This window comes from Polyodon spathula, chromosome 13 (genome assembly GCF_017654505.1).
Source record: "Polyodon spathula isolate WHYD16114869_AA chromosome 13, ASM1765450v1, whole genome shotgun sequence".
Classification (NCBI taxonomy): domain Eukaryota; kingdom Metazoa; phylum Chordata; class Actinopteri; order Acipenseriformes; family Polyodontidae; genus Polyodon; species Polyodon spathula.
In genome coordinates this window covers 16967631-17111535 of record NC_054546.1, presented here as the reverse complement: position 1 = coordinate 17111535, position 143905 = coordinate 16967631, and the positions used below count along the sequence as shown (strand labels likewise).

The 143905-nt window shown below is 36.8% G+C and overlaps 5 protein-coding genes across 7 annotated transcripts; 2 read left to right on the top strand and 3 right to left on the bottom strand.

Annotated features, from left to right (window-relative positions):
- Positions 1-803: 803 nt before the first annotated feature.
- zgc:110319 (uncharacterized protein LOC796111 homolog) lies at positions 804-9855 on the bottom strand. Its single transcript, XM_041269560.1, has 8 exons — positions 9748-9855; positions 9258-9358; positions 4167-4302; positions 3885-3951; positions 3275-3386; positions 2872-2944; positions 2030-2204; positions 804-1533 (listed from the first exon to the last, which is right to left on the bottom strand). The coding sequence occupies exons 1-8, from the start codon at positions 9816-9818 to the stop codon at positions 1462-1464; spliced, it is 807 nt and encodes a 268-aa protein (XP_041125494.1). The 5' UTR covers positions 9819-9855; the 3' UTR covers positions 804-1461.
- A 6745-nt stretch (positions 9856-16600) lies between these two features.
- LOC121326256 (transmembrane protein 150A-like) lies at positions 16601-32818 on the top strand. Its single transcript, XM_041269489.1, has 7 exons — positions 16601-16903; positions 24876-24923; positions 26104-26175; positions 27763-27830; positions 28494-28624; positions 29166-29343; positions 29842-32818. The coding sequence occupies exons 1-7, from the start codon at positions 16839-16841 to the stop codon at positions 30027-30029; spliced, it is 750 nt and encodes a 249-aa protein (XP_041125423.1). The 5' UTR covers positions 16601-16838; the 3' UTR covers positions 30030-32818.
- A 9630-nt stretch (positions 32819-42448) lies between these two features.
- eif4e1c (eukaryotic translation initiation factor 4E family member 1c) lies at positions 42449-53412 on the bottom strand. 2 transcript variants are annotated; one of them, XM_041269158.1, is made up of 7 exons: positions 53320-53412; positions 52123-52211; positions 47774-47869; positions 45775-45838; positions 44468-44581; positions 44161-44300; positions 42449-43603 (listed from the first exon to the last, which is right to left on the bottom strand). In XM_041269158.1, exons 1-7 carry the CDS (start codon positions 53335-53337, stop codon positions 43489-43491), a joined length of 636 nt encoding a protein of 211 aa, XP_041125092.1. In that variant the 5' UTR covers positions 53338-53412; the 3' UTR covers positions 42449-43488. The 2 variants fall into 2 exon arrangements, with proteins under 2 accessions (XP_041125092.1, XP_041125093.1); XM_041269159.1 differs by having other exon boundaries at positions 52123-52208; positions 53320-53387.
- Positions 53413-62531: 9119 nt separating this feature from the next.
- tet1 (tet methylcytosine dioxygenase 1) lies at positions 62532-113332 on the bottom strand. Of its 2 annotated transcripts, none has more exons than XM_041269373.1 (12): positions 113052-113332; positions 110480-112234; positions 88474-88524; positions 77977-80314; positions 74675-74765; positions 72413-72506; positions 69737-69945; positions 68403-68553; positions 67838-67927; positions 66437-66574; positions 65410-65749; positions 62532-64754 (listed from the first exon to the last, which is right to left on the bottom strand). In XM_041269373.1, the coding sequence occupies exons 2-12, from the start codon at positions 112055-112057 to the stop codon at positions 63667-63669; spliced, it is 6168 nt and encodes a 2055-aa protein (XP_041125307.1). In that variant the 5' UTR covers positions 112058-112234; positions 113052-113332; the 3' UTR covers positions 62532-63666. The 2 variants fall into 2 exon arrangements, with proteins under 2 accessions (XP_041125307.1, XP_041125308.1); XM_041269374.1 differs by having other exon boundaries at positions 62532-64751.
- Positions 113333-118904: 5572 nt separating this feature from the next.
- On the top strand, positions 118905-131354 carry slc25a16 (solute carrier family 25 member 16). Its single transcript, XM_041269448.1, has 10 exons — positions 118905-119222; positions 120071-120204; positions 120949-121041; positions 122045-122178; positions 123199-123262; positions 125018-125139; positions 126469-126535; positions 126625-126787; positions 127747-127815; positions 128591-131354. The coding sequence occupies exons 2-10, from the start codon at positions 120108-120110 to the stop codon at positions 128745-128747; spliced, it is 966 nt and encodes a 321-aa protein (XP_041125382.1). The 5' UTR covers positions 118905-119222; positions 120071-120107; the 3' UTR covers positions 128748-131354.
- The last annotated feature ends 12551 nt before the right edge of the window (positions 131355-143905 follow it).

The following is a 143905-nucleotide window of genomic DNA, read 5'->3' as shown; positions in this document are numbered from 1 at the left end:
AGTAAAGCTCAAACTGGTACATAGTTATAAACTGTGTTAATTATGGATGCAAAGCAAAATACTGACATGGACGAAAATTAAAACAAATATGCTGTAGCTCTGAATATAAAGGGTGCTATCAAACTAGGTCATCTAATAAGAAAATACACCAAATAAAGCTACTTGTGCGGCCACCAGGTGCTTCGCAATGGGTGTACTGGACATGGAGAGACACTGAAGAAATATTTCAGTTCCCTGTTAAGTATCTGTCCTTATTTTTAGAATCTGCACGATGCAAATTTGGAAAACAGGTAATGGAGTAGTGGCTCTAACAAAGTATTTAGCCAGTATAAAAAAGGAATGTTGGGATATCATAGGGGAAAAGCACCCATGAAAAACTACATACCAACATACTGAGTCAGTAATTTGAAAATGCACACAAATCAACAGGAGTTAAACTCAGCTTTGCACAATTTACTGATTCAATAGACAGGCAGTCCTTAGTTCAGCATAATATTTTGAGGTTAAGCAACAACAAGCAATTTGTATGATTTTAGATAATTGGTTGGCATGGTTACAATCCATTTCCTGCTAGCCAAAGCAAGTATGCTCATAACATACAAGTACAAATATGCATATGTGGCATACTTTCAGATATATGGCGAAGCATGCCCTTACCAAGTTTCATTGGAATGCAGGTTCAAGTGTGACAACACAAATGCAGAGTGCAGATATGAATGCTCCTTTTTTGTTTAGTTTTAATTATGGCATTTCATTTATAAGTACGCAAAAACTGCAATTGTTTGAATTATTTATTTTGCACATATATATATATATTGCACACATTGCTTATGTAAATCAATGTCACATACTTTGTAGAAGCAAAACATATCAACATATTTTAAAAATACACACAGTTAAATTGGCATACATTTAATTGGGTAAAACTTAACAAACTAAGAGTTTAATCTGATCAACCTACATCCTGCTGGGATAATGCTGAAAAGAAATCCAGCTGTGGCTTATCCGGGCTGGGTGTAGGTTGGTCAAATGAATCATTAGTTAAGTAGACAGACTATTACAGACAATATAAATGTTTGGTATGAATAAACATATCTTAACCATTTGTATGCATAATATGTTCAATTATATTTTGACCCCTCTAAATACAAAATACATCTCTGATATCAGGCCACATATTTCTTCAAAAGGCTCTGACTTGTTGAAATGCTGCTGTAAAACTTATATTTGTTTGAGTCAAGAAGGGCAAGTTGAGAACCATTACAAATGCTTTTTCAGTAGGGTGAAATACATTAAAACCGAGGTCCGGTGACAGAAAAATAGCAACAGATACTATTACAAACGCTATCGATATGTTACACCCGTTCTTTAATACAATAAAGGCCACACATTATAATCAGTATCTATATTTTCACCAAGTAAAAGGGAGATAGATGTACTGCTCCTGGATGAAATATATTTCTACTGGTCCTTTAGTTTTTTTTCAAGATCTAAATACACTTCCAAGTTAATTTCATCCACCTCATCTTGCACCTGTACAAAAAACAAACAAACAAAAAAAAAAAAAACATTTGTTTAGTGTACTCCTGATTCTCTGAGTTCCCTTAACACAGCATCTCCCCACAACAGCTCAGGATAATACAGTTGCCAATGTTACACTCCCAGTGGGATCCCCAGCCAAGATGGACAACTCAAAGTATTCTGTCTCTATACCGCAGAAACGTAAGTCACATTACCTTAATATGGCAAACATAGTAAGTCTGAGGTCAATGTTATGGTCACTAATACATTCAGCATACAATGTTTCCATAACCTTGCAAATATGACTTCTACCCGAAATGGTCTCAGAAATGAAGCTTCAGCAGCTGAATATTTGTTTTACAAAATGAAGTCTATTGTTTTTGAAAAAATATATACCACAGTTAACACAAAAGGTTTAAAACTAATACTTTCAGTGTAGATTTATAGCCTTAGTTCTGATAAAAAAGGGAGTTTAAACTACCAGAATTGATAAAAGGGACACTCTTACCTGCTCAACCTCATCTACTTCTGGAATATAGAACTGCAGCATATTCTGGATTCCGTTTTTCAGAGTAACCGTGGAACTTGGACACCCAGTGCAGGAACCAACCAGCTTCAGCTTTACAACCCCATCTTCAAACCCTTTAAAAATCACATCCCCACCATCTTCTTGGACTGTTGGCCTACCAGATAAGAGCAAGTAAACTGCATTAACATCTATATGAAAATGTAAGTTTATTTTGTTGGTTTCAGTAGTTTTGTGGTTTGCAATTTACAAGTTTTATGGTATCAGTGAATTAGCAGTTCATTTTGCTACAGCCAATTGGTTATATTATTTGTACTTATTAAGATTCTAATTGACAAGTGAATAAACAAAATACAGGTGTGTGTGTGTGTGTGTGTATATATATATATATATATATATATATATATATATATATATATATATATATATATATATATATATCTATCTGTGTGTGTGTGTGTGTGTGTGTGTGTATATATATATATATATATATATATATATATATATATATATATATATATATCTGTGTGTGTGTGTGTGTGTGTGTGTGTGTGTGTGTATATATATATATATATATATATATATATATATATATATATATATATATATATATATATATATATATATATATATATAGGGGTAAACTGATTTGTATCGTTGGGTATTCATGAAGAGTGAGATATAATTAAAATAAATACACAGTGCCTAAACTAGGTATTAAAGTGTTGCTTTTCTACATTCTATAATATTGTGCAAACATTTATAATGAAAACTTCAGTTTCAACTTATTTAGAAATACTGACTAGATAATGTATTGGTATTACCTAATTCTTGTGTCCAGTAGTTCCTTAATCATTGCAACTATTTCATCATCCTCTTCATCACCTCCAGAATGGTCTGAAATACAATAATATAGATATTGCACATTTCAAAACACTTCCAAGCACTGTAAATTCCATATACAACAATTTACTTAAACTATTACAGATAGTATCATAATCAGGGTTAAAAACTTATTGAGAAAATGGGGGTTCAGGTCTTGGGAGAGAAATAGAAACCCTGGTTTACAGAATCCCCAAAGAGATTACAGATGCAGTATTTGTTTGGAATGAAAATTGTTTTTGATAACATTACCAAATATATCTACACAGGACGATAATAAAAACATTATTTGTGTGTCTACACCTATGAGAATTGTGTACAGTTAACAAACAGAAGCATTCTTACGACTTTCAGTTTGTGGCTCCCCTGTAGTTATGGGATTTCCACTTGCAAAAAACTCAGTGATGACAGCAAATATCTTGGGTTTGATATCATTCCAGGCTACCTCATCATCTGTCTGAGTAAAAATCAAACATAAATACAATGCACTCAACAACACCATGTGTAGATCTACATAGATCCTGTTCTAATATCTGTGTGGGGCTGATGCCGGTTCAATCTGCAGTCTAAAAGTAATCTGTATCTATGTATGTATAATTCTTGTTTTATATTTTAAATCATTCCAATGCATCCTTGATAATATAAATTATATGTCAGTAACATACACCCTTGATAATTCAAAATTAGAGCCTTAATTACATTAAGTGTGACATGCTGTATGTAGGGCCACCTCCAGTATATCTCTGTCGCTGCAGATTTCATCCCTTTTGAGCGATAATTAATCAACAGTCTGGACAGAATTCCAGTTAAAAGTTATTTGATCTCATTATGCTGCAGATGGAATCCATCCTGAGTGATTTCAGGTCACTTGGTGCATAGCAAATGGAAATGCAGCATACAAATGCTGTATAGAACACACAAATGACCTGCAGAAGCCAAGGTTGCTCTACAGTACCTTTGTCACTGTGATGAAGTCTGGTCCATAGAACACACTTTTAACTCCTTCTACTTTAAAAAGATCCCTAGAAGAAAATAAAGTGCAATGAGCTGTTTTTCTTTACATTATATATTAATTTCGAAAGATCCACTACGGTGCTGCATCTTGTTTACAGGGTTAATAATTTCTGGCAATAACGCTATTCAACTAACACCTTATATTGTTACTGTAGTAGTAACACTACTATGACTACTACTAATAACAACAACAACAACAGCAACATATATTTTATATCCTCACCTGGCTAACGCAGAGCATTCTGCTGTACTTGCATTTGGAAAGTCAAGTGTTCCTTTCTCCAGAACCAGTCTACCAGGGAGAAACTTGACACTGCTTGGATTTGGTGTGTCTTGGGTCTGAATAAACATGTGTCGGACTGCAAGAAACCACAGTTAACTTTTTATGAGTTTCTCCAAAAGGCACAATTTCAAAATGAATTCTTGGACCCCTGAGAAGTGTAGGGAAAACTAAAATCCTTACTCCACTGTAAAACAACATTTTGTTTAACAGAAATAATCACTTATTTAGGTTGTTTCCTGCAGGTACTACAGTCTTACAATATATTGTTAATAATACAATAACATACCCTATGTACTCTGTTACAGCTGTTACAGTTTGTTGGATCAACCCAAACGATGTAATTCAACTTTTTTGTTCATTAAATCACTGGTTACAGGAGAACTGGTTTCATAAAATGATTGAGGCATTTTTACTTGGGCAAAGATAACTGAAAACATGATAATCTTTTTCAATCAAATTAGAGTTTTACAAAGAGTTTGCATTTTGCCATCAGATGCCTATACAGTAACTTAACATAACTAATTACTGTGGTTTGCCCAATCTCAGTGATAAATCAACTGTTCAGAGGAAAACCTCTCACATATTGCACGTATAGCTTAGTTCCAGATACAGAAACATGTATCAATGGAGGGGGATTACAGAAGTGTAAACCTTGTGTATCTACAAATGTAATATGTACATTTTAACATTTTGGGGCCGGGTTACAACCTTTTAGATGGTCATCAGTCCAACTGCAGTAGTAACTACATGTGCTGAAACCGAGGTGAAAACATGCAAGACACATTCTTACAGGTTTGTGATTTGACACATGCACAACCTTGGCTTTATCAATATGAAAGCTGATACATTTTCTGACTGAGTACCTATTATTGTCACACAACAAGCGACAGGTCAGTGACAACCGATACTGGCAAGCTATCTGGGAATGAAAAAGTCATCGATATGTTGACAGTCCCACTAGGGAAAAGTCAGGCCAATTAACTGTGCAGTACAGATCTTAACAGGAAGCAGTCAGGAATGTAAACATCCATGACAGGATTGAGGAGTGAAAAACAAATGCCAGGCAAATTCCAAAGTTGTATTTTGCAGACAAAATGTTTTCTATTACAGCCATTATGAATTCTTAAAAAAAAAAAAAAAAGTACAATAATAATAATAATAATAATAATATATATAATATATATATATATATATATATATATATATATATATATATATATATATATATATAAATATATAAAAGAAAATGATATTTTAGGTACTTAAAAAGGTAGAATAATTGATTACAAATCAATTATCAGGACGTTGGACTACAAGTCCATCGGCTGAATACAAAAAAACCAGGACTTTAAGAAGTTGATAAAAAAAAAACTGTGACAGAAATATGAGTTCTGGTGATAAATCTTCCTGCCGACCTGTGAGGGCGCTAAAGAAAGAGAGGAGAAGTATCTGGAAGGGCTGGCCTGACAGTTCGTTTCCGGGACAGGGAAGTAGGTCAGCCTGGAAAGAAGTGAGACTCTGTTGTAAGACCGCATTGAGTTGAAAGGTAAACGAGAGGCAGCTGCAACCGTTTACCTAGATATCATGCGGGATTACATATAGGGGCCAGGGTAACGCTGATCTTTTCCTTCGTTTGGGTAAAACGCTTGGAGAAAGAAGGAACGAGAGTGGAACTCGCAGTATTTTGATTTGTGTTGTGTTTGTTATTAACTGTCTGTGTTTGTTTCACTGTAGACAGTTAAAGCACTACCCCGGAGCTGTCGCAAAGGGTCAGCACTGTCCGGAGCACCCCTGCACACCACCGTATCCGTGTTTTCACCACCCACCCTCACGACAACACTCACCCAGGACTGGTGACTGTCTGTTTGTCTTTGTTCAGGACTGTGCCCTGTTTCTGTTATCCCCGAGCTTTACATATCGTTGTGTATTGCCGGGGATTGTTTTCTTTGTCGGTCACCAGACCTGGAAAAGCAATAAAGCACTTTTCACTGGATTATCGTTGTCTGCCTGTCACTCCTGCACAGCATCACCGCTACACCCGTTCCCCCTACCGACCACTTTGCCACACAAACACATAGTCTTTTAAACAAAATTCCAGAATGTTGATGATGTTAATGATCTCAGAATAGAATGTTCATTCCAAATGGCTCCAAAGTGCCTAGTTTGAAAATAAGTTCACATTCTTTTTGTTTCCTGACAGCATTAGTTCCATAACAATGAACTATCTCACAAATTGTGATGTCTTCTATACGTCCCCTCTGTTAAAATGTCTGGCGACAGGAAAGGTAGAGGTGTTAATTCGTATACTTCTCAGATGTTCCACGAAGCGATCAGCTAGGCGCTGTTTTGTTTCACCAATGTATAGGTTGTTACATTTGCTGCAGCCAATGCAATATACTATTCCTTTACTAATGCAAGTAAAAGTATCATGAATAGTAAATGAGGATTTTGCTCCCTTAACTATTTTGTTGCTGTGAATTTATTTACAAGTTGCACAGCATGACCTGTTGCATGGAAACGTACCCATAGTACTGTCCAGATTGGGTTTAATGTTACTGTGGACCAGATGCTCTCTTATACTTTTATCTCCTCTGTATGACATTACAGGAGGATTATTGAAAATGGGAGCTGTAGAAGGATCTTCTTGAAGAATGCTAAAATTTCTTTGTATGATGCATTGTACTTTTTTGGTCATAGGATGATAAATAAGAACAAGGGGAATACGATTGTTGATATTCTGTGTTTTGGTTTTGTACAAAGCATCCTTTCTGTTTACTGTTGATACACTTAACTGGGCTTCTCCAAGTATACTGTCTGGAAACCCACAGTTTTTGAAAAATGCACACGTCATTTGTTTTATTAAAAAAATTACTATCATCACTGCAAATGCGTCTCAGCCTTAGTAATTGAGAGTATGGAATGGAGTTGCGACAAGTTTGGGATGTGAGGAGTCGTATCTTAGATATGAATGAGAGTCTGTTTCTTTGTAGAAAATTGTAGTATTGATGGTACAAACAGGAACCATGATGGTAATGTCTAAGAAATAAATTTGTTTAGAAATGTTCCAAGTATACTTTAGAGCTGGATGAGACTGGTCAATAAAATGTATGAAATCCATTAAATCTTCAGTAGTGTTAACTGAGATGCCAAATATGTCTTCAATGTACTTAAGATATAAAATTGGTGTATACCCCTTGTACTGTTGAAAAACTTTATTTTCAATCCATCCCATAAAAAGACATAGGAGGGCCCCATTTTTGTTGTCCTACTGACACCTCTAACTTGTTTATAAAACTCTCCATTAAAGGAGAAACAATTCAAAGAAAGAACAAGTCGGGCTAGTTGCAAAAGAATATCAGTTGCAGGTTCTTTTACTGTCCGTTTATCAAGGAAGTATTTTATTTTTATGACACTGGAGCCATTTGGAATGAACATTCTGTTCAGAGATCATTAACATCATCAACATTCTGGAATTTTGTTTAAAAGAATACTTTTTTTTTTATCAGCTTCTTAAAGTACTGTTTTTTTTGTATTCAGCCGATGGACTTGTAGTCCAAAACGTCCTGATAATTGATTTGTAATCAATTATTCTACCTTTAAGTACCTAAAATATCCTTTTCTTTTTTCTTTTTCTTATTGATCATTTTGGTACACAGCAGTTCCTTTCTCAAACTTTACATACATACATACATACATACACATATATATACACACACACACACGCACAATGAAAACGCAACAGTCTAAGCTTTACATCAATAGATCACTGAGCACATACATAACGTTATTTACATTTTAAATAGTGAGCAGATGGGTTTGTTGATTGTTTGAGTAGTATTGTTCCTTGGGATAACAAAATACTGAGCTCAAGTCATGTGATTTCATAAAAATGCCAGGAGGTAAGTGTTTGGTTGAGTTAAAATTGCAAAAATGAGTTGATTAATCTATATAAACAGCCATTTAAAAAGACATGATTTTAACTAACGCAAGAACAGCGAAAGACATGACCATGCCCCACTTCAGTAATGAAGATCATTTGGTTGCTATCGGAATGACTGAAGGCGGCCTGTCTGTGAGAGAAGTTACCCGGAGAATGAGATGTTCTGTTTCAACAATCAGCAGACTAGTCCAGAGAAACACGCCCTGGAAGGCCTAGGGTCACCACACTGGCCCACCACGTCATGGTGAGTGTTATGCTGACTGTTGCGTTGTTCAAGCCAACTGTTGTGGCGGTGGAAGTGTGATGATGTGAGGAGGAATCTCCTTTAACACAAAAACGCTTTTGGTGCAGATTGAGGGCAACCTTACTGCTCAGCGATACATTGACAAAAACCTTGAGGCAACAGTTTAGCCAATCCAGAAGTGTCGATTTTCCAGCAGGACAATGCAAGACCAAACAGTGCTAAGGTTACAATTGAACGACTTCAAGAAAACAATGTCAAGGTCTTGCCGTGGCCAGCTTTTTCTCCTGATCTGTCCAACAGAACATGTGTGACTAAATCACCAGTGCCATCCACAGGAGACAACCGCGACCAGCCACCCTTCACCAGCTGGCTGCAGCTGCACAGGAAGAGTGGCGGAACATCCCACAGCAGTCTAGCCAGAAGCTGATCAGGGCTATACGTTAATGCTAAGGGAGGTCATACCCAATACTAATTTTGTAATTTTTTTTTATTTTATTTTATTTTTTTACTTTAACAGTGTGTCTCGTTCAATACTGAAAACTTATGATATTTTGATCTGTATTTTTGTTCACATTTTCTGTGATTTTGACTGTTTAAAAAATGTATCCATGTTTAAAATACTTGATTAAATCCATTAGACGTGAGTGTTGCGTTTCTTTTGTGCATCAGTGTATATATATATATATATATATATATATATATATATATATATATATATATATATATATATATATATATATGTAGCTTTCTCGGTTAACGCAGTCAGGCAATGCACACACGGGGAGGGCGGTCGCGAACCTGTAACACCTCTCCCTCTCTACACACACACTTAAAAATACCCTCATACCTGAAAGCTGATTTACTCTTGGTAGGTTTAACAGTGTCGGATGTGCAATGCTTCTTTTAGCACACAATGAAAAGCACTGCAGTTTCTCTTTGGATTGTAATCTGAAATTAAAACAAAGCATGTCATTCTATTTGTTCGTTTACGTTTTCATTTTTTAATATTTCTCACACGTTACATATTCTTTGTTATGAGTTTGAAAATGTCCTTTATAACTTGTAGTATTCGCTATTAAATCACTGCATCTTTAGCCCAATATAGAAGGTAGTATTCCAGAATGAACAGTAGAACATTTTTCTGCAATGGCACTTTATGTTAATTTATACATATCAGTGCTGCATCACGGCAAACTGAAGTATGTGAGGATTAGGTCATATTAAGGGACCGTTATATCCCTCTTCACAGCGACTAAAGCGTGATTTAATTTTTTAAATACACACTTTACACGTAAACCACGACAATAACATATAAAGTATCTTAATGTTAAACTAACCCGGTGTGCAATTCTGCCCGTAACCTTAAAGCAATCTGCCGCAACAACGCCCATCTTCTCGAGGCCGCCATCTTTGTTTTGAGTAGAAGGACCCAATGTTAATGTTAGTTTACTTATATCCTGACTGAAAACAAAACACGATTTATACTATTCGTAGTACATTTGCACAGTTATTAACCTTTATTTTATAAGATTTATTTGCTTGTACTTGAGGTTGTTGTTGTGACCGCCGAGTAGTTTTGTAAAGAATGTTTAAATAGGCACAGCGAAAGTCGTCTTTCTATGTGGTACGTGCTCTGTTGGCGGAGCCGTGCTTGGTGTGGCTGAAGCGGTAATTCAAGGAGTGGCGTATTTCAATATTAATATAGTGTAGTTTGTGGTTTCGGAAAATCAATCATTTAGACATTTGAATGTACTGTAGTAGTTGCTGGGCTAGGTAGCCTTTGATTTTCGTTACAACCAAGACCTCAGTTTATTACTGTCGGTGGTATGCCTGCCAAATAATATATGCTTGTGGATCCCTTGTGAGATAGACCAAATAATCTTTATTCAATTATGTCAATTACAGAAGAGCAGCGAAAAGTCAAATATATAAGGTCTAGCAAAATTCCCCTTTTCTTCCTACATGTAATACATTTAAGTACAATCTTAAAAATGATTAATATTTTAATGGTAAAAGAAATTTTTGTAAATTCTTATTCTATACTATTTTGTATACACTATGTGCGTGAAATACTTGATACTAAAGTTTTACATTGACATCTTGTGGCCACTGTCAGTATTACACGTCCCACCCAGTTAAAAAATATAAACCTGACAAAAAGTTTAGCCATCCTGACCAGGAAGAGTTTTAGCCTGTCAAAGTTATTCTAAGTCTGGCTTTTAAACAACTATTAAATACGAGGAAACACTCAACGTGTTGTATTTTGTGAGTTGCACAACTTAGTAAATTAGCTTATATATATATCTAGTCAGCTTATATATATATATATATATATATATATATATATATATATATATATATATATATATATATATATATATATATATATATACACACACACACACACACACACACACACACACACACACACACACACACATATATATATATATATATATATATATATATATATATATATATATATATATATATGCCTGCATGTAAGCAATCTGTTCACGTCGGCTGTCTATGCTGTCTTGCTAGTCAATGCCAAGTTGCATCACGTTGTAGAACTGAACGTCTTGATGGAGCGAGGTGCTAACGCTCGGCGTCACAATGGAAGTGCAAAATGTGTTGACTAATCCATTTAGTGCTACAGACTATGCAACGAAAACAGAAATGACACGAACCTGGAGGACAAAACCAAAATTGCAAGTAGAGATTACTTATAGAAAAGCAACAAAAAAGTTAAACAGGTATTTCAGTGAAGCTTGTCCAAGTGTGCATGGATCTCTGGGTGTGCGGAAAACAAACAAACAAGCTATTGAACCAAACACAATGCACAATCCATTTTTTGGCGTATTTTAAGAAATGCCAGTAGTCGCCCATAATGTTATCACACTTCATTATTTCTATAATCTTCTTTGACATTTCCTTTAAATACCTCAGCGTAATGCTTGTCCAGAACCACAAGGTTGTACTCTCAGGCCCCTTTGAGTATTTAAAAACAAAAGAGACACATTATTAGCCATAAAACAACCTTCACAATGTGTCATTATAACTTTAGTGCTGTCCTGGCAGTACCCATTTGGAGCAACTAATCCTCTTAAAGGTTTAGTAAGTAATGTTTTAAAATCCATTTCCCATACCTTTACAACCTAAGTGTTTAGTTTAACTTTCCCTAAAAAATCGCAAAAGATGAAATACTGTAGACTAGCAATCTCCTCCAGACCTTCAATCAGAGGTATAGTGTAAAAAAAAAAAAAAGTACTAGAGTTGTCCTAAAATCAATAACGGTACATTATCAACAGGTAACCTTTTTACTATTAATTTAATGAGATACCAATTTGTGAATAATAATAATAATAATAATAATAATAATAATAATAATAATAATAATAATAATAATAACTCGCAATTTAATCAGTTATGTGAATTACAATAATACATTTATCGTTATTTTGAACGTAACCTTTTACTGTAATTCTTATCGAGTGGATGTTTACACACAACACGTGAACATAAACTTTTTTTAAAGGTGGTAAATCATGTTTAAACAGTACACAATTTGTAAGTAAAATGTCCTCACAAGTTTCGAAATTAGATTTGTTTTTTGTTGTTGTTTAACTTTTGTAAAGCTGTGGAAATGCCCCAGAAATACATTTTTAAAAAGTTATTCTCTCCACAACTATTCTACCGTGACTCTGGATAAGATTAGATATGTAAGTACTTGATGGTAGTGTTTAAAAGCTGTAGTCTTCTATAATCGTGTTTAACGATATGATTTTGTCACGGAGGCCACAAAAATCGTGAATTTGAACAAAAGTCCATGAAATCTTGGAAATGAATGTAAAAAACACATTAGGTTAGGCACTGCCTTTATTTCCTTTATAAATGCAGTATGTCATGCTTTGAAAATACAAATATGTTGTAAAATGAAGGTCAGCGAATGAGATTTGTATTTTGTATTTGTATTTTGAGATTTGTATTTTACAGCTTCGACAATAAATGAACACAGAACGTATTGTACTATAAACTCTCGTTGTGATCTTCACACAAACACACGGCGCTTGTTAATGTTTTTTTTTTTTTTAAACAAAAAAGTGGGCATGCATCTTTTAAAAAAAATACTAAAATAAACTGTGTAGTTAAAATGAGTTTTGTTGTTGTTGTTTTGTAGTCTTTTTTCTGCTCTTTGTGATGCACCGCTTCTTGGACACGGTGCCAGTGTGATTTGACTTTTCACTTTTTCACTTTTTTATTTATTTAATTATTTTTTAAAAAGGGGGTAGTGCTTTGTAGGCTACTCAGAAGCAATCCGTTTAAACTTCTTGTTCTTATTATTGAAGAATACTTATATACTGTTTCATTTTGAACACGGTAATACATGCTGATTTTGTATTTACGCCGGAGGGCGCACAGAGAAATAGAACACAGTTTATTTCAGATCCCGTCTGTTTTGCTGCACGGCCGGTGTGAAAGCCTGCATCATACAGTAAAAAAAGAATTACATTGGTGTGAAAGGACCTTTAACTAAGTTGGGTACTCTAACATGAAAAGTTGATTAAATACGCTGTAAATCGGTGCGGTATCACCTAGGCGTTCCAACCCACCTTTTAATTTAAAGAAGACTAATTGTGAATTGTTTCACAGGATTTGTGGCTAATTTTACTAATTTAATGAGGTCGAAATGTTATTATATCACATTTTTATTTAGCAGTTTATTTATTATCTGTATGTCTTGCTTTGATTTGTGCTTGTTTATTTCCTATTTGAAAATACAGTCTTAACTTCTTTTTATTGTTATTTTGATACAATAAAACAATGAAACACTCTCCTTCTAATATAGTACATGTTGTTGTTATATTTTCGCGCTAGTGTAAACGAAGGTAAGTAAAAAACAACGGCAATGTAAAGGAAGATACGTAAGCTGGGCTTAGCTGAGTGGTGGACGGAGGGGGTGATGCTAGGATGCCAGAATCACTGTTGGGCCCTCTTGAGGAGTGGGCTAGTCGACGAAACACCAAGGATGGAAGATGCTCATTTGAAGACACCATAAAAGTACCCTACTCAGCTCAGTCCAGAAGGCTGTCATGCTTGTGCTATTTAGGCCGAACTGTGGTTGATCCCTGGAGCCAGCATTGCAGCCCTTGTGTCCGCTGATGCGTCAGGGAGGCAAAATAGGCTGATCCCTGGAGCCAACATTACACTTCAGCCATCAACACCAGGCAGAAGGATATCTACATAATCATATGGAAGGAAACACAGATGGATCACGTTAGTTTACAGTAAAGCTATGTCTTAGTTGGTGCTTACTCTCATGTAATGGAACTCACCCCTCCCTATATAAATGCCAAAACCATCCACAAACCTATACAACAAAACTATAAATTTCTCTTCCACATATGTCAGAGACTTCTATTAGTATTTTGTACTCAGTACAGGTGCTTGAATTGTGATTTACTTATTCTACAAAAGGGAATATAATTATGAATGAGCCATTGTGTCACAGATTCACAGAGGCTGTGAAACAATTCACAACGGGTCTTCTTTAAATTAAAGGTGGTTTGGAAAGCCTAGATGATGTGGTTGCTGATTTACAGCATATTTAACGAATCCTGTTTGCTATAGGTGCATATATGGAATATTGTATTGATTTTCACAAACTGTTTATAGATTCACAGTGGAAGCAAAGGTTGTGTATATACAGTTGTTCTCAAAAGTATTCACTCCCCTTGGACTTTTCCACATTTTACTGTGTTACAACATGGAATAAAAATGGATTTAATTAGGAGTTTTTGCCACTGATCAACACAAAAAAAGTCCATAATGTCAAAGTGAAAAATAAAATCTACAAATTGTTCTAAATTAATTATAAATACAAAACAAAATAATTGATTGCATAAATATTCACCCCCTTGAGTCAATATTTGGTAGAGGCACCTTTGGCAGCAATTACAGACATGAGTCTATTTGGATAAGTCTCTACCAGCTTTGTACATCTGGACACTGCAATTTTTGCCCATTCTTCTTTGCAAAGTTGCTCAAGCTCCATCAAGTTGGATGGCGTCCTTTGGTGAACAGAAATTTTCAACTCTTTCCACATATTCTCAATTGGATTGAGGTCCAGGCTTTGACTGGGCAGCTCCAGAACATTTACCTTTATGTTTGTAAATCACTCCAGTGTGGCTTTGGCTGTATGTTTGGGGTCATTGTCCTGCTGGAAGATGAATCTTCTTCCAAGTCCCATGTCTCCTACATACTTCAGCAGGTTTTCCTCAAGGATTTCTCTGTACTTTGCTGCATCAATTTTGCCCTCTATCTTCACAAGCTTTCCAGGCCCTGACACAGAGAAGCATCCCCATAGCATGATGCTGCCACCACCATGCTTTACGGTAGGGATGGTGTTCTCAGGATGATGTGCGTTGTTAGGCTTGCACCTAACATAATGCTTAGCATTAAGGCCAAAAAGCTCTATTTTGGTCTCATCAGACCATAGAATCTTCTTTCACTTGGTCTCAGAGTCTCCCACATGCCTTCTTCTTTGCCATTCTCCCATAAAGTCCAGTTGCCCAGTGTCTCCCAGCTCAGCCGTGGAAGACTGTAACTCCTTTAGAGTTACCATAGGCCTCTTGGTGGTCTCCCTGACTAGTGCCCTTCTCGCCCGGATAGTTTTTGAGGACGGCCTGTTCTAGACAGATTCACTGTTGTTCAATATTCAATGCCTTGGAAATGTTCTTATATCCTACCCCTGATGGTGCTTTTGAAGAACCTTATTCCGGATTTGCTTTGAATGTTCCTTCGTCTTCATGATGTAGTTTTTGTTAGGAAATGTACTAACCAACTGTGGGACCTCCCAGGGACAGGTATATTTAACAGGAAATCATGTGAAACACCTTAATTGCACACAGATGGACTCCATTCAACTTATTAATTGACTTCTAAAGACAATTGGTTGCACCAGAGCTTATTTAGCTGTGTCATAGCAAAGGAGTGAATACTTATTCAATCAATTATTATCTCTTTTATATTTGTAATTAATTTAGAACAATTTGTAGATTTTATTTTTCACTTTGACATTATGGACTTGTGTGTTGATCAGTGGCAAAAACTCCTAATTAAATCAATTTTTATTCCATGTTGTAACAAAATAAAATGTGGAAAAGTCCAAGGGGGGTGAATATTTTTGAGAGCCACTGTATTCACCACTGTTCAGCTCTACACTAAAGTTGGTTTGGAAAGCCTAGGTGATGCAGTTTCGGATATCAAATGAATATCGAACGTCAAACCAGCTTTACCACGATCATTATTTGGTGGACTTTCCATGACCTTTCTGTGAATTCTTGTTTTTTTTTCCACAACTCGCCCATGAAATGTACAAAAAAATCACAGTGCCAAAATTGTATCCTTAATCATGTTCAGTATTAAAAAATCCCTAGGTGTTACATTTTTCTGGTACACTTCTTACACTTCTATTGTACTGTATTATACATACTTCCTTATCCAGGTATCAATCTTGCAGAATTCCTGCTTAAAACTTCCATGTTATGTCTTGTCTTGCACGTCTGGCTTCATCCTACCACGATCCTTCTGTTTTTATTGGTATCCTCATCAGCAAAAAAGGTTCTGAATGTCATCTACAAGCTGTTCCAAATGGTATTTTTGGTATATTCTGATAGCATTTAACATGAGACACTGACATTTTAAACATGCTTTTAAATATAATAAAAATATGTTTTAAACATAAGAACATTTATGAACAACAGGAGGCCATTTGGCCCATCTATGCTAGCCAGTTCCTATAGCTGATTGATCTCAAAACTTCAAAGCTGGATCTTAAATGATACCGAGATAGTCCACTTCATACCCTCATCACTCTCTGTGTGAAGAAGTGTCTCCCACCCTCTGTCTCAAGTCAATCCCCACTTAATGACTAACTGTGTCCTCCGGTCCTGGTTTAACTTGAAGTATTGGGTTTGGGTTATTTTTGTCACCTATACTTTAAAACTTCAACCAAGTCCCCCTACTTCTTCTTTGTTCTAGGCTTCAGGCTAATGGAAACATGTTTAAATCCAGTTCTGGTTTTCCTGTGCTTATTAAGCTGTGTGGCTTTGAGGAGGGTGTGGCTAAACAGGTTTGTTCTGGTGGGTTTACATGTTGCAGCGTAGAGGTGCAGTGCACAGTGAAATGTCAGAGTAGTAGCTGTGAAATGCAGGGCTACCAGGACTTTCGGTTACTGCTCAGTAACGATGTAGAGGTGTGGTTTGAAAGTGGTATGAATCACTGTCGTTTGTTGACTTCTACGTGGAGGAAACATTCTTAAGATTTTTTATTCTAGCTCAAAACTTTCTTTTTGGACAAATTGCTTTCAAAAAATAAATAAGAAATTACTCAAGGCTTCTCTGGAAGTCCCTTGGATAATATAGAAATGAACTTTTGGTTTTTGCTTCCAGCAGTACTTTCCTTAATATCATTCTTCGGAACATGGACAGTGTAAGTTAGTCATTTTATTTATTTATCTTGTGCTTGCTTTACTATAAGATTACTTCTTGAAGAGTGTGTTAGGAGTGCATTCTGTGAGTTAAAAGTTTGTGAATAGTAAAATGAAGTTTAATAAGCAATATTAAAACCTAGCAAAAAGTTGTTACACTTGGGTCTGCAGAGGCTGCCCAGTGGGTACCAAGCAAATTCTGTAAACTCCTCTTGTAAAACAAATATCTGGTTAATGTAGTAAAACTAGTCTCTCGCAGTTGTGGTAAGAGTAAGACCTTGTGATGTACTTGACACATTTATTTTCCCTTATAAGAACAGCTTTTGCGATTAACCTTTTCCCCAGTTTCAGTCAGAGCATAAGAACATTTAAAAATGAACGGAGGCCATTCTGTGCTCGTCCAGTTCCTACTTAAACCATTTAAAAAGGAGTCCCCCAACGAAAAAGTTAACCCCTATTTTATCATACTTATTTTATCATGTCTGAATACTATGGTTTCACTGCTTGATTTGGAGTTCTTGAAGATTAGATTTTGGGAGTATATGATTTTTTGATTCATCATCCACAGAGGACATGAGAGAAAAGGAACAAAGTAATATCAAAAAAGGGTAACGCAGGGCATGACCCGGATAGAAACACACACAAGCTGCTTTATCACCTCCACCAAGAATAATCAATCAATCTTTATTTTATGTAGCGCCTTTTATAGTGGAACACCATCACAAAGCGCTTTACAAGATGCAGTAAATGCAGAGATAGACAAGCATAATATGTAGATACTTCTAAATTCACCATTATTGATTGTTTATTAGTTATGGATAAAGAATTACATAGAGACAGACAGTTGGACAGGCGTAGACAGCCTCTACGCACCCTGAGATTATTCAATAACAAGTTTTGTGACAATTGGACAAAGATTCACTAATATATAAAAATGTGGCATACATAGAGTATGCCCTTCTCCACTATAACATCCGATGGGACAATGCACCACCGACGTAGTTAATGAATGTGGCATTTGCTGCTCATATAACCAATTAAAACCACTTCCTACTAAATATCTTGGTTTCCCAAATTCCTTTTTGAGGCTGCAAAATGAGAATCAAAAGATAACATGGGCAAGCTTGATGAAGGCTCACAGCACAATGTGAGGAAGCCAGCTTTTCCATGCTACCTGATAAATAGACAGGACTTCAATCCTCCGGTCTGCCAATCCAGCTCTTTAATGTATACCCGCCTGATTGAATCTCCTATAAATATTTCTGACTCCAATATGCCATTCGTGTCCGTAAGCATAGCAAGACTTTTTTTAAACTTAGGAGTGCCCAGTTATTTTATCCCCCTGATTTACTCCCCAATTTTAAATGTCCAGTTGCATTCCCTCACTGCAGCAATTCACCACAACAGCTCAGGAGAATTGCAGGTCTGTGGGTACTCTCCAATCAGTAGGGTCCCACTGTAGCTCGATAAGGAGAAGTGGTCCTTGTCGGTTTTGCTTGCTTAACCTTTGACTTAGCACAGCCAGGATGCAACCCAACACTTCCCTGACTCACCCAGAACACTACGTGGCCATGGAATGTATTTTATTAGTGCAGGATCAAAAGAAAACTCCGGATCTAAAATTGTAACTGGGTTGAAAAAGTAAGCAGCAGGTTGTTTGAACCGAGGTGGCTGTGCTAGATCGTTCTTTGAAGTACTGATTTAACTTTTTTTGTCTGCGTTCAAGTTGGTTTTACGTTCTGTTTAGCAGCTTCTAGTAGCTTTCGGTTGTGATTCTGTAGCTAAGTTTGTGATCGATCATATTTTTGAAAAAAAATGCAAAACAATTTGCCTCCATCCTTTTCTTTGGGAAATTTCTTGACACGATCCTCAGCTGAAATATACTTTGCTTTTTTTATTTTTATTTGTCCTCCATTTTTATTATTTCCTCAACGCGGAAAACTAGATTTTAGCAACCTAAATAAAAATAACAATGCAACACTGACCTCGTATTTGCCTGAGGACATTTTTTTTATATATTAGTATGTTTTATTTGCCTAAGCGCAATGCACACAGGACGGTGAAGCGATAAAAAAATGATAATAACAGAAGCCTATCTACATAATTAAGATAGGTAGTTCGCGTCGCTTGGAGTGTGCAGTGGTTAATTTAAACCAATAGCTTGTTTTTATTTTGTATCGTCGTTCTAGTCTGGTGGGCTTTGACCCCCGAGAAGATACATTTTGCAGTGACCCCTCAATTTCTAGGATTTTTATCAACACCCAGTGCAACTAATTCCCATACCAGCTGATAGTTAACTGTAAATGCTATCTTGAAAATTGCAGTGAAGAGTGAATGTAGTTGCTTATCTTTTTACTTAGAATCAGCTATGTAAATTATGTGGCTACTTACTGTCCAATAACACTGCAGTTGTGTTTTTGCAAATTAGCATTTAAGTGAGGCAAGTTGAAAAGAGAGAAACTAACTAGGCCTAAAGATAGTCATTAGTGGAAAGTGGTATCATACCAGAGTGGGAGTGTAATGGATGGTGCACTTTATTTATGTAACTAGATTTCATTTCTTGTACAACACATAATGTGCTGCATATGAAAAAATCTGGCTTGTGATGCTGGATTGTGAATACTACTGTAAAGGGGTGACTAAGCAGTGTTTAAATTGTTATACAGAAATGGTCATTACAGGGTTAAAGCACTAACACAGGCAAGCTGTTTGACATAGTGGGTAAGGCGCTTGCTTGCTGTGGGTGGGGTTACTGGTTCACGCCCAGCTTCTAGTCACACATGCAAAGGTTTCAGATACAGTAAATAAATATACATAGTGTGGCTATTAAATATTGTTAGATAACAAAGTGGCAGCACCTTCCAGTAAAACTTTTTTATTACCCGCAATAGGTGTTTGCACTGTTTATTGTCCGATAGTCTGAGAAAAACAATATTAACCAAAAATGATGTACAACTCACGTATACAATTTACTTTTTGAAGGAGTTCAAAGAATGCTAAACAATGGAGGAAAAGTACAGTTATATATACATGTGCAGTGTAAAGTGGAACACTTTCAATTTATGGTTTCTTCCAAAAAATAAGCTTAATTCATTTTAAAATCTTTAAGAAAATATAATATATTATTTTAGAAAAAGCATCACTAACTAATCATCCACAGAACTAAATGGCGCATTTACTTTAAAACATGTGCCCTTTCTTTGTGCAGGTCACCTAAACCAGTTTTTTTTTTAGTTTAAAGCTCAAGTGTAACTTGCCAGTAAGAAGAATCTAGAACCTAAACAGGAAATAGACCTGCTGTTATAGACTCTGTCTTGTCAGCAACCAGATGGTGTGGGGAGATAATTTAAAAGTCCAGCGGAATGCTAGGTTGTGTAGTCAGAAGGGTAGAGTGCATATCAACGAAGGTTATGTTGAAGTTTGTTTAATGCACTGCTTGGAATACAACATTCAATTTGAGGTAAAAGGCTTTGAAAAGCAAAGTCTTCAGAGCCCAAAAAATAATCAAGTCATGTTTTCAAGTGTAACACAGCTGACCACAGTACACAGTTGTAGATGGAGTGGAGTCACATTTAGGACAGAGGGTAGGAGCCAGCTTACACTGAGGTGAGGATATGGAATGGGTTACAAAGTCAAGCTGTTGATGCAGGCTCATTGGTATCCTATAAATGCCAACTATAAAAAGTTCTGAGCTCAATCAGCAACAAGAAACCAGACAAGCATTGACGTGCCAAATGTGTTCGTCTTGTTCCTAACCGTTCTTATATCTGCATGTATTTTAAAGCTCCAAAAACCAATGGCCTCCTGTTACAGGTGGTGCTTTTCCACAAACTTTTTTGGTTTCCTATCCAGCGACACATAATAATTCAGACTTTTGAGACTGGATTTAAATGAAGCATTGAATCAAACACTTAATGCAATACAAAATTTTAGCATACACATTAGCAGAGAACATCACTTGAAAAAATGACCACAGAATGGATCTGGACCAGTTTTGCACAGTGTAAGTTATACAGTAACACAGCGGCACTGATATGGAGTCATGAAAAAGGTGTTTAGTGTTAATTAGTTCAGCACTACCATCCCACCGAGGGGCACATGCCATTGTAACTGCTCTTGAGGTACTGTATCCTGTTTGTACAGACCCCTTCATTGTTACTGTTATTGAATTAATGTGATAAGGGCAAATCCACATCCTGGATCTTAAATATGATTGGTATGTTGTTCTGCTGCATGTGTACTACTTAAATGCATAACTTTATTTATGTTGTTTGTATAACCTGCCCTTTGGGGCTCTCATTTTACAATAGACTTTTGTTATGTTGAGTATATATCCAAGTTTCAGCTTTTTAAATTATTAAAAAATCTTTCTTATTTATTTGAATGGATAGTGGAATTGTCCTTTTAAATCAATTTCCCCCTTGAGATGTAGGGGTAGAACACCAATAATATATATATATATATATATATATATATATATATATATATATATATATATATATATATATATATCATGAGTCTTTGTACATTAATAGAATCGACCATGAGATAAACAATAAATGATTGTAACACAGCTGTATCCATGTTTTCAATATAAATTTTTCCGTAAGAAATTTATTTCCTAAAAAAACTCAAGTGTTTATTGATCCACACGTTGATTTTTCAACGTACGAGAATGAAGTGATAGGTCGTACTATTAAACCATACTGTTTCGTTTGTTTTACTTCACTTATTTGTTTTTTTCAACGTGGAATTGTTCCAACATCGCATTTGACCAACACTATTATAGTAATAATTAAAACAAAAAAATAAAGCAAATGTTGAAATGTATTAGCTTATTTACAAAATGCCAATGCAGCAGTAACATGTATTGCTCTATACTGATGTTCATTTCTTGAACAAAGGGACTTTATGTAAACTATTTCTGCATCCGACAGACAGAAAGATCAGGAGAACGGGAGGCAAAGACTGCTTCCTCTCCAAACGCCAGGAGTCTGATTTAAAATGATTAAAAAAAAAAAAAAAAAAAAAAAAAAAAAAAACAAGCCGTTGAAAAGCGACCCCTTCCTAATTGGAAGAGTTCCACTAATCAATCACTAAATACACTTTATTAGATGCGGTTTGAAAACAATTGCAAACATTAGCAAGTCTTATCAGTTCTGAGAACCAGCTAGTTTGATACGGTACATGTAGTTATATGAATCATACTATAAAGATGCACGTGAATCCATGTTTAATTTAAAGTATGGATAGAGTTTACATTTAATTTATTAATTTATTTATTTATTTAAATGGCTAATGATTTAACCACACAAACTGGAAATGGGCTTTTGGTGGTTGTTTCCTGCGTTAATGTTTGCAGTTACCGTCACGGGCCATTGGGCTGTGTAAGCAATGCATTTTCTTATTTATCCTTTATTTTACTATTAACAAATACTAACAACAACAACAACAACAACAACAACAACAACAACAACGATAACAACGTGGTATAAATATTGCAATAAATAGTACTATTAATCTAATGGCTATTTGGCATTCATTTGCACATGATTGTACCGGTAAAATAAATAAATAAATAGATTTAAAAAATGCTACAGCTGAATTTGAAGCGCACGGACCGTAAATTGAAATTCGGCAATTGACTGCAGCTGTGTTTGTTAAGACATTCATTTTGCCACTTTGCATCTGTTGCACAGGACAACAAACTACAAACGAGCGGTACCATGAGAAACTCGCGAAATGATAAACCGAGATTGTGTAGCGTTCACTGTAGCATGGGATCCCGTCTTTCTAGGGACTAGAATACTATGCGCAGTGTCATATTAATACAAAGTAGAGGAAATCTACCATGATTTTATACAGTTGTAGTCAGAAGTTTACATAATTTTAAAATGTCCATGTAAAATTTTTGAAATTTCTCGAAAACAAGTAATTAAAGGAAAACTTTTGCTGCAAAATATTTTTGCTTTTGTGGATGAGGAGAAAAAGTTACAAGAAATAGATGTCTACAATTATTTATTACTGCAATTTATTAACAATTTATTTGAAAAAAAAATTTGCAAAAAATTTGCAAAAAAATAAAAAAAAAAAAAAAAAGCTAATTCAAAAGTATTCATACCATGACAAGGAAAATTAAATTAGTAGCTAGTTTTAAACTATTAGGATAGCATGATTCTTTAATGATTATTGACCATTCTTCAACCAAAATTAGTCCAGTTCATGAAATTCCAAGGACCTGTGCCAGCCTTCTTTAACTCCTGGCATGCCAAAGATTCTCAATCGTATTTAGATTGGACCTTTGACTCGGCCATTCCAGAACCTTGATTTTATTCTTCTTTAACCATTCTAAAGTAGATTTTGATGTGTGCTTTGGATCGTTCTCGTGTTGGAACATCCAGTTGTGAATTAAACCAAGTTTTGTAGTGGAGGGTTTCAGATGATTGGCCAATATCCTTTGGTATGCTATGGAATGCATTTTACCATGTATGTGAACTAAATTTCCTGTGCCATTAGAGGAAAAACAACCATAAAAGGATATTACCACTTCCATGCTTGACGTAGGTATGGTGTCCTTTTCTTTGTACGCCTCACCAGACTTTCTCCAAGCGTAACGACTATCAGCGTGACCAAGTAGCTCGATTTTTTGTTTCATCAATCCGCAAAACCTTTGACCAGAACTCATATCCATCACTTAAATGCTGTTTTGCAAGCTTTAAGCGATTGTCCTTGTTATGTTTTCCTAAGAGAGTCTTTTTCCATGGCCTGCTACCATTGAGACCTTCACCATGCAATACTTGACCTATGTTTGAAATGGAAACCCCAGTCCCACTTGCAGCCAATTCACTTTGAATATCTTTGGCAGTCAATCTTGGATTGTTATTAACCTTCCTCACAATTCTTCTACTTGTTCTTGGTGAAAGAGCCTTCCTTCTTCCAATCTGAGGGAGCGTTGTAATAGTACCATGAGTCTTGTACATCTTTATAATAGAAACAATAGTTGAAATTGGGATACTCAAATGCTTGGAAATCTTCTTGTATTCTTCTCCAGCTTTATGACAATAATTAATTTTCTACCTAAGATAGCTCCTTACTTTTTCCCATATTGACTTATTGGTAATGACAGCAATCATCCTATGCCTAACCCTTTTATACTCTCTAAGAATATTTATCTACAATCCATCATTTTCTAGACTTCTAGAATTAGGTTCTGCATTATTGTATTGAAATTTCTAGCACCTTGTAGAGAATACAATCATAGCATCAAAGGGTATGAATACTTTTGAATTATTAATATTATTATTATTATTTCAGTTTTGCAAAAAAAATGCTGACATAAATAATGGTAGACATCTATTTCTTGTAACTTTTTTCCCTCATCCATAAAAGCAAAACTTTTGCTACAAAAGAAATTTCTAGAAATTGTAAATTTCCATTGGGGTATTCAAACTTTTGACTACAACTATATATACACAGGACAGAACTTTTAGGAATCTAGTGTATTGCCCTGACAGAGAAAGTAAGAATTCCATCATTGTACCTGGAGCATTCAAAATAGTTTGTTGAAAAAACAACACATTATAGAATCCTTGAATGAATTAGATATCCAAAATGTCAAACAATTTGGTAGAAGAAACTAACACTGACAAAGAATTCTTCTCTAAACATGTTGTCTAAAATTAGATTTATGTTTCTATTTTGTATTGCTGTATATGATTCCATTACATTTCCATGATATTGATAACTATTGTGTTTTTGTTATCCCAGGTATGTTGAAATATGTGTCAACCCCATAGAATTTGATTAAACTTCACATGGACTTCTGTTACAATCTGTTATTAAACAGTGTCCATATAGATCATAATGGAGGAGAATATAGTTTAGTATTATGTATGTATAAGTTGCAAGCAAGTTGGTGATTAGTTGAACTGTATAAAGCAAAGTAAACATACTTATTTTTCTCTTGTTTTACAGGTATGGACTAGCTCTGACAAATCGCCATGTGTGCCCGCTTGACAACTGGTATGTACATCTTAAAATGGAGATAGACATAAACTGCAGTTTCATTTTTTAATTGTGGGTGACTTTTAAAGTAAAATGTAGTTTCCATGGTAAACCAAAACAAACAACAACAAAAACACAGTGGTCTACCTTTTCTAGTTCAAGACTACACCTAAAATGTTTCAGATATATACAAAAATATTACCCAAAAAAGCATAGCAGTTTTCATTGATATATAAGTGCATTAACACTACACTTTGATTTACTGGAGATTACAGACAGCCTTGGTATAGGTTGACCATTCCTTATCAAACCAGACTTTTGTCTCTAGTAACTTCTCAAGTTTTGGGGTTTTTGATCCATAAGTAATGACGCAATTGGAAAAACAAAAATCAACAATCACTTTGACGTCAAACAAGTACTGACCAAACAAAACCACAGGCAGAGCCCCACCTATGAAAAAGCACGTCACTGTAGTGCAGCTGTTGTCACAGAAGATTGCATTGTGTTGTGCGAGTGTAAGACATAGATAACAAACTCAGATAGAGTGAGGAATTGCAATGCCTTGGGGGAGTTGTTGTAAAAGGAGGAACAATGACAGATGTTAGAATTTTCTTTTTTGGTTATTTTAAGAGGAAGATTAAAAGTTATATTATTATTAGCCAAGAATGTATTTTGTTTCTGGAAACCCAGTGAGAAAATTCTCAGTATGCTTGCCTTGCTTTCCAGAAAAATTGTCACTTCCTAGGTCATTTTGACATCAGCAGTGTCTTGCTGGCTGCAAAGCATGGTAGTCAGTAGGGGACGCATGATACTGATGCATATAATGCATTTACAGTCGTGCTTATATAAAGAAGTAGATCTTATTTCTGAAAGCAGCCAGGACTTCTAGAGCTGGTGTGCAAAATGTATTAAAGCCCATTACTATGTGACATTAGTGTAACAGGAGGAACAACAAGACCTAAGAGAAAGCGAGATTGTAATAATCTGCAATTTCATGTTCTATAAATTTTGACCTCTAAATACAGTGGTGTCTGCACCCTGGTTCACTTTTTTTCCAGAATGTTCTTTATTTTCAATTACTGGGGTAAACTTTTATAAGCAAAAGCTCCCTAAGAGTGGGGGCTGCTTATTGGGGTTACCTGACAACTTCCTCTAATAGCAACCTTTTTCAATTATAAATCCTTTTTTGTCATTGTAGGCAATACACAAATTCCTGTTCTCTGAACAGCACAGAGAGATGCTGCATGATACAACATATTCCATTCATAAGGTATGAGCTGCTCTTGCCATTCTCAGACAAGACACTTTGGTTATGCTTGTTTATGTATGGATTTATTTTGAGCATTTTACAGTACCAAGCAATCCACTTGGATTTCCATCAACAACTCATCTTTAAGGGTAATGACAGCAATGGATCAAACTGCTATGGAATGGGACTTATTTCCACCTCTGGGTAACCAAAGATAGGTGGTTGATGTAGTCAACTTCCCAGTGCTCTAAAATGCTCTAACACTATGTGATTAACTAAAAATGCATTTCTTTAGTAACTTCAAAGCTGCTTATGGTAGTTTGAGAAAATGCAGAATAAGTTTATCCAGCTAATTACCCTTCAGTCAACGTCATTGATGCGTTGTTGAGAAAAAAACAAAGCACTCACAACAAAGTTACCAAGCTAAAAAAACTGATTTCCATTACATGAGAGTAGATGTTGAACTTCATGCTGATTTGAACTCGGCTCTCGCCAAGATAAGCATCAACTAAGACGTAGCTTTACAGTAAACTAATGCGATCCATCTGCATCTTCATCCATTTGCGTTGTTTTCCATTTGATGATGGAGAGATCCTTCTGTCTGGTGTTGATTGCTGATGTGTAATGCTGGCTCCAGGGATCAGCTCATTTTGCCTCCCCAGCGCAGCTAGACGTATTATTTTGGAGATGGAAGTAGTCTCAATTTGTAGTAAAATGGAGAAAATTGATGACCCAAGTCTGATGAAACTAGCCAAATACGTTCTAAGATTATTTATGTTTATCAGAAAGAGGGTCTATGGAGGCTGTCTGATTGTATGTGTAAACAACTGTCTGAGGCAAAAGGGCATGCAATGTTTTCTCTTTTTTTAAAAAAATATAAAATGACATAAAAATACAAATGTATCAAATGGCCCAAAAGCAGATATTGAGAGCCAGTGTTGTAGTCTTATGGGCACAATGATGCCCACTGGCACAGCTTTGAGGACCACTGATCTAGAGTGATAAAACGCCACAATTTTAGTTGCAGTTTTTCCCTTTTAGTAAAATAAAATGTGACTAACTGTTTGAAGTAAAAAAAAAAATTAAAAAAAAAATCTTCACATAAAAACTGTCAGTATGTGAAATTGAGTAAAGAGTGTGTTCTTGGAAGGTTGCTGAAATGCAGTACAGTGGCCAGTGAGACAAATGGTAGTTTGGATCTTAGATTTGAAATGGATTTGTGAAGCAAAATAATGGTATGGTATGGTACAAAGGTGAACAATTTCAAAACACACAGACAGTTTATTCAGAAGTTAGTGGCGGTCATGAGACTGTACAGTGGATAATAAAGTTTCGGTCAAGAAGATACCATTAATATGCAACAAAAAGAAGTGTGTATGAATGTGATCTATATTTTAATATTGGTTAATACTGGTGTGTAAACTACAGATACATTTTTGAGGAAATATTTGACAACTTTTCCAAAATTATGAAAAAACTGAGATAATTTGATTACAGTTGTTTAAGAATAACACTGGAAAGGGTAACAAGTCAAGGGTAATATTATTTTTACCAGTATATTTATTTAAACTGTTACATATTACTAGGTAACCGTGTCTCTTTTTACAGCACCTGTGGAATGAATGCTCCTGAAAATGCCTTGTTCAGCGCAACTTTAAACTGTGGGGCAATTTTATGTACGTACATTATATTGTTTTACAGTTTTGAAGTATTATATTCTAATGTACCAAGCTATTTAACTAATGTGGGCTTGGTGGTTTAGAGGCTTGGTGGTCCAGTGGTTAGAGAAAGGATCTTGTTACCAGGAGGTTCCCAGTTCAATCCCAGCTCAGCCACTGACTCACTGTGTGTGACCCTGAGGAAGTCACTTAACCTCCTTCGCATGAGATGTAAAACTGAGGTCCTATTGTATGTGACTCTGCAGCAGCAGTTGTGATGCATAGTTCACCCTGTAGTCTCTGTAGCTCGCTTTGGATAAAAGGATCTGCTGAACGACTAAATAATAATAACAAAAGAACAGTCATTGTCATAAGTCTCATTAGCAAGTCTGAAAAACCAGAATACAATAAAACCAGAAGTCATCAAAAAAGACTTTCCAGTCAACATGTTTGTCATTCAGTTTCTTTTAGTATTTATACATTTGAGTGTTTAATAGTTATGGGTGATGACAATAAGGGACACTGTTTAATGGCTTGGTTAAAACCTGCAGTAGCTAACATGAAAGCGGGTCTGCATGGCGATGTGGGTTAAGCTCTGGACTTTGATAACAGTCTGGATTGGCTTTAACCACATGGCCGTTCCAAAGCTGTTCTTGATGTGTGCCTGTCTTTCTGTTTCAGTCCTTGTGTTCTGCATCTTTCAACACGCTCACATAATCAAGAAGAACAATGACAACGTCACGCTCAGCAGAATTGGACTGGCAGTCGGATGTCTGTCTTCGTTTGGAGCCTTTATTACTGGAAACTGCAATGTAAGACAGGAGTGGAAATGTTTACATTGAAATGAAAGGCAGTTCAAGCATTTAAGAACATGTCTGGTAGGCAGGCTAATGCACTTTTATTCTTTTTAGCTCTGGAGGTCACTAAGAAAATTAATTTGTTGGCATTGAGCTCCATGAGGTAATTAAGGCACAGTCCAAAATCTTAAAAGAAGTTGACATAGTTAGCCCTAACCAATACTTTAAGCGCAGTCCAGAAACCAGGACCAGAGGACACAGTTGAAAATTGAGCGGAGATAGACTTAGGACAGAGGGTAGGAGATACTTCTTCACGCAGAGAGTGGTGAGGGTACGAAGTTGGCTACCTAGTCATGTTTTGAGGCAGAATCACTTGGATCCTTTAAGACCCAACTTGTCAAAGTTACTAGGAACCAGATGAGCTTAGATGGGGCTGAATGGCCTCCTCTTGTTCCTTGAACTTTTCTTCTGTTCTTCTCAGACAGTTGTACTGCAAGCACTGCACTGCACCCTCATATTTACTAATTCTATTTGTTATAATCTTTGTGTTTTACAGCCAGGGACCCTCATGGTACTTCATTATGTGGGTGCTGCATTGTGCTTTGTGAGTACCTGTCTTTATACTCTAATCATGAGTATTCTGACATACCGGTGCTTTGTAACAGGGCTGGAGTATATTCTTGCTCCGATAAGGACTATATCGACCACCATTCAAATTACAGCCACCATCTTCTGTATCCTTGGACAGATAAAGTTGGTTTTAATGCTTCTCAATGTATGTATGTATGTATGTATGTATGTATGTGTATGTATGTATTTATTTATTTATTTATTTATTTATTATCTATCTAGCATACAGTATATGATTACTAAAGTTATAATACATTTCAGAGCGTGTTTAGGTGTAGGTATATGAATCATTAAAAAGTATAAAACATCACTCCCCGAGTGGCTCACCAGGTAAAAGCACGGCCACGTGTTATGCAGGTGTGCGTCATACAGTCAGCGGAGCACAGGCTCACAATCTGGCTGTGCAAAGTCTTCGCTGGGGATCCAATTGCATTGGCTCTGGCTTACCCTGGTAAAACATATTCAGTGCCGAAAATGTATTATATGCATTAAAAATAAATTGTGTATGATAAAAAAGAAGAAAAAAAAGTGCATGATACTTTAAGCATAATAGACAAATGAAGATAAGTATTCTCAAATTGTCCTTAACCGCAATGTCCCAGATATTGTTTTTTTCCCACAGGAAACCTACAACTACCAGCATATTTCTGCCATTTTTGAATGGGTTTTGGCCACAAATGTTCAACTGTTTGAACTGAGCTTTGTGGTTGAATTTTATTATTTTTCTACTACAATGTTGTCTGTGCTAATGACTAAAGATGAGGAGGAAACATCATTGATAATGTCTTGATGTGGCAGGAGATTAGCTAGTTAATAAATTAATTATTATGTAGTGTAAGCAAATCTAAACTTGATTGTGGATGGTGTGGATGATAGAATTTCTTGTTTGGCAAATGCTGTTTCTATTGTCTTGTTTTCACTATTTAATATTTTACTTTTAATATTTTTCCGATACCAGAAGTTATTTAACTTTGCTTTGGGCATTTGCATGTTGCTTTTTAAATTTGATCAACATTAAAAAAATATAGAACATAAAACAAATAAAAGTATCAAAGAACCACCTCAAAATATGTACATAAGCACTGCCAGGACTATATGGGTAGCCATGGAACAAAAAAACATAAGGCAGTGGTAAATCAATAGTGTCCCAAGCATCTAATTCCTTCAATAAAACATTTATATTCCACAAATACAGTGGATGAAAATATTAACCACATTCACACAGACAACAAGATTAATAACAACAGCAAATGCAAGCCAAGGAATCATAAATAAGAATGGTCTTCTACCTTTTAACTACTCATGTGGAGCATGTTTTATGAAAACGCTCTGACCTGATTCAGTGGAAACGTTTTCAGCATAATATAATATTGACTTGAAGAAATTTAAAAATATCGTATTTAGGAAGACTAGATTGTGAATTTGTCTTTTTTTATATGCATTCTGCGGGTCAGAAATATTGTTGCATTTCAGCTACTTGGTAGTGGCCTGTGTTTTCAGGGTGTCACAGTTGGGGCTGGCTGCTAAAGACCCTAACCCTAAAATGTCACACCTAATTTCCCCTTTTAAAGGATTTTTGCTTGATAGGTCTGGGCCTAACTGCCAGTGGAAACACTAATTAGTAACAACAATGAATGCACACACTTTGGCAGGGCTCCACTGCACTGTGGATTTCAGGGTGTGCTTCACTGCTCCATACAGATTCTATGATACTGTTCTAGGCTGTTGAACTATTACAGTGGTCAAGAGCCAGAGTGGGGCAGATATCTGTTCAGTCATAGTACTCACTTTTAGTGCTTTTCTTTTCATTGGTATGTCTGATTCCGATTATATATAGTTCTTACTTCTTGGTAATCGCAAAGTTGTGTACTGAAAGAGTAAAACCCAGGGCTTTATTCAGACTGTTCTCTTGTGTATTGGCTGTGTGCCACAGCAGGTGTCACGAAGTTGTCATTTCTGCAGTGCAGGGCATGAAAGTCATATCCTTGACATCAGCAGAAATCGTGAAGAACAGTCAAGATTGCATTCAGACAACAGGCTACTTTTTTTGTACCATCTTCTTATAAATAGTTATGAATGTGTGTGAGTGACTAAAATGTTATTTAATGTATTATTAAAATATCATGAAATATTATATTTCTAGATTTCTAAAAAAAAAAATATATATATATATATACTGTGTTTGTGTGGATTTCCAAATGAATGAAGACCCCAGTGGTAAAATGAGATCAAATAAAATAATGTATTAATTCTCTGTGGTAACACAATAAACTGATGGCTGCCTGATTTGCATCAAATTGAATAGGGAGGGGAAAATATCTAAAATTAAAATAAATGTACATTCTCTAGTTATACACTTTAAACACTTATCTCAATGTCATAATAAACTAACAGTCTATCATATCTATTGTGCTTCCTGTTTCCTGTCAGCCGCTGCTATTCATGTACAGTAGACATAGCAATTTAAACAGGATCTGGCCTTGCAGGGTGTGACTCCTTTCTGTTGCTTAGCTGGGAGAATCCCAACCTGTGGTCTGAGAAAATTCCCCAAATTACACAACAAATACCCACTCACACCCACAGGCCATCAATCCACTAAAACAAACTCTCTGCCTTAACCAAACTAATTTCTATTAATCTAATACAAATATTATGAAATATTTCTCATGCTATAATTAACCAATCACTGCTAAAATGTAACCACATTCTAGAATTAGCAAGACATCAGTATTTACAATACTGCTGTGCTGCGTTTTAAATTTCTAGACTATATACCAGTGTGTTATTGGTACAGTGCTGGAAGGGATGGTTTACAGCCATTGTTTTAAATGTCTGCCTTCAGTAGCATACTGAAAACATGTATTATAGTATCGAAAAAAAAAGGAGTGAAATGTAAGTGGTCTTTACTGTTTTCAGAAACCTGTACTGTATATTTCTTTTCGTTCTGTGTCACTCGGTCTATGGTTGCTTGTCAATCCACTACTGTATATAAAATGATTGAATAGCCTTGTTTGAGAACATTTTATTTTTTTGTATTAGTTCAGTATTGTAATTAATAGCTTGCTTAAATACCAAAGCCAGGGATTAAGTACACAAACAGAGTTCAGCTGTCAGAAATTGAGGGTGGACATTTAAACTGGAAAGGTGCAGATGCCCTCTTCTTGGGTAAAACTATCAAGTTGACAAATGTTTTGGCTGAATTACATTTCAAATATATTTTAAGACATTAGTTTGTCTACTTACTCTTTACCTCAGAATTATAATTGAGTGTTTGAAGTAACATTAAGGATCGAGGTGTAAGTACAACCAAGCTCCAAAATAAAGGGCAGATGTCAATAAAATGTTTTTAAAATATAATGGTGGACTGCAACTGATCTGTAAGCTTAAAAGCTTGTTAGCTGAATCCTGACTTATTTGTGATATGGTTCCAGAGCTGGAACAGCATTAATGATAGTGAAATGGCAAGAGTGACTCCCAATGGCTTGGGAAACTTAAAGAGTAAGAAGCAGGGTTCTGAAAAATATAACTTTATATATCCCCACGTGTTGCTACAACCGTTTAAATAACGTACCTGTCATTTATATTTTTATTGTTAACATCCTGACAACTTTTTACACTTAGAACTTTAAAGTCTATTTCAAAGCAGGAAGAGTAATTAAAAAAAAGAAAAAAGAAAAAACCACACCATAACAAGAAGTGTTCTGGCTTTTCTTTTTCGTACTACATCATGGATCATTATTGCTGTGTATTATGTGGGCAATAATCCTTACACTAGCAGTGCAGTAGAGTGGCCATTTTGAAACAGATAGTTGTCAAGATGTCAACAATGAAAATAAAAATGATAGGTACGTTATTTGTAGCAACATGTTGGCACGTGTAACGCTACATTTTTTGGAACCATATTACTTATTCTTTAAGGCTGGTAGTGTTAAGTAGTCCAACATTAGTGCTAATAAGAGTCTGTGGAACCATTAAAATATAAATGGCCATTGAGATCATTTTTTTAGTCTGCTTGGTGCATGAACTGTAGTCTGCTGTGAGCTGAAAAGAACAAAGGGACCAGGCGAGGCAACTAGAATACTACTGTTTGTTTTTGTGATGTAAGAAAAATAAAATCTTGTGATCTCACCCTGCATACTGATCTTTGTATATTCTTTTCTGTGAATGAAGATTTCTATAAAAATCGCCTCTAGGTAGTCAAGCTGAGCCAGCAAGAAAGCCCATTTTCTAGTTATAAATGGAAACTTGTATCATGCAGTTACCTAGATAAAGATATAACTTGCTATGAAAACATGTTTTGCAAGACACTTTATTTGACTATTCCTCAAGTAAAAGCTGGATTTTAAACAGGAGTCACACATGTCAAGACTTGCAAAACTCTGACTGCAACAAACTACTGTGGTTCTGTTATGAAATGGAGGGAGAATAACAGATCGATATGTTTCTATCCAGTCAACAAGGAAAAACCATGAAATCAAATAAGGGCAATCCTTTATAAAGGCCTTTATCTACACATGCAAACCTATAACTGTTAAAGTTAAATGACTTTGCCTAGCTGGCTGGGTGTAGATTTAAAGGGATACATTTGCTAGCACTGTAAAATAACAGTTTATTACAAATAACATGGTTGGGTCCCATATGATTTGTTTAATTAATAAAAAGAATTTCAATGGGAGCACTAAATATGATTTTGAGGTGTTTTACAGAGCTAGGGTCACCATAAGTACTAATACTGGTGTTGATCCTGCTCATCCAATCTGAAGTAAATGAGGCTTGTTCTAATAAAATGCTGCCAGTTTGCGGAAGAGTTTCTGCCCAGTCCTGGTTTTCAGAACCACCTTGTTGCAATGAGTTATTGGGATTCTGGACTTGTGACCTGGGTTTTCGCAGATGACTCACAAATGGTTTCTAATGTACAGTAGAGTCCACTTGCAAAACAACCAGAAGGCAACTATGTTACATTTGCATGTCCTTATCGTAGGTAATGTGTGTTGCATGCATTCTTAGTGAGTACTCCCTAATAACATTTGCTGCAAGATATTTTAGAATGATTATGTACATAACAGGTTAATTCATTTACTCTATAGATTATGCTCATATAAAAACCCAATCACTGAGTGTTTGAATGAAGTTTTAATGTGTGAAATATGTGAAATTGTGCATATAAAAGTGATAGCAGATGCACCAGCATTTACAAATTCACAGCACTTTTCTCTGCCTCTTTGACCTAAGACCATTCTTTGCACTACTGTAGTTATTTCACAGTATAGAAATCACTGGCTTGTATATAGTAGTAGGTGCCAATGACTTTTTTTTTTGGAAATGTAAAAGGATTTCAACAGTAATAACAAGCTGTGTACTTTGCAAAACAGCTTAAGGGAGTGTCATCTCATCAGAGCTGTTAGTGGGATGATCTACTCCGGTGCTGTTAGATGCTTGTTCATCTCATCAGGATGGTGTAAGTGTCATTGTATTGCTCTGCATTTTCTTTTGTAAAATATTCCTTTACATTTTACATTAACTACCTCCCGGCGTGAATGGTAGTTACTGTGAACGCAGCCCAATTAGCTATTAATGTTGGAGATAACCATTGTTTTGCATGTGATGTTAAACGAAGGTCTCTAGAAACTATCAGTAATATCAGATCAGCACAGAGACAAAGATCCATTTCACTCTACTGCTGTGGGTCCCGTCAGGTGTGCCCAGGGGTTAGCATTGCGACCCAGCCAAATTGGATTGTCTTGCCTCTCTGGAAATCAAGAGTAACAATTCCAGACAAAGTGGCTGTTAATAAGTGTAGCTCTGTCAGTAAGGGTATATTTACACTTGGTTTGTTTGGAATGGTGATGGGGAGTAGTTCAGAATTTAGTATAGTTTGGTTCATTTGGAGATTAGTGTGAACAAAGTTTGCTTGGCAACTGACCACCTAAAGAGGTATTATGACAAGTGAACTAAGCTAACTTGATAAAATGCAATAGTACCCCAGCTATCATGTTTTGTAATGTTTGCTATAACATGTGTTTCTATTAAGACTACACATTTGACACCTATATAGCAAATGAAAGTTGACAACAAGTAAGATTTGGGGACTTACTATCCCTCACTGGTGATGAAATGACCTGCAAAAGGATATAGTGGATGTAGTCATATATCCGTCTGTCACACTTCACACATTTCTTCATATATCTGGAAAACCGCTTATCCAGTTGTCACGGAAATTGGTATCAACATAAATCAGCATAAATTATTGAGCATATATGGCTGGACAAATGGAGGTGACTGTCCGTCTGTATATCTGTCCATCTGTATGTCATTTTTGCATATGTTTGGAGAACTGCTTATCCCATTTTCATTAAACTTATTCTTCAAGGTGATACATCATTTGTGCAACATTATTGTTGTTTTTTTTTCTAACTGTTTACAGATTTTCCAGCTTTCAGAAAAAAACTGAATACAAAAGTCATTAATACATCTGTATATACATTTACAAAACCATCAGTGCATCAAATAATATAATTGACTGTTACTAAAAAATAATAATTGACTGTGTTATTAAAATATAATTTTGCAAGGCCAAATTTACTGAGCTTTTGTTCTAGTGCATTGTGTTTTTATATATATATATATATATATTTTATAAATCGAATTTTTAATATAAGAATTTATATTAACAATAATAATCGATAACAAATGAAAAACAATCTTATCTCAGGAGAAACCAAAAAAACCTAACAAAAACAAACAGAAAGAAGAAACAGGGAGAAAGAGTAGAAAGGAAAGATAAGAGAAGAAGGAAGAGAGGAGATGACAGGAGATTGTAAGATTATTGTATTGGAGTCAGTCTGAATTGGTCAACATACAGCAAATAAGGTTGTCATGCTTTGAATAATTTTCCCTGGATCCCCTCAGTGTTTTCTACTTTTTCCAATTTCAGGAAATATAGAAATCCCTAACTTGATATACATGTTTGCGGGTGGGGGTCCATATCTGGGTAGATTTTATCCAATCTGACTTTTGACATGTAGACAATGTACAATTTTAAATTGTATTAGCCCATGTCGGGCACAAATTGATGAGGATTGTATTCTACAGAGAATTGATTCCCACACTTCATCTGGAAACTCAAGGCCTATGTCCTGCTCCCATGTAGTTTTTATTGATGATAGAGATGGGCACTACAAAGACAGAATATCGCTGTAAATTCTTTATGATGTCTCTACAACCAGGATTGAAATTAAGCAAACGATCAATATGGGATTCAGGAGGGAGCTGGGAAAATGTGGCAGTCTTATTTTGTGCAAAGCCACAAATTTGAAGGTAATGAAAGAAATGAGTTTTGCGGCAGATCAGTTGTTTGAGAGAGTTATTCAAATGGAGCAAAGGTACCTTCAATATGTAGATGTTTGAGACAAGGAACTCCATTTCGATACCAGATGTTAAAGGCCTTATCTTCAAGAGAAGGAGGAAATAAGTGATTGGCTTTGGTTATTGCAGGCTTTAAAAGTGATGGCAGACCGAACTGCCTAGGAAATTGACTGCAGGTTTGAAGACAGTGAATAACTAGTGGGTTAGTGCTGTGCAACATTGTTATTTGCACTGTTTTAAATTTTGCTTAAATGGTGACATTTTTTAACAACCCTGGTAGCCAAATGATGCGTCAGTGTCTCTGTCACAGAGATTTCCTTTGCATATCATTCTCCACTTACCCACCGGCAATGCTGTACGAAGTATGAATTACTCTGTATACCATTCTGTAAATACTGTTGATATATGGTACGGTCATCAACTGTTCCATCATACTGTGTTGAACCTTGGTTTCCTCAAGCAGGGGCTTCTCACAGGTGAAGGTTGGACGTGAACCCGGGACCTCCTGCTTTGAAGCATAGCGCCGATAACACTGTACAAAAGAACCGTCTCCCTTGCAGGAGCAGATATCGGGCTTATGTCTTCTTGATTAGATTGAGTCACCTACCATCCATGAGCCCTATCCCTGTGCACACTACACTACTTCCAGTTTACAGCTATTGCAAGGATGTATGTTACTGACCTGCTTGTTCTGTTCGCTGCAGTGATTAATAGAACTCTGTTATGCCAAAATTGGCCAGTATGTTCTAAGTATGCTTTAGGTGTTGCTTAGTTCTTTATTACACGTCCTTTGAGCAGTGTTACGACTCTGTCAGGTATTTCCTATATATGCAGTAAAATCGGAATTTGACCTTCAAACATGTGTGAGCCTGAACCCTCTATTTACTTTGAGTGTTTTTAGTTTACTTTGTGCTCAGGGTTGTATTAATAGGAGAGGCTCATACTACTATTAGTTATCCTTTAATGGAAAACTAATGACTTTTTAGCCCGAACATTAGGGCCACGTTTTATACTATAAAGGGCCTCAAGAGCACAGCTGAACATCAGATATTGATCTTACGTAAATAATGTACATATTAAATAAAGGAAATATGTTCTCAATACTACAGATAAAACCACAAGACACGATTCCATTTCATCATGAGAAAATAACAGACTTTCATTCAAATCGAGATTTCTTTCGTAGTTAATGTTATAGAGCGGCACTCTAAAAGTAATGTTAATTAATCACAGTTGCCATGTTCTGCCATTTTAACGCTTATAACATAATTATTTTACAGTTGTTACATGTTGGATTTCAAGTCCAGCAACCAAGTTTGCAAGATGCTTTTTATAACCATTTCATTTTTTTTCAAAAAGCGCAATTCCAAATGGAAGGCGTATTGAAGTCTTCCAAGATGTGAATCATCAGGACACCAAGCATCATAAAAGGTATAAGACCACAAGAAGAGTTTATTAACACAGTTGCACACTTTTATTGTTGGCACAGCTCGGTAAAACAAGCAAAAACAAGCACTGTTTCAACCAACCAAAAGAAGCAAGGTAAACCTCCCTGTCTGCCCTTAATTAAGTGTACAGTTCTAGCAGAACTCACAACTGAAACAGGGCAGCCAGTCCCCAATTATATTCGTATCCAGTGTACAGTCTCACCAGCATGACTGAGTGTTTCAGCCTCCTGAATATTGTTAAAACAGACTGTCAATGACAAATGAACATGGACTCACTTCAGTAGGGCCTTGATACTTACAGGGGACTGCAGACTCTCTTACAACAATTAGGCAGGGAATTACACACACACAAACAGTGCAGTACATTTAACAATGTAAACAAATCAACTTGTCTAAGCCAGCAGATTTTCACTCCTGTTGCTGGCAATATACACAGTTGTAATACTTTGGCTGATCATGATATATTGGCTAATCTAGCCTGTTTACACATGTCTATTTCTGGCAACTTGAACTGCGGCGCTACATCTGAACTCAGTAATTTGAACTGATGAGTCATGAGTTCAGATTATTTACAGCACTTTTAAAGTATTAGTTCTAGTGTATATTTAATTAGTATATTTAGCACCCTACATTTTTCACTATGAGGGATCCATATTAACCACTTATTTTTAGAGGAGTTCTGGGATGACCATGGATAGTTAGGTGATGTAATCCAGGGTGATTCTTCAGTGCTGCAAAAGGCTCCAAAGAAAGCCAGCTGTGGGTTACCCACAGGTACAGGTTGAGCAAATCAAAAGGTACACTGACACAAATATTCTGGATAGAGAGGATAAGAGGGCAGATTCTGGTCACTTTTTGCTAGTGTAAACGCTACGGAGCACGTTCCGGAATCAATTCTCTTATCCTCTCAAATGTTGAGTTTATATTCTGGGCTGAGAGGATAAGAGGGCAGATTCCAGTCACTTTTTTTCAGTATAAACGCGCTGAGGATGTATTCTGGAAAGAATGCAGAAAATACCCAGCGGGCACTGCACGCTAACCAGCAACGTTATCACAGTGTTGCCTTTTCATTTAATCATTGGAATTGAAAGCAGGATCACAAGCAAATTTAAACTCCAACTCCAACTATTTTTTATAGTAAGTATTGATAATATGTTTGAGGTCCACTGCTTACACTGGAGATATTTGCAAATGATGGCGCTCGTTTATATTGTCACTACAGCAGGGGGTCAGCTGCTTTTTTGTTTTCTTTCCCCCTCAAAGTACGCATGCTCAGAGTCTGCTCCTGTAAGAAGTACCCCCCACCGTTCCAGTACAGACTGTCCCAGAATCTTGTCAGAAAGATTCCGGAACGATAGTGTAAACACACCTTTTGTTGGTAAAAAATAACTTTCACAAACCATGCATATTATTAGAATAGAAATGAATCTGGCTTCTTTTAATTCTTTTGGTCTTTACATTTTATTTTAATTACGTACTTATTTGCTGTACCATACCTCTTTAGTTGGAGAAAATTATGAAGTCCACTGGGGAAAAAAGTAATAATACAGTTGGGGGGAGTAAGTGACGCATTGCATGTAACTTGGTTGTTGGTTGTTGTAATTGGTTACATTATTCAGTATCTTATCCACTAGTATAAACTATAAAACAATAAATGGTCATCATAATTAACCTATTATGTGATATTAACATGCAATGCAATTTCAGCAAAGGGTGTGTTCATTCTTGTTTCTATAAATCAGTTAAGGAAATATATAACCGATATTGACCCAAACTCCTCCCATCAATGAAAAGTCAGTTTACAGTCTTGATACACCAGTACGGAAGTACAAATGTCAGCACCCAGTATGAGAGCAAAATATACTTCCGATCTGTTTTTAAAACACTCAGTGTGAAAGGGAATTGCCATTGAGTGGTACTCAATTGTAAACACGAGGGAAGGACAATCAATGGCTTTTCCGAGTACGAGTTTCTGCACACCCCTACTAGAAATCTGTATTAGAAGTTTTTACATGTTTTTGTATTCTTATTATACAAAGTTACTGTGCTCAAAAATACAACAGGATTTGTTCAGGTTTAATTACTCATCATGTTGGAAAACATGGATTGAGAATTGATTAGCAGTTTGCTACGCATGTGGACTGGCAGAGCTATACTGGTGTTTTTTTCTGAAAAGAGACTAATATTGCAGATAGCAGACTGTTTGGTTCAAATTGCATGTACTGCTTACAATTGATAGAGAGACCTTGTGTCTACACGTTTCTTGCCCAGCATTGACTGCAAGCTAAAAAGATAAAAACAATGCTGTGGACCAGAAGGGGCCAGGCTGTAAGACTTTGGAATGCAAAGCATAAAGGGGCTAAAAGGCTCTCAGGGACTAGCATTGGACCCAGAGGTTCTCAGAGAGATCGAAAGAGATAATGCCACTGGGATCAAAGGGGCAGATTTATGGACCTTTTTTCTCCAGGAGTGTGAAGAATGCACTGAGTTCAGAGGTTGTCACACAAGACTACACACACACACACACACACTAAATTAACAGAATAATGTGTACCTTGACCATTGGTTAAGTGTCAGAGAAAGGGGAGGTGGACCATCTATACAGAAGGGTATTTAATGTCATGCAAACATTATAATGTTGAGTATTGTTTGTCCTGTACCTGGGACCAGACTCCCTGCATATTTCAATAAACCTGGCGACTGATTGAAGAAAAGGACTCTGTGCATTTTCTTGAATCTACTTACTCACCATCTATTTTTTGTAAGTTACTTCACATCACATCTACTGTCTTGCTCTGGCATGTAAGCAATTTTGCAATAGTTGCACAACAAAGTTGTTTATGTGTAACCTTGCTGAAAAGTTTAATGTAAACCACAAAGATGCAAATCACAGGAGATGGTCCAGATATTTGACCTAATTTTAGACCTACTTTTTTCCAAATAAAAATAAAACTCATTATCAGCCTAATACAGCCCATTGACTCTTGTTCTAAGTTTTCTGAATAAAGGAAGGTTCACTGACCAAGTTTCAACTGCAGACTCGCTTTCCTTTACTGATAATGTTACAACTCCACTACACTGCTTAAGCTTACAGTAATAGTGATTCTATTTCAAATTTACTGAGCAACCTGTATGAACTAAATTACCTTTTGGTTACAATATATGGCCAGTTGTTACACATTTAGTTTATTTCCTTTGTTATTTTTGTTTGTCTAATAGTGTTAAAGAAAACAATATACAGATTTTAAAATTACCATTCCAATGGCACTGTCTTTATTTATGGCCTGCTGTATATTAATCTGGCTTGGTGGTGCAATGGGGATATGCACTAGTCTTCCACTTCTGGAAGCCTGCGTGGGAGTGCAGTGGTCTCAACTCTCCTCAGTCAAATGACAAAACACTGATAAAACAAGTACAATTGTCTAGCTTCTAAAACGTTTACAGTTTAAGAATAAACATGGAAATGTTTGTAACTGAAGCCAACTAGTGCTTATTAAAATTATTAAATATAATACCAACAGAAATATGTCTGCATTGGCAGCCATCTAAAAAAAAAAAAAAAAAAAAAAAAAAAAAAACTAAAGAAAAAAAAAAAAAAGCCTGTAATCCCTAGCACCTTGTATAAAACCCAATCACTTGAAAATGAATAGAACAGTTCTTCAAACAAATCACTACAATAATAATTATACTGTGTTGGCTATTACTGCTGTTCAATTTATTGAAACTGCTTGACTTGGGGAAATAATAAATAACAAGAACCCATTCTGATCAATGTGTAAATCTAAAATAGTTTCACAAGCATTTCCAAGTTATCTGTCTCATACAGCTTTCTTTATACTGCATTGCAAATTTCCTAATCTATAATTTGACTATATAAATTATTATACTGTGTGAACCCTGTTTTTTTTTTTTTTTTATTTTATTCTAGGAGAGGTGTCATCTTGAGCAGTTTGTGTGATCTGCAGTAGGGTTTGACGTCTGTACACAATGGAAGACCAAATTGATGCAGATGTGTTGATTCATAGCATTTAATCCACACAAGACTAGGTAACATCCTCATTAGCATGTTTTGTTTTTAAGCACCAGAATTGTAGTAAAAGTCTACCCCAAAGAATTTCAGTAAAATAAGATTAAAACTACAGCGATTTCATTAAATCCATTTTAAATCTGAATTTAGTTTGGCGCATGATTGAAAAATCCCAAAAAGTTTTGCTTTAGTCATCTTATCCATTGTTACATTTTTTGAATTTCAATTAAGGAGTGTAGCTATTTGTAATTCTGGACCTGGGTAAATTAACTACTGGTCTAGTCTTATTAAGAACTAGTTCATATTTTACAATAAAATTGGTTATTCACTGTATACAGAAAAATACATAAATTAACAGACCAATTGGAATGTATTTGCAAATAGATTACCTTTTACTTTAAGAATGTAATATACATCCTGCAAAAAACAGAATCAAAATCATGATACAATAAGAGCAATATAATTAATAGAATTTACTTTTGCAATAACCTACAAGTAGTGTGTAGCACAGTGACAGCATAAGAGAAGGCAATAGAGAAAGCATGGCTGTATCTTACACGTTATAAAACGTTTTGTTTTTTTTAATGCTCAAAAGTTCACGTTTGCAAAATCTTTCACAAATCAAAAAAACGGGGACTTGAAAGCTTTATAGTTCTCTAAGAAAATTCACAGCAAAGCCTAAACCAAAAATATTTTGTAAGAAAAAAAAAGTAAACGTTATATAGTACTACAAGCAAAACTACATTTCAAATGAAATAGTATTTTAGCTGAAAATTACTGAACCAAGTTTTAATCCAACAGAGAAAGACAGTGGCTGCTTTCTGAAATGTCAAATATTTTCTGGCAGGTTTAGCTCAGATTACTTTTCATATTAACATAAATTAAAATACATGTGACATTCAAATGATAATGAAGGATTATTTGTGAAGAGAATTTGTGTCTGAGTACAGAGGAATTACATTTACTTTTCTGGATATTTGCTAGACATCTGTATATTTAGCAGCAGTCTTATGCGTTCAATAAAGCGAGAGTGCTTATCGAGAAAGGTTGTTTTATTCAAAAATGTTAACTACAACCTCTGTAGTTTATCTATTTATTACTCATACACTTTACTAAAATCTGTGGCAGCACATTATATTTACTTCTTATTGTAATACCCATTAAAAGCTCTACAGAAAACTGAAATCTTTGTTACTATAACAGATCAATACATCTGCCCATTAGACTGTCGTCTGACTGTTTAGTATTGAAAAATACTGCTGTTCATTTTTATTGTGAAGGCAAAGGAATATTGTACATATACAAACATGTTAAAAAAAAAAGGACACTACTGTAGTTGACAATTCATAAATCACTGTTATTGTGCAGATGAATAATTTTATAAACCTACAACAAATAACCAACTTTCTTCAAACTGTAAATATGTTCTTTGTTGTGGAGCCACTTTTGCTAGATGTGTCATCATGTGACTGGTATCCAATAAGGGCTTTTGAAGGAATACTCAAACGTTCTTTGTATTGTTGCCTGAAAGAAAGGATAAAGAAAAAGCAAACTGAGTGAGGTACAAGCAATTGTGTATTGCAGTTACAGAATAATGCTAATCAAAGAAGCTGCAACAGAATCATGGTTTAAATTTGTCCAGCACGCAAACTGTACAGACATTAAGGAAGACAGTGTTTCATCAAGGCCTATTGGAAGGTCCCACAATTAATTTGCACTGTTTTTAATTTGAATGTGGTGTTGACTTCACACCAGCTGAGTTAATGAAGTTTGTATTTCAGGCCTGTAAGTAATGTTGCTATCTGGTGGTGTAAACAGGAATTATTTAAACTTCCAGTAAATACAAACTATTTGACATTCATTTTTCTAGGAGTTTGGGGATGTAAACTCAATTGGGCCTATTTTTCACTACCCTTTTTTACTTCATTAGATTATGTGACAGGGTGTTGCCAATATGAGGACACAGAAATTACTGTTAAATAAATTCAAAATGGTACTACGATTCAGATATTCTGTCACTGCAAGCTACTTGCCTCATTTGACTACTGTAGGTAGTTTGTTTAAACTTTAATATAACTTACCCTATAGTCATGATTGCTTCTTTATTTTCGCAGTTTCCTGTCCAGATGGCTAGTTTGTCACCTTTTGGTCTAACATTGACAACTGCGCCGCACACATCTTCACTGGCTTCACCGAAGGACTCTCCAATTAAACATAACAGCTAATAAAAAGAAAAGAAAAAACAACAAATTAAAATAAGTTGTTGAGAAATAACCATCAATGAGTGATTGTGACTTTACAACAAGTATTTTTCCCTCACCAGGGAAAGTTTAAATTGAATGGGTAAGTTATTTAAAACTATTATATTTTAAAAAGAAAAAAGCGTACCGTTTCCATCCAGTACCGATCCAAGTCATTATGCCTCTGCTGTTTGTTGAGTGTCATTAACCATCTTCCCCCAAGTTTATTTCTGTCATCCTCCCACATCGGTTTGATTCCATCCTTTAAAATAAATAAATAAATAAATAAATAAATAAAAGGTTATTGGAATGTTACTTCTAAGATAAAGGATTATAGCTGAGTGTAAATTTTGAAATAGTTTCACAGTTGTTGCTCCCAGACATTAAAACGTACCAATTGTCACACAGCTAATTTAGAGGTTCAAAAATGTAGCTGAAGATCACATGCATAAATACAAATATCTGCAGACTTAAATGAAGTGGCAGGTGAACACTTACATACTAAATACATAAGCAGTGTGTGTGTGTGTGCTACTATGGAGATAACATCCCAAACAGGGAGGTACTGGCACCTTGTGTCTCAACCACCCAAAGCATGGTTTTATCAACCCATAACACACAGTCACTAATCGAGTAATCTCTCTTGAGATCTCATCAAGAATATCCTGAAACACAAGTGCAGCTGAGAAATAAATATGGAAGCATTACAGATATTTTTTGGCTAAAAAAGGATTCTCGGTTGTTTAACATCAGGTGTGCTAGTGTCACTACTCTTCATGAAAAGTGGGAAAAATTTATTTTCACACACGCGGTTTACACGCACTGTTTCATTTTATTATTTTTTCCCCCCACAGTAAAACAGGTTTAAAAGGCACCGCATATCAACAGGACTCTCAGTACTGCAACTCCAGCCCCACCCCGTTTGCTGTATTTATCACATACCTCTTCATAAAACATTAGTTTTATCACCAAACTCCTCAATAATGAGATCCAGGTCATTATTTTATTACTATAACATCTCAAAAAGCTCTGCAAATATCTGTGATAGTCTTTGAGCGCTAGATGCGGAAGCAGCAATCTTGTCTGCTTATGTCTGTTATCTCTGTGGTGCAGGGGCTATGTGTATTGCTCAGATCCACCCCCTTTTTTTTGGCTTCTCTCACCTCCTATCTGTCTCACTCAGTCATTGAAAAAACTAGTAGAGGCCTATGCTTGACGTCTTTTTGACCAGAAAGGGAAAATTGTAATGTCGGACCTGGTCCGACATAGTACCGCAAAGGGTTTGTTACGTATGACAGAATGGGTTTAAAACTGACATTTAAGCAAAGAGAAGCTAATTATAGCAATGCTCAGTTCTGTGTTGCCTTACTGTTTTAGCCATTACACAAACTGAAATGCCTGAAGTAAATGTAAAACATTTCTAAATGTTTAAATTATAATTGTACTGTATCTTACCTTAAATAAACAGTAGTCACATCCAAATCCAAGTTTACTAGGTTGCTGTATATGATTATATAACCTGAGGGGAAAAAACAAACAAAACTCATTTCTATTTAACTGCACCAATTCAAATACTATGTTTACAAGCTTTCTATCAAGTTTTTGTCATGTAAAGCAACAGTTTGATCATTTTTTACTGCTTAACTCAATTTCTCTCCGTTTTGGTTATACTGAAGTTGGCAACATTTTTGGATGATGCAAGCAACTGTTTGTCATTTACTGTAATTGACACAAAGAGTGTGGAGATTAAACTAGATGTGACAAATAAATGACTATAATGAAACATTGCATTGATGGATCAATCCCACATTTAATGGTGTTGGATAGAGGAAGCAGAATTAAGTTGTCAGGATTAATTTATGAAGTGACATGCTGTAACTGTAATAAATTACAAAACTATAGGTGGATATAACACCAGATTCTCACGGGACTAAAGATCATCACAAACAGAACTTTTACATTCTTTTTATCCCAGAAGATTCTCTCAAGGGTCCTGATTTTTTTTTTGTTTAACCAAATAGGGGACGGCCGAAAACACAAAACATAATTGGCGACTCTTAAATGGATGCTTTGAACGATGCATTTGAAGATGTGTATGGAAATACAGATCACTCAAGGGACGAAACAGTTATTCTAGCTTTTTTGAAAACACGGTACAAGGAAATGAAAAGGCGCTCAGTTGATATGCTTCGTTCTTCCTCCATCTTGCAAACGTTATTTACATGGTTAATTTTTACAAATCACACGCAAAAGTGCTTACTCTGGCCACAATATCGCATTTCATTTTGAATTTACCTACTTTCCTTGATGAAAATTAATCCACATATGGGAGGTTACTAGCTGTCCTCTGCTTTTGACCAACTCTGGAGGACACCTGATTTTTAGTCCAGTGCGAATCATATTTAAGACAAAATGTAGGGGTACTGATTTTCCATTCTGGGGAATAGCAAATTCTGGTTCAAAAAATGCCCAATTCCATTTTTTATTTATTTATTTTTTAAAATAAATTTACTGATAATTAAACATTGCATTTGCACACAAATGTTAAAATTAGTAAATTAATAAATATCACATTATTTTTTTTTTTTTTAATTAAAGCCAAGACTTTCAATCACTGTTGTTGCTGTAATAGTAATGAAAAACATGTGAAGAAACTTACATGTCATAATGTTTATAAACATCACTTGGCTCATTACTGGCATTAAAATAAGCAGGAATACTTAATTACATTACAACAGTTCACAAAAAAATGTCCAGCACCGTTGTGAGACGATCCTATTATAGTCTTCCACAAAGTGTAGAGTGGAAAGAAAAACTAAATAATGAAATACACGATTAGTTTAGCTTACTTCTGGTATGCCCCGCCTTGAGAGCAGTGCCTTGGGTCTAAGTTCTTCAGCATAGAAGAACGCAGTACTTTGCCATTTTTTGTTGTGATCTTTTTTGCTTTCTTGCTCTCTACATGCTTACGACTGGCAATATGATCTATGGTACTGACTCGTACATGGTCAATCGGATGACAACAAAATTTGCACTATAGTATTCCACCATCATTATAGATAATCAGAAAATGTTTCAGCTCTGTCTTTTGCTGGAACATTGCTTTTTTTTTCTTCGTTGGTACAGTTGCCATGTTGCGTATCAACAGAGATACGTGAGTGAAGTCACACGATGAATTAACCTGGTTGGGTGTACTGCAAAAAAAATGATAAAATAAAGAAAAAAAAAGAAAAAAACTGGAGTTGTGAGGAGTAAACACAACACTGCAAAATTCCATTCCGAAAATGCCTAATTCCGCGATTCCGGAAAATCAGTAGCCCTAACAATGAATATTTCAGAAACAGAAGTTGTTCAGTGTGACTGAACAAAATACCTACCAGAAACACAACAAGTCCAAATGGTTTCAAATTTGAATCGTCTTGCCTATTTTGATTAAATCCCACAATATACTTACGCCCAGAAGTCTTCAACTGTATCAAATTTGGCAATAAGTCTCAGATTTTCCGTCCAACTTTTGCTCTTGTCATTTTTGAAATACCAAAGAGCCCATCTGTGAAATGAAGATGAACACATTGTTAGTAAAAACATGATTTGTTCATTAGTATTGTTTTTGTCAAATATACTATCTGGTTGTGTCAGACTTTTCAGTTTACTTCCAGATTCTTGTTGAAATTATATTGGGTAAAAGATTTACTGAATTAAAAACCATGGTCAAGCTTCAGGCATTAGGATTTACCAAACATCCCTTTTCGCCTAATTTCTAGAATGTCTAGTCTGTGTACTATTTGTGCTTAGCTACACTGAACCTGATGAAAATGCAACCATCTCTTTCACAAAGAAACCATTGTTTTAAAAGCTCTATTCTTCAAAACGTTTGTTAGACTGGACAAGTTCTCCAGGGATATGCAACCCCAGCAGGAAGTAGTAATATTCATTAGCCACAACTCGCTAGTTAATCCTCAGTTTTACTTTATCTTCTTCATGCTTTAATTATGTGATGAATGCCAGCAGACTTTCTAAAGATTCAGTCAAATTCAGGCACAAATAGTTTGAGTTAGGAGGCTTTGACACTGTGGCTGTGTAAAATAACTGTAACAAAACAATTACATTTTCTTGTGCAATACCAGCAATCTGACTTGACCAGAAGAATCTGTCAATACAGTTGTGTAAAAAGTATGAAGCCAATATAAAAGTAAAACTGTCCATGTGTCAACAATAGCTGAGGTACTCCACAAATCTGGCCTCTATGGAAAAGTGGCAAGAAGGAAGCCATTTCTGAAAAAAGCACATGTAAAATCACACTTAGAATTCGCAAAAATGCATGTGGGAGACGTGGTGGTCCGATCTCAAAAGATTCTGTGGTCCGATGAAACAGAAATTGAACTATTTGCCTAAATGCAAAGCCTTATGTCTGGCGCTAACCCAACACAGTACACCACCCAGGTAACACCATCCCTACTGTGAAGCATGGTGATGGCAGCATCATGCTATGGGGATGTCTTCATCAGCAGGGTCTGGGAAGCTTGTCAGGGTAGAGGGCAAAATGGATGGAGCTAAATACAGGCAAATCCTTGAAAAAAAACCTGCTTCAGTCTGCAAGAGACCCAAGACTGGGACAGAGATTCACCTTTCAGCAGGACAATGACCCTAAGCACACAGCCAAAGCAACACTGGAGTGGCTTAAAAACAAGAACGTGAATGTCCTAGAGTGGCCCAGTCAAAGTGTGGACTTGAATCCGATTGAGAATCTGTGGCAAAACTTAGATTGCTGTCCACCAACGATCTCCATCCAACTTGACAGAGCATGAACAAATTTGCCAAAAGGAATGGGCGAATATTGCACGATCCACATTTGCAAACCTGGTAGAGACTTACCCCAAATGACTCACCGCTGTAATTGCTGCCAAAGGTGGTTCTACCAAGTAATGACTCAGGGGGTGAATACTCATTTAACCAAGACATTTCAGTTTTTTTTTTTTTCCCCCATTAACTGTTTCATAATAAAAATTATCTTGCCTCTTCAAAGTATTGAGTAGGTTGTGTAAATCAATGGAAAAAATCCAATTTAAATGCATCAAGATTTCAGGTTGTAACACAAATAACTGTGAAAACGTCAAAGGGGAATGAATACTTCCTATAGGCACTGTATATAGTTGTAAACTGAAATGTGTTTTGCAATATTAGCAGTTGTAGTGGCAGCAGATTTGCTAATTCGTGCAAGCTTCCCTCACAGGGATGCTTAATTAGGCGAGAATGGGGTCAGCATTTTTATTTGTTCATTTCTCACTCCTTTTAAAATGAGATTACACAATTTGTCCCTGAATTTGAAGTGATTTGTTGAAAAGGCATACATGTACCTCACAAGTTTCAGCCTAATCTAGGGATACTTTAAAAAGGTTAGATTAACAGCACCTGTTGCAGATGACCACTGACGCAGTAAACACTGATGGGGAGGAGCAAAGAACAGTAGCCAAAATAAGCAAGAAATTGATATATCTAGCGACCAGAATGAAATTAAAAAGCAAAACAAGGGAGATGAAAAAGCTTTAAAGGTAACTGAGGAAAACTAACATACCTCACTGTCAAAAAGACATTTGAAGCTGTTTAAAAGCGGCAGGCTGTACTTTGAAGTTATACATAAGGAAAGCCCTTCAGCTGTGTAGAAAACGTATTTAAAGAAAAAGTGTACTGATCTGTGTTTACTATTCTTTCCACACAAATGAAAATGGGCTTTTGGATAAAACGTATATAGCCAGCTAAGCACACTCAATACCTTGACACTTATTAGTCTCTAGGAGCATGCCTGATAATCATGCTGCATTATCCCGATTATTTAAACGTGTGGGGCAAGTAACAACATGGAGTTGGCTGCTGCAACAAAGCTTTGTTACTGCTGTGGTGAACTGTAGCTGAGACAAATTGAGGAAAGTGTTTTTTGTTTCTGTGATTTGGGGATCTGGCAGGTTTCTTTTAGATTTTATCTAATGAGAAGGATCGGTGCTTGTCACTTGAGTTTGGTCCATTATATTTATTTGTATAATGTTTGTGTGTTATTTAACATTTATTGTACACATTTAATTTAGTTTGTATTATTACTCATGTAATAATTGCTGCACTGTATTGTCACCAGTTTAAAGCAAGGCATCCTGCACAATAATGCTACTATCATACTGAATAAATCAGGACTTTTGGGTTATGACTGTATTTAATAAATAAACTATTTTTACTTGACCTTGCCTCAATTACTATTATTTTCACCCTCATAACTTTGGGTTATATGTCATTAAATATATCATTTGAAAAACATTAATAAATTTTGAAAACAACATAGCCAAAAAAAAAAAAAAAAAAAAAAAAAAAGTACTACAGTTATACCCCGGTTTCAGCCCTACATATGTATATATGTGTGTCAGAGTGTTTTACCGGAGAAAACTGTTCAATAAAGTGAACAGTTTCATAGTGCGCCAGTAGTACGAGCGCCACAGTATGTCCTGAAACAAGATCTGCAATGATAATTGCTATTTGCGACTGCTGTCTGGCAGTCACAGGTTTCTGGTGAAAATCTGCGATGTCACAGCCCTGCGAAAGTTTTATGAAACCCAATTTTTTTATTTGCGAGGTGCTTGCAATTATGAATTGTTGCAAATTGCTTTTGTGAAACGGGGCCCCAGAAAGAGAGGTACTTATTGGAAGGTTGTATGGATTAAATTTGATATGTGAAGATCATTTTTGTCCAACTCATTTGATCGTGGTTATCGCTGATGGTTATTCTATTATTTTGCAAGTTTGCACAAGTTTCATGATGTTTTCATGAAAAACCCCACATTGAAAACAAGTATGCCACACTAAAAGGGAAGTGTTTGTTTTTTAAACTGTATTTTATGCGCTCCTGAAAAATACATAGAAAATTAAGTGCCCTAGATGTGTTACATTTATTACATACAGTTGTGTTAATGATTTAGTTGTATTATGTATGTCTTTCCACTCCCGCACTGTTGAATAAAATGTCAATACAGATTTAAAGCTTATTTTCATACACAATTATTGAATAATTTAAATAAAACCATAAGTAACTAATGAAATGGTTATCACTACGTACTTTCATTTTGCAACCTTGTTAAATCTGATATTTCGTTGGGAAATTCTATTGAAGACATTTTAGAGCATTTAATTAGATGAAATTAAATTGTCACCACATCGTGTTTACCAGTTACAGCAAGAAGGGTGAAATTCATTCTAATGACAATTCTAAAATATAATACTTTAAATAGTTGAGTGTTGAGAAAATGAAGTATTGCTATGTAAACATTTGAGATATATATGTCCTAATGTTTTAACTGTGGTGCCCCTTTAAAATTCTCAAATTTTGGGCTGTGATAGAACTCCTTGGTGTCTTTATAAGGCACTATTCCACAGACTCAACTTTATAACAGATAACATGCAGGACCTTTGCTACCACCTAGTAGAATGGGATAATGACATCTTGTGCTTTTGCTACACTGATTATTACTGAGAAAACCATATTTGTTTTAACATGTCTGGTACAATGCTGAACCTAGAGATACTGGAAGAGCTGGCTCTTCACTGAAAACGTTTTTATTCAGCAGAGACTCCTTGGTGTACCTCTGGGTCTTGGTGGAACTCTTGACACACATTAAGTGTGTGTTTCTTTTCCATTATTTCTTGAGCGCTACTCTGCTTTTAAGGTTTAATTAAAAGCGTTAACACCACATCTAATAAAAAATTTGATCAAATGTGGATGGTACAGCGGAAACCAAAAACAAGAACTGAAAGAACACTGACTTGTTTTGAAGAGGATGTTTCATGTATTCTTCTGGGTTAGCAACTACTGTAGGTTCTGCTGTGCTTTCTTCAGATTCAGTTCCACACTGCTACCAAAGAAACAAATATGGGTTAGTATGTTACATTTTTATTTGCTCTACATTGACAGTCTGCATCACAGTAATTTGGACCTGCAATGAAAACATCTAAAGTTGTTATTTTTTTAAAAACAGGCTGTCATATGAAAATTCTGTTTTTCAACCACATTATACTGCAATACAATACAACATCCTCGTGGAAAGATATCTGATTAGCGATGCTTTGTCAGAACCTTGAATTACTTAATTGAATTGCTAGCAAACAGTACTTAAGTTACTGTAATACAGTACAAAGACATATGATAATTCTCAATACAGTACTTGCATAATTGGTAATCAATACAGCTAGGACGAAAAGCACCTCTGTGGCAGACAATGCTTTCTAGGACATTATAGTGACACTACATCTACTCTAAATTTGTGCTGTGCCGTCTATTCACTTTACGTGTCCCATATGGAATGAAACGTCAGGGTTTCTTCTGATGTGGCATTAGCCTTTGTTTAATTAAAAATCGGTAAAACACAAATACAAAAATATGCGCCATACACTTTCTAGCATGTTACTGCAATAAAGGTGCTGGTACAAATAACTATCTGACCATATCGGATGCAGTTTTAAGTAGTGTAAAAAAAAAAAAAAAGAAACACGGAAATAATTTAGTCATTAGATGAACAGCCTGACTCAGCCAGTGAATGTTGTCCATTCATATTATTACCACACATGTTTTGCGTTGCAGCCAGTCGAAAAAAATAACGTTACCAAATGATATTCAGCTTAGATATACGAATAATACACATATTTATAGGCGTATTCTTCTAGAAAAAAAAAAAACAAAAACTCCAGTAGAGACGGTTTGGTATTATCTGCACCCCCAACAACTATCCGTGTCCTTCTCCCTCCGCCGCCGCCACCCTCGTTTTATTAGCATGCTGGGCATTGAACATGTTGCAAACCAGACAGCAGCACAAAAAACACTACACTCAAACTACAGGAGCGCCAAAAAGGCTTCTCGGCACCCACAATCAATCTACTCATCTACCCTTAACCCCCAAAATATTATTTCGCCCAGTATATTTCTGTTAAACCCATTAGAGGCCCAGCACTCTGTCTCCCACTTACCGGCTCCGACGTCGCCATCTTGACTGTAAAAACTCTCCTGTCCGTTCGGCGTTGCTGCGTCACTCCTTACTGTTAATACGGCAAACGACTGAGGTCAAATCAATAGCAGTCGTAGTAACAGCATATGGGCCTCAAGCAAAACACTTACTGCAGCGGGACTCGTGTGAATGATTTCATTTGTTGAATCATTCATATTAGCAAGTGGTTTAGGTTTAGGTAGTACTGAGTAATGCAGTATACCTCATGTATCGTGTGTCAGCAACTTTCTCATTGCAGATTCGACTATTTAAGGATCGCTTTTTTTTCTTTTCTCTTGAGAATTATTAACAATAACTCCTATTAATTCAGTTGTGAAAAACAGCTATTGTGTTTTGATGTTACAATTTAGACAACCTAAAACAATTTGAGCCCCAAAATAAGGCCAAAACACACACAAGCAATTTCCTAAATGTCAAAAGAAAAAGTAAAATACTAAATGCTTTTTTAATATATCGTCTCCATACCTTGCCTATGTGTATTCATTGTTATTAACTTTGGTTTATTTTTATTAATTTTGTTTAAAAAAAAAAAAAAAAAAAAAAAAAAACAATACACACCAGTAAACTACAATTTAACAAGAAAAGGAAATGTTGCTTAAATTGCCTATGCCTATGTGGTCCATGATTTTTGCACCAAATTTTATATATATATATTTATTTATTTTAGTGACTACAGGATACTCTTCATGAACTACATTTCCCAGAAGTCCACCATAGGAGGCGACAGAACTGCTGAGAAGGTACCAGTATTTATCAGTAATTTAATTAATAATGATGCAATGCAGGTAATTTAAATTTATAGGCTCCTTTCAAAATAATTATACAAGAATTCAGTTTTAAGCAAATTAATATTTTTATTTTAATTATTTCTGTATATAAATGTAGTACTACTACCACATGGGACTCTATGTTTTTTTTTTAGTGTGAAACTACAAGACTGACTATACAAGGAAGGAGCAGTGTGTGATTGGACAAAAATTAAAAAAATATATCATCATGGCCAATATTTATACAATGTGTAGTAAATGTGTAAGGGTGCCACATATACATACATACACCCCTTATGAACTCAATAAGTGTCCTCACAGAGTTTCATCACAATTGGTGAAGCAGTTCTTCTGATGTAATAAGAGGTTTGTCATATTACGTGCAGAGATACATTTGGGCGCCACCAGTACATCCACTTTGCCAGGGGTTTGCATTCACCATGTGGGATAAAAAATGAAGTGTCTCTCAAACTGGGGTCACGAAACAATCACATCACAAGCAAACCTGTATTATACTGTATGTAGTGGCTATACCGCCTGCTGCTGTAGAGACGACATTTCAATTTGAAACTCTTGTCAGATTAACAAAACTACATTATGGGCGAGCTTCTCAAAGCTATTTATTCTAAATCGTCATAAGCACAATTTCTTTTTTTTTTTTAAATTGAAAAAAAACACCAATTAAATATCTAAAATGAGTACAAAAAACTGTAATACTTCATCAAGCCCCTGAATTAAGAGACTTAGTTGTTTACATCTGGTTTGCTATCTTTATTGGGTGTGCACCTACATTCTGAAAAAAAAATTGTGTTAATGATCAACTGGAGTAAATTACTTAGAGTTTAGCCCTGTGTCTGTTTGCTTTATTATTCATAGACGTCTTATTTATTCAATAACAAATTTAATTATTTCTATTGTTTATTAGTACCAGACAAAACCTTCCTCAAAACCGGAATAATCCAGAGAACACAGATGGCAACCTGACCTCCCATCCAAGTGCTGACCAGATTCAACCATGTTTGCCTCACAGATGAGACCAGAATAAAAGGTGGTATAACCTTATAGATGTTATGCTAGATGTACGTATCCATGAAAAACACAAGCACAGCTGAAGTGCAAAATATAAATATATATTTATTTTAAAACCACCTACAAAGTTAGGCATTATTAGGAATGGTAACATTATTTAGGGTTTTTGTTTTTTAAGTTGTTTACAAAACAGAAATGTAACTAAAACACAGTATTTTATTTTCACCCAACTCTAAGAAAACTGGTTAACTGCTGACTATACAACAAACTCAGAAGAATACAACAGTTCACATGAAAATGGTTTACATTTCTTTCGTGATAAATATCAACATTTTACTGCTACATAACTTCAAACATTTTCAAAGCTGGTGTGCACCAAATCTCCTTGTTTCATAGCTGGTTTCAAGTTACAGTACACAAAGGTACAACTGAAAATTCTTGAAGTATAATTGCTACATACAGATTTGTCTGCAAAAACACATCTTACAAGGTTTTTTTTTTTTTTCGGAAGAAGAACAGTATCAGTTTTGTCTGTCCATTTAACTTAGTTGTTGATCAATATTTTTTTTTGTTTGTTTTGTTTAAGAGACCTCTGTAAATCACAAAATAATCAAACACAGTTATCCATATTACATTAAAAATACAAGAGAGTGTGATAATATAACTATTATGTAAGAAACTAGAAAACTCCCTGAAAGATGAGATCTTAATGAAAAATAATTAGGCTAACAAGCATCCCTGATTTTGGAATAGAGAGAAAGGCAGTCAATGTTGCTCCGCACTTATCATATGGAATCTATTTTATATATAAATTGACTTAAGTTTTATTAGCACTGTCCAAAACCATACCAAATTATCTTCAATGATTTCAGAATAGGATTTTGGTCAGTCCAAAAGCAGCTGTAGCTGTAATGAATATTTCATGTAACTACTCCATGTTCCCACATTAATAACCAATGATATTCAAATAGTGTCTCAGGGTGCTACCTATCATGATGGAGACAACACATGCATGAATGTCGACTCATGTATACATTTTTTCTAGTGAAATTCAAACTAGGTTCTTAATGAATGAACTGTAACTTGGATAGAATGGTTATCGTTACCATCAACACATACCCTGTGAGATAAAACCAAGATGGACACATGTCTCAGTGCCTAACTAGATGTTCTAGAATCTAGATTGTTTTAATGATTCCTTGTTAAAAATTCCAGCAATGGTCATTACTGGTTTTTAGATGCTTAGAACTGGGAATTGTGCAGTTTATCAGCTGAATTAATAAAAAAAAAAAAAAAAAAAATGAAATAACAATCAATTTAATACTGCTCACAATCTTCTTGAATTTTACATTGAAACATCAATTTATAATACATTCTTCCATAGTTTAGCTTGCTGTGCCCACCATTTTGTCAAAAAGCCTTGGTCATGTTTGTTTTTTTACAATTTCCAAATTTAGTTGTGGAGGCACAAGTCTCCTGCCAAAACCTGTTAGACTACCTGCTGGACACACGGAGAGGGTTTTTTTAACCAACAGGAAACTGGTAAATTTGTGTTCCAGTTGTTTGCTGGTGACCAGCTAAGCAAAAGCTGCTGGAATTTTTAACTGGGATATACCTTTGTGAAGTACAGTAAAACCTGTGTTTGTTCTGTAATGGTTTCCTCCAAAATTAATTCTCATGATATACCGCGCTCTATTCACACAGCTTTAATGCAAACTTTCTTTAAATACTGTCTTTTCAAACACAGACAAAGTGCGGGGTTAGGAGGAGTCTTTTTAAATGGAAAACCTGCAGGCCTACAGAATTGACAGGATTAAGGTGAGCTCAGGGAACTGTGAGAAGCATTTTAATGGCATCTGCCAGCACCGTGTCTAACTGCAGCCAGTCCCCTGGCCCCTTACATGTCACTGAGCACCTAACCCTAGCACCAAAATAGCAAAAGAAATCCTCCCAAGCTTTTTGACCCCCAAACCTTATTTAACTACCTCAAAAACAGTAGTTTAAATAAAGCATGCTTTGACAATTGTGAATTTGTAAGTTATAAAGAAAAGAAAGATGCACTCTGAAACTACCCAGTATTTAATGTAAACACTGTCTTTGTACCATTAACCTGTGGGAAGGGATTTAAATAATTGCATAATTTAATAATTTCATACTATTTGTATTGGTTAATACCCAGACAACAGCACATTCTAACCAAGTTACATTTTAGAGCAGATTTGACAAAATTATATTTTAAAAAGCAGTGGGCACACAAGATCAAATATTTTTAGAGAATATACTTACATTTTCAGTAACTGGGAATAAATAATCAATTATTCACAGATTTCTTTATTCCTGTTTATTATACAGAAGTATAGTGGCACTAAAACATAACAAGTGAAAACTAATAAAAAAAAAAAACTGCTTTCTGAACTTTTGCTTTATATTTACTCTTCTATAGGATCATTATAAAGTAAGTAAAGTAAGCCACGTGAAATGTGACTGTGGAACTGGTTTGAAGGAGGCCACTGTCAAGGTGTGTGTGTGTGTGTATGGTGTGTGTATGCTTCTTTTGAAAATGCTGCATTCTGGATTGTAAGGGACCTTTACAAAGGAATGTCCATGATCTCTGTCATTCAGAAGACACACTATCTCAGAATTACAGTCCTTCAGTCATTGTCAATAGTAACTTCCAACAATACAGCAACCGAGAACTGTGATGTTGGTAAGCTGATGAACTTGCAGAGGATAAATGAAATCTCTTAGAATTTGTAGTTGGATAAAATTTTAAAAAAGTTTACAAAGACTGGCTTGCCATACAGGATAACTTTGTTTTGTGAGATTTTAATTTACAGCCATAGTTTTAAAACCTCACATTGAATAGTTTTATATTACAGTGGCCCAATAAAAGCTATCAACATTTTTTTTTTATATTATAGTGGTAAAACTCACTCCAAGTTGCTTTGTAAAATGTATTCTAAGAATAAACTATAAAAAGCATCATGTTCTACCAGTGGAAAGCTCTCTGCACCACAGTTTCTCAGTTTTTGCCATTCGTGTGGAATTGCCCAATATTGTGTCTATGATGGAGCCCATCCTTATGACAAATTGAGTCTACATGAAGCAACTACCCAGCAATTTTGTATACAATAATATATCACAGTTACAATAATGCATTCTTGTTTGGATTCACTTAGTATATAATTTTCTGTTTCAGTCATCACATCCTGGTGACTTTTTAAATGAAGTTAAAGGAATCTCTGTGTCCTCACCACATGTCTTCACTCTTCAATTCAGCTGCTACACCATAGTGTAGCCATTAACCTGTCCCCCTGGATGTAAGAGACCAGTAAGAAATACCACATAGAACAAATGGAGCATTTGTTACATCCACTAGAAGTGTTGCAGAAGGTTAATGGGTACACTCTGCTCTGCCAGCTGAACTTAGAGAAAATACATGTTTGAGAGTCCTTTTAAGACACGTGGATGCTTTGATCTTTTTAAAAAGGCATCACAATGTGATGACTGAAATAGAAAGGTACGTACAAAATGTATACATTAGTTAAGATGGATCACCTATAACCATAAGAGTTACTCTTTATTGCAACCCTAATCCTAGAAATCAGCTACAGGGATCTGCACCTCCTGTGGCAATGGTCCTAGAATCGAGCCTCCCGTATTGCTGCAATGTTTCATTGTTCTGGGGTGAATGTATTTTTCACCACAGCAGTGGAATGACTTTATCATCATTCTCTTCATAAAACCAGACACATTACATTTAAAAGATGGTTGTCTATTTTACTTTTCAAATTCTCTTTTTCTGGGTCATCATCAGAGCCCAGCTATAGCTTAACAAGACTATTCACTTAATAATTATAGTTGTGTTTTACTGACTTACATTAATTATAAATTGTAAATGCACCTGCATGTCATGTTTTAAAATCTGCTTTTAAAGTTTAAAAACCCCAAAAAAACAAACAAACAAAAAAAACCACCAATTTCCCTTCAGATTTAGATAACTTGGATCTGAGGAAATTTTCTTTTTAAGTATAAACCAGAATTATTTGTTTTAGTCTGTTGTAAACTAATTGCATATAGATCGGTTATAGTTAAAATACAGTACAGTACATTTAGCAAGAGAAATCTCAAGCACTGTCTTGATCTGTTTTAAAAAAAAAAAACTTGATGGTGGCCTTTTAACTCTGTTAGCGCCACTCAGTTTACTACACTGAGTAAGTGATGCCTTTTTGGAAATGAATTTCTGCAACACTTATGTAGACAAATAGCACCCACAGCAAGGGAGATAAATAAGGCAACTAAAATCAACAGTTTTACAGCATGTCCCTACAGGGTTATTCACAATAACTCAGTTTAGCTGTCTGATAACCTAGCAGTACTATTGCCAGTTATATGGCTCTGATAATGTGGTTATAAAAACTGGCAAGGCGTAACACTTAACTGTCCATATGCATTTTAAGGGTAACTGACATTTTGTTTTAAAGCTACAGTGTCGCACAGTCCAATTTCACACTAAAATATGACTCTATGTCTGTTTACCACATTGGTTCTTAGTTTAGCTGTCTGTGCCCTTTGTTGTTTGTTTATAGTACGTTTCATTATTTCAATTCCCTAAATGTGGTTTTAGCTCTCTGGGGTATATGCTCCCCCCGACACTTTGTGGGCCAAATAGCTATGCTCCTGCTACTATCTGCAGCTGCATGTGTTTAAATGATATATTCCAGCTCTGTTTGAGCTTAGGAAACAACATATATACTCAAAAGGGAGTAAAGGCATTTTTGTATACTGGTTTACAGGAAACACCAAATTGAGCTGAGCTAATAAGAAAACAATATTGAATGCATCTCCCAGTATTTTAAATCTGGCCTCGTTTAAAACATATTAGGCAAAAAGTACAGTACTGTTAACATTTCTTTAAATGTAGCAAGTGCAGTCCTAATATAGAAAGTACAATTAAAACAAAGGACGGGTCAGGCAATCGTGGTTATATAGCACCGTAACTATTATTGTCAGCTGTTAAAAAAGCTTAAACCCGAGTTATTTAAAGAGCGTCTTTTCACAGTGTTTTCTAATGAAAACAGTTCTATACTGCTGAACAAGCAACATCAGCTCAATGGAGAACTAGGAACAGAGAGCACAAGCTGGAAATGAGGTGAAGACAGACACAGAACAGAGAATAGTGGTGGGTTACCAAGCCACAATATTGTTACTGAATCATTGGGACCCTCTTGTTCATAACCTTTCTTATTTTGTTTAAATAACTCGTGAGTTTAATATTTGCTAAAAGGCTCATTATCACTGACTTCTTACTGTTGCGTGGAAGTTTTTTTTTTTCTTTCCCTTTTAAATTCTAATTTGGGACATTTTAAAATATAACAAAATACATTTAAAAGGATGAAACTGCTGCTTTCTGGCACAAATCAATTCCTTTGCTGCAGGCCTGTCTTACTTCAATGATCTGAATCGTGGGATTGAGGCCAGACTACGAAAGTGAAACTGACTTTCTGGGAGAAACGATTTTAAACTTCTAAATACAAAATGTTGCATTAAAAAAAAAACAACAACTGTGTATCGCTAATTACAATTAAAAACAAGCAATTCACTAAAGTATTTACTGCACAAGGGCAAGAAGACCAGCGATAATGCCAATAAGAAACTGATTTAAGAAACTACATTTTACAGCCAGTGTCACAGCACACTGGACAGTCTGGGGTTTTACACTTTACATGTTATAACCCATGGTTTATTGTATTTACTATATAGCACCACGCTTAGGAATTTATAATAGTCAAAGTTTTCAATGCCAATTAATGCAATCAAACAAAGGCAGATAACACTATGTAACACAATTTTTGTTCCTGGGTAGTAAGTGTTATTTCCTAATTGCTTATGCCTCAAAAGTATAGAAAATGGCTATTATTCCCACAAACTTTGCTTTTGTGACCAGGACAGTGATATTTCGAAATATCACTATTTCCAATGGAAAAATGGGCAAATGTGTGTCTTTTTGTTCACATGAAGTAAAAAAAAAACAACATATGAATCCAAATTAACATGTATTTATACTAAAGTAATACAAAGATGACTACAAAAGATTTAGAAGTGAGTAGTTTTTCGAGATACTGTAAATACAGTATAATTAACATGTTAATTTGGATTCATATGCTGTTTTTTTCTGACTTTATGTGAACGAAAAGACACACATTTGCCCATTTTCCCATTGGAAATAGTGATATTTCGAAATATCACTGTCCTGGTCACAAAAGCAAAGTTTGTGGGGAATAATAGCCATTTTCTATACTTTTGAGGCATAAGCAATTAGGAAATAACACTTACTACCCAGGAACAAAAAAAAAAAAAAAATTTGTTACACAGTGTAATATAATATTTCACTGTAAAATGCCATTTTACAGTGAAATATTGAGTGAAGATGCCTCTATGCAATCATGTCATAGCAGTAAACATTACTGTATTTCCAATTCCAATACTGCACGTACTCTATATAAATGTATATAATCTCTCAAATCTGATATCAAGCCTTAAAGAACTTTTATGAAACAACAATTACCCAAAGACTGGCATAGCAGTGTGAAAAACATAAGCAATGTTCTCATTTTATGAGAATTGCTGTGCTTTTTAAAGAACCTGTTTATTAAATTGTATAGTACACATTGACAGTTATCAGCAGTTACTGAGAAAACCTTTTTTAAATTTTAAATACTGCCTGTTAAAATATTTGTTCCTAACATATTTTATCATCTCTAAACAGCCACTGGCATTTGACGTTTTAACATATGTGGGAAACCTTATGACATATGTGTATAATGCAATACTAACCGATTGCTGGCATGCTTTGCTGGGGACCTTTCTTATGTAATGTGCCCTAACGGAAGGCTTGTTGCTGCAGATACAGCCTAGTGCTCGAATTACATTTGAATTACCACACTGTTAACCTTGTACTTAAAAAGTACCAAACAACAACTATTATACCTGTGTGCAGTGCTTTAATGCCAACACTGTGTAAATCAGGTACAGTATCTTTAACACAGCAGGTTTTTTTGTTATTTTGTGTTTTTTAAGTGCTAGGCTCTGGAAGATTTGCTGAAGCTGCTGTTTCCAATGTTTCAGCAAAGTCTTATAATATAATTATAAATAATTAAAATACACATGGCTTTCTCACTCAGTTTCCCTAATTCATATGTTGAAATGTAACACCCAGGTGGCGTATGTTCAGGTAAGTGATTATAAACTGTACTGGAACAAATACTTTAGAGAACTGTTATTTAATAAATCAATTATTAAATTAATGTTTATCCAAAAATAATTTTTAATAACTTTAAACCTAAAAAAAAACTAATTTAAAATCTGTGTTAATAATAACTTGCCACTTTAACATATGATTGTAATGATCTTATCTTAAAAGACATACAATTACAACTTTTCTCTTTAAAAATATTTTTGCTAACCTGTCCATTGAGGTTATTTATCAGTTTGTCCGTCACTTAAATGAGGCACTGTACAATATCACTATGTTCAGTTGACAGTTTAGTTGATTTTTCTGCAGACTACAATCAGAAATCTGTAACAATCAAATATAATTATAAAAATGATCACTACTGTAATGAAAGTCACCATGAATATATACATTGCAGCGATTTTCAATTTTGAAATAAAATATTTCTAAAGACCAAGTACTCCGATCACTTTCTGTATCTAAACCAAGCTTATGCTGAGCTATTTCAAGTTATTAAAAAAAATAAAAAGTGCTTTTATTTCATATTTACAGGCTGCAAACAAGATGTATTTAACAATCAACCAAAACAAAATGTACCTTTCCTTCATTGCGTTTCAATTTTTAAAATAAGCCTGATACAATCAAATCAAATTTGAAAATCAAAGTACAAAGTATTATAAAATGCTACCGATATTTTTTAAAAGACCTATGTAAACAGCAGTTTTCAGCAACAACTGAAAGTTGCTGCTCCATTGGCATCATCAAATCAGTCATATGAAAAAGAGCACCAGAAGCTGTATTATTCAACATTAAAACATAAAATGAATGATATATAACTTCTGCACCATAAATGTCACCCTAAGATTTGCAAGTTCAATGTAAATTGATACAGAGTACAATTGCCGTAAACAGACCTTATCAAAGCACCAGAAATGAAACTCCTTGTGTTGGAAACACCTCGAAGAAAACCTTAAAGCCACCAGATGATCATAATAAATAGTTATTTTGCATTTGTACTTCCTTATTTCACCTGTATAGAAAAATTGTAAAACCGCATTGCCTTAAATTCTGCTTCAAGCACCATTCTTTAAAATAAGAAAAAAAAACTTACATACACGTACAAATAATCCTATTGTCACAGTTAAAAACCCACACAACGATAAAACCTCAACTGAGACAGCTGAGATGAAAACAATACAAAATAATGAGTCAAATCTGACAGCACCATAAAATATGATCAAAAGCATTGAGGTAAGGCAGCAAGAACACAATGGAAAGTTCAAACCCAGCGGTTGTAAGGGCCTGTAACTTGTGTCAGGGCATATGAAGATACAGTAATAACCCCATCCCTAGATATCGTTAACGCCCTGCGAGTAGGAATCTGAACCAATTGAGTATCTTCATGTATAACATCCTCCTTTTCGCTGACGCTCGGCTTTGATTTCTTGTTGCGAGGCTTGGCAATATTCTCAATGGTACCCAGCCTTTCAGCTTCCATCTCTCTCTCTTTCGCTCTTTCCGCCACCTTGGCTTCCCAAAGTGCCAGCCCATGTTTGGGCTCATTCAAGTTCTTATGCTGGTAAAAGACCAGGGAAACACGTGTAGGGTGGTTCCTGTTTGGTTTCTTGATTGGGGTGGTGGCGTGAAGCTCACGTCTGGCACATTCAATCAAGATGGAACCGTGGGACGGGGCAACGGCGACTCCACCAATGTCTCTGTCCAGGAAGTTGTGTTCACTGTCGGACCATACTTCTTCTGCTTGATCCTTGGTAGCCCCATGCCCTACCGGACAAGGGATTTCTCCGTTGTGCACTTTGCAGTTGTTGTTGGTCCCTTGTGTGTGCCCCGATGGTGCGATATGATAGTCCTTTCCTATCTGTGTTTTATGAAACCCGTTGGGTCTGTTTTTATGCGCCTCAGATGCTTTTGAGTGGAACAGCACTGGTGAGCTTTCATGATGATGCTGTGGGTTTGAAAACTTCTCCTCCTTCATGTTAACATTCTGCTGCTGCGATAGCTGTGAGTTTGGGATTTCAGCTGTGAGCCCATTCACTGCCGTCTCAAAGCCGCTGGTGTATTCATGGTAGGGGGAAGCGAAGGCTTGGTTACCAGGGAAGCCAATGTACCCGTACGGAATAGGAAAATTTGGATGAAAAGAAGGAAGTGCTTCCAGACTAGGGCTAGGCATTACAGAAGAGTAAGGGTACATGCTGCTGAAGTCATAAGGGGAGGAAGGGTTATAATTTCCTAATACCGGAATGCAGTTTCCAAGACTGGCATGTCTAGGCAATTTAAATGAACTGTAGTAGTCTTGAGGCTCCATTTTGTAAGATGCCGATTGTTTCAAAGGAGCTCCTTTACAACCTGCTAAAACAAAGAATAAAAGTGTTAATCTAAAGATTAGCCTCCTGTGGTTTCTATTTGAACTGTTCAAAATGTACTGAAGCTTGTTAAGGGTACGGAAATCTTGGGTTAAATATCTATATATACATATATATTAGGTGTCGCACCAAATAGTATACTAGTCGAATAGCAAAGTCAACCTGACAAACTGTCTGTCATCTGGCACGTCACATGATTGTGAAATTGTTGTGAAGTGTGCGGATGCAGGTGGACAGAGGTGCAGTTGCGGTTGCAATCCATTAACAAATAAATGACATTTTAGAACAATAATGCATAAAGGAGTTTTAGTGCACAAACAGCAAAGTGTTACAAAACAGTATGCTCATAAATGAGGCACCACGAGCCGCCCCCCTCCACTCATGGCTCCTCCATTACTGACTGTATTGTGTATATGATTATCATGGATTTCACTATGTCTGTGAAATGTACCCATTGTTGTGTAATATGTAGTTCCTCTAAACACCTTATAGCGCATATTTGATTAGGGGTGAAAATGATGGGTTAGATGTTTTTTTTTTTTTTTTTAATAGACCTAATTTCACCCCTAAAACATTTAAATATGTTCCTAGTTAAGCATTCCTTTTCACAAACTATTCATAAACAACCAATAAACTGCTACCTGTTAAGGTCTGAGAGCTGTCATGCCCATTGATGCCTCCATCTTTGTGCTTCACAGGAGTAGCTTGTTTCTTGTCCTGGTTGTTTTGTTTCTCAGCTGCTGCCCGTTTTGCCTCCATTTTCTTTTTCCGCGCTGACTTCACCGGCTCTGCCAGCAAACGCACCTCTCTGGGGAAAGCCGAGAGGGCCTGGATGGCACCCGTCCGCATTTTCGCCCGCTGCCCATCCTCGTTGCCGAACTCGTCCGTCTGAGAGATCTTGTAGAGAGGCAGGACATGGAGCTGCTCGTCTTCTGGTATGTTCCTGATAGCCCGGTTATCCTCCTTCGTTAAAGTGCAAACCTACGGAAGGTAATTGGTCTGCTGTCAAAACTTCAATCCAATCGCATTCATTAACAGGCTTGTGGGGCATCGATTTGAAGATCTATAACTATTGAACAGTCAATAGTGTTGAATTTAGAAATGCTAAAAGTGAAAATCCTTTTCAATGTCTTCAGAAGACATTTTACTTAAGTTTATTTTAGTATTACGACATACATTTTAAGAATATAAGAGCATTTACAAATGAGAGGAGATCTTTTGGTCCATAAATGCTTGTCCGGTTCCTAGTAGCTGATTGATCACAAAACTTAGTCAAGGAGCACATTGATTCAGCACTGACAATGTAGCTTGGTGACCTGTTATATTCACTCACTACACTGTATAAAAAAGTGTCTCCTACCCTCTGTCCTAAGTCTGTCTCCACTTAATTTCCAACTGTGTCTCCTGGTCCTTCTCTCTATATTGTGCTTACAGTAATGGCTGGGGTTAAGTCTGTCAACTCCTTTTACGACTTGTGAATTGTGTTAAAAAAAACAGCGACGCCCACATTTTTTACAAGTGATTTAAAAAAATATATATCCGAATATGCCTTTTGCTATTACAGAGTTATTTGCCAATAAACATTGTTTACTACAAGTGTGTTTACAATTACATAAATGTGAAATATTTGAAAAACATCAGGCATTTACATAGAACAGTGTTACATACTACAGTGCTTCCATTGTTCATGTTGTGTGTGTCTTTGTGTGCATGAGCACAGAAGTCGACGCATGCTGTGACACCAGAGAATGGCCGGCCTTCCTTTCTACCTAGACGACAGTCTGGGCCCAAATATTCTTGATCCACCTGGAAACAGACACACAAGAAAGGTGATGTACATGGTGGGATAGGAACCTGGGAGTCATGGAAGTTACTGCATCCAAGTTACAACAAATCTATCGGGACCCAGCGTTTTGGAATATCTACAGTATTACCACAACTGTCCCAGTTGCTTCAATTCAAATATTTTTTCCAGATGTCTCTATACAATATCAGAATATCTGTGGATATATTAGGTGAGATAGGCAGTCTCAAAGTGGAGATCTTGTTGTTCTTCTTAAAGAAGAGAAACATATACATGAAGACGGTCTTTATGAAACTTGGCATATTTTTTAGGTTAACCTTTAATTACATCATTACAGGGCTGATCCTTTTCTGTGTATAACTTGGCCCCTTTTGTAGATCACACCTTTATATGGCTGGCCCCTTTATGTAACCAGGTTGTTTTTGTACATGTGAATTACTTACAGACATTTGTATGACTATGCTAAGTAAAAAAAGGAGCTAATCTGGTAAAGGCACAACAGTGTGAGTGTAGGGGGTCTCACAGTTAGGATCTTGCTGCTTTGAATCTTGGTCTTAATGAGTTGGCTGGGGCCTGCAGGGTGCACTGCTCTGGCCTTTGTGTTGCTGTGGGTTGGGGTGGGAAAATGTCTGTGCTGAGTTCACATCATCATCATGCTTCTGGTATCCCTACTGGTCAGGCACAAGTCCAGGCAGAGATTCCCCAGACTGGGCCCTTACCTCCAGGGTTGAGTAGCTTGGTAACATCCATTGCTTTGGTTTGGTGAAAGACACGACTGGCTTGATAGCATCAACAAGGGTCAGGAGCAGTGAACTAACAGTCAAATTAGACCCTTAAAGATTAGTTAAAAAAAGGGGGTAATATTGAATAAGCAGGTAGATATCGATCCACTCTCTATAACACTGGAGATTTTTTTTTTTTTAAAAGACATTAATGCAAAAATATAAAAGCTTTTTTTCTATTTTTTACATTGCATGTTCAGGACAAAGTGCAAGTGCAGTTAAAAGTGCAAATATGTGTAAAAATAACTTATGTTTTTGCATTACTTACTTTTTGTTTGTTTGTTTTTTCTCCAGCGTTACAGAGAGTGGGTCTACTTCTACCTGCTTTCCATCTATTTTTTTAAGACTTACGCACCTGTACCATAAGTACATTCATGCATTCATGTAAGGCCCAGTAACCTTTGGAATATTTTTGGTCAGTTCGATAAAAAAAAAATTGAAATTAAAATAAGAAATTCAAGTTCAAGCAGTCGGCAGTCTTACCTGATTCTGAAATGCTTCTGGAGCAAGTTTTTTGTACACTGGAGCGATATCCGAAGCTAAATTCTGCAGGTTGTTTTCAAGCTTCCCTTCCTGAACAGAACAACAGTTCAGGTAACAATTGGAGACAGAAATGGCAAGCAATATGTCCAGCATTATTTCTTTCCATTTTATGAAAAATTTTGCCTAAGATAAAGTTCATACCAGTCCTCGAGATGAATATTTTCTTTGTATGACTTACTTGCTTATATTGAGGGGCCACAAATTACAAGGCTCAGATTTGGTGCAGTATATTCTATTATTAACTTATGTTCAAAACAACAGTAAGTGCACTAATTGTAAGCAGATTATTAAATATGGTATATATATGTATATATATATATATATATATATATATATATATATATAGATATATATATATATATATATGTATGCACACAACATATATAAATATGCACATGAGGTCGCCATGCATGCAAAAGTTAAAACTATGTTGAGCACAGTCATTCACCAATTAAACACTGCAGAAATGAAATGCTGTAATAAGTAAGTAAATGCAAGCTCTTACCTCCTCGGGGTAGTCTCCTAGAAGTCTGAACTTGCGAGGGTACTTGCTCCGGGCGAACTTGCAGCCGTTGAAGTACATACTCCACGAGCAGCCGAACGAGAACGAGGCCCCACACTTCTCCGGGTTCAGGCCTTGGCAGGCACAAGTGCGGCTGAAACAAAAAGGAGGAAGCAGGGATTTATTAAGCCCAGGGTTCCTGGTTTTCTGCTTATTTTGGCGGAGCCCCTTGAAACATCATTAAATAATGATAATTGTGCAATGGGTTGGCAGAGGCTGTGTTGCTTGCAAGAATGCTAGTTTTCTGTGTGTGTTTTTATAAGTATTTATATGCATACAAGGTTCAAATGAATGACTATCAATAAATAACACTAGGGTGTACCTTACATGCGATTTGAGGACAGCGTAAAAAAGACTGAAGGACTCAACATGGTCTCGTCCCACAATCCTTTTCACAATCCTCAAAATCACATGGGAAGTACATCTCAGTGCTCATTATTCCTTAAATAAATTCCAAATCCATACCTTAGTGCAATAACTCTGAAAATACACCTTACAATGGTTGTGGGTAACATGATGTTTTCATGAATCTCACCTGTCATGCAATTCCGTATACTATAGGTCTCAAATGTGCAGTTTCAAAAGAAACATGATATCGCAAACATGAATTTTCATTTTAAAACATGACATCTGGTACTACACTAGGTTAAAGAAAGTTCTCATTTAGCTTGCTTCCCTTACAGGAAACCTGTTACTCTTGCATTTCCTGAGTTATTTCTCTGCAGAAGTGTCTTTGGGGTTAAAGCATCTTACTGGCTCCAAAGCATGACTGGCATTAATGGAAGCAGGTTTGTTACCAACAGGGCCTGAAGGGGTGGAGACAAGATGTAATGTCCACGAAAGTGCAAGACTATCAAAAATCAAGGCCTGTAAACAGATATGTCTTTAATTTAGTGTAGTTCAAAATAAAAATACATGTTAGATTAAACATACAGGGCCATATTTTCAAAGCATTTTCTCTATTATTTAACCTATTTTTGATTCCATGTTAATGATACAAAACTGAGAGGAAAACAGCTTCTCAGCATGTATAAAAGGCCATGAATAGTAGTATTTAAGTTGTTTGGGTCTAGTTTTATAAAATCAGCATCTTTTTTCCCCCTCTCCAAAAACGTTAATTAAAGACTGGAGTAAAAGCTTTGAATATATAAGCCATATCTCTTTAATAACGTTCCACTTGTGATCTATACTGTGAATGGGTGTGCATGGCATGGTAAATGTATGGAATAATTTTGTCAGCTACTTTAAGGCTCCTTTATAAATCCACAGGTACCTACTCTTCATTCAGTGCACATCTCCTGCTTGTCGGCGAGCCATACTTCCGTAGGGTCTCAGTCAGGTCCTGGTACAGAGTATCAGCCACGAGTCGTGGAATCCCTTCCCATGCCAGAATGAGGATGACCACCACAGCGTTCTGGCAGTGATGACCCGCTCGCTGCCTCACCAAACACAGCAGCTTCTCCTCCTCGCTGCCACGTCTGATTACCTGGCACATACCAAGGCAAGTGTGCATTTCAGAAAGAGTTCAGTACTTCAGATGGTCCTCAAACAACTCAAAATTGGGATTCACACTTCCTGCAAAAACCAGTTTCTACACAATCACATATTGTGCTGTCACTATTACAAAGCAACACAATAAAGAGCTTTAATCCTGTGGTATATAATTAAAGATATGTATGCAGTCTGCATTTTCCCTCTTCTTTTATTAAGGGTGTGTTTATAAATTACATACATAAATTACAATACATTTATAAATATATATTACAGCTCCCTCTTATGCAATACCAAGCATCGCTTTCAAAGCCCAAAATAACTTTCTAATGTGAAATAAATACTAACTAAATAACTTACACATAATGAAGGCACATTTACACTTCTTTTTTTTAGCCAGCATTACCAGTATTTAAACAAAACAAAAAAATCTACAGCTAGCATTCATGTAAAATACACAGCTTTCTATCAGTGCTCATTCTACTGCTTGTGTAATGTAAAAAATAATGTAATCTAGCTGCCCCAGACTTTTCGCTCCGCATTGAATATTCCTAACTCGGTTGGAATGACTACATTAAAACAAAACTAAACAAATCCATTAAAAACATGTTTTTAGTACTTTTCATTTTCAACAGTATAAAATATGTGCTACAGTGTTGCCAGGGATATGGGAATATACCTATTATTTCCATATGTTTTTGGAGAGGTTAGCTGCATATAGTAACATAAGTTAATGTTAAACAATAAGAGGCTATATTTGTAGCTTGACTTGTGCACTGTACCGTAGTGTGAATGATCGATTTCAGCTCCATGTTATTATATGGGTTTACTCAGCCAGGTTTAATATCTCACAAGACTATATGCCAAAAGGAAATTCTATTAACACTACTTCTGGATACAATGTGTATAGTCTGTTCTCAACGCTGTCATATTTAACCAAAATGTTAGAAATCTTATCGACTTGTGTGCCGCCAGTCCCATTTCCAGCCTATCAGAAATGGTAACATCCTCTACACTCTCTGTTTTTTTTACGTACATCGAGCGAATTTGGCAACTCAATGAGTACAATAAGTTGCACTAGAGACTGGACAGATTAATTTGCTACACGAGGTAACTGTTGCACGGAGCAGCACTGGTATTTACGTTTACTGGATCCGAGGACGACCCAAGCCCCAGTGCATTATTTGTCAGGAGGTTTTGTCAAACAAAAACTCTTAAACCTGCAAAAGTGAGACGCCATTTATCTACAAAGCATTCAGAATGTGAAAAAAAGAAAATTACATTTTTAAACAAAAGAAACAGGAACTTTCAATGCGTAAAATGACAGCATTCCTTGATGAATTGGTAATGAAGATTCAAGCTCAGGAACCTCATTAAGTTAGGAACATTATATAAATACTTTACTTTGTACTTATAGATATTGATACAGGAATGGCGTTGTGGTGACGTCAGGCCAGATGCAGGAACCAAAACACACAGGCAATACTGCAGTTGCAAACCAAACGCGGCATGCACCGTTTGTTTAAATAACAAAAATAAATAAAATATTTAAACAGAAAACACTGTTCACAGAGCGAAAATAAAGATTTTCAATTAAACAAATCTCAAACACAAAAACACAACAAAACCGAGGTCAGGCTGGGCAATCACCTTCACTGATCCTATACGTTTTTTTTTTAAATTTCTCTCTCCTGTCTCACTCTTGTTCCACCTCTTGAACACCCACCCAGAGTGCCGAGAGCTGCAAGCTTTTATATTAGTGACCGAGGGATTAACTAGCTACCAATTATTTATTAATCCCTCGGTCACATTCTGCACAAGTTTTCTTAATAGTGGATGGGGCTTCCCATCCACACTACCAAACAGTACAAAACCAAAAAAAATCACACAGCGCTTCGCTGTCATGTATATATATATATATATATATATATATATATATATATATATATATATATATATATATATAACATACACAAATAAACAACAACACACCGTCATAAACACAATAAATAAATCATAACACACAAATACAAAATAACACAGGGGCAGAGGGGGAGACCCCGTTCTAAAAATAAACAATACATTTAAACAGCAGGGCTTTGCCCCGCCCACTTCTCATGTACAGGGCTTTCTACTGCCCTGCTACAGATATACACATAAAAATCTGTTTCAAAATATAGTTGTGAAAAAATGCATGGCAAGTGGTTTGAGTATTCACTGAGGAATGAAGCCGAAACCCATTCCATACATCATTTACAGGAGCTTGTAGAATCCAGGGGAATGTTTATAGCTGAACACCCCAGATTTAAGCAAACACATTTAAGGAGAAGAAAACCATGTGATAGAATTTCAAACCATTACTGTCACAGCATGCCAGCAGGTGGCAACAAGTGTACAGAGTTGAGGTCAATGTACGTCATATAAATTGTTTTCTTTAGTTTGAAACTGAAATTTTTCCTTACCCACTTTGCTATTGGACATCCCTGAGAACTTTTTCCTTCCTTCCCTGTGTAAATAACAACTTCAATGCGAACCGCCTTCCCTTTCTCACCATACCTGTAGAACATGAATAATTAAAAAAATATATTAAGCAATACAAAAGGCACAGCAATGAGTTGTTAAGATAAGCAAAAATAAAATAACCCAACAACAGTTAAAAACTCTGGGAATATTCAAAGCTGTTTGAATGAGTGCTGGTGAATGGGTGCCAGGATTTTGTTTTACGGGGGGGGTGGGTTGCTGGTGATGGATCAAGTTTTTGCACATGGTTGATATTGTTTAGCCACTGGCTATAACATGTGTTTTTTTTTTCTTCAAAACTTCAAATTTGAGACCATAGCTAATGGAAGTGCAAAACAGGTACGATTTATGAAATGATTTTGTTAGATGCAATTACTTTAAGCATTCTCAAGCGGTTTACTTCTCAGTTTTGTAACATTAAAATTGACTTCTCTCCTTTCAAACAAGAGAATGAAAAACTAGAATAAATGCAAATATGCCCCCCCCCCCCAGGTTCTTGGTATTTATGATTCTCGTCTTCAATATTAACAGCAAATCTGAATCTGCCTGTTCGAGGGGAGACAGAGAAGTAGTTCACTGAGGCAGGGCACACAGAGTTCTTCTTACACTTTGTCATATTGCCTGCAGCTACGGCTTGGCTGTGTACTGCAGTGACAATGGAATTACTTTCACACGAGCCCAGCACCTTCATGTTGTGGCGCCTGCTAGCGATGTACTGCAGGGACAATGGAATTACTGCAATATTGCAGCACAATACTGAAATGTATTCACAGCAGGTGTATCAAACTGCATTTTACTCTTAAAGCAGACAATGAAAATGTGTTTGAATAACTCAGGAGCTTTGTGAACTGGGCCCATATTCTTTACAATTCAAACTAAAACTCCTGGAAATAAATAAATAAATAAATAAATATTTGCTTGTAACTATATATATTTTTTAATAAAATGTTTAAATAACATAAATGCAATCTTATAATACAAACATACTCTCAAATATATAACTTTTAACATTCATACGTGTGTTAATCTAAACAAGCAACCCACACCTTCAGTGAGAATTATTACATAATAAGAATAGTATGATGGCAAATGTTATACAGCATTTTTTTTGAGTCACTGTAGTAAGCCAACAGTAATATATTTCATACATCTGTTTTTATAATTAATTAAAAAATGGGCTCCATTATTGTTCTTTATCTGTCTGGTAGAGCCTCTTCAGCTGTAACACAGTTAGCATTAGATGATTCCATTCGGTGAAAGTCTGACATTTCTCTCCTTTCCAGTATTTCAGGATTAACTTTTTTAGTATCAAAAGAACAATAGCTTGAGACAATATTAACATAGCTTCTATTAAATCGCATCACACAAGATGTTACACTCAAAATGCAGAAGCTAGGTGTCACTGTGTGCCTTACTTTGTAAATATGAGAAATTTGAATTTGTTGCTGTGGCAGGACTGAGGCTGAAAAGCCTGTTTGTTTGCTCTTCTTTTGTTTGGTTCTAGTCTCTGTGTACCAGCGTGAGGAATCATGACTGTGCAGATAGCCAGGGAGTGGGAACTAAATGCATTATGTGAGGACCACAGGGATTAATTTAGGGGAATTTTAATTCCACCAAAGTATATTTAGTTTGTGTGGGGAGATGGTTTCTGAAGCGGGAACTCCCTTTTAGTGGGAACAGCGCACGGCCCAAGCTTGGCCACCTTTTGTTTTATAGCTGTATTTTCTCACTGTGTTTTGTTTTGGATTTTTGTACTATGTACACGAGTGTGTGTTTCCTTCCGCACTAGGGATACCATTCCTGGTATCCGATTGGCAGACCCCAACCACTACAACTGCCTGTGTTTAATAAAACCTGGATGTCTGAGTTGCGTTTTGAAATAAAACCCTCTCTCTCTCGTCTATCAGCGGATACCCTCACAGTTAATGAACTCAGTAGTTTGTTTTTTTTGTATTTGGATTTTCAGGATTTATCAAAATACCATATAAATGTGAAACAAGTCCTTTTCTGACATAACTGACAGCAAATAAAGTTCCAGAGATTTGGAATTGGAAATGATATGTTTGATATCAAAATTGGAGAGGCTCTTGTTCTTGTTGTACACATTTTTGGACGGATATGCAAGTCTATACCTCTGTTTAAGAAATGTTTCCATTAGTACATCATTTTAACACAGGAAAACAATTAATTGAAAATGATCCTACCTGCTTTCCATAATTTCCCTTACAGCGGCAACACTTGGTCCTGCTCCAAGATGTGTATAGTAAGGGCCTTCATCTTTCTCTATAATTTGTTCTAGATAGATGAATTGGCAAGTTTATTTGGTTTTCCAGAAAAACAGCAGAATAATACTGGCAAAACATTTCTGTGTAAAAAAAAAACAGCATTATCTTATCTTAGTCAAAACTGTGACTGGTACAACAAACCTTAAAGATGAAAATCTACACCGATATTGCCATAAAGTTTTACCACTGTAAGAGCATAGGAAAGTGTAATAAAGCATAGTGAAAGCATGGTATTACCGTGTTACAGAACTCCTTGCAGTGTTTATAAGAAACACATTCATTTACCCTTGTTGTATCCTGTGTTGTCCATATTGCAGCATTTTTTTTTTTAACACATATTTTTAGATTGTTTTCATATTTTTTTCCCACGTATCCAATTCAACTAGGGAATTACTTTACTCAGGAACATTCACCAGGAGAAAGATCATATTTCTTGTAAACATCGCAGCATATCCAGTTCATGCTCCCCCCTGCAACAAAGCTGCTGCTCTGATTGAAATGAGTGTGATATGGATTTTTTCTGGCGAACGCAACTGTTGAGAAATGTATTGCTCAGTTGATTTATAAAACCATGATGAATGGCACAAATTTCAAGAGAGTCTGCAATATACTTAAAAATATAATGCTGGAGGGGGACTCCCAAGTGGCGCATCCAGTAAAGGCGCTCTGCATGACTGCAGGATGCGCCCTATAGCCTGGACGTTGCCAGTTCGAGTCTGGGCTATTCCACAGCCAGTCTAGGTCAGCCAGGGTGTCCTCAGCTCACCACGCACCAGCAACCCCTGTAGTCTGGCCGGGCGCCTGTGGGCCTGCCTGTTAGCTGCTCGGGAGCTGCATTGTCCTCCTACGCTGTAGCTCCTGGGCGGCTGCATGGTGAATCCGCAGTGTGTAAAGAAGCGGTCGGTTGACGGCACACGCTTCAGAGGACAGCACGTGTTCGTCTTCACCACTCCCGAGTCAGCGCAGGGGTGGTAGCAGTGAGCCGAGCCTAAATAATAACACCGTGTAACAATTTGTTTTTTTTTTTGGTTCCTGGGTAGTAAGTGTTATTTCCTAATTGCTTATGCCTCAAAAGTACAGAAAATGGCTATTACTCCCCACAAACTTTGCTTTTGTGACCAGGACAGTGATATTTTGAAATTTACCTATTTTCCAGAACATTCCAGACAGATTCAGTGCTCAGTAAACTTGCAGTAACCCGTCTCTTCCCCTGGCGCACTCGGTGCACCTCAAAGAGGATTACAACAGCATCAAGACCTTGCTGGACGCCTTGAAGTATGATGAGTACGGCTGGGAGGTCATAGGAGACTTCAAAATGGTGGCATTCCTGATGGGTCTCCAAGGCGGTTTTACCAAGTTTCCATGCTATCTTTGCCTTTGGGATAGCAGGGACACCAAGGCGCACTACCACAGGCGGGACTGGCCACAGCGGACCGAGTTCTCTGTGGGGAGGAACAACGTCAAGTGGGAGCCACTGGTGGACCCCCGGAAGGTGCTGATGCCACCACTGCACATCAAATTGGACCTTATGAAACAATTTGTCAGAGCTCTAGTTAAGGAGTCGGCAGCCTTCAAGTACCTTCAAGACTTCTTCCCTAAGCTGTCTGAGGCAAAGGTCAAAGCCGGTGTCTTCGTCGGACCACAGATAAAGAAGATCCTGGAGTGCAATGAATTCCCCAAGAAGCTCACTAGTAAGGAGAAAGCGGCTTGGAACAACTTTGTCGCAGTGGTTCGGGGCTTCCTGGGCAATCACAAGGCCGAAAACTATGTGGAGCTGGTTGAGACTCTGGTGAAGAACTACGGCACAATGGGCTGTAGGATGTCCCTCAAAGTCCATATCCCTGATGCTCATCTTGATAAATTCAAGGAGAACATGGAAGCGTACTCGGAGGAGCAAGGCGAGCGCTTCCACCAGGATATACTGGACTTTGAACGCCGATACTAAGGACAGTATAACGAGAACATGATGGAAGACTACATTTGGGGGCTGATTCGTGAAAGTGATTTACAGTATAATCATAAAACTACTCACTTCTAAATCTTTTGTAGTCATTTTTGTATTACTTTAGTATAAATACATGTTAATTTGGATTCATATGTTGTTTTTTTCTGACTTTTTCCCCCGTTTTCTCATTGGAAATAGGTAAATTTCAAAATATCACTGTCCTGGTCACAAAAGCAAAGTTTGTGGGGAATAATAGCCATTTTCTATACTTTTGAGGCATAAGCAATTAGGAAATAACACTTACTACCCAGGAACAAAAATTGTGTTACATAGTGTAATTGGCCATTTTCAAACTGGGAGAAAATAAAATTAATTGGCAACGACTAAATTTAAAAAAAAAAAAAATATATATATATATATATATATATATATATATATATATATATATATATATATATATATATATATATAATGCTGTAAAATGGACCGCATGGACACACCAAAGGTAACACTTTAAGGTAATCAATGACAGCTAGGACTCTATCTAGTCTGTGTAGTTAACAATATTTAAACTACTAACAGATTATTAGGAAGCATCAATGACATGACTGATTCAACCGCAGAATATTTTATAAAGGGCAGTAGGGCCATCAAGATCAGTTCCTCTAAACGCACAGTACGTCCCAGTGGAAGTATCTATATACAGGGTGATTCAGAATTCACGCAACACTTTCAGAGAATCTATATATGTTTGTTATTATCCTAGCATGAAGCTGTAAGCCTGAGCGTGGGGCCTGTTTAATTCAATGCAGCCAGAAGCTTTTAGCTTCAGTTAAGAAACCCCTCCTGTTTAAAGTAATTATAGCTTACAAAATAGTTCCATACGTGTTCCACTTCCAAAGCACATCCATGCACTCTATAGGTCTCATATGTGCAGTTCTGAAAGAAACATGCTGTACAAACATGTACTTTCATCTTTAAACATATCTGGTTGTACACTAGGTTAAATAAATCTTGCAATCCATGCTTTTTGTCTGTCTTGCATTTCTTGGGTCATTTCACATCTAGTGTGAAATTGTCCCATCCCCTTCAGGGCCTTCTTTCCTATTAGTAACATGTGTTGACTTAAAAACTGCAACCTATACAGTGAATGAAACTGCACAAGGGTACGATTTATGCATGTTCGCAACAACCACTTTAAGTGTCCAGACGGTGACTCGCTAAATCAAGAAAGCATGACAGTGTCAGAAAATCAAAATGGCAACTTATATCTTACCAACACAGTCACAGGTCGGAAATTCAAATCCTTTTTTGGAAGGGGTATCAATCAGATTTTTAGTTGGGGTGTCCAAAAACTTCATGGGCGATTCCATGAAGCTGTTCAAGGTGTTCTTAGTCTGCATCGACCCCCCGACTAAGTCAGGTTCAGCTCCATCGGTATCTAGATTCGAAGTTGACAGGATGGTAACAGCTCCAGAGGTCTCTACTTTTATACATCTCTCAGAGGTTGATGGAGTTTGGACCCATGCAGAATTGCCAGCATGTGTTTCCGACAGGCAGAGGTTCTGTCGATCTTGCAGTTCGGTTCTGTTTATAGTGTCCTCAGTGTTGGAAGGGTCATTCCTCCCTATAGCACCATCTGTTACTTGAAATACCTGAGAATTCGAGTCACATTCACCTTTCAGTTCTGTGTAAGCAGTCAACCTTTTACTTTTGACCTGTTTGTCTAATTTCGATTCAGAAGTGGGACTAGGAAGGATGTCTTTACAGTTAAGGTGTTGACCAATGACATGAGATCCTGATCCTAAGTAAAGACAATGATCATCCAAACACTCTGATTTGATACAATTTGAGGATGGAGAACTCTTGGGGTGATAAAGCATCTTTTTTTCTTGAGATACATCTGGCAGCTTGCTTTTAAGCTGGATCTGAGTCCGTGGAAGAAACAGGTGTGATTTCCGCGGCTGCACTGTTTGACGTCGCGGCAACACCTTCTGAACTTTGGTTCTGTGAGTCGCCGCTGGTAGCTTAGCGTTGGATCCTTGATGGAGGAAATGGCTAACTTGATTGAGTTGTGACTGTACCCAGATATGTTCAACTTGATCCTTTTCATCAGTCAGTTTCTGAGCTGCTAACTGGGCCTTCTTTGATATTCTCTGTTTGAATGGTGGCGTTCTTGTTTTCTTCACTGGAGGCTTTTTTGAATTTTGCAGAAGATGATTGTGCTTTACATCCTGAAGGGGTAAATCTTGGGGCAGATTGTTCTCCAGTCCATGCTGCTGCTGGGGCTGGCTATCTATACGTGAAGCGTTTAGAGCATCCTGCTGACTTGACTGGATTATGAATGCTAGTTGTGCTAGCTGTGCCGCTACATCTTCTTCATCTTTATTTCTGACCCTATTAAGTAACAAATCACTATCTAAATGAAGGGTTTCCTTGAATTGTACTTTTTGGGGCTGAGAATGTATGTCTTCACAATTGCTGTTGGCTTCACTGTAATGAAATACGTTTTCACTAGTTACATATGCTGGAGATGTATCAGCAGCCAAGCTGGCATTAAATAAATCCAGTAAAGAAAGTCTGTTAATTGATGCATTAGGTGTGGTATGTATGTTTTGTTTATTTAAACAGCTGCTGAAAGACTTACTTGAATCCTGATATGGGACTGGGCTGTTAAGGTAGCTCTGTTCTGAAGAAGGGTGTTTTTGCTTCTGTTCATTTTCTTGCTGGTGCTCTTTTTTGCTTAAAACGAAATCAGGGTTTGCAGGAGACTCTGTGTTCTGTTCTGTTTGCGACAAAGACTGCAGAGGAATTTCTCCTAACTGGGTAAGAGCGTCGATTGCTATTGCCTGTTCAAAGCTGATGTTTCTGTTCTCAACTAATGATAAGAGACCTGGCTGAGAAAGTACAAGAGAGTCACAGAAAGAGGAGGTGTCTACTTTCGGTAGACTTAAAGCACCATTTTCAGATTCACTATTGACTGAAAATCTCCAGTCCTCAAGCTTATTTTCACAAGTTTCAGTGTGCAAAACAGTGCAATTCGGGTTGCAAAGACCATCACAGCCACTAGTAATGGTCGTCTGTGCTGCGGGACTGCAGTCCTGCTCTTCAGAGCAAACAACCGCTGCCAAAGTGCTCAAGGCATTGTTATAATCCCTAAGGTTTGCAAATTGTGCCAGAGTGTTTACTCTGTTTTCGTTTCTATTCTTAATCCCATACTGAGGGTCTTCTACCTTGATTTTTTTAAAGGGCACAGTGGATTCCGTTAAAGCACCGCCTTTCCATTTAGTTCCGTTTCTGGAGGATTGTGCAAACAATTCTAGAGGCTCAGGTGAGAAGCAACAACTAATGGGCTTTTCTTCTCCGTTGTGCTCCAAGTTTTCATGCGTGTCCCCTGTTGCTTGGAAGCTCCCGTTAATACGGCTGAGGGTCTGATCCTCATCCACGCCACAGCGTTTATTTTCCAAAACATTTCCGCTTTCTTCCTCTTTTGATTCACTCACCATGGATGGGATAGGGTTAAGCTGTGAGCCGCATTCCTCTGCTGGGATGAAAAGGCCTTCTTCCATCTGGCCTGGTTTTGTGCCATTTACTGATCTTCCTTTTGGATCAACCTGGAAAGACAACAAAACAGTTAGGGGACAGCCCTGGTAAATACACAGAATGAAAGAGTCTGCATGCACATGATCTCATTCAAGCATCTGAAGGTCACTTATTACGAGAACTTAGATTTTTAGAACTACATAACTCTGGATTTCAGATTTTCCTATACTGTATAGTAATGTGTTGTTTTAAGACAACTGTGAACTAAAATAATTCTAAACAAATTATTACAAATCTGTGACACACTGATGTAAATATAATATTGGTGCTATCAATAACTAGAAAAGTTGATCACCATGACCCGTAAAAGTGTGACAGGTGAACAGACACCCCAGCTTATGGTTCTTTTAATAACTTGTGCAAACATATGCCCTTAGTAACTTTCATCACCATCAGATATCTGGTATTCTAGATATATGTACAAATGTAACTGTGACATAAGGAGAGCAGCTCATACAGATGCCCATAGGCACCTCCATATACCCTTTCACTATGAAATACTCAAGTGCTTTACTTGAAAGTATCCCTTACAAATTGAGACTGCCGCTGCAATGAAAAAATGGGTGAAAATGATTTTAGAAAAAATAAGTGTCAGTAACACACATCCTGCGCTGTAAATTCAAAATGATAGCTATCAGTATGAAGAATAAGTGGATGACCACCATATCAATATGTACAGAATACTATAGAACAGAAATTACCAAGTTTCATGACAATTTGAATAGCAATTATTTAGTACATTCAATAATATAAGTGACATACAGATGGAAGGATATACAGACAGACATAGCTTATCCTCCATAATCCGATCCTCTCAATAACCTATGATGATAATACTAAATTTCTTATGGTCCAGGACTGGATGGGCTAGATAATTAGGCTGCAGATCACTGCAGGGAGATGTTGGTTAAAGCACAGCGATGTTTATGATCACTGTGTTGACTGAGTGCAGCCCTTATTAAGCTCTACTCAGGGGAGTAAAGTCTAATAAAGATGGCCAATTAACCATGGGCTAAGTTCTTGTTCCTCTCAACAAGTTGTGCTGGCTATGTTCACCTGCAGTCTTCATATGCAACAGCTGCAAGAACGATCGCTATACCCCTTGCGCAGCTACACTGTACTGCACTGCTGCTGCTGGTATCACTTGCAGCCATCGTCTAAACTGCCCAGGTTTGGTGCAGGTAGTTTACATGTTTACAACTCGTTTAAATGTGGCAGCCTTAGAGGTGAAATCTAAATTGTGTGTATTTTCTCCCTGACAAAGTGGTGGTAGGCTATTTGGGTTACTGGATACTTTTATTGTGATTAGAATGTAGATCTTGGTTCCATGCAGCATGTCTTTGGTTTAGGAGCTATTTTGGAGAACTGCAAGATTGCTGCAGCTCACCTTCGACTGCACAGAACTGTACAGATCTACACATATCTGCGTGGATCTGCACTGCAAGAACTTGCTAGTCATTTCTTATCATATTCTTCCCTACAGTAATGAATTGGCACCTCAGCCCATTGAACTGTATGGAAAGGCAAAGGCTGGATGAAACTGCAAACTATAAGGTTCAAAGATGAACATCTTACCAGCAAGCTCTGTAATGGAGAGGTAGTGGTAGTGAAGTATGTGTCTTATGCTGACGTCAGTATTATTAACTGAAATGCTACAGTGGGTTCTATTCAATTGACATGAACCACCGTCAATTCAAATACTCAGTTATGTACTTGAGTTTTTCATATTTTTGATCAGAAATAAACTAAAAGAGGATAACATGCACTTTTGGATTTATGACTTTCTTAACCTTGGGCCTTTTATTAATTATTTAGATCCACTGTAGTTTACATCAACTGAATTTTGAAACTTCCATATCTGCAAGCACGGTACTGCCACCCAATTGAAGCGTTTGTAGGTTCTTGCTTTTTCAATAAATAAATTGGGCTCCTCTGGAGAAATAAAATCACAATCTCTAAATATTATTGGATATACCGGTAATTAATTGTGTGGACATCCATACAAAAGTTATGTATTAACTTTTTAACAATCGAGTGCATGAACATTAATATATAAACTTTTATTTTGAGCAAACAAAATAAATATTCCATCCAATATAATAAAAAGATTATAGCTAGGCTTGCTTCTATTCAATTTTTATTTATTTGCCAAATCGACAATTAATATCGACGTTTGCTTTATTTTTCAATTCAAGCAGAGAATAGATGCTTTTAAAAAAAAAGCCATTTATGCCATTGAGAAATGTTTCATTTGGCGAAGCCCCTTTATCATATTCAACAAAACCATGGTAATCAACATTCGAATTGAAATAACGTTTGGTCACAGCAGAGCTATACCTTGTAAAGATAAAGATCGTACACAAATTAAAAAATGGTCTCAAATAAAGTGTAGAAAATGCAGCATATAAAAATGTATTACACACTTTTATTGCATAAATTTATGAGTAAAAATAATATGCACAGAACAAAACATTAGATAGTTGAACAGAACTAACTTGCACTTATTCTTCAGCACAGCTGGAGTCACTGGAAGGTAAGGCAGACGGGTCCATTCTGTCCAGCCGTGGAGACGTCCCATTTTCAAATCAAACTAGTAACTATAACTAGCAAAAGCCTACCTACACCTTAACCCGCTAAATTCAAAAGTAGGCGCTTTGAATGACAGGCGCTTCAGCTGGCAATTGAAAGTGCACAATCGGTACAGGTCTTGATGACTGACAGTCATTTAATCGAATGAGAGCATTCTGGCACTGCTTCAGTCAATGACACCTGTCAGAACTGGATGAAATGACAGTGACAGTGAAACTATACTAACAGATTACTGAGATGACTGACAGTGACCCCTAGCCAATTCAGAGTGGAATGGAGACGGGACAGACAGTAAGTATAAAAACTAAACAAATTATAGATGATTTCTAAATTGTTATTTTGGTACGAAAAAAATAGCGTGTGGTTTTACCGACGTTTATCCTATATAAATTTATTTCAGTTGAACTCTCATTTTTTGGGAATTCAACGTTTAACTAGCTTGGTCCCATTTTTATTTCGTTGAATATCTTTTGGTTCTTTGCTTCAACAACATGACTAGGTTGCCTCTTCTATACACTCACCAGTCTCTGTGCTACACTTAAAGTATTGCTTCAGGGTAACTGTATCAACTTCTACATTCTCTTGATACAAAATTCAACAAAATATTCAATAAAAAAAAAAAATTGTACCTTGTATCATTTTCTTTTCTTTTTAATTAGCTCTATCCTACATACAGTAGATGATCATTTCTAAAACAACAGCAACTATGGACAGTGCTAATGAATTAACATGGAATTGCTGGTATTACTACCAGTTCAATATTGATATTAAAATGGCAGAACAGAAACATTTCAGTTTTTAAAATATAGTGTGCTGACTAACATCAGCCCTTTTATAAAACTTTAAAACTCTGTGGTCACTGATACCATTAAGCACTGCTAGGATGACTCAATGCAACACCCACACAGAACAATCCAAAAGCAAAGGTGAAAAACGCAAATGAAGGCCCTCACACCACAGCACAGATAAATAATATAATATAAATATAAATAAATGTAACTTGTTGCTGCTATTCAACACAAAATGCACAACCTAATTTAGCATTACAAAGACACATACATTGAACATATACTGTATTAGGTACAGCTATTGATGTACATGCCTAAACTTAATTTAATAGTCATGTCTGATTTGGATGACATTTTTAGGGCTGCTCATCCAACCCAAGTATCTTGTCTCGATGATTTTCAGGGTTGCCGGATCTATTAGATATATATATTAGATTATAGGAGCCAGCAGAGAAGAGTAGTGGGTGAAGACAACATCGCCACAATAGAGCTTGCTTAATGAGAAATGCTAGGCCTTAAACCATCTATTAAACCAGGTAAAACCTTACATTAGGTCCCTGACAGCAACGGGTGCATGTGGGTCTGTTGTGTGAAACTGAAGGCTCCTTGTGCTGTATGTAAATTGTGGAAGGATTTGGATTATTTTAGCCAAGGCAGCTCAAAATATTGTACACAATCCTTAATTAATATGTACATGGGCATGCAGCGCCTAGAGCAGTCAGTCATAACGAGAATAGGTTTTAAGCATTTCTTAGGGTGTTGCTTTCACACCATGAGGGAGCAGGAGAAGGAGTGAACCACTAGAGTAGCAGGAAGCCTGAGAAGAATTCAGGGAGCCAGTAGGCAGTCAGGTCAACAATATGCTGTGGTCCACAATTGGCTTCGTATATCAGAGGCAAGACCTTATAGGATCCAGTGGATCCAGTGCAATGTTGTGGCCAATGCGCTGGGTGCCGTTACAATCCGAGCCAAGAAGGACAACCTCTGCTGCATAAATGAGGGACTCCAATGAAAGATCACAGTCCAAATTGACACCCAGGTTTTTTAACTGTGCCAGCAGATTTTATGGTACAGACGTAAACAAAAAGAACAGGGGACATTTTTGAACTGGTACTACAGCCAACAAGCAGAAAATCAGTTTTGCTGACAGAGTTTCAGATAGATATTTGTCATCCAGTTCTTAACCACAGTGACGAATTCAGACAACAATGTGACTGTGAACCAGGGTGTCATTGGTGTAACAGTGGAACACTCAATGGGAGCAGAAATGCTGAAGGGTAAAGGGACAAAGATGAGACCAGAGGAACACCAGTGGTAACAGGAGGTGGATGACCTTTGACTGGAATAGGAGACCGATTAGAAGATACACAGGGCCTGGTTTACAGAGTTTAACGTCTGTCTTTTGTTGTGTCGTGTCTTAACTTTCATGTTTGCAGATGTGGTCATTTACAAAGGTGTTGTTTAGACATTAGCTATAACTTTACTTAATGTGCCTTAATGCATTTATTATGACTTTTTTTTTTTTTTAAGGTCTTCTTCTTAGCGTATGCTGTTCTTGCGCAGCCAAGCAACTGCTGAATCAACAGCTGTGTGTAGAGTCCACCCAGGAAACTTGTCAGCAGGCAGTCCTCCACAACGTGAAGCATTGTCTGTTTCTGCCCACATGAGCAGATTGGGCTGTCTACGAGGCCCCAGTCATAAAGACAAGCTGCACACCGACCGTGACCAGTACGACAGCGATTTAGTAAAGTCCAATCTTGGCATGGCAGGTCAAAGCCGGGCGTGCGGTCTGCTGGGTCGGCAATGAGGAATTGGTTGCGAGTGTCGCTCTGGAACCACTCCTCTTGCCACTGGGTTGTTGATGACCAATCAGGGTCAGGAAGTGACAGCCAGACTGGGCGTCTAGATTACAGACGCACCTTTGGTAGATGGAGGATAAAGTCATGCAATGGTAGTGCCGGGTTATCCTGGATCTTGCTGACGATTTTGACCACTGCTTCCTTCCGCCGAATGTGTGGAGGTGTGATGTTGCTCAGCACCGGTTGCCACTGGACCGGTGTTGAGTGAAAAGTGCCGGAGATGGTCCGCATTGCAGAGTTCAGCTGAGTGTCAATTTTCTTTGCATGCGAACTGCGAGACCAGACTGGGGCACAGTACTCAGCTGTTGGGTAGCAGAGAGCAAGGGCTGTGGACCGGAGGACCGGTGTTCGTGCTCCCCATGATATGCCGGCCAACATACTCAGCAAGTTGTTTCATGCGCGGACTTTGGCGGCTGTCTTTATCAGGTGGTCGTGGAATGTCAGTGAACGATCCAGGGTAACACCGAGGTAAATTGGGCTGTGATCGCACTTAAGGCATTTACCATCTAGGACTACATTCAGTTCCCGTGAAGCACTTGCATTGTGCAGGTGAAAAACTGCTGAGACAGTTTTTGTGATGCTTGGTTAGAGTCACCACTTTTTGCAGTAGTAGGATAAGATTGCAATATCGATGTTGAGACGCTCTTTGAGTTCTTCGAAAGCTTGGGCTTGAGTGGCACAGCAGATGTCGTCCGCATACATGAACTTGCTGGATCTTGTACGAGGAAGGTCCAAGACATACACATTGAAGAGAGTGGGTGCGAGAACAGATCCTTGTGGGAGACCGTTCTGTTGAATCCGCCACCTGCTCACTTCTTCACCCATGTGTATTTGTATCCTCCGGTCTCACAGCAGGAACTCCAAGACATCTGGAACCCAAGCTGGCAAGGATTTTGCCAGCTTTAACAAGAGGCCTGTGCGCCAGACGGTGTCGTACGCTGCAGTTAAATCCAGGAAACAGCGCCGGTTTTAAACTTCCGCTGGAAGCCGTTTTCGATGAAGGTAGCTAGAGCCAGGACTTGATCACATGTACTTCTTCCTGCTCTGAAACCTGCTTGTTCAATTGGGAGGATCCGCTCAATGTTTGGGGTGATGTGTTTAAGGATCACTCGCTTTTTTAAGGTAACATGGTTATATTCCCTGTTCATATCAGTCCTGCAAATCACTGAAAAGTTCCCTCGTAGAAGCGACTGCTAGTAATGTATTTATTATATATATATATATATATATATATATATATATATATATATATATATATATATATATATATATATATATATGAGGAAAGTAAACACCATTATTACATTTATCTATGCCATTTATTTTAGTGTCTTCTGGCAGGGTTTCTACAATATTAAATTACATTCCATGTTCACTGATGATCATTTTGTTTGTTTTAAGTGGACATACTTTTAACATTTTCTTTTTAATATAACGCAATCTGCCCCATTTTTAAATTTCAAAACTAGTCAAGTTATTCCCAAGATAGCTCAGCCATTCTGTATATTTCCAGTTATGCGGAAAGACCTCTTGTAGTAAATGTCCCTGCAAAGTACAATCTAATTGAAACAAGCAGTTCCTGTCTTTCAATATCTCACACAATCAGAGACCAGAATGCATGCAATAGCAGTACCACCATGTCATGGATTCTGCTCTACTCCATGAAATAATACAATACAAATGTATTTTTACATAGCGCCCTTTACTTGCACTGTATGAAGCTAAAAACAAAACAAGAGCGCTCATATGTACAATACACTCCAGCGCCAGCCAATTATATAAACACACATTTAAAAAAAAAAAAGTTTTCAATTTAGACTTAAAGAATCCAATGTTTCAACCTGAATAATGACAACCGGAATAGAGTTCCACTAACAATAGCCACAACTCCAAAAGTTTGGATTCTCAACAGTGAGAACCTTACAAATTTTCAGTATACCCAATTTGTGTTGGAATATATTGGTAAAAATGTAAGTGTGACAGATGTAACATGACCTGCATTTACAGTACTGTATGTAACAAATATACATGCAAAGTATCATAAAATTGCATCAAAGACTCTAATGCAAATGTATGCCCAGATACGTAACTATTATACAAGTGGGACATTCGTACAGAATACTCAAAACCATATTCTATTTTAGTAACAATGGTAATTCCATTTCTAAATTGGATTATATAAAGGATGTCAAACAAGGAAAATGACAGTATAGAAAAATCTAAAGGCATTATAACCTGATTCAGTTAGCATTACTGCCACAGACATTATCAGGGGCCGTGGTAGAAATATATTGTTAATGTACAGTGGAATGGAATGGAGATTTTAAATAAAGATTTAAAAGAGTTAAACAAAAACCTGTAATGTTTACAGCCACCAGGAACTGGAGCTGAAAACCAGAAACATTAACTTAACGTTATGTACAAACCTGCATTAGAGCTATACCCAAGTACACAACCTTTTTATAACAGCACAACAAGACATTAAAAAATGTGCCCCTTTAAGCACTACAATACAACATAAATGCATGTAACTGTATTATATTCTGAAACGTGCCCACAGTCTAAAATGAACAGCTTCTAAATTGTTTGGTACTATGTATCCTACTATATAGCAACCCTGAAAGTAACTTCCTTCCTGTCTTTGCTGCTATACTCAGAGGACATGTCTCTATGCTGTCAGTTTGGGGGGTACTTTTGCTGTTGGGGTTCTCTGTTAAAACCAAACTAGAGCATTTCTGAACAAGGTTAAAAAAATACATGTATCACCACCAACATAAAAAACCTAATTATGCAGGTAAAACAGCACCTTGTATTTTCATGCCTCCAGTTTACAAATTACAGTGAGGAATGCACAATGAAAGAAAATAAAAATCTTTTAAATGATCAATGAATATGACCGATGTGGGGGAAAAAAATAAATCAGGTGTTGGTTACCTTGGAAACTCTTTTTTTTCTTTGTGGTTTGGCTATATCCTTGCACACCCCCTGCAACGAGATTTTAGAACATATTACGGTTGTGTTAAAAAAAAAAAAAAAAAAAAAAAAAACAAAACAACAACAACATAAAAATCAAGCAAATAAATATATTTATGCCTTCTGTACTGGCAGTAAAATAAAATACCTTTTTCACTAAAAAGAAGCCCCTGAACACTCTATGCAGCAGAACCTATTAGGTAGCCATCTTGTTTCCTTCTGCTTCAAAAGAATAACTGGCTACAGTACCTCATTCTTCAGAGTGCCTCTGGTATCATTATCATAGCGCTCAAAAGCAGCCGCTGGTCGCTGGTCCTGCAGACGTGTTGGGCATGCCTTCTCGCAAAAGCAGCCACGTCCAAAACAGCCAATAGCAAGGGGAGTTTAGCGGCTAGTAAATGATCTTCCATGCCTAGACCCTCCTAAACAAAGGATCCCCTATGTGGGCTTTTACTCCACAACTGCAGCCTGGAGAGATTCATAATCTGTGGTATGGACTTCTCAGAAGTCTGGAACAGGACATGCAAACACAGCTCTCCCCTATTATGTTGTGTATCAACACTGTTTACACTTCCAAATCCAGCTGTTTGGCTTCATACTAGATCCTAAAGCCTCTGTCTACCTCTTTTATAGTCCTTTCAGAAATAGGTTTTAAACCCAGAACGGGAAACCCAATGCTTTATGGCCTACCGACAGCAGAAGAGTTGAATTTAAAGCCACATGCAAGGATTTTATAAAGATAAACATGTGGCACCAAAGGTCGTATAAGGACAGCAGTTAGCTACCCCCAGCTGTCAGCATGTCTGATTCCATAGCCATGCACATTTCGCACATTTCAAACACTTCTTGAGTCAGGCAGCCAGACAGCAATTCTATCACAGCTTGTAAAACTTGCAATAACCAACGCTTCTTCATTAACCCTTAAGACACTCTTTAACACTTTGTAGTAACTTTAATGTAGCTCTATTCTTGGCATACGGAATAATATAAAAATTATTGAAACTCCAGCATACAGTACCTGTCAGCAGCCTTTTTGGGGGTTAACAGATGGAAATATATCAGTATGCTCTCCCCTCCCCCTCTTTGTTCAGCCTTATGTTGAACACCCTTCAGAGTCTGCCGACTTGAGTACTGAAATCACAACTCCCGCCCACCCCCACACATACACATACCACACATGCACGCACACGCATATCACGCACACGCATCATGCATGCACACCTCCTCCCTTTTGGTTGCCAAACAAGTTATTACAGGTGCAACGGAGGATTAACTTCTTTGATAAAATTTAATTTAGGTATAGTTTAACAAAATTTGACTTTCTATATATATACTGAAAATGCTGCTTGATATGTACATCTGGTAAAGGCGCTCCGCGTGGAGTGCAAGATGTGCCTTATAACCTGGAGGCCGCTGGTTCAGGTCCAGGTTATTCCACTGCCGACCAGGGGGCGGGGCACAACTGGCCGAGCACCGCCCTAGTGGGGAGGGTCTAGGTCGGCCAGGGAGTCCTCGGCTCACTGCGCACCAGCGACCCCTGTAGACTGACCGGGCACCTGTGGGCCTGTCTGTAAGCTACCCGAAGCTACATGGTCCTCCGATGCTGTAGCTCCAAGGTGGTTGCATGGTGGGCCCGCAGAGTGAAAAGAAGCGGACGGCTGGTGGCACACGTTTCGGAGGACGCGTGTGTCCGTGTTCGTCCTTCCTGAGTCAGCGCAGGTGTGGCAGCGGTGAGCCGGGTTGAAATAAAAATAATTGGGGAGAAAATAAGAAAAATAATCTGTGATTCCAATTTTTTTGTTTTAAATGGCCATATTCATATTCATTCATATAAGAGAATTTATAATAGTACAGTTGAGTGTTTCTCTCCTTTATTTAAAGTAATTTCAAGGGGGTATCAGCTTTATTTTACTCCCGAGAAATTCTTTTTAAAGTACCATGGTACAAATCATACTTTTGTTTTCCAGCTAAATCAAAATGAGGGATCAAAATGCTACATCAATTCGGACAGTGTAGAACAACTGAATAGACATCTGCGAGTTACTGTTTCCTACATTCTTTCATGCCACCTGTGTTATTATCACAGTTCCCTTTAAACTATGCAACATGTACCGTATAAGGCATTCTCTTTACTAAGGTGTATAAAATACAATTTTACAAATTTTAAAGTTGAAATCTATACAACTTTTATGCACCCACTATATATATATATATATATATATATATATATATATATATAGATATATATATATATATATACACACACACACACACACACACACACACACACACACACACACACACAAATACACATACATACAAATAGCTTTCGAGTTAAGGTGGTAGAAAGCAGTAACTATATTTCTCTCTCTCTCGCACAGTTGTGAGAGTTGGTTAGTTACTGTAACGCATTACATGTGAGTTTATATAGTATAGTAGAACAGTTATTGAAAATGTCCCAAAAAAGAATATCAAATTTTTTGTAAATTATTCAGTTGTACCACTTGCTAAAATCATAAATGCCTCTAACTATGCATGCTGCTTTGTGGTGCAATACTAAATACACGTTACCCTATTCCTGTATAGTAGACTCATGAAATTCATCAACAAGGCACCAGAGCGCAAGTCAACCTTTGCAGCATTCTGACTGTCCTTGTCTACTGTAAATAAAATACTGTTCGACCTGTTTTACAAGTAGACAAGACTAAATTGCAGCATTTAAGTAGATCAGAGCATCACACTCTACTTTTCAATTTGTTAGCTCTAAACTTTTTTTAGTAAGCATGTTATAGTAAGTATGTTGTAACCATGTTTAACACAATACCAACCGAATGCAAGGCTTCCATCATATATAGGAGTTACAGTTTTGTTCAAGAGCTTTCTGCATCCCTACTATAAAAATTGTTCCAGTGCCACAGTTTAGAATTATAATTTTACTTTCATAAAACTAATGACAATTCAGATTAAATATTCTGAGACTCCAGCCCATTGTTTCTAACAGAAAAAAAAACAAAACAAGATGGCTGCCAGAGATATGAGTGATTCGTTGTGCTAAAGTGGTGGAGGTGAAAAAATAAGCAATCCATAAAAGCACCCTCTCACGAGGGCTGCAAAATTATGATTTGAAATCCATGAGTAATGGAGAGATACAAAGGGCAAACATTAAACATGTTCAAATAAAGCATGTTGTCAGCTAACTAATTCAATATTTTTGTCAAAACTTTCTCATATGAATGCAATTTAAAATTTTGGACAGTTGTGTAAGTTGGAGCTTCAGTGAATCATGCTTCTTTTCATTTTTCAAATATGATTCATAGGTATCTGTGAATATAATTAGTACACACAGTACAGCAGCCTTTGGTGTATTCAACTACAAGAATACAGTCAGCGCCAGGGACACTACATCACTTTGTGAGCCAAACAGCTCAGTCATGCAACCCACAGCAGCAGGAGGTTATACATTATATCTTGTTATAGCTCTGGAGGCAAATCAAAAATAAAAAGGGATATATATATATATATATATATATATATATATATATATATATATATATATATATATATATATATATATATATATAGGCACAGATCAGGGGATGGGTATAAAAAAATATCAAAGGCCTTAAATATCCTTTGGAGCACGGTCAAGACAATTATGAAGAAGTGGAAGGTGTATGGCACCATCGACCGAGCCTAGATCAGATTCGTCCCTCCAAACTGGATGACAGAGCAAGAATTAGACTGATCAGAGAGGCTACCAAGAGGCCAATGGCAACTTTGCAAGAGCTACAGGCTTTTATGGCCAAAACTGGTCCAAGTGTGCATGTGTCAACAATACCCCAGGCACTCCACAAATCTGGCCAGTATGGTATGGTGGCAAGAAGGAAGCCATTACTCAAGAAAGCCCACCTTGAATCCTGTTTGAAGTATGCAAAAAAATACTAAAACATAATATAAAATAGGAGATTCTGTAGCCATGTGGAAAAAAGTTTTGTGGTCTAACAAAACTAAAAAGGAACCTTATGGCCTAAATACAAAGCGTTATGTTTGGCGCAAACCCAACACAGCGCATCGCCCAAAGAACACCAACCCTACTGTGAAGCATTGTGGTGGCAGCATCATGTTATGGGGATGTTTCTCATCGGCAGGGACTGGGGCACTTGTCAGGACAGAAGGGAAAATGAATGGAGCAAAGTAGGGAGAAGCTATTGAGAAAAACCTGCTGCCCTCTGCAAGAAAGCTGAAACTGGGACGGAAGTTATCCTTTCAGCATGACGACCCAAAGCACACAGCCAAAGCTACACTGGAGTGCCTAAGCAACAAACAGTTAAATGTCCTTGAGTGGCCCAGTCAGAGGCCTGACCTAAATCCAATCAAAAATTTGTGGCATGACTTGAAGATTGCTGTCCATCAATGCTCTCCAAGGAACTTGACAGAGCTTGAACAGTTTTGTAAAGAAGAATGGTAAAATATTGCCAAATCTAGGTGTGCAAAGTTGGTAGAGACCTATCCCCACAGATTCACAGCTATAATTGCTGGCAAAGGTGCTTCTACCAAGTATTGACTCGGGGGGGGGGGGGGGGGGGACGACGACTTATCCTATTATGATCTTTCAGTTTTGTATTTTTAATATATAATTTTTTTCTCAATAAAAACTTTTTTATCCTTAACAGTGTGGAGTATGGTGTGTAGATAAGTGGAAAAAATCCTCATGTAAATGCATGAAACTCTGAGGCCCTGACACAACCAAATGTGTCTATATTGAGTGAAATACAAAACCACACCTACATGCATACAATGAAACAAAACTTACACCTGTGCACACTGCACACTCCACACTCCATTGATAATGACAGTATAGACTGTAGAGCTTATTTAATTTATAACTGGCTCTAGGCTATATTGTATGGCACAACTATTTGTCTTCTGTTCAATTTACCTTTATTTTATTTCTTTATTTTAAAATTCTGTCTCAGGAGGAGTTCACTGGGTATTAGATAACAGCATATCCCAATAACAAATAGAAAGCAACCTCACTGTACAATAAGAACAACGTGCACACCCATTACATTCAATGAACATCCCTGAGCAAAGTCACAAAATGAAAAACTCTACTCTGATATTTATTTAAGTGGATGCAGCTTGCAAAATAATTTAATAAATCTTGCCTGTCACACACTAGTATTCAAAATATCGGTTTCAAACGTGCAGCTTGGAATTAAATACATCTTATAGCCAACATCTGTACTACACTAGGTTAAAGAAAGTTATCAGTTTCCATGAATTGCTTTCCAGGCAGTCTTTTACTGCTTCACATCCTAGGCAAGTTCATTCCATCCAGTGTCTTCGGGGTCAAAGCATCTTACTGGCTGCAATGCATGCCAGTCATTGAGGAAACAGTTGGTTGGTTACTGACAGGAAAGAAAGCACTGAAGAGGTGAGGACAATTTCGTGTTGAAGACATTTTAAAGAAATCGTGCAGCTCTATGCAGTGTGTTCAATCATTTAGCGGAAGCAAATTAAACCTGCTGCCAGGTTCCTGATGCAGTGTTACAGGTAATGCATCAATAAGGAAAACGTTTGCTGCATTTATTTTTATTTTTAAAACATGCATATGCACACTATTCTAACAGAAAAGAACAGGGGACTATATATTACACAACAATGGGTACATTTCATGGAAACCGTGAAATCCGTGATAAAACAAATGCTTGTGTTTCTTTCAACACTGCACATTTGTGGCCTACAGGTATTTAGCTAACAGAAGTGCAAAACAGGTAAGATTTATGTAATTATTGTTAGCTACAATCACTTTAAGAAAAAGTTAGAAGTGTGAATGTTACAGTATGCAGTAGATGAGTGAAATAGGAAGCATAAATGCACAAATGGCACACCCGAAACTGCCATCTACACTATATCAATGCTTTATTAAAACCTATGGCGTACTGCAGTTCTGCTGTGAATGCATAGCATTTTACAGATAACATTTCATAGTTACAGTATATTAAAAAACAAATGACCTACAATACAGTACCCACTTCTAATGACCAATTCAGCAGAATCAAGCGTTTATATTCTTTCTTCATGACAACCTGCTTGACTGAACTGGCTTCTCCTTCCACCTTCCTTCACAGATTTATAATGTAATCACATGCACGCTGTCCAGTGATCATTAACCAAAATAGTCTAAACATTATTAACTCCCCTATGTCAAGCCAGCATGGAGACTGTTCCTACTGTAATATAAACAGAGGGTATGGGTGTGACTCTGTTGTTACAGGCACCCCTTGCCAAGCCAGCTGCACATAGATGTGCAATATCTGCAGAAGGTTGCCTTTCTTCAAGCAGAGTCTATAGCAAGGCAATACAACGACTCACAACAGATTATCAAATCCAGCAGAGGTGGAGTCTGTGTCTTCATGGTTTCTAATCTTGACTTAATACAGAGGGATCTGTTGAATTAATCTAACTGTGGCGGTCTGACAGATCCTATCATCGCTATATTCCCACAACTCTCAGGGTACAACCTCTTGAGTTAGTAGCTTCAGATATCATTCTAATTGCTTTTCTTTATTTTTCTATTACGACTGTATGGTGTTTGCTGTCACTTGGCGGCATATTAAATAATTTTTCATTATTGTGTAAGAGGGTTGTGTTGAATTCCAGAAGAGCTTTGATTAGTTGGGGATCTTGGGGCAGATTTACTTAGTATTTACTTCTTTTAAATGAAAAGGAAACTAAGGAACTCTTAAATTAAAAATAACCACACAATCTATGCAGTGGGCTAGATTCCAAAGAGAAAAAAGCAAACCCAAATTCTTGGTTCTGTTGCTCTAATACAGACTTATCATTTTGTTTTCTCAAAATCTGCCTATGAGAATCCTAAATGCTGGGACTAAACTGTATTCCTCATTCAACTAAAATCATGCGACACTGTGACCATTCAACTCTACATGTATATGGACAGAGAGTTGGTGAGGGCTGGCAGTGCTGAAAGTCATATTTGAATGGAATGAAGAAGGCTGCTAAATGTCAGCACGTTCTCAGACAAGCTCAAAGTCAGGTACTGGGCAGATTTACAGAACACAGAACTCCACATTTGAGCAACAGTACCCTGGAATGACCGCAAACACCATCAAATAGTAAGAAAAAAGTTTTAAAAAATCAAATTATAGTTAATGCTTAGTCTTAAAGCTTTTCTTGTTGGCTTTTAGCAGGAAATGCTATAATGTCTCATGACTTTACTAACTTGATATTGAACATCAGGTCTGCGTAGAGTATGGTGTAATGAATTGGCAGCTTAGTCCACTGAATTGAACAGAAAGGCAAGGGCTGGACATGAACTGCAAACCACACGGGTCAAACAACTTACTATGCCAGCTCTGTAGTGGAGAGGTAAGTACGGTTCTTACACTGATGTCAGTATTAATAACTCATCAGCCGCTAGGAGGAGATCCATTACAAAGGGCTGCCAAATAATTACCTTATCCTGGAGTTTTGTGTTAGTCAACAAGTCATATATTAATAATCCATCGGGGGGCTTCAGCGTTCAGGAAGGCACACAATATTTAACCGCATTCCTTTCCTACAGTTTTGCTTAATGAACAAGAATAACAAGAACACACATTTCCCATTCTGTGTTCTGCAACACTTCTACAGACTATGGCACGTGATTGCAGTACTGGCCTGGGAAATGTCTGTATTGCTGTCTGACACTTGCTCAATATTTTGCCTTTTGGACCCTATACTTGCAGTCTTGATAAAAGTGTGTTAAAAATTAGAAAAATACATCATTGTGGTTACCGTAGTGCTGCTGTGGTGTTCTACTTCTGACTGTTTTTAATTATTAAGCCTTTAGGAAATTTGCATGGTAGTTTTGACGTTTCCCCATGCTTTCACATAATTATGCTAGGCATTTGCCATACTTTACCATACCTCTCTGGTGTTTACAATGTCTACCTTTTGCTGTACCATGCTTTCATCATGCTTTTTTACAATTTGCTATGACTTTACTGTGGTAAACTTTTATAAGACCACTACCACTGCAATGCCATTGCAGATTATTTAGTAAGGGCAAGTATATAGAAAGCAAGAAAGCATAAGAACATAAGAAAGTTCACAAACAAGAGGAGGCCATTCAGCCCATCTTGCTCGTTTGATTGTTAGTAGCTTATTGATCCCAGAATCTCAGCTTCTTGAAGGATCCCAGGGTATCAGCCTCAACAACATTACTGGGGAGTTGGTTCCAGACTCCCACAATTCTCTGTGTAAAAAAGTGGCTCCTATTTTCTGTTCTGGATGCCCCTTAGTTAAGCACTGACCAATATTTTGTACCACTTGTTGCCATATTTGTAGTATGCAGTCAGAGAGACAGAAGGTTGTAGTTTACACAATCACAGGTGATACAGAGGTTATCAATACTTTGGATATTAGGTATATAAACACTCCATGTATGTTTACTAAGTATTCTAGTGCTATTACAATTATGGAAAATAAAGTATTTTACTTTTCATTTAGTTTGCTGTGTTTTAGAGAATGCTTTTTTAGATATATCAAATCTATAAAAGTGGTGAATCACCACGGGATGCAAGTGAGAAAATGCTGGCACTTCAACAGAAAGTGTAAAAGAAAGGTTATAGAAGGTTATAAAGCATGCAAGAGATGCAGCTTAGGTTGCAACAGAATACTTATGAGTCCACATTGTGAGTATTTTATAAACTTTTTTATAAAATAAAAAAAAAAGAAAGAAAAGCAGAATTCTTGAAGGACACCTGACTTTTATATTCGGTACAATGTACAGTGCAACTGATTGTTTACCTCTTGATCAGTATGCATATACATTGGTTTACCTTTTGTGGATATCAGTGTTGCTATGGCAATGCCTCCCAAATGTCTCCATGACACCAAACTCACATCCCAAGGGTTGTTATAGTGGTAAATATTACTGATAGTGTTGAGAGTGTAGACTAGTTCAATTGCTGTTTGTGAATATGGAAAAAGGCAGTTGTCTTTCTATCAGCGAACCAAGAGTTTTTAACTTGCCTCTTTACTGGCACAAACTGGACTGTACTGGATTCTTTGCATGTTAGAAATAAAGTCAAATTGTGCTGCAGGTCAGTCCCACACAAATCTAGTCCAGCTGCAGTCACCCCCAAATAACCTAGAACACAGGGAGTGGTTAGGTGACAGGATGCAGCAGTTTCCTGTCACCTAAACATTTCTGTACTGTAGGTTTTGTATTTGAAAATTCAGTGTTACTAATTTGTATTAAATTATTAATATTCCTATCCCCATGGTCAATAACAACATCCTCAGAAAGTTTCAGGATAATGTAAAACTGTTTATTTGAGCTAAAGAAAAGTCTTTAGAAAAAAAATATCTTAAGAAGTTGCTTTTCTACACTAAAATATAATTGTGTGGGACCAGTTAACCATTCTCTTCCATGGCACAGCTTCCTGTGCACTCCACAATCTAAGAACGCAGGCTACAGCTATGGCCAAATGGTTTGCAACACCTAGAATTTTAGGATTGAGACATAATTAAAAACAAACAAACAAACAAAAAAACTACAAGAACATAATCTGGAACTTCATGTAATCACAAACTTTAAAGTTTACAACTTTTCAGCTTCTGCCTTCTACAGATAACAGTGTAAGTGAAGTGGCTTGAAGCGTGGCTTGTAAGGTAACAAGACTCTAAAAAGAGTATGTAAAAATATACCTTTTTAAAATCATATGGAGAGCTACACAAAGAATGTTATTTTTTTCCCTGGGGAAATATATGAAGATATTGTAGTGCGTTTGTATCTGGTTTCCACGTCCTGTGTTGTGTTTTACAGTGAGAGAGCCTCCTTACATGCCAGTGAAGACCCCTCCTTGTATCTGCCTCACAGCTGCTGGGGATGGGTCCTAGAGGCCCTGGTTTCCCCAGGAAGAAGCTTGCTGAAGTTTAAGCAACACAAGCTGCTGAGTCAGGAGAAAGTAGCAGCAGGAGAATGTATACAGAAACTATACTCAATCCCTCCTTTCACTAAAAATATGATCTTCAGCTCACAGATTACACATGTTCAATTTTTTAAAATAAATCAGAGGCAGTTTTTTAAATTTTTTTATAGTGTTTTAATCTGCAGCGGTACAGGTTCAAAATTAGATAACCGATGAAAACCCAATGGTAGCGACACAGTCTGGAGCCTTGGGTAAAACCTTGGGTTTTACAGTTTAGAGGCAGAGACACTGCTAAATCTTATCAATGCTATCAGCTGAAGGTGTGTTAAAAACAAACACCTGTTGTCATCTAGATCACTAGGTCAGCTTTTCAAAAACATTTTTCGAGTGAGCAGTAAATACTTATGTTATGGATAGACACCAGCTTTCTCATTTGTGATTGATATACTGGGTATTTATAGCACTGCTGTTCAACAGACACCTGAAAGAAAAGAAAACACCACTGAATATCATTATACTGTATTACCTTGAGAAAGCACTGCTGAACCATGAACAGAATACTGTGCATTGCCTGACTAGTGTATAGGAAAGATTCAAAATACTTTCAAACTGTTTTAGCACACGGTGCAATATTGTGCTTTCATGCATGGGTAATGAGGCAGTCTGCTAACGGTTTTACTAGGTAATATACTGGTATTGTAACATTATACCAATGGTGTTTCTTTTGCATTATGTTTATTTTACACTGTGCGCAGTGTACTCTTATCTTTCAATAAATGTGTATGTTTCTACAATCGAATAATGAGTAAGTCTTGTACTGAATTGGACTTCTTATCTATCAGTGCAGACATGTCTGTTCTCACTCATTTAGAACTCAGGAACTTCTTAGTATCAATATTAGAGTCTCATTCCTAAAAGAATGGACATGTCAATGCATTTTTAATGGTACATTACCAAATCTCACTCATTTGGATGTCACCTTTGTTAGTGTGCATATCAACTGAGACTTACGGTGGAATAAAGTATGAATTTGAAAGAAACAATTAGCTGAGGTAAAAAATAGTTGACTAGGTCAACTAGTCACCACTTAAAACATTATTAAATGATCTATTTGATAATGTCTGGTGCTCCATTTGTAAAATTCCCCTTTTCGGTTTGTGCACTAGAATTAAAGTTTTTAAAACCAGTTATACATGTTCTAAAATGTCATTTATATGTTAACAGATTGCAACCACAACTGCACTTCCATGACCATCTGAAGTAATTTCACAATTACTTCAATCACGTGCCGTGTATTAGTGGACTACCAGTTTCTAAGATCCACTGTCACTTTTCTTTTCGACTAGTCGTCTATTCGGTGCTTCCCCTACATCCAAAAAGATGAAGACCAAAACGCATAGTAAAACCACATTTCATTTGAATTTATACAAACTATTTCTTGAAGGAATTCAGTTACTAGACAAATAAACATAGACACGTCAGTTAGAAATTCATATTCAATATATTAATTCAAATGGATTTCAACAATGTGGGAGTGTGGAACATTATTAGGCGGGTGGTTTATCTAGCAAGCCAGCTGGAGAGAACAGTTACCCTTTAACCATGTGAAGGAGAGTCCCTTGGGAGGGACAGCAAAGTTCAGCACTGCACCCCAGCTCTGTATAAACAAACAGCCTGCCTGCCACTACTGTTAGTAGCTCTCCCTGTTTACATTAGCCTTAATGGAACGGGATGTATGTAGATTTTACTTCAGCTTCAAGGAGAAAATGGGCTTGCACTGTTAAACAGCACTACGGAACATTTGATCTTTCAAAGTAACTGTATTTAAGATTGATTAAGGTTTTGCCATACTGTTTTTTTAAAGTGACAGATGTTTTTAAATAGTGAGTTGTTTTTTTCCCCATTTTGTAAAATGAACATTTGACCTTTTATTTAAATGTGTATTTAATCAGATCTCAAGTGCGACACAACCATAAATAGCTATATTTTCTCACTTCTATGTAGCTGCCCAAAAGCTTTAGCGTTTCAAGTAGCATAAGATTTACATCTACAACTAAAGTGATTCCAAGTACACAGTAACTCATTATCAAATTGTCTGGGTTTGTGCATGGGTAAGGGCTCTACTGGGGAGCTTTATGTAGTCTAGCAGACTCTTGATGGATTGATATATTTTGTATACGGGTTCGTGGTGGTGGGGAAATGAAACAGACCCAGTTAGAGATTTTGATATCCTAGGGTTTCTCTACTGTAAAACACCACCAAAACCCACCAGCTACAGTAGCTATTAATAGATCTATGAGCTTTATCATTTGCATGCTTATTGGTATGATTTGCTGTGCTAGTTTTTCTGAATTTATTACATTTGTACCATAACAATTCTGAGAATACTCACAAGGCATAGAGATGCAGCATTTTCATTCTCGTTTTAGCTTGTAAAAACAAACAATCACGCCCTGTGACAGCAGATCCCTGCACGTAAATAGGGGGTATGGCAAAGCCCAGCTAAAAATGTATTGTTTTGGTATGACTTAAAAAGTTTTATTTGGGGTTAAAAACACAGGTGAATGTATTGTACCATTAAATGTGGTCTGGCAGAGGCGACTGTTAGCAGCTCGTCTCTGCCAGACATCTCGTGAAAATGCGTGGTTGGCAGCTGGTGACTATTGATAAATTGGCTGTTGGCCACGCAGAGTAAAAACTCTTGCGTAGAATGATAAACAAGTGGGAATCGACCTAGCGAGAGCAATGGGATTGTTTTGGTGGATCTGTGACAATGCGTTTAACTGCAAAATTCTGCATATGCTTTGAAATATCTCCACTGAATGAACTTTTCAATGCAGGTCTGCAATATCTTCCCTTTTACCTAGACTCCTTGAACAGTGGCATCCTATTGTGCACACTTTTTGATGAACATTCTGACATTTCACGATTCAGACATTTTTAATGATTCTCCAACCTAATTTCTGCCTTCAAAGAAGAACTTACCTGCACTTCTGTGCGCTTGAACATTCTGCATCTATCCTACACAAAGTTGACAGTACACACAAAAAGAAAGTTAACGATTGGCTAGACTTTGCCAAGACCACTTGACCTTCCAGCTGAAGCCCCTGGGGCTTATACTCTTTAATTACTTGCCATATGTTTCACATACTTTTTGTAAAAAACAGCGATTCGTTTCCTCAAAGGTAGTTTTAGCTGGAGGGACGCAAGCTTCCATCTTCCTTCTCTGTGGGCAAAATAGTCACGTTCTACTTGTCAAAGCAGAAGGTATAATTGACAAGAACATCATAAAATGTATGAACAAAAAAAGGCTATGTGGCCCATCACTGCTTGTCTGGTTCCTAGTAGCTTTATTGATTGATCTACATGGTGAGTTGTACTTGCTGCTAAGATTTCTCAGTGACAGTCTGGAGGTGTGTATACCTTAACTATATTTGTACTGTATAACCAAATTAACCTGTTTTGAGATTGTTAAGAGAAGTATTTTATGAAATTCCTGAAAATGTACTTTTGACAATCATGGAGCAGCACTGACGTAGCTCTGTGTCGTTTCCCTGGTTAGCACACATATTTGTTCTTAAGTTGTGCGATAAGCATTTAACACAAGCAGCAGCAACAATTTGCAGCAGGATTATGGGATATCTGTATTTCTGTCCGAGTAAGATGATGATTGTTCAATTGATCCCTGGCATTTGACGCATTTTGACCCATTGAACTATGTTAATTGTACCCAATTGACACTGGCCAACCCTGAAATCTGACACATTTACTAAACCTAGAAAATTAAAGTCATGCCAAAAGTCATTGTAAACATAGAAATGCTCTGACATTGCCTAATTCAACATTCCTGACTCACATGCTGACAGTTTTGCATAGGAACACCCTGTCCCAAGGTGTTTTGATGTGCTGCATTTGGCCACCATAACCGGGACCAGTTTTCCACATTCTATGGCTGAGGGAAAAATTATATGTCTGATAAAGTTCCAAACTGAAAGACGAATTTAACAATTAATTGATCGTATCTAACATAATAATCCCAAAACTCTTACCTGTTGTGCACTTCCATTCGTTATACAGGTATCAAATGTCCAGTTTTTCTTATTTTAAAACATGACGATACCTGGTACTACACATGGTTAAAGAAACCTGTTTTATACCAATTCAGACAGTGTTGCACTTTGCTTGGTCATTTCACTTGGAAAGTGAAATACCCCCTCCTCCATCACCCTCAAATCGATGGCATCTTTTACGTCAATAAGCAATCAGCTATCACTCCTATTGACTGTCACACTTTCAACCAGTAGCATTCTATGACCCAGAAGACACTGCTGAGGTGAAATGACCCAGGAAGTGTAAGTATAACATATTTCCTGTGCAGAGGAAATTTAAACGTCTTTCAAATTATATTAACAGATATCATGTTTTAAAATGAAAATACACATTTACTATAATACATGCTTCTTTCAAAACTGCACAATTGAAACCTAATTAAATGGAAGCGCAAAATAAGTCTATGGATTAATTTGTTTGCTACAATTTAAATTCAAAATGTGTAGGAAACCAAAGCAGCATGTGGAAACCTCAAGGTGAGGTAATGCCACAGGGATCAGTTCTGGCAGTGTATGCGGTGGCCTAGGAATTAGCCAATTAAAGCAAACAGTATGTCACCACTTAGGGTAGGCAATAATAAGTCAGTGTTTCAAATACATGCACATAGGCCTAGCAGACGACACATGCTGTTTAATTTGTTTCACCCCCTGTCCTGTTTGTTCCCAAACTTTACTACAGCTTAGTTGATTATTTTATTAGCAACATCAGATTTCATATGTCTAGTACTTATTTTAATCAGATTTGAAATAATAATAATAATAATAATAATAATAATAATAATAATAATAATAATAATAATAATAAATAAAAAAAAATATACAAAGTCCAAGTTTAGATAAAAAAAAAAAAATTAAATCTCTTGTCAGGTCCTGGACCTCCGAGAGTCCGTCGGCAGTGAAACATCGATATAATTTTTGATTGATGAACTAAAAACTGTTTTTTTTTTTTTTGGGTTTTTTTCAGTATACTATAAAATGCATTAATTCACAAAACAACTTTTAGTGTTTGTTGACTCAACTAATCAAGTAAAGAGTGCAATCTTGTTACCACATATTATAAGTCATTAGATATAGATATATATATAGATATATAAAAAAAAAGAGTAAACGGCAGCTGTGCACAGATTCTTATAAATGTAATTTATCCACTCGGTGTTCTTTCGTAAGCACAAAACACATTTACCATCTTACTGCAGAAGTCTATACATTGACATTTCTCGTCACTGCACACATCTATATTTTTTACATATTCATTATTCAAATGTCATATGGTAGTTTGATTCACTTGTGGTTATTTGATCAGAGATTCATGTTTCTGGATGTAAACAGAGTTGGGTAGAACCAGCACAATAGAAATGAATTCATTCAAGTCTTAGAAACACCTATAGAAAAACAAGTGGGTTCTATTTAGATAGATACATCACAAGACAGACAGAAAGAAGCAGTACTCTCTATTATAAATATGGAAAGGTTTGATATATATTAGTAAAGCAACAGCCTGCCATGTTTCACAGAGTAAAAAAACAAAAAAAACAAAAAAAAAAAAAAACATCTTCTCTTGGATTATTTTTGTTTTATTCGTATGTGGTCCGTTACACTTCAGTGCATACAGTATATTTCTGCTGTACTCCACATTTTAAAATGCTTTAAAAAGATTAATTTTATTTAAATGATTTTTTTTTATTTATTTGTTTTGATGGATTGAAGTTTTGTTTGAATTAAAGTTTTTTTTTTGTATGGAACCTCCTTCTAAGAGGCAACAACCGTATCACCCCTTTAAGGCTACTGTCCTGAAGTTTGCCGGGCAAATTATTTTCAAGGCCTTTTACACTGTAATTAACTTAACGTTATTAGCCTATTACATAGGTTCAAGGAAATAGTTTATAGCAAAACTGCTACACAGTGAATCAAAGTACACAAACAATTTATAAATAAACACTACATATAATATAGCAAGACACAAAGTACTGAATAATGCTCCCTGTTGTTCCTCAATTGGTTAATTGGTTAATGGTGGATAGTGTTGATAATATACAGTATGAAGATCACATTCACTCGCATCAATATTTCACATCTTTTGTGCAGGTCAGATAGAGAAATAACAGGCTGAGTAATAATTTTGCTGGTAACTAGAATATGGCATTTTGGCTAGTGCTCAATAATCCACTGGTTAAAAAATAATCTTGTATTCTTGAAGGAAGTTCCACATCACTGGTAGACTGCCTTATCGAGTTCATGTCCACCAAGTACTAGATGTGTTCATCAGATTCGTGTAGGGAGAAAGACTGACTTGTCCACAGTGCATATTTTATTCTTCAATGTCATTTCTACTGGAATAAGTTGCTTGACATGACAGCTGCTTTTTTGACGATCTGTAGTGTTCGCTCTACATCTACAGACGCCTTGATTGAGAGTACAGGAAGAGGAGCCATCGCCTCATTTGTGGAATTCTCTCTGGACTCTTTCAGTAAACACATGTTGTATGCTTGTGAAGCTTGTGAAACATATTTGCTGGTTATTTCAGCAACATTGGGTAGTCCAACATTAGTGCTTGAAGACTTGATAAAGACTTATTTTAGTATTTCTAAACGTAACACCATAGAGCTGGGGTTCCCATAAAAAAAAAAGGGGGATTATATATATATATATATATATATTACTATATATGGGGCGTAATATATATATATATATATATATATATATAAGATCTTTTCTCAGAAATATATAGCATGTTTTCGCTCCTGTGGTAGTCTTTAACAGTTATGGATGACAACATTAACGCTGGGCAACTGTGAGACCAGACATTAAATCGACAAATTTGGCTTTAAGAGATACAGTACCTGATATGGCTGTGCACTTTGATTGACATATTAAGAACATAACAAGATTCACCAATAAAAGGATCATATTCACTGTTTATAGCTGAATCTTGTCAATCAATACAAGGACAGTTTGTGATACTTATAGACCAAACTCCAAATACTGTTCATGCCCAGCCTAGCTCCAAAGAACTCCATCTCCCAGCAGCCTCTGAATTCTCTTCAGGACAAGATGTTAGCACCTGCCTGCTTGCTACTTAATCCTACAGTCACCAGATGCAGAATAATCAAGTAGGGCAAGCCATTTCACCCTTTACTAATGCTTAATTAGCCACACCACTGCCTGTGGGCACTACTGTATTTTATTAAGCTTGGATGGGACTAATTAAGATCACATTTGCAATGCATTTGTAGTCTCAGTGACTCTGACATAGCTACTGTATTTTTACAGTTTCATTTGAATGCCTGATCTCTGTCATTTGGCTGTTGGAATACATAGAGGGCAGGTGCCAATGCACAGCCCTGTTCTTCCAATTTTGGAAAACAATTAACAAAGATAACTGCAAATATGTCATGCTGAAATAGCCAAAATAGCCTTTAAATCTGCCATAAGGATTCAAATTAAATCCCAGTCTGTGAATCGCTCGACTTGCTTCTCCCACAGAAAAACAAGGAAAAAGGGACGCAAAGATGTAAACATGTAAATATTTCCTAATAATAATGCAGTTTCTTTTTATTTATTTCAAAGGCCACTTCATGAACAAATATTGGACTACCTTGACTAGTAACATTAGGTAGTCCAAGATTAAGACTAAATAAGGTAAGTGACTGTAGATGGAAGTGTGTTCTTTTTATAACCATAAATCTTGGACACAACGCATTAAATAGCACACTGAGGTTTACTAAAAGACTACGTTTTCTTTGAAAGTTTAATAAAGTGGATTTGCTGTCTGTGAGGAAAGTGTCCTTTCACATTACATTTAGCAATCCCCCCTCGGTGAAGACTAGCTAAATGAGGGATTCATGTTCAAACAAGATGAATGACCTGGAGCACTCGCTGCATTTTGGACCAGAAAGCACTGCAGAGGAATGCTAAATGCTGCTTTGCTTAAAAATATGTATTGCCAACATTAAAACAGACACAATTAACCCTTAAGAGCCTTGTTAAACAGAGAACGTTTTTAGAAGCTGCACAGCTTATTTTTTAAAAGTTCTGAAACGACAAGTTATTTTGCCATTTGCACCTTAACATTAGGCTGAACAGAGTATACAGAGTCCACACAGATACTTCCTGAATCTTACTGATCATAATTCAAATGTCTCCCTATACCAAATCCCCTTGCTCTGCTGTGAAGGCATTGTGATTTTTCCAGAGGAACAGTGCAAAGTGGTCAACTAACTTCCCTTTTCTTTCTTTATTTACAATTGTGTTTTTTCTTTCCTGAGCCAGTGCAAAGAAATAACATGCAGCCCCCTGCTGCAACAGATATAGCAAGAACATCTGTGTTAAAGTCATCGAATCTCAAAGTGGTTTCAAGGGGGATACTGTTGTGTTCCCACAGCTGAAACAACCTTTAAAAGGAATGTAAACAAACTACAGAGCCAAACACAGGTTGATTTTCTGATTAAATAGAATCCTTAAGATGTCATTTATAACCTCTTATTTCTGCAAGTAGCTGATCAAACTTGTCTCACAAAATGACAGTGGCAAGCTGCTTGTGTCTGTACGCCTAAAACAAGTATTGGTAAATTTAAACAAAGTCAATGTATTGTATTTCAATGTTTTCTGAACAGTGAACTAGACTGACAGAACACCTCCTCCCCACCCCTATTCTAAATTTGTGGTACAGTCCTACCTTATTTAAACTTACCAGATTTTACCTCAGCTGTCTTGGTTTTGGCATAAGCTCAAATTCTTATTCACTATTTAAAAAAATAAATAAATAAATTCAGAAAAAATCTTATTTGGGAGTCATGCAAGTTTTTCAAATAAAAGTTTTCTTTCCTAAACTTTTCTTTGACATTTATAACACAGTACATGTTAGTTTATAATCACAATAATGAAACCTGTTCCAACCTTCTGGGCTGTGATACTTAAAGCGCTGGAGCTTTTAAGGAACCACGCAGGAGTTTGCTTTTGCATCCCTTGTAGTTTTTGAAAGATTTCCTTCCTGTGGATTAACTGTCGACAGCCAGCCCCCGCCAGCAGAACAGCTCCCTGCACACTCGCAACTGCACTTGCACCAGGCACCAAGGAGCACAGGCAAGACCTCATCCCCCACCAAATACAAATTTAGAGCCATCAGACTGAACATCTGTAGCTGCTTATGACAGCTGCTTTTCCAAGGTGCTTCTCTCATTCTTTTGCATTGAATAAAAACTGATCTGTGTTTACTGGCTGCCAAGAGCAATATATATAGTGCCTATAGGAAGTCTACACCCCTTTGAAATTTTTTTCACATTTTGTTGTGCCAGTGCCTCAGTTTCATCCTTTTAAATGAGGATTTTCCCACCCCCGCACTTATCTACACACCATATTCCAACTGCTAAGGGGAAAAAGGTTTTTGAGAAAAAAAATTATATTAAAAATACAAAAAACTGAAATTTCATAATTGGATAAGTCTCCACCCCCGAGTTAATACATGGTGGAAGCACCTTTGGCAGCAATTATAGCTGTGAGTCTGTTGGGATAGGTCTCTACCAACTTTGCACACCTAGATTTCACAATATTTGACCATTCTTCTTTACAAAACTGTTCAAGCTCTGTGAAGTTCCTTGGGCAACGTTGATGGGCATCAATCTTCAAGTCATGCCACAAATTTTCGATTGGATTTAGGTCAGGGCTCTGACTGGGCCACTCAAGGATATTTACCTTTTTGTTCCTTAGCCACTCCAGTGTAGCTTTGGCTGTGTGCTTCGAGTCGTTGTCATGCTGAAAGGTGTTTCAGCTTTCTTGCAGAGGGCAGCAGGTCTTCCCTCAAGGACTTCTCTGTACTTTGCTTCATTCATTTTCCCCTATATCCTAACAAGTGTCCCAGTCCCTGCCGATCAGACACATCGCCGTAACATGATGCTGCCACCACCATGCTTTACAGTAGGGATGGTGTTTTTTGGGTGATGCACTGTGTTGGGTTTGCGCTAAACATAACGATTTGCATTTAGGCCAAAAAGTTCCACTTGTCAGACCACAAAACTTTTTGCCACATGGCTACAGAATCTCCCAAGTGTTTTTTTACATACTTCAAACAGGATTCAAGGTGGGCTTTCTTGAGTAATGGCTTCCTTCTTGCCACCCTACCATACAGCCCAGATTTGTGGAGTGCTTGGGATATTGTTGTCATATGTACACTTTGACCAGTCTTGGCAATAAAAGCATGTTGCTCTTGCAAAGTTGCCATTGGCCTCTTGGTAGTCTCTCTGATCAGTCTCCTTCTTGCTCATTCATCCAGTTTGGAGGGATGGCCTGATCTAGGCAGGGTCTCGGTGGTGGCACACACCTTCCACTTCTTAATAATCATCTTGAACGAGCTCCAAGGATATTCAAGGCCTTTGGTATTTTTTTTCAACAACTTTGTCCCAGAGTTCTTTTGAAAGCGCCTTGGTGTTCATGGTTGAATCTTTGCTTTGAAATGCACTACCCAGCAGAGGGAACCTACAGGAAATCATGTGAATCACTGGTGGAGGCCACTTAACTTGGTGTGTGATTTTGAAGGCAACTGGTTACACCTGAGCCAATTCAGGATTGCTATTACAAGGGGGGTGGTCACATCAACCAAGCTATTTCAGTTTTTGTTTTGAATTCATTTTCTACAAATTTCTAGAATATTTTTTTCACTTGGAAGTTGTGGGGTAGGATGTGTAGATAAAAAAAAAAAAATATATATATATATATATATATATATATATATATATATATATATATATATATATATATATATATATATATATATATATATATATAGAGAGAGAGAGAGAGAGAGAGAGAGAGAGAGAGAGAGAGAGAGAGAGAGAGAGAGAGAGAGAGAGAGAGAGATAGATAGATAGATAGGCGCCAGAACTAGCTACCTAGGGGATACATAAACTAGTTCTTAGTAGAATAAATATATAAATATTCAGTTGTTACCATGGCATCAAAAGCATATAAGTACCTCCACTGTTTTTTTTTTTCAAATACACTTTCCCTTGACAAAGGTATGTTACCAAAACTTTGGGAAGTTGGCTCTTGAGTAAAAGCTCTATACATACACTGCATCATGCTCATTATTTATTTCAACTTTCCCAGGAACTACAACTTTGAAACCTCTGCTGATTACTTGTGTCACAGTTTCTGTAAAGCAAGATGGCACAGCAATGTGTTTATAAAAGAGTACTACCTGTAAATGAATGAGGCAGGTACAGACCAGCATGGAGAAGCATGTATCCTTCAGATGCTTTTAAAGTTAAGAAAATGTAAGAAATTAAATGTTACACTGCAAAATAATAAAGGGAGCAGTGAAAAAAATTAATGGATTGGTTCATCAATGTTAATACCGTAGCCAATTGATCTTAAAACTTTGTCAAATTGGGTCTTAAAGGACCACAATGATTCAGCATCAACAATATGGTAGGTAATCCACACCCTCACCACTCTGTGTAAATGTCTCCTACCCTCTTTCCAAATTCTAACTCCCCTTAATTTCCAACTCTGTACAAACCTTAGGAACTACTATCATTGGTAATCTAATTCAAAACAAGGTATATTAGTAACATTCATCTGCCCAGCCAATGATAAAATAGGTGACACTTCCATACTCCCCAGTATGTGTGTAGAACAGCATTATATAGCATTCAATAGCTGAAAGCTAGCAGGTGTTGGTACCAGTGTTAGAGGTTGTGAAATAAAGGCTTCCTCAACTAATAAGATCCCAGAACTCATTCAAGAGAAGGTCACCGTGATTTAGATTCTAATACCATGGACATGTTTCCTGCCAAAAAAAGTTCAACCTGCTAGAAACTTAATGATTTTGGTTCATAACTAACAAATCCCAAAAAGGTTTACCAAAGCAAGTTCTAAAAATTCTATATAAAGTTTTATTCATCAGCAAACATTCCTTACCTCATGGGAGGAAAGCAGCGGTTTCTTCTTCAGCTCGTTACATTTTCTCATCTTGCAGATCTGGTGGCCGGTTTTGCGGTTCCTGCAGCAGCTGCACTCCCCGCAGTTCACTTTCCGGAGACAGGGCTCGCAGGTGCCACACCGCCGCCGTTTCTTCTTCCCAGCAGTAAGAGAAGGAGTGAGCTGACCACCGTCCGGGTCAGATGAACTGGCTTGAGGAGACAGAAGCAAAACTCCCAATGTGTTCAAATCCATGCTGCGAGATCCTTGTTCCTCCTTGCACACATACGTGGTGATCTCTGAACCGCAGATTGACTTGGTTTCTATACTGCCGTCAGTTTGCGCTCCTGATTCTAGCCCAGTTGTTGAGTTGGAAACATTGAAATTCCTATTATTCACATTGTAATGTAAAGCTGGGCTTTCTGAATCCAAGTTCAACCCTATCCAGGTCTCAGGGATGGTGGTATCTTCTTTGGACTTTAAAAACTCCCCAGGTCCAAGTCCTCTCTCAGATAAATCTACTGCAAGTGATCTGGATTCTGGGTTTGGATTAGAGGGATTTAAACTCTCTCTGCACTTCTCTGGGTCCTCAGGGGCAGTTGAACTTTTTGGAGACTTTGGGCTCACTAATGCTGAGCTCAAGTTAGGTTCAGCATCCAAAATAGGATCCTCTCCGCCTGACTCTTCTTGTGACACTGAATTCCCAGTAAAGGATTCAGAATCTTTCAGAGTGGTGTTTGGTTGAGAAATGTCTGGGCTCACGTCTTGCAATTCCATTTCGTGTGTCTCAGCAGCAGAGGCATTTAAAATCAAACTTGAAGCCAGGCTTGAGGGGCCAGATTCGGATCCTGAACCTAACGCTGTGCGTCTGAATTTTTCCTGCTCAAAATCTGCCTCGGGACAAGCCTCAATTTCCAGGGAGTTCGTGACAGCAGCATTTTCCACTGCAGGCAGCTGTTCTGCTGTGTGAATGCTTTTCGTACCAGCGTCCCCTTTGCTGCTAGTGACAGGGCTTTCCTCAGGACACAAGGCAGCTTCATGCTTTGACAGGTTATCATCTGTAACTAGTTCAGCCGTCTCTCTCTGTTCCGAGTCTGCCTCGGGAGCTATTTCGCTGGCCTTACATTTTCTACGTCTTGCTGCCAGACTGCACCTAGTTTTTCTCTGTTTTCTGTTTGGCATGGGAGCTTGGGGAAGGCTTTGGAAGACAGGTTTGCCCCGAAGAGACATTCTATGGCCAGAGACATGATGCTGCTTCAGGGAATTATCCAAACGTCTTATTCTTGCTGATCCTATTCCCAGGGAGGTGTTTTGAATGCCGCCCTGCAATCGCTGGGAAACACCACTGAAGGATTTACTGATTTCAGTGCTTCTCAGTTTCTTTACAGGTGGGTTCAGATTACACTTTATGTTTTTAGCTCTCCCTGTATCTTCAACCTTTTTAAGCACCGCTTTCCCCCTAGCCTTATTAGAGTTAAAAGTCTGTCTCTTAACTGTTTTAGCATCTCGTTTTTTTGCCTTGCCTAATTTAACTCTACTTGTGGCGGCTTGCTTAGCCGATTTGGTAGAACGAGGCATTGCTGGAGAAAAGCAAAATAAAAGGGTGATTGGATGAGCAAGCAGGCATGAGCACTTTCAGGTGAAATGTGATGAGATCGGAAGTGTCCTGTTAATTCTTCTGAGCTTGTTTGTTTTACCTAAAACATGCTTTTACAGCTTCATTTCTGTGTTTTGGTAACAGTGTGGCTGGAAAACCTGAAATTGCAAAGAAATCATAATCTATTTTAAGAGGGCTTATAAAGTTGCATGTTCTGAGCCAAACTATTAATATTTTGTTTTATTTTATTTTGCCACTAACTCGTGTAAATGTTTTTGCTAGTTTCACACATCTTAAACACATTTCAGGAAAAAATGCAAATAAATAAAAACAATTTTGGGGGCAATTTTATTGTTCTATTAAAATTTTGTAAACCCCCGTTAAAATTACTATATATATATATATATATATATATAATATATATATATATATATATATATATATATATATATATATATATAATTGTATAATTATTTACACACTAGTCTCATAATATGCAAATATGCAAATCATATTGTTTTATTATTTACAGCAGTTGCTTTAATAAACATGAATGGAGCTGGACCGTACGAGTCCTCCAAGCACTGTCAAAGCGCTGGTCCGTGAAAAAACAACACAAGCACGACCATGAGCAAAGTAATTCTAAACACCAAAAAAGTAACCTTAAACTGACAACTGTTTGATAAGCCACTACAAATATAGTAATCCATGCAGAACATGCAGAACTAAAAAAATAAAATAAAAACAAAAATTCTACATGCTATTTTAAAAATAAATAAATAAATAAACAAACTCAGCACGTTACAGTTTCACGCGTTGTTGGTTGCAAGTTCAGTACCTTGTCTGTATCATGCGGTCCAGCTGTAAACACAGTCACTGGCAGCTTTCGAACTAAGCAAACGCACAATACGAGTTTGTTTTAAAGTGACACGGGCTTTATGTTTCAGTTGATAAGATCAGAAAAAAGCTACATACCAGAAGTTTAGCTGCACTGCCCGTGCTATTCTCCAGTCTTGAGAACACACGGACGATCCTTGATTTTCTTCGTTTTCACTTGTCTGTACCACTTCTTTACAAAGATACATGAATGCAATCGAAACAAAAATGTGCAACAGGGGCGCGTACTGTTCTGTTACAACACAGTCAATCATTCAAACTGTTTTAAAAAATATATATATTACTGCAACGTATCTCTTTCCTGCATCATTCCATTCTATGCACTGCCTCTTCCAGACAAGCCCTGTACAGTCTCGATTGTCGACTCCACTAGGCTCTTTAATAATGGCCGTTTAAGGGAGACTGGGAAATCCCGGAATGGATTCTCACTTTAAGTATTCTCAAAAATGAAATACTGTATTTGTATATATAAGCAGTAAAACAAGTATGATTGTAATATTGATATTAAACAAGTTTCAGAGATTGTTTGTCGACATGAACAGTTCAATCCATTTTTAAAATCAATTTAACCGTACTGACTTTCTATTCATAGCTGAGAAAACGTTCTATGTAGAGCTATAACAAAAAACATAGTAATAGAACTAGTAAAATTATTTGACAAGCATTTCGGCTGGTCTTAAAGACAAGATTTATAATCAAAACGTGTATCATACAATTTTCTGTTTTACCCAGGAAGGGCAATAACTGCCAGGAAATGCCCTGCCTGGTGGGCATTATTGCTATTATAAACCGTCTTTATGGTTTTAACAGCAGTTACATTAAGATTTATAACCTACTGCAGCGGTTCATTTGCCGGTATAATTCTGCCTGTGAACAGCAAAGGGAAACTTTTTTTTTTTCCTAACAAACAAACTAAACATACAAAAAAATCGAAATAGTTTTGCATTTATTTAAGACAGGGTAAACATTTAATACCGGCTGGCAGACATCAATAATTGCAGGCATCAAGCCATTGAAAAAATGTGAAGACCGTTCTCGTTTGTTGGATACAGATGGAACCAATAGTTCTTTATAGAGGAATCGTTTTGTGACCTGTTACAGCAATTATTTCATGGGTTTGCTGCTGTTCTGACAGTGACAGTTATAGATGTTCTTTTTGGCAGACTGGCCTTACTCCACTTTATCGGTGATGGTTGTGTTGACATTCTGAGGGCATTTCCTGGCCATCAATGACCTCCACAGCAACCAATAAGAAGACTGCATTCCCGTACTATTCATATGGCAGTTTATAATTTAATATAACTAGCTTTACAATGGAAATTGTGACAGTACAAAGGGTTAGCTGTTACAGTACCTTAAAGTTGGTTACAAAAGTATATCTTCATTGTATTCCAGATTTAAAGATGACTACATTATTTCATTAGCTTGAGCACTGCTTTATCAGAGAGTATACCCTGTTTCAATAAAGCAGGGTGACACGAAAAAGGAACTCACTGTTCAGCAAAAACAGCATAAGGGGACCAACATGGAGGTCAAAAAACTTTAAATAAGTCATTTTTGGTAATGTTTTCAAAGCGTTTACTCATGTTTTTAAGGTTTTTAAAATGCTGGTTATTATTATTATTATTATTATTATTCCAAGCCAAAGGCTGGGAAGCCTATTGTTATTGTTAAAGTTCTTCCCAAAACTTTAAACTGCTGCTGCTTCGAAGCTGTGTGACTGATCAGGTTCTGACTTGGCAGGTAACAAGCTGGATACATTGGCTGTCAGATGCTGAAAAAAGTGTGCTGCTGCGTCCTTGTAATTGGCACCGTGACGCATTTTTCGATAAAACCTTTCGAAATATTCTTCTTGGGAACCGGTGAAGTGATTGATCAGAAACTTGGCATATATCATCGGCATCCAAACCTTCATCAAGTTTGCGAAGCAGAAGTTGCTGTGATAAATTTTTATGTCAAAATGGCTGCCACAAATCTTACCGAAACATGCCCCTATCGAACAAACTGCTGCTGTTTGAAAACCGTTTGTCCAACAAACTCCAAACGTGGTAGTTATCGTCCCAGTAACAGTGTGATAGAAATATGTGAAAATATTGATGTTTTATAAAACACGTTTACATTTGAAATTTAAACCTGCGTCAGTTGACAAACGATTTACTTGACTAACTCCAAACTTCATAAACATCTTATATGATACTGTATCAATACAACTGCCTTTTAAAAAATTGTGTTGCCTGGAAACAAAAATGGCCGTTTGATGCATTTTTTAGAAACCTTTCGAAATCTTCTTGGGAACCGGTGAAACGATTGATCTGACACTTGGCATATATCATCAGCATCCAAACCCCGCATCAAGTTTGCGAAGCAGAAGTTTCTGCGATAAATTTTAATGTCGAAATGGCTGCCACAAACTTTAACAAAACGCACCCTTAACAGCAAACTGCTGCTATTTGAACACCGTTTCACCAACAAACTTCAAACTTGGTAGTTACTGTCCCAGTAACTATGGAATACAAATATGTCAAAATGGTTATGTTTTATAAAACAAGATGGCCGTCAGGTGTATGTTTACATCTGAAATTTAAAACTGCCTCATTTGACAAATGATTTACTTGACTAACTCGAAACTTCACAAGCATCATCTTTGATACTGTAGCAACGCAACTGACTTTTAAGAAACTGGTGTTAAACTGAAATGGCCGTGTGACGCATTTCTTCTCGAAACCTCCCGAAATGTTCTTCTTTGGCACAGTTTAAGTGATTGATCTGACACTTGTCATATATTATCACCATCCAAACCTGCTTGCAAAGCAGAAGTTGCTGTGATACAATTCGATAGTAAAATGGCTGCCGCAAATTTCACATTACGCGCCCTTAAGCGCAGACTGCTTTTATTTGAAAACCGTCTGACCAACAGACTCCAAACTTAGTAGTCATCGTTCCGCTGACAACAAATACAAATATGTTAAAATGGTTATGTTTCGTGAAACAATATGGCTGCCACTCCTACATTTTCTTCCTATATTTAAAACTGCTTCCGTTTAAAAATGGTTCACTTGAGACACTCCAAACTTGAAAACCATCATGCCTGTGTCGGTAAAATTAACATTTCCAAAAATGGCATTTGTGCGTTAAACAAGATGGCAGCCTGGTGCATTTTTGGAAAACAAACTTTCAAAATCATCTACTGTGGAACTGTTGAAGTTGCTGATTTTAAACTTGGCATATTGAGAACTAAACACGCTTAGATTTGTACTGATACTGGGGCTTGGGAGCCGTAAAACTGCCTGGCAGTTTTAGTTATTATTATTATTATTATTATTATTATTATTATTATTATTACAAAACTAGAACCAAACAACTAAGAAATGCTATAACCAAGTTTTCTTAACACTCTGAACGTGTTTGTTTCTCATTTATATGTTTTTTTTATTTCCCTTTGGAGTTAATTAAAGACTGAAGGTAATGCTTTGAAGCTATGTTCCTTTGTGTTTTGGAAAACAAACTGTGGAACACCACTGGAGAGACTGTTATCTGACACACTCATCAAACAGCATCTTTTAAAAGCTACATTATACCTGAATCGTTCAACTGATTTATTGGTTTAGACCAGATATTACTTTTATTTGTTAATTGGTGTGTTTATAAGGGAAACTGTAATTGTAGTAAATAAGGTGTATTTCTCAGAAAGTGTAAAGTCCTAGAAAATGGCTATTGTTATATGATTACCCATGAATCATTACCTTCTTACCTGGCTGTATGTATTAAAATGTTTAATCCATAACTAGACAATGTGCTTCTGTGAACAATACCTATTACTGAACTGTATCAAATATAAAGATAATGTGGTACCTCAAAGAGGCCGATATGCAGAAATATCAAGTCACATGACCTCAATAAGGCCGCTATGGTGAGATGCCAAAAAAACGGTTACTGACACATTTAACATGAAAAGTTTGTATAACATTGCCAATACATAGCTCAATATATGTAATTAAGTACCTCAAATGGTCTTTAAGACAGTGTGGGTACATTTTAATTTCATGATAAACAAAAAACAAGCAATCATAGACAGCTGTGTACTGAATCAGAAGTTAATGTGCCCTATACACATAGTTTAAACTTTCGACTTATTTAAAAAGAAAATGTTTTGATAGATTAAACCTTAATTTAAAATATACCAAAATCATGCATCATAGGTAATTAAAGACTTCAGTCATGTCCACCTGATTCTTCTTTGTTCTGGGCTAAATACGTAGTTTCAGCCTTTCTTCATAACTTAGTCCTTTAAACCCTAGGATTAAGCCTGGTTGCTCTTCTTTGGTCTCTCCCAATGCCCCCTTGGTGTTGAGGTGACCAGAATTGGACACAGTATTCCAAGTGTGGTCTCACCAGTGTGTTATATATCCTCATCATAAACTCCTTGGATTTGTACTCTACACTTTTGGGCTATATACCCGAGCATTGTGTTTGTCTTTTTGATTGCTTCCCCCATTCCCCACACTGTGTAGTGGCTAACAGCAATGAATCTCTTATAACACCAAGGTCTTTCTCTTGGTGAACCTGTTCTAATTCTATCCCCTCCTGTGGTATTTGTATCTTACATTTTTGTAACGACATTAACACTACATTTGTTGACACTGAATTTAACTGGCCACGTTTCTGCCCAGTTATGTATGTGGTCTAGGTCTTTTTGGATTTCCTGGGCAGCTGTAAACGTGACTGCCACTCCCCCAAGCTTTGTGTCGTCTGCAAATTTCACAAGTTTGCTAATTACCCCTGAATACATTTCTTTTCTCACGGTTACATCTGTTGACATGTATTCATGTAATTATTAACTTAGATGAAATTCATCCAAACAGCTTGTAGTTACAGTAAAATAAGTAAAAGTGTGAGAGGAATCCGAGCCAGTGGCTGAATGTATTTTAGGGGGAAACAATGTGAACACTGTATTGAAAGCTTTTCATGTGAGTTCTGGTGCATCTGTGCTGGGTAAAGAGATTGGGATTCTGTTAGGGGTGTTACCCAGCCATGTTATTTAACTGTAAAATGTACAAGTAATTTAACTGTATGAAGTATAGTGTTTTGCTTTTTTCAGGCAATTTCAAAATATTTGGACAATAAATGATTAAAAAGCATTAGATTATTCATTGGTTCATGCGTCTGTCAAAGCATTTTATTATCACTTCAAATGGTAACAAAATGGTAACAATAACCACATCTGGAGTTCCCTAATGTCCTGACAATATAGGCATAGAACACAAAAATGGTGTTTCCTCATCTAATTTGGTATCATCCCATGTCACGGTGGTGGCATCATCTAATTAAAAATTCTGCACAAGTTTTTAAACACATTGCAAAATACCAGCCATAAAATGTAAGTGCACTTCATAATGCAGCGTCTTGCACGTTGTTCAAGTGGAAAAAAAGTTGGGTCTTGTTCAGTGTTTAAATTGTATGTGACATGGGCTACTGTAGCACTTGTGTGTCACAATACATAAGTAACGGGCTCGATCCTTCATAACCCGCAGTATAGCACTAAACTAACTCACACCGATGTGAAGTCGCTTAGATTATTATTAATGCTGAATAGTTCCATAGCTTTTACGTTTAGTGGGTCTTAAGACACATCACGCGAACACAACCTTACACGCATTGCAGAGGAGCGTTTAATTTTACTTAGAATCACTATATTGTCTTTAATCACAATAATGTCTTTGAAAGCCCAGCTTCTGTTGGAAGTGCTTGTCTGTTAAACCCTGGCTCTTAGTGCTACGTGTTAATCAAACCGTTATCCCCACAACGTTAACAGTAAAGCTAACACTCAAGCAGCTCATAGAATACCTTGCGCCTTTGCAGTTCACTGTGGCATTTCTTCTAGATCAGTTCTGTGTGAGTGAAGTCTCTTTGCGGAAGTAAAATAAGCGGAAACTCTGATTGTGCATACTGTGCGACGAGGACCGTACAGAAAACTGACAGCTCTGTTTACAATACAATACAATTTAGAAAACAGTGCAAAGCTAAAGATTTCTTATGGAATACTAACTAAAACAATGTGACAATTTAATGAACTGCTACCCGCTAGCTACCGGATATGACTGGGAGGGTCTTATGAGAAGGTTCTTCACGTTGTGTAACACCAGACAACTGACCTTGCTCTTTTAAATGAAATACTTGGATCTTGTTGCACAAGCATTGCAACTGTGAAGTTGTGAGCAATTTCTTGATTTGGAGGACTATCTGTGACAGGTATATATTTTGCTTGAACAATTTCTAAGAAAATCCTGGCGCCGGGGAATTAAATAACGTCAGGAAGAATTGACACCTGTTGCCAATTATATACGCACTTTTAAATATTGTTTATGTGAGTGTTTATATATTTTTAGTTGATGTTTTCCAAGTTTGTAGGCTCTTTGTAGGGTTTTTTTTTTTTCTTCGATTGAAATGACAGGTATCAGCTCTGTGGTTAGTAAAGCGTAATTTTTAATTAATGTAACACAAGCCAATTTAGTTATGTCATTTCTCTCATAAATTAGTTTAAAAAATGGTGTAGCTTTAATGATTGCTTTTTTTGGCAATTCTGTTATGTCCTGTCTGATAATGATCAGTAGAAGTGACGGGGCCAGTGTTACAGTAATCACGTTCCATGGAGAACAACTGACCTTGGTGCTTTAGGTACCTTTCTGAAACCCAGGAATTAAAATCATCTCGATCTATGCAGTTTAAAAGTAGTATACATGAACTAACTAGCGCCTTGCAGCAGAAGTTACCACACACACACACACACACACACACACACACACACACACACATATATATATATATATATATATATATATATATATATATATATATATATAATATAATTTGAACACACGTCTCGGCTAAAAGCAGATAAGGTATAGACGAATTAAGGCCATGAAAAAATGTAAAAAATCATTTAGTGAAAAATTTTTTACATCCAGAGAAAATTTTTTAAAAACGGAACAAGTTAAATCAGTTATGAACACCTGGTGTAATTTTCAAAGTGCACAATCTCCCTTTACTAGGCTGATATGTGTTTTTTTTTTTTTGTTTTTTGTTTTTTGTATACATAGGATATGGGACTGTATAGGATTTAATCTCGAATTCAGTATGGCTACAGAAGGAACAGTTTCCAGCTCTGCTCCCCCTGGACTACCAACACCAGCTCGTAAAGAATATTACTGGCTTCGCTCTTTTGTAGCAGGAGGTAAGGAGAGCATGTTTTGATTGTAAGGAGATGTTATTTTAATGACACTAGGCTTAATTCAACAGTACTAAAATATTAAACTGGTGTCCTGAAATGTTTATGACCACCAGCTCTGCTACTGTGAACAAAAGCATTACAAACCAGATTGAAGAATGCTGTTCAAGAGCTATTGTGTGAACTGTTATCTACAGAGGTCTAAAATGTGCAGTTTTTTAAAGAACAGACATAGTTGCGCATTTTCAATTTAAATAATGATCTGGTCCTACACGAGGTTAAAGAAAGTTCTTAGTTGCCATGCATTACTCTCAGGGTGTCTGTTAAACCTCTTTACTTTCTAGACTGCTCATTTCACCTCAGCAGTGTCTTCATGGTCAAAGCGTGTTACTGGCTGAAAGCAAGTCAGTCAAAAGGGAAGCAGCTGATTGGTTAATGACAGCAATGAAGATGTTAATGACGGAGACCATTTCACTCTCCAGGTGAAATGACCAAGGGAGTGCAAGCATGGCTTTGAAATTCTATATTTCTATAACCTTGTGTAGTGCCACAATTCAGGTTTTAAAATGAAAATAAATGCTTACTGTAACATGTGCTTCTTTCAAAACTGCACATTAGAGACCAGTAAAGTGAAGTAAACAACAATTCACAGTTACGAAATTATTTTGTTAGCTACAACCATGTTAATTGTGTACAATCTAAACATTTATGACAGTACATGTAACAGTTTTGTATATGTGTTCTGCATAGGTGTTGCAGGATGTTGTGCCAAGACAACCATTGCACCTTTGGACAGGGTGAAGATTTTATTACAGGCTCATAATCCCCACTATAAAAATCTAGGTAAGCACATTTTTTTTATGGCATGATAAACCTCTCAATGTATTGTGGCAGAATAGGGAGAGGTAGTGGGGACACTACATTCCCAGAATGCCATAAGGCGGTACACCTGCCTCTAAGTTTAATGAGGGACACCTGCCTGTGATTAGTGTGCCACCTGCCTTTTGTTTGTGTGTGCTTATAAAGTTTTTTTTTTTTTTTTTTAAATCGGTAAACAGCTTAGCTGTCCAGTTTTAGTTAGTACTCCATGTGGGAGTTAGCTTTTTGCTTTGATTTTTCACTTTCATTTCTATAAATAATAAAAACGGCATGAGAGTGCTGTAAAACCTTCAATTCTTGTGTCTAGGTCTGCTTAAAAGGGGCTACATAGAATCTTAACTGTTAGTGATAAAACATATAGGGCTGTTTATTTTGGTTTGTTGAAACTATTCACTATCCAAAAAGAACTGCACACTTGTCCAAACCAACATCTCCATACTTAAAGGGCTAATAACCAAGCCTTTAAAAACAATGCATTCTCTCATTAGCACAACAACCTTGTCTCTTGTTGTTAAGCTTACTGTCCGTTATGTTATCCAGACTTAATTTTTTCAGGCACTTCCAGACTGAATAACTTAAAGAATGCATCTCAACTGGATTAGTGATTTGCTGTGTCTATACCACTTGTGTTGCTTGATGTTTTATTAGCTAGACATCATGTATAACTGTTTTAGTGATGCTTATTTTTTGTTTACACTATAAAGATGTAAACATTGATTTGTATGTGGTGTGTGATAAATATATATTCATTAAAAAAAATGATAAGACAAATAGCAACTTAAATGTTGTTTAAGATGGGTTTTGTTTGCTAATAACTTGTGATGAGTAGCAGGTTAATGTTTTGACAGTGTGGTAGTTGCAGTAGCATTATGTGGGGTGATTTCAGGGACCTCTGTATGCATGCTTCAGCAATGATGCCACAAAGCTTGATTTTTAATCAAGCTTTTTTAAATCGATTTTCTTGTAGGAGTTTTCGCCACTCTCCGTGCTGTTCCACAGAAGGAAGGCTACCTTGGTCTGTACAAAGGAAATGGAGCCATGATGGTTCGGATCTTCCCTTACGGAGCCATTCAGTTTATGGCATTTGACCAATACAAAAAGGTAGTTTCATTCATGAACATTTTTTAGTATAAAGTTTAGGCTGACCTGAAGCAATTGTCATGGGTTTGAGTATGGTGAACTTGCACTCTACTGTGCTTGAAGTTGTAGTTTCAGTCTTTTAAACAGTTTTGATTAACTGTATATTTCTGTACTTATTAGCAAGTATAGAAAAATGTCAGGAGCACAAATTAAAAACACTATACCACACTGTGGACCAGTGGTTAAAGTCCAGGGGCTTGTAACCAGAATGTCAGCAGTTCCAATCCCACCACTGCCACTGACTGACTCTCTGTGTGACCCAGAGCAAGTCACTTAACCTTGTTGTGCTCCATTCTGCGGACAAGGGGTGTAATCAAGGTCTAATTTTAAGTGACTCTGCATATAATGCAAGTTCACAGCCTACCTCTGTAAAGCACTTTGTGATGGTGGTCCACTATGAAAGGCGCTATATAAAAATAGATATTATTATTATAAATTGCATTGAGTGCTCAAATACTGTATTTATTTGTATATTAGTCTGTGGATTAGTGTAAGAGCCTGCAACAGCTAATAATCAGCTAGTTTGGATCAAGTTACCTTTTATATTGCTGGCAATACATAGCTGTGATGGTGGCCCTTCTATAAAGAATTGGGCTGATCTTAGGTATGTCTATTGCAGGGGGGGGGGGGCATGACATTAGGCATCCTTAATCTATAGAAGTGTGAAATTTTGTTTCTTAATCACCCCCTTTTTGTTCTTTAAGCCGAAATGTACAATAGGGTTGTTATTTTTCAGTTAATTTTATTATTTAAAAAATATTGAAATGTTTTCATCAGCACAAACTTAATGTGTCCACACAGTTACAGTGCTCCACTAATTTGGTTAATCCACCATAAAAATAGTAAAAATTGTACATTTTACTGTATAAGGGCCCCTCACTGAGTCACTGTTTTTAATATTTCATGTTTTATTGACGTATAATAAAGAGAGAGCACTGTACATATAACAAATACATTTCAAATGTTGTTTATTTTCAACAGTTACTGAGCAAAAAGTTAGGCATATCTGGACATGTTCACCGGTTAATGGCTGGATCTATGGCAGGTAAAGCTATTGTATTAAATTTCACAGAAAAAAAAAACCCTGCTTGCTACATGTGCATGATGCATGCAACCTTCACAACTTTTAGGACTGGACTCTTATCTGTATCTCTGTTTTATAATTAAATATACTTATAAACTTCATAATTGTAATTCTTTAATATTTTTATGTCGCTTTCCAATTAAGCAAACTCACAATATTTACACCTAAACTCACAAATTTCATAATCCCTTTATCTTCAACTCAAACAATGCCATCGGCCCAGACTTCCATTTTCTCAGATGAAGAGAAACTGTATTTTGATTATTTTCAAGCCTCAGAAATATCAGCATTTACAGGTTTAGCAAAACTTCCAGTTCCTTGATTTGTGACTCCTACTCTTTCTCCTCCGTTCCTAAGTCAATTAAAGATTCCTTTTTCCAGTGACGCGACATTAACCAAGAGCAGGGAAGGCCCCCTGCCCAATCTGCAAGCAATTTCAATTTGTGTGAGAGAAGTAACAAAGGAAAGCAGGATCTTAGGCAAATAGGGAAAGATAACAAAGGTGCACAGCGACAGACCTAGTCACCGGAAGCATTGTTACCAATTTAGTAAGTAAATCATTTTGTAATCAAAATACACATTCATCCCGCATTCATGTGTGTAAGATTGATCCCACTGCGTCAATCATGTTAAAGGTAATAGTAGAAAGTGTGTTTGCTAGGAATAGATATTTTTAACCCTTTAACATCCAAGTATTTTTGCATGGAGAAGAGCTCTGGTATTTATGTTGGTGTAGTAAATATGTTTTATAATGTATATGAAAACGTTGGCTTTTAAGTGTGGTGTATAAACACAGTGTGCTACAGAAGGGGGCAAAGTATGGACTCCTTTGTGATACAGCAATGGCAGTGGCACTGTACTGGCCGGATCCCTTATAAAAGATTGCATTAGTAAAATCTAGTTTAAGAAGCAGAGTGAAAACATGGTAAAGCATGGGTAAAAAAGGTACAGTAAGGAAAAACATAACGAAGACAGAGCTGATCTACTGTAGGATAAGCCTGATTGCTGTTATTGCTGTAATATATTTCTACAAGGTAGTTTTAAAATACAGGTTGCAAGGCATATGGATCCCTCTGCCCTGGTGCAAAGCCTGGTGCTGCATTCAGCAATGCTGCTCAGTGTCTTTTATTAGAGAAGTTGTGTGTATAGCTAGTGTGTATATCTATATCTATATCTATATATCTATCTATCTATATACACACACACACACACTTACATTTTATTTGCACGGCCCCATGAACTTTATATGATGCAATCATTTTTTATGTTTTTTTTGCAAATGTTTGTTTTGTTTAAGGTGTTAAGGTTCTTTTACCTGAGTTCAAAGTTCTAGTTGGCTACCATAGAAATTTTATGTGTTTTATATTTGTAAACATCAGCACCATCTAGTGCCCAGCAGTGTATTGCTAGTAATACAGAAAAAAACTTGATCCAAAGTAGCTGATCTTTATTTCTGCTGTATGTAGACACTTGGGCTGATCAGCCTGTTATATAGGTAACTAGATCCCAAAACTTGAGTAAAAGTCGTCAAACCTATCAACAAATAAAACACAGTATTTCAGTAGTTGTAAAAATAATCACTCAGAATTATTGGAAAGAAAAAGGTAAATAAAACAAGAACACATAATTTGAATCTACTTCCTTGATTGATTCAGCATTACAATATTACTGATTTCCGGTATGTTTTTTGCTTTGTTTTTTTCGCACTGGTTGTAGGAATCACAGCAGTCATTTGCACATACCCACTGGATGTCATTAGAGTGCGGCTTGCGTTTCAAGTAAAAGGTCACCACAGATACACTGGGATTATCCACGCTTTCCAGACCATTTACAAAAGCGTAAGCATTCGGATGAACTGTGATAAAACTGTATTGTATGTATTCAGGTATAATGCTATATAGCCTTTTCTAAAAACCATGACTGAAGAATTCACACTTCTAAGTACTGAAAGAAGCCCTAACGTAAGCTATACATTCAGTTATTATACACTCATTTTAACGATAAGAAATTAAAAGCATTCTAGGATTAATCAATGCACTGGTCAGAATGTCTGTTGAATTGGTTTCCATAAGGTTTACCTTTCATTCACATTAATACAAATTCTGTTCTTAAAGGAGTACTGTCATCTTACCTCTGATTAGCTTTATTGACATTATTAGAAATCCTTTGCTGCTTCATTTGTTTTTAGGCGATATTTAAAATGTAACACTATGCAACCTGCAACCAGCAGCAGCTTTGATTTATTGCAGTCGTTTAACAAATATGTATATAACAAACAACATCTGTCTTGTTTAAAACCACAGAGATATAGGGAACTGTTTAACCGTAATACCCATAGTGATACACAAAATAAATAATCACCTGGTGACATTGTGAATAATTCCACCTGCCTGATTTTAAATATTTCCTCTGTAACCACCTGCTGCTATCTGATTGTTCCATGTGTCATCAGTATTTTCTGATAGAGGCAACTTTTACTTGGGAACAGTCACCAGGAGAAAGATAATTATTATTCTAAACATCAATGTATCTGCTTCATGCAACAATGCTGGCACTCTGATTTGAAATGAGTGGCATATTTTGGGAACAAAACCAGCACTGTTGCAGGAGGGTGCATGATCTGAAACATTTTCTTTCTTGTGGTGAACGCTGTCATGTAAATGTTAAGAAATGTATCGCCCAGTTGAATTGACCCATGTGTGATTAAAAATATAACACCAAGATACCTAGATTTTTTTTGTAAGCACTGCAAGAAGTTCTGCAATACTTTAACGGGGTTCTAGCTAATTAAATAATTACATTTAACATATCTTACATTTGTAGTTTTGAAAGAAGCACATGTTATAGGCAATAAAATATATGGCCTTTTATTAAATAGGTTAAAGTATGTTCTCAGGCTTTAAGGTTGTCTTTTTAAAGTTTCACTTTATAGGTCATTTCACTTATTTCCTGCAAGTAAGGGATGCAAACTAAGAACTGTCTTTTACCTAGCATGGTATCGGATATCCTTTATTTAAAAGACAATATGTTTGCTTAATCATGTGCTTTCTTCAAAACTGCTCAAGTGAGTGTATATGGGACGTGCACAACAGGTACATTTATGTAACTGTTTTATTAGTTATAACCCATTTAAGTGCATAATAACTTCAGTTTCTATCTTTTTAAAGGAAGGAGGTGTCTCAGGATTTTATAGAGGACTAATGCCTACCGTCATAGGAATGGCCCCTTATTCAGGTAATATATCTGAAGAATACAATTTGGCAACAGTAAGCTTTGATTAGCTGCAAAAAGCTGAAGCCTCTCTTGTGGTAATTCCATTACAGGGTTTTCATTTTTCACCTTCGGGACATTGAAAAGCCTTGGACTTGCCCATGCACCCACCCTCCTTGGAAGACCTTCTTCAGATAACCCTGAAGTCCTAGTGTTGAAAACGCATATCAACCTGCTTTGTGGTGGAATAGCAGGAGCAATAGCGCAGACGATATCGTAAGTTTCACATTTATGCTCGCTGGATTTGTGTTAATTACATGCAGGCTGTAGAAATATGCAAAGCGCTTTCACATTGTGCATGCACGAGTATGGAGACATACTGCCGTATAATAATTTATTACAGGATTTAAAGGATTTACAGGATTTTTAAGGCTACTGTTTAGCTCTAAAAAGTCCTGAACACAATTGATTTTAGACGCTCAGTGTCCTTAATGATCGGTGCTATTACCAGTATTAATGTTTATCTGCCAAGTTATGACATAACAGAAGAACTTGGAGCTAAGATCAAGAGCAATGGGATTTAAAATATATAATGATAATTAAATAAAACTTGTCACCTGGTGGCGTGGTGTGCAGGATGAGTTGTGCAGACGGCGGGTGCAGGTCCCTGCTGGCTATGGAGGCAAAGCCAGCAGGGACTGTTTCTCCTCATCGCACTACACCTTACAGGCCAGATGCCTGGTAACCTCAAATAAACACCTGTAGGGCTGGCCTTTGTCCTTCAGAGGTCGGTAGCATGCCGACATCCACTTTCTCATTATTGTAATGTTTTTACTGGTCATGCTCTTTTTCTGTTTTTTCTAAGATCCTTTTTAAATAGCTATTATCACTATTATATCAGTCATTGTTTTGTCAAACATTTAACTGCAGATTTTGAAGTTATTTTTTTATGACACAGGTGAACTTTTTCAGGACTGTAATATAACTCAGTCTTGGTTTCAGTCTGACTGTGGCAGGTATAACGATCCCATCTGCAACCCCACACCCACGCAAGATGCTTCAGACATACTCATGGTTTTCCAAAATAAACCCACAAATGACGTCTTCTGATTAACAGGACTCTTTCAGTGGGCAGTTTTTGATTGAAATGTGTGTCATTTATAAAAGATACTTGTGTAGGACCACTGTTGTGTGTCATGTTTAAGATTACTCTTACAAGACCTGTGTTTTAACAGCTATCCACTGGATGTAGCGCGACGTCGGATGCAGTTGGGATCAGTCCTGCCAGATTCTAAGAAATGTCTGTAAGTATTCATTCCAATTAATGACTGAATAAAGAAGAAATCCTTTATGTGCATTACAATCTTTAAAAAAATAATGTACAATATTGCTTAAAGTAACATATGAAGTTTACTTTACGTAGGTTTAAGTGGATTCCATTGTACTAATTCTTTCACGATAGCTACTTTGAGATTTTAACATGTTTTTCAATTATGGAAGTGCAGGTTTTTTTTCTTTTCAGTGGTTCAGATCTGTAGAATTAAAGGGATGCTAACATTAACAACCTGAATAATACAGGGACATCAGGCCAATAAAAATGATCCGATTTTACATTACTAATGATCAAAACAGGGTGAGCATAATTCCACAGCTAAGATATATCAGAGCAACAAAACTGGGCAAACGATAGGAACAATAATAGAAAAAAGGCCTTATTGTATGAACTACAGAATGTAGCATACTGATAAGTACACACAACACCTTCTCACAGGTTTTAATCTAAACAGGTTAAGGGGTTTCTTTTTTTTCTCTCCACAGCTGCTTTAAAAATAACTTTATTATTACCCTGAAAAATAAAATGCAAAAAGAGAAAATTACTTGTGTTGCATTAAAAAAAAAAAAAGTCATTCAATTGCACTACAGTAGTGGACTAACAGGTTTACACAGGTGTATGAGAAGCATTTGCTAAAAATTATTTATTTTGTTGAAATTAAATTAACGATTTACAGCTTAGTATTGTAACTTTGACAGGGAGCGACAGATTTATTTACAACTGACATTCCCCTTCTCTTTTGACAGTACATTGTCCAGCACGCTGAAGCATGTGTACACCACGTATGGAGTGAAGAAAGGGCTGTACCGTGGGCTTTCCCTGAACTACATTCGCTGTATTCCCTCCCAGGCTGTTGCTTTTACCACCTATGAGTTTATGAAGCAGACCTTATATCTCAACTGAGGACACATTCTGTGATATACCCAGCACAATATACATGTTTTTTAATAAGTCAGTGGAATTATCTGCCAACAAAAACAACGGTTTCACAAACCTGTAGAAAGTTGTACGACAATTGCTGATAATCAGCGATAAGGCTATCACCAGCTGTTAAAAGGAAAACTGTAATTTACAGCCTTAAATAGTGGTTTAAAAAGCCAGTTTAATGAATGTCCTCTTGCCGATAGCTTTTTGAAATCAATCTATTTTTGTATTATTTGTTGTTTTATTGTGATTGATTTGTTTTCACAAGGAAGAAAGTAGATGTTTGAGTATTCTTTTGAAATATTCTTTAAAAATTCTAATGAAAAAAGTGAATGTTCTTTTTTTAATCAACTGGAAAAAAAATAGCAGTGTTTTTGAGTAGAGGCAGTAAACCTGAACCCTGTATCCCACTAAATTACAAACTCACTTTCTGTAATAGGAAACATTTTATTTATTTCTGCTGTTAACACTTTTACCAGTATCACACTTCACAAAAAGCTTTTTTTTTTTAAATGTTATCTTTATACTAATGTTTTGCCAAAAGAATACATTTCAAGCAAGTTTTTGAATATTTATTTCAGCACTTTTTCTTTATTATTTAAGAAAGCTGTTGCACATTCTGCTGCAGTAAAGTAGCAGAAGCAACACTATTTCACATAGAGGCAAGTAGCTTTCAAGGCGAAGGAAGCTTGTGCCCTTATAGCTGAAACTACCTGTAAGGACCTAAACAAACTAGAATGGCAGCAAAGTATGAACAGTGTAAAATGTAACTACTGACCGAATAGCAGTTTTTAAAATCACCATAAATAGGCACCTCCTGTAAATTCTCTTCTTCAGCAGCTCAGATCTAACCTCATGTTTTGGAAACTCATTGGCAAAATGTATCCAGCACCCGTATTGTAGGTCTGCGACTTTCTGTTTAGAGACCAAAAGCTTTCAGTGATTCTCAAGGTCAGGTTTGATTTTGTGTCATGCAATTAAGTAGTATTTTTTATAAAGCTGCTGCTGCACAGCCTATGGTTGTCACGCTATGGTGTCATTTTTTTAGGGATCTGGATGAATGAGAATGCACATTTTAGTTATACTGGATCTAGTTTAATGATTCAAATAGAGGTGGGAATTATCTTCCTTCTACGTAGTGCAAGTCCCACTGATGTTTTCCTGCAGGGGTGATTGATTGACTCCCTGGTCACTAAATACAATACAATACAGTGGAATGAAGTGCGCAAAAGAACACCTTTCTGTATTTAAGGCTGGTTGTATTAAGATCATTGAACTAGACCTCATTGTTTTTGTATTTGATACACAGCTGTATTCTATGATTCTCACTCTAGTGTCTTTTTAATGTATCGGTGCATTGTTTTAACCTCTCTTCCACTGGGGTTGCACTGCTTTTGTTCACAAATACACCAATGTGTTATTTTAGTTTTGTAGCGGAAGATATCCATTTTAAAACCATAGTAGTGAATAAGGAAATAGGGAAAAGCTCATTTAGTTTACATATTATAATATATATTTGTATATTTTATGATCTTTAATTTTGTGGTTGTGACCTTCATCTTTACATACACGCATACTCGCTAACCCTAGTGTAAATAGAATAGCATAAACATGTACTTTTCATTTAGTAACTGACCTCTTCCTTTCCAAGTCTCTGGACCGCATGTGGGTGATGTTTCAGCAGCTTTTGTTCACTAAAATAAGCAAGAATGAAAACGAGTAAGATTCTAGAGTCACTGCAATGTCTTCCAATAATACTTTCCCATTTGGTTTGTAATGGAGACATACGCAGGTGTTAAAAACCTTACACAATTGTTCTTTTGGAATTTGATTCTTCTGATCAGGTTCTTAATAATAGAGAACATTCTTTTCTTTTTTAAAACTTGTCTTCTTACTACACTTATTACATGGTTCCCTTATATTCAGAGTGATGGGGTATATAGTCTTTCACAAGAAACACTTGAGTCATTTCTGCTGCACAAAATCTTAGTTTTTTTTTTTTTTTATTGTTTCTCAATAGTTGCATTTAATATCAAATGTTTTCCACTCAGCATTTATCATGCTTCATTTTCAATTCTGAAAGCATTGGAGTTGAAGAACATTTTTTTTATTTTTTCTGATAAAATATATTACTATTAATACAATTGTAATGCACTGTGTGCACATAGTACTGCTGTGACGTGTAGTTGGTCTTTTAGACAACACAATCATATATATTGTTTAACCAGAATCTACTGTATTTTGTACTTTTGATCTATGCTAATTTGTAGCAGTGGTGACAAATTCTAAGTAAGTAGTGCTGTGAATGTTCTGGTGTGGTACTGAGGAAAATAACTATATTAGACATGATAACATTATATGTTTCAAATTTGCAAATACAAAGCTATGCCTGGTAGTACTATTATATTCTATATACATGAGTCCTTCTGATACATTATTTATGTGTGGTGTTTATGATTGTCTTTTACTGTAATACAGGTTGAAGGGATGTCATTTTTTTCCCCCTGGTTTGCTTTGTGGGAGCAGTGTCTTTGAAATAACGGACATTGTTATTTTAAAAACAAAATGTATGTGGTTTGAATAAATGTGTGGTTTTCAAATGTGTTCAGTCTTTTAATTATTTCTCAGTAGCAAAAAAAAAAAAAAAAAAAAAAAAAAACTTTCAATGGAAATAGTTAAATTAGAGCATCTTGTTACATTTTGAGACACTGAGAAAGGGAAATCAAATCTTGGACTGTACATCCATCCCCCTAACGCGGTGGTTTTCAGCCTGTGGTATGCACACCAGTACTGGTGTGTGGCAGGCTTGCAACTGGTACACACCAAGTGTTCTTTATGACAATATGATTCATCAACCACAACGCTCCCTCAATCGTAATGTATCTGTTTGTACTACTGAATCACAGAAATTAGAATAGGGCTATTTGTTGTGAACTTTTAAGGTTACTTGTGGAGAACCAAAGCAGCCGTTCTGTTGTTGATTTCAGTGAGAAAATCAGTTGTAAGGGGGTAGGGCTCTCTTTTAGGTTACACATAGTTACTGGTACACCGGGTGGTCCCTGCTGGAAACACTGGTACTTGAGATGAAAAGGTTGAAAACCACTGCCCTAACTAACAGTAGCTAGGACATACACGTGGCTGTGCACCATCAGTAAAGTAACCCCTGCATCGGAACCTGCTCACCTGAGATGAGATGAGCTGCTCACTAGCCTTGTGCATTTGGTTGATTGAAGATATTGAGAAACACTTGCATGCAAAACATTTATCATATAATTTTTTCTTCTTGTATTACAAGAATTGCAGAGGAACAAAAATATATAAATGAAGAATATTGTAAAATAATTATGGGTCAGTGTGGGTATAAATCGTACAAGAGGAGCATTTCAGAGACAAAATGAACGTGTTCTCTGCTTTCACTAACAAGAGACTTTCAAACTGTTCTTCAGAGAATCATTTACTGCCTTTAAGCACAGTACAGAAACCAGGACCAGAGGACACAGTTGGAAATTAAGTAGAGATAGACTTAGGACAGTGAAAAAGAGACACTTCTTCACACACAGATTGGCAAAGTTCTGAGATCATTCAGCTACTCTGAACTGGACAAGCTTAGATGGGCCGAATGGCCTCCTCTCCTTTATAAATGCTCTTATGTTCTTATATGGTTCAGTTTTAAACTGCATGGCACAGACGAAATAAAGATTTTCTTTTTACATATTATTAAGGAGTCTTTTAGCAGATGCTTTTATCCAAAGCGACTTACAGAGATTAAGGGGTGAAAGATGCATCAACAACTGCTGCTGAAGAGTCACTTACAATAGGACCTTGGTTTTATTTCATACTATTATTAAACAAAAATGTGTAGATTAACCTTTTAACAGTTCATGTGGCTTTAATTTCAAATATGTCACTTTTGTGAATATCCATCTTGCATTCCAGTTTATTTTCTCATACTCAGAAAGATATGTGGTGTTTGGCGGCCTCTGCAGGTCTGAGTAAAAGTTGTCCATTTAATACTGTATCAATTTATATCCTTTTGTCACACCAACTAAGTCAAAATTCAACATCCATAATACTTAAAATAATTTTATAAAACATGTATCCTTCAAATACTTCTTGTATTTCATTGTATCGGGAAAGAATTTTCTATTTTCCTGATGAGAAATTGTTTGACAATTCATGGGGTTGTAAGGATAGAGCAGAGGAAGCAGAAACAAGTTGTCTGTGGTACAGTAGCAGACAGAGAGAGCCCGGACTTAGGAGCGGTCTTGGAGGAGACCGCACTTGAAATTAGGATAGGAAGAGATCCCCAAACGATGAGCCATCCTGTTAGGACCAGGCTTGGTTATGAAGGCTGCTAGCCCCGAGGATCTGAAAAACACATAAAAGGGCTCTGACTCGGCAGAGGCACCTCTCGGGGTGAAATGAACAGTCCTGGTGCATTAGGATCTAAAAGGAAAGGATAGTAAAGGGTTCCCTGACTAAACTAGTGCTGCCCTCGGATGAGGTGAGGCACAGGCCTCCGAAGCTGGAAACAGAGAGGCATCTCGCAGGGAACCTACAAAAGAGAGAGATGGGTTAGTCTGAGACTCGAGCACTGAACAGAGCCTCATGTGGCGAGGTAAGATAAGCGCATGAGCTGTGAAAGGATAGTGTGGCCGGGGTCCCCTCTGACTCACGCGATGAGAACCTCCCTATGCAAAGGAAGAGGTAGCGTAGTTGACCTGAGGTCGGGGAAGTGAGCCTTCACTTGCCCCCCAAAGGATGGACCCCAGTTCTCCGCAGAAACCTCACAGTGAGAAAAACAACAGAATTTACGCCAGTCCATAAAATAAAAGCTTGGCGAAGAGGAAAAAACCCTTTGGTTATTAGGGGAAACCTCTGGTGGTCCTGTTGGTAAGGTAGCCCCAACTCTGGGCATGCTAGCTGTTTTCTGTGTCAAGTATTATTAGAGGAAAGTTGGAGCATTGGAATCTCTGGAGGCGGCAGTTGCAGATTGAAACGATAGATTAAAGCAAGTTTGAACTTTTGCATGCTGCAGTAGTGAGCAGATCTGAAGCAATGAGTAAAGATCTGCTATAGTGAGGCGTGGCTAACTGTAGAGGGCAGGATCTGGTGAAGCAGCAATATTAACAGTGTGTAGTGGACTGCCATCGGTAGTGTGCAGTGGCCTGCTGTAAAGAGCAGAGATCTGCTGAAGCGAAGATCTTAACAGTATGTGGTGGACTGTCGTCAGTAGTGGCTGAAATGAGTGAAAAGAAACTTGGGATATATGAGTAAATTTAAGCTGCATGGGATTGCAGGAGATTGTTGTACAGTTGCCTGTTGTCTGGAATTTTGATAGGACGTTGATACTGGTCTTTAAGTGTTAAGGCGATTTAGATGGGAGCCAAAGATGAGGCTGCTTTTGGCAGAGATGTAGAATGCATTGCTCTGAGGCCACTGCAAAACCTGTTGATTTGATCAGGAGCAGTCTGAGTGTATTGTCCATTACAAGGTAGGAAGACGCTTTGACTGAAACGTTGATAATCGTAGGACATGGTTTCCGTATCTGACTGGCAGCTCACATATGAAATATTAATCTTCCAAAGTAAAATTAATCCTGATTTGAAAATACTTTACTTTCGCAGTGAAAGAGGACTAGCTAAAATATATAAAACTTGTGGTGTTATACTGCCATCTAGAGGTTATGATTAAAATAAAACCATTGGCTTTCGAAAGTGATGCAGGGTAGAATATATATATTGATTATTGTGATTAATAATCTTTGTGATTGGAATGTTTATCCTAAATACTCTGATGTTGTATCATGATTGTATTTGAAAATAGCAAGACCGCATTTACAGATGTAAAGAAAAATACATTGATAAGTATATAAATGATTTACTAGATTAAAGGTATTCTGGATTTTTTATTATAATTTTTTTTTTTACTGGCATTAAAATCTGTTCGAGGGTTTGATTAAACTACTGTTTTATTATCGAGTTAACAAACATTTCTCTTGATTTTGTGTTTACCGGTGTTCTGTAAAAGAAAATGAAAGTATGACAAACCTAAAAAATTCACGTTGGGACTCCATACAGATACAGGATACAGGACTGATCAATGAATCAGGCTACAAGGACACTCAATCCTTGTTCATGAGAGGCACAGTGTTTGCTGGTATTCATTTCACCCAAGGTTTGAATGACTTAATTGTACTAACTATTTGACCAACTTTGCAAAATCCTCTGTAATCGTTAATACCTGCTCCTGAAGAGTTTTCTTCCCCAGATGTAGTAAACTGTGTTTACATATAGTAAAATAAACAGTCATGCCCATGCCCTACACATAGACACGCACACACATGAATATAAAATATATATACGCCATTTCTTGCCAGCCTTTCACATTCACTTCAAGGAGAGACAAACTCATCTTTTGTTTTCTGAAGGAAGAACAAGTTCACTTTCCACACACCTCTATCTTTCTGCTACATTTCTGTTATGCAGTAAATCAAGTTTAAAGTAATGAACTTGCATAACACTATGTAACACAATTTTTGTTCCTGGGTAGTAAGTGTTATTTCCTAATTGCTTATGCCTCAAAAGTATAGGAAATGGCTATTATTCCCCACAAACTTTGCTTTTGTGACCAGGACAGTGATATTTCAAAATATTACTATTTCTAATGGGAAAACGGGCAAATGTGTGTCTTTTCGTTCACATAAAGTCCGAAAAAAACAACATATGAATCCAAATTAACATGTATGTATACTAAAGTAATACAAAAATGACTACATTTAGAAGTGAGTAGTTTTTCGAGATTTACGATTATACTGTAAACACAGTAAAGTTAAGGAAGCATTAATCAGCAATGCAGGAATATCGCCTGGCTTTCATTTGACTGACAATACATTTTATTTCCAGTAGATGGCAGTAAATATACACCTTGCCCAAATTTGAAACAGTCTACACAGGAATAATTCAGTTTTCAAAACCTTTTTATTTCAACAAGGAAATTAAATATGCATATTAGGTACAACAATAATCCAATTATCAAGGGGTATTCAAAATACAGTTCTATGCTGATGGCGACATGCAATTGAAATTTGTAATGTTCCTGTTGGTTTATGCTAATAATTAAAGATTCAGAGAAGACCAAAACATGAAGATTTGAAGTAGTTTGTTAACACATTTTAAAGACAATTAGAATACGTTTTTGCCTTCTATTTCGGTAAGCCATTTCTACAAGGTAAGACGATCATGATTGATCATTTCTGATCAGATCATTTGACAGACGTCTTCTATTCAAACCAGGATACAGCTCAATAATAATATTCACAATAAGGCTGATGTGATTCCTGTTACTGTCTCATTGGCTATTGGAGACCACTTAATAGTGGCGGCTTGTGTATACGGGGGCAAGGGGTGCCGTCTCACCAGTTTAAATTAATAAGTAATAATAATAATAATCTAAATTAAACAGTAGCTACTATTATTAACATTACGATATTTGTTACCTGCATTACAATACGTTATTTCTCACCTCTGCCGCACACAGTAATGGGGTGGGAGGAACAGATCAGAAGCCTGGTTTCCAATTGGTTCTGGGGCGCTGAAGCCTTTCGCCCCTGGAGCACATGTGCAGTAGTGATTTCTGAGCTCTTCGCATGTGGAAGCAATGTGAGTTTTCATTGAGCTCTGGGGCACTGAACCCAGAGCCCGTGACAGTTCTGAAAGTGTATAGCTGTCATGACTACAGAATGATATTCCAAACAATCAAGTCACTTTTAAAATAGGTGAATTATGTTTTAATGTCATAATTACAGTATGTGCCTGCAGAAAAGAAAGTAGATGTCTGATGTACCTGATTAAACCTGGTACCCTACATTTGTTTTCCCTCTGCACTAAAAGTAATACTTAAGCATAGGGCGATATGGTTATTCATACTGTATTTATATCAAATGCTAGTTATTTACAGCGCCTACTACTTCTGTAGGCCTATTTATTTGAATATACAGAAATCAGTAGCCTAGTATCTCTGGTCATTTATATCACTGGCTTTCGTTCCAGTAACGTAATGCACAGTATAATTACCAGAGGATAACTGAAGAACAGTTAAATACAGTACATCATGTATAAGTAGTATGTAATGTTTTTATGTTATACATGTATTTGGCAGAGGTGAAATATGGGGGTTACGGTTGGGGGATAAAATAAGAGTTGGTTCTCCGACGCCCCACCCCTCTCAAAGTTCACCAGCCACCAATGCACTTAATTCTAAAGGAGCATAATCCTTAAAGTTACCAATACAAGGGTTTTAGTAGAGTAGAACATCTTAAAATTTACAAGATGCCAGGCTACTTTAGAGGGTTAAAATACTCGAAAACTGGTTCTACATTCTCTTTGCACGTGAGACCACACTTGGAGTACAGTGTACTAGGGTTAGGCGATATACCTCAAAAAATATATCATGATATTTTAGATGTTTAAGACAATATAAAACATATATCACAGTGTGTACTATGTCCAATTCTAGTCACCACAGTACCAGTTGTGGCCCTGAAGAGAGTCCAACAAAGGGCAGCCAGACTGAGCTCTAAAGATACACTGAAAGAATTGAATCTACTGAGCCTGGAACAATGCAGAATTAGAGGCATGATTGAAGTATTTAAAATCTTAAAATTAGTTGATATAATGAACCCTAATCAATACTTTAAGTGCAGTACAGAAACCAGCAGAGGACACAGTAGGAAATTAAGTGGAGATAGACTTAGGGCAGAGGGAAGGAGACACTTCTTCACACAAAGAGTGGTGAGGCTATGCAGTGGGTTACCTAGTCATGTTATTGAGGTAGATTTACAAGGTACACATTTGCTATTATGATTAAGAAAAACAAAAGACTTTTACACTAAATTGCTTAGAAGTTTGTTTGACCATCTCACAATATTAAAAAATAATAATATTCCCCTATTTTAAACTGTCTACTCTTGGGCCCTACATCTACTACCAGTCACCCCTTGAACATTGAACAGTACTTATGAATCAATGCAGCTGGGCTTAGCTACAGAAGAATTTAAGAACACATGAACATTGTGTCCATGAATTCTCAACTCAGTAGCAATAATGTGGCTTGACAACTCATTCCATAACAACACTCTCTGTGTAAAGAAGTGCCTCTTATCTGAGAGAGGTTGCTGTATCTGACTATCTGTGGCTTGTGTAACTGATTGTGAAGTTTAATGTGTAATGCAAATAAACTGAGGCCTCTTAAGAAAATGACATGTCTGGACTCTCCATAATTTTACTCTGGTAAGGAGCCTTACATCTTTCCCTTTCTAATGCTGTAGTCAGGAGCCATAGCTTGTGCAATGTGCGTTCTGTGAGTGGGGAGGATGAATGGCTCACATGGTAAAGGCACGACTGCGTAGTGTGCAGGATCAGTCATTTTGCATAGAGATATTTGTGCTATGAAGGAAAATACGGTGCACTACTTCACCACGTGACCTTGGTCAAATGTTTGTGATAGCGTGGACTGATGATCACAATCAGCATGTGGATTACCTGACCATCTGAATCTTGCTACCCATCTCAGACCCAGCCAGCATCATGGACAGCATCAAGAACATGGTCTGCATGAGTTAAAGCACAGGTCACCGGGCTAGACAGAGACAATGTGGTCCAGCACTGTATTTGCAGTACCAGAATGTTAGAGGCACAATCATATGAGTATGTTTAACATGCAACAGACCATAGATGACTTTTTGTACTTGTCATCCAGTGTTGCTTGACAGTGTTTTTGATTTGCTGGCTTGTTGGTAAACTCCTAGGCTGCTGTCCTGCAACTGCTCATCTGACATTCTTGGAAAGTCTGGCAAGCTACAGTAGCATCCATTGACACCCAAGGTATCTGTTTGGTGAGGACATGGGGCCCGATCTTTGAAAGGTTTGCGCACCGAGCAGAGAGGTATGTGCTTTGCAAATGGCCGTTGTGCCTAAATTGTGCCAAGTTGCCATATTCGAAACGTCCTTTTGCGCGACACAATCCATTCTGCGCTGTGCAGAAATAAAATGTATGCATCGCGCAATATGGGGGGAGTGGCCGACAATATGCATGATCCTGGTATATTTGAAGGTATGCGCCAAGCACAAAACCAGTTTTGTGACGCGCAGAATAAGGATTAACTCCGCGCACACTACCACTATTACTGACTACAAACAGGCAACAATGGGAAACATGGGTAGCATGCAACGTGCCCATCAACATTTGGATGTGAATGATGCAAGGCACACCCAGCAACAGCAACCCCGTCATAGGCGAAGATATGCTGAAAGGGTGTCCCGGCCTCGGCACACATATGAGGAGCTCAGCAATGAGCAAGTCGTGTCCCGGTATCGTCTCGACCGAGATGTGCTGACTCATCTATGTCACATGGTGCATGATGACCTGGCCAGAACAAACCTGCGCAGTCATGCCTTGTGTGAGCAATTGGTAGTGTCTGTCTGTATGTGTATCCTGGCTACAGGGACCTCCCAAGGTAGAAGCAGTGTCACATGGAGACCTTGGTACCATGTGCAGTACAATTGCTTAGTGTTTAGGTATCATCGTAATTGGCAATGACAGTATGGCACACCACAGCCAGACACAGATGGAGCTCATTAAGTATGCATTACGGGGAGGGGGGTGAATAGTAAGCTGAGCTCAATACGCTTCAATGGTTTTCTGATCAACTGCTGGTCAGTGTTATGTTAGATATTGATAATATTCGCTCAACTGCGATGCAATGTTGAACGCACAATAGTACAGAGCCCTAACCCCCCCACCCGCACACACACGATGGGAGGATCCATTTTTTTTTTTTTTATCACTGAGTATTGTAATGCTATGATGGACAGCGGTACTGTGTTTACATATACAGTTATATGTGCTCCACAGGCATATCGGCATCCAACGTGTACCATCAAAGTATAGAAATGAAGATTCAGAGAAGGTTTTGAAGGAGGGAGGGGGTGTCCTGTCTTATCTTTGCTGTGTGTTGTCACACATCTGTATATTAATTGTATAAATACATCATACAACCATCTTGTGGCCCATTGCTTTATTTGGCTATTTCATAGGTTGCTGTATTACGGGTGCAGGGGTGAGCAGATGCAGTTGACAATCACCGTCAAGGCACTCTTGCTGTGAAAGGCATGCTAACGTTTTCCTAAAGCCAGACCAGTGATACGATCAACCATAGCTGAGACAGGACAAACAGATCTGTTAACTATAATTTCTGGCTGTTTTATGCAGCTGTCCAGTTGCTAATTCTACAGAGACTGTTCATTTATTGAGAAATCATAGTAGGCTACAATTAACATTTTAGGAGCATATTTAGAATTCATTATTATTCTTACAAAAAAAATGTCATAACGAAAAAATCCATCCTGCAACACTCAAAACCTTACAAACTGGGCATTTCTGTGTATTGTGTATATAAAAATGCTTGATTGATGTTTACTTTGCAGGTGAATGAACTTGTTACATTTACAAATCAGAGAATGTGCTACAACAGTAGGCTTTGTCACGGCATGATGACATGACTTATTTATATATATATATATATATATATATATATATATATATATATATATATATATATATATATATATATATAAATCATTCAGAAAAAAAAACAGACACTATCCAAAGCCTTTTTTTTTATTTTACTTCAAAACATATAGCTATGTCAGATCAGCTGGCCCTTAAAGACACCTGTATTGTATTTCCTTGTGATACAATACTGTCCGTATTCAATAAAACAGTGGCGTTATCAGTTCATTAATTTGAAAACTCGACGCCTAGCTTTGGAGCCAATTGTGTATTTGAATGGTCCTGTATGTGTGTGTGCACGATATATTGTGCGGTCTCGTCTGCTGTCATATCGATACATACTGTGGCAACACCAATGATAGCAGATCGTCGGGGTAATGCCATTACTAATAGTGACTGTCCATCATTTTGCATTCTCGCTTGGCTGTTGTGTGCAGTTGCTATATTGGTAGTGAGTGCGCAGACGGTTTTGCGAGACACAAACAAGATTTGCGAATTGCTCAAAAAACTGTTATATTCCAATGTCTCGCAACTGCTTTGTGCCGTTTTGTAATATCTCTCATTTTGTGCCAAAGCACTATTTTTTTTGCACAAATTTAGTGAGGGGATTGCATGAAGATCGAAGATTGGGCCCATGATCTCTTTCTATTCTAAGCAGAAGCGGTTTCCAAAGGGGGTTGGAAACCCCGGTAGCCCAGTAACTCAGATAGGACATGTAACATTCTCTCTACTATAAACTGGAGACGTCTTTGAGATGCTCACACCAACACAACAGAAAAATGTGAGTGAGAATGTCTAGCTTTCTGGCCTCTTTATCCACAGAACACACCCATGAGCTTCTGACTCGTTTGTGCTTTTATTTTTAGCTGTGTTTGCACTTCCACTTAAATTCTTTGGCAATATCTGTCCTTATACATGTCAGCTCTTGTGGCACACATTCCGGATAGTTCCTGACACAGCATATCCTGATATCTTCACTGGAACTTTCTTTGTTGGATGCAATTCTTTTTGACACTTATATGGAAGTCAATATGTTTTGAATAATAACTTCTTGGTCACATGGTTTCAACGCATGTTTATCACCATTGTTTTGTGTATTAAAGTGAGGCTTCTTCAGTGTTTCTTGCTCAGTCAGGTTTACCTGGCTAAACAGGTGAAGCAAGGTTTGCCATGTTTTTATTTTGCTTTACCATACCTCTATGGGCTTAACAATGCTTGCCCATGTTTTTGCTATGGGAAACTTTTATAAGGGGGATGCATAACTAAAACACAGTGATTTGGTTTTGTGTATCTAATCACACCTCCTCTCATTTTACCTGTTAAGGTATTGCTCCATGTTTGCTGCAGTGCTGGTTGTGTACACATTTTATTATTGTGTTGCACAATGTTTAATCTTATATTTCAGCATCTTTGCCTCTCTATATGCTCTTGCATGCAAATGCTACAGAAATTTGCTTCATGTAAAGGCTATGGGCAAAATTACCTTGTTTTAACAAAATGGGTTCTAAGTAACTAGAATCTCCCATTGCATCAATGTAGAATAGATAGGAAGTTTAATAGTTTCTTTTAATTAGCCTGATATTGTAAATCTGTATTTTACTGTTGTGTTTTCTGAGGTCATAGTGGTTAATCTAAACAAATTCAAAACTGGGAGTTTTATACAACAGCTATGGCCAAAAGTTTTGCATCACCTAGAATTTTAGGACTGAGACAGGAAAAAAAAGTACAATATTTCATGTTAGATTTTGAAATGTCACATTTTGAAATGTTTATATATTTTTCCATTAAGTATATGGAAAATTACAAAGGGGTACGCAGTTCAGTATGTTAACGTAACATTATTCAGCCGGTTTTATTGGAGTTTATGAAGCAAACTATTTTAATTCAATAGGGTGATGCAAAACTTTTGGCCTTAGCTATAGTATAGAAACTGTTTTCACGTACGCAAGGGTTGAGATTTAATAATTATCTATAGGAAATCAAATTGCAAACTAATGCAGTTTTCTAGTTTTGGTGCGTATTCCTGCCAAATTTACATCCCTGCTAAGACTTCTGGCAAATTAACTGCCTGATAATAAAATTACTGGTACTACTATTTTATTCTTAATGAAAATCACCTAAAACAAGTGTGAGGGCAGCTTAGCTTGGTTCTTCAATTCCACAGTTTAAATGATGCATTATTCTTGATCAGATGAATGTTGTGTCCTTTCTGTTTCAGTCATCACATCCTGTGGCCTCAATAGAACTCTGTATTTCACCATTAACACTGCCATCTGCAACATTTAACCCCGGTGGATGTAAAAACAATTTGATTTCTCTCTCTTGTTTCACTCTGGTTTACCCAGATGGTTACTGCAACATAAAATTATACAAAGTGAATCTAAACGAGAAAAAGAAAATGCATTAGTTAAGAAAACAACTTAGGATTTTTTTCCCTCTTTGACTACCAGCTTACACTACTCTAGGTTGTGTACTGCACAAGCTCATGACGTGCCAAATGTATTCATCTATAGATCGTAATTAGTGGCCTCACCCAGTCTGTTTATTTGTAGTGTAATTACCGTATTAAAAAAAAAAAAAAAAAAACAGTTCTTGTTCTATACAGAGTGGATAACATGTTGTTTTTGCAAGAGGCTCGCAGCCTGCAGTCTAACAGGAAGGAAATTGTAAGGGTAGACTGGATTTCTCCAGCACCACTGGCCAGTTTGAAAATGAGAAAGCTGAAATGTACTTTATTGTATCTCTTACTTTTTTAACCACTGGCTTTGTAGTGTTTACATTTTCAAAAGATATCAGCAACTTGCATGCCAGATTTTTTTTTTTTTAAATACATTTCAAATTTGCTGTCAACTTTTGACACTAGGACATGCAATTGTTCAGCTTGGTCATTGACAGTACAGTAATCACACCCTATTATATTCAATTAACCTCATTCTTCAAGTGCACTAGGTGATCTACTGACAGCTTCTGGAATGCAGTCTTGTAATACTTTCCTAATAGTATGGTCACAACTGGGATTCCCTCAGACTTCCAATCAAACCATCCCATCCTGCTTTTTAACCACACTATAGGTGAGATGTTGTAATGAATGGAATACATGGTGGTCTTCAGATCGATATCCCTCCACTTGTTATGAAACATTGTGGAACTTGCTGAGCAATCTCTTCCTCTCTCTTTCTCAAGGATGTGAGAGAGTCATAGTCATAGCTTAAGAGTTTAGGATTTGCACTTCAAAGGGGGCCACGCTATATGTTAACTGGGCAATAGTTAACAGGAGTTACAAGATAGTTAAAAAGATAATAGCTATAATTGTCTCATTTTCCCAGTATAACAGTTAGGTTAGGTCTGAGGCAAGGGTCAAGGTCCCCAATCAAACATACTGAAAGCATAGCAAGTGATTTAAAGCATAATGAAATAACGATGAAGTATCCATAAGCATCATAACACATAGAGAGGTATTGTAAAGCATATTTAAAACACATGGCAATAAACTGTGGTAAATGCATAGCATAGGAAAACTGCAAAATTACTGTGCAAATGTACAGCGGTGCATTTTGTATAAGAGA

Coding starts and splice junctions, on each gene's coding strand:
- zgc:110319 (XM_041269560.1), bottom strand. CDS start 9,818: ATGGCGGCCTCGAGAAGATGGGCGTTGTTGCGGCAGATTGCTTTAAGG. Junction 3,952..4,166: donor GAATGCTCTGCGTTAGCCAG/GTGAGGATATAA, acceptor ATTTTCTTCTAG/GGATCTTTTTAAAGTAGAAG. Junction 3,387..3,884: donor ACTTCATCACAGTGACAAAG/GTACTGTAGAGC, acceptor ATTTTTACTCAG/ACAGATGATGAGGTAGCCTG.
- LOC121326256 (XM_041269489.1), top strand. CDS start 16,839: ATGAACTTTTGGTTTTTGCTTCCAGCAGTACTTTCCTTAATATCATTC. Junction 16,904..24,875: donor TTCTTCGGAACATGGACAGT/GTAAGTTAGTCA, acceptor CTTGTTTTACAG/GTATGGACTAGCTCTGACAA. Junction 28,625..29,165: donor TTATTACTGGAAACTGCAAT/GTAAGACAGGAG, acceptor TGTGTTTTACAG/CCAGGGACCCTCATGGTACT.
- eif4e1c (XM_041269158.1), bottom strand. Junction 47,870..52,122: donor AAACATCCTCTTCAAAACAA/GTCAGTGTTCTT, acceptor TTCATTTCACAG/ATGGGCTCTTTGGTATTTCA. Junction 45,839..47,773: donor ACAGTTGAAGACTTCTGGGC/GTAAGTATATTG, acceptor TTTTCCCCTCAG/GTTATATAATCATATACAGC.
- tet1 (XM_041269373.1), bottom strand. CDS start 112,057: ATGCCTCGTTCTACCAAATCGGCTAAGCAAGCCGCCACAAGTAGAGTT. Junction 67,928..68,402: donor TAGGAGACTACCCCGAGGAG/GTAAGAGCTTGC, acceptor TGTTCTGTTCAG/GAAGGGAAGCTTGAAAACAA. Junction 66,575..67,837: donor CAGAAGCATTTCAGAATCAG/GTAAGACTGCCG, acceptor GTCTGTTTCCAG/GTGGATCAAGAATATTTGGG.
- slc25a16 (XM_041269448.1), top strand. CDS start 120,108: ATGGCTACAGAAGGAACAGTTTCCAGCTCTGCTCCCCCTGGACTACCA. Junction 120,205..120,948: donor TCGCTCTTTTGTAGCAGGAG/GTAAGGAGAGCA, acceptor TGTTCTGCATAG/GTGTTGCAGGATGTTGTGCC. Junction 126,788..127,746: donor GCAATAGCGCAGACGATATC/GTAAGTTTCACA, acceptor GTGTTTTAACAG/CTATCCACTGGATGTAGCGC.